A 126,190-nucleotide genomic window follows, 5' to 3' on the forward strand; every position below is an offset into this window, starting at 1 on the left:
TGATACAAAGGAAAGTCTGATGGAAATGTCAAAATATTTGATATTTTACAGCAAAAAGAAAACAGTTCTCCTAATGGAAACTCCGCTTCCTTGTGCCTCGGCGCCACTTGTTTGATCATTGAAGGGCAAGAAAATAAATGTTTCCTTGTGGCTGTGGATTTCAAATTCCAATGTAAAATCCAAGCAAATATACGCTGACCTGGAGAGGTGTGAGGAGGGAGTTTAACTCTGCCTTGGCTGTGCTCAACCACGGTCCCAATACTCCCAACACTGTTTGTGGCACAGCAGCTCTGCCAGGGGTGGTGGCACCTTGGTGGCACTGGGTGGTGACCCTGGATGGTGACAGTGCCAGAGTTTTAAATACTGAATCCAAACTCAAAGGATGCTTTGGATGCAGAGAACAGGATCTATTCAATGGACAGACAGACACAGAGTCCCTCATGTCCCTGCCAGGCAGGGCTGAGTGGACACACGGCCCCAAAAGGAACCTGCAGCTCCTCATGGGCCAGGATTTTGTTAAACAAACTGGAGCAGTTCCTCCAGATTTACAGACACTTCCTCCGCTCTCACTCCCGTGACCCGCAGCGGATTTACAGCTCTGCATTAACCTCGTGAGCACTCATAAAGCTGGCTGAGATAATGTTGGCCAGGAGGGTTTTATGGGCCAGTCATAATTACAAAATGCAGAAGAACTCTGGGAATCTGTTTATTAGCCCTTAATACCTGGTCAACAGCTGCACTGTGCACCTCATCACTGCCTGCACGTCTCCTCCTCAAATAAACTGTTCTCCCAGGTTTTCCCTTTCTTCCTTCACCTCTAAAAGATTTTGGCACCTGTTTTAGCAGAATATGGAGTGTTCTAAACAGTTTGCAGCTCCTGTGGGTGGGCAGCGCCTGGCAATCATGGGGTGCTGCTGGTGAATCCTCCCCATCCTGGGGCATCCCTGGGGCATTCCTGAGCACATCCCAGTGCAGAGAGCCCTGTCCAGGTGGGAGAAGCATTTGCAAGGAGTTCTCAGTTATGGAACAGGACTTTCCATGCCCCCTCTCTGTGCAGAACAGGTCACTGGCACATCCCAAATCCCCCTTTGCTGCGACTTGCTAGGATTTGAAACTCAAACAAGGCGCATGAATAATGTAACGCGCTCCTTCTTCTCTTCTTGCCTTCAAATCCTCAGAGGGTGAGTGAAGCTTCTTGTCTGCCTCATTAGTGGCTGTTGAGCCATTTGATTTCTGTAACAATGAGTGCACTCGCCAGGATTTTCATACCCATTTGCGTCATGGAGTCAACATGGAATTTTTTTTGAATTCACATAAAAAATTAATGGTGTAATCTGCATCCGTCTCTGTGGCAGTGGAGGCTCCTGTCCCCGCTCCTCCCTACAAATGGGTAAGGACCAGGACAGAGCCTGGTGAGGGGACAAGGACAGCGTGAAGTCCTCCAGGGTCCTGTGGGATGGGACTGACCTCGGCCACCACGGAGCAGGAAAATTGAAGTTTTCAGCCATGCAGGAGTTGACCTCGGTTATGGTGTATTTGTGCACTGAAAATAAAATAACAGGTACAGATAAGAGCATCTGCTTCGTTGGGTCCTGCTTTTCCAGAGTTCAGGAAATTTAATTAGAATTAATTTAAGGTGTGAATTAGCTAAACCTCATTAAACGTCCTCCCGCAGTGAAAACTTTATTTAACATTAAAGTGAGCTAAACCCAAGCACTGGGATTTCAATCCTGACTTCATGTCCACAGAGGAGTTTAATGTGGATTAATTAAGACCTGTCCCATTTTCACAGCCATTTAATTCGGATTCTTGTGTGAGCACCCCTACTTTGGCAGCAGGTACGGCAGGGCAGGTGCTGCCATCAAATCTTCTCTAATGGATACACCCACCCCAGAACCCATGGGTCAAGGTAAAAATGAGTATTTTCAGAAATACAAGTTCCTTTCAGCAAAGTCACTGATAAAAAAAAACCCTGAGGTATCTGCATGGGCTGGCTGGGAGCATCTTGTGCCAGCCCAACACATTGAAAGATACTTAGAGACAGCTCAGGAAAATCCACAGTTGGGTGATTGGTGCAGTTTCTTTTCCACTGCAAAACACCTCTGATGTTGTCTCAGAGTCTGTCATGGGGGTCACTGGGGATCAGTCCTGCTTTCTGTGTCTTTTACCAGCCCATATTTCCCATTTATGACACATAAAGCTTTGGATATCACCAGAGGAAATACTATAGCAAACCTCTAATAAATTATTACAGGCATAAGCAAACTCCAGTAATTTATGGAGGGTTTTGACTTTAATAATGTTTTGTCTTAGATTTGGCCCTAATTATAAATCATTTGCAAGGACAGTTTAAAATATAAGCAAATCTTATATGGCATTCTTATTATCTACTTAATATCTCAGGCCCAAAGATTTACTGGATTGCATTCTGGGAATTAAGCAAACTAGGAAACTAAGTAAGAAAGAAACACAGGAAAATTATAGGTTTGTCATAAAACTTTGATTGATCAATGATTATTGTAAAACTCTGGTAACTATGCAGATGCCAACATAAATCTGTAACAGAACAGGATTTATTAGGGAAAATACTATATTTTCCACTATTTTGACTATAGTGTTAATATGGGCCTGGCAGATTTACTGTGGTTTTAGCTTAATTAACTCTATTTGACTGTATATACCCTTATAATGCATGTATCCCAAGGTGCAGCTGCTGCAGATCCAGTTTTCCCCTTCAGCTGTAGTTTAAGGAATATTTAAGCCTTGTCAGTGCTCTCGGGCTCAGTCAGGCTCAGCAGCACAGGGCTCATCCTTGTGTTTATCCTCTCTGAGAAATCAGAGACGTGATGGCATCTCCCTGATGGGCAGGTGCACCGTGTTCCCTGGGAATTCCTTTTTTCCTTGGAGTTTGCTGCAGGTGCCTGTCCCTGCCAATCCAGCTAACCAAAGCTGCCAAAATCTGTGAAAAAAATCCATATATCCACCAATTAGTGCACTGTCCTGGATAGGGATCTGTGTCCATCACTGGTTTGGGGTGAAAAAGGGCAACAGCTCCTGAGCACAGAGATGTGGCAGTGGGGAATGTGTGGAACAGGGTTCCAAAGGGAGCTGGGGACCCCAAATGAAAGCGTTGCCAAAGGTTTCCATCAGCAATGTACAAACACCATTTTCCCAAGGTTTTGTCCCTTTGCAAGCCCCCGGGCTGTGTGTGAATTCACACCCTGTGAAATCGGGGTTTGTTCCGTCCCTGCCGCTTGCCCGGGTGCCGGTGCCTGTTTTGCCTCACCATGAAATTACCAGACTGCCCTTAAATACACTCCTGCAAATGAGGACACCGGAAAAAATGCAATAATTGTGACAGTAACTCACTAGGCCAAGCCTGACATGTCTCTAATTGCCTGCTAAAATTGTCTCTGTCTCCTAAAGTGCAAATTATCACCCGAAATGACAAGAATAATGAATGAGTAACTCTGATGTAATGCAACAATTAGCCCTTAAAGACACTGTCTAATATGCTAATTCCGAACACCCACTCCTTGTTATTAAGTGGCTGATAATTATTTAATTATCTATCTGCCAGGATGATTTACTTGGTTTATTTAGCTGCAGATGCAGGGCAGGAGCTCTCAGGTTTGGGGTCAGGAGGAGGCAGCCCCAGCACCGGCCGGAGCTTGGGCTCATCCTCCTCATCCTCCTCATCCTCCTGCCCGCCTGTCTGCTCTAATCAGCGGTGTCAGCAGCAAACAACGGGGCTGTGCCGGTGTGCCGAGAGTCCCTGCTGCTCACAGGTCAGGCAGGTGTCAGCCCGGCTCTTTCTGTGAGAAATTGCTATTTCTGCTTTTATTCCGTGCTGTCAGAGCCGTCCTGCTGACGGCTGAGCCTCCGCGCCGCTCGCACGGTGCGCGTTGTTTTCTGGCAATTTCGTGGTGATCTCTTTGAAGGTGAGGATGCCTCTCTGTGCTGGAGGTGTTCGCCAGCCCTGAAGAGGCTTTGCTACTCTATGGGAGCAGCCTGCAGTGCTCCCATATCCCTGAGAAAAATCCATCAGGGAGAGCAGGCTGAGTTGGGGCATCCTGCTCGCGCCACCAGAGGAACGAGGTGGTCCTCAAGTCCTTCCCAACCCAAAATATTTAGGATTCTATGGGAATTTACTAACCTGGTCCAAGCAGTCTGATTCAGAGCTCAGGAGGGCCCATGGGAATGTTTTGGAAACAGAGGGTTTGGGATATGTAATACCTGGGAAAGAAATGGAAGTTACGGTGGGCTGTGCCTGTGGAGAGATGCTCCTGCCTTAACTAAAGGCACGCAGAGAATTTCCATCAGAGACTGAATTCCTTCTTTGTTCAACAAATTCTTCTGAAAAATTCCGATTGAGCACAGCCTTTGCAAAAAGAACAACTTTCTGTGAGGTGTAAATAAATCCTTTCTAGCCCTGAGCTCTGCCCAGGGGGGACCACTCTGTCTGTGAATTAACACTCTCCAGCAGTCAGAGGCTTCTTTAATTAGCAGATATCCTGAATCCTGCCCAGATATATGTCCCACGTCCCTGTTGGTGTATGACTAATGCCAGAGACACTGCCACAGCTTTGTTTATGGCAGCTCTTCTCTCTCCTGGCCTGGCCTTTCTTTGTCCTGGGTGTTTAAAGCACAGGTTTGTACCTGAGTGGCCTGTCCCTGGTCAGTGACATCCTGGGGACACAAGGCAGGGGAGCACATCCTGGATTTTCTTCCAAGTGTGGTGCAGCACCACGCACCCCTGGTGCTTTGGAGCGTGGATTTTTGATGGGCACTGGAAGAATTTCCTACAGAATAAATCCCTCTCTGGGCTCAGCATAGGAGTGATGGACACAGGGGGAGCACCAGGGCTGGTTCCTGCACCCCCGGCACCCTCCCTGTGCTCCTACCCAGCTGCAATCAACACGGCATTATTGAGGATGCTGGATGCTCCACCCTGCTGGAACGAAGAGGAATTCTGTGTCTGTGGTGAATTTAGTTGACTTTGGAGATTTTTTTTAATGCAGTAATAACTCCACACTCCCTCTTGCAGCGCGAAGCCGGGGAGCTGTTCATTATCCGGATTCTGTCTAGGAAGGACTTTTTATCATCAGATTCCCAGGACAGGAGCAGAATTTAATCTTCTGACTGCAGCTGAGCCAAAGAGCAAAGCCACCTCAAGGTCACCTGGCCCAAGGGACGGCTGGGAGGCGCTGGTGAGGTGACAAGGAGGGTGCCAGCCCTGGGACAGCCCTCTGTGCCTGCTCTGCTGCTATTTATGTAATTCTCACCCAAAAATGACACGAGGTGGGGGAAAGGCATCAGGTGTGAGTTTGTGCAGGGCTCAGTGTGAGGCAGGGCCCAGCTGGGGGCTCTGGGGAAGGGGAGAAGGGCACAAACTTCTCCTCTCTCCCTCTCCCTCGCTCTCACTCTGGCTGCAGCAGGATCCTGCCAGGGGCCAGGCAGACGGGGCAGATGCCATGCGCAGGTGCCAGCACCGTGCAGATGTGCCAGCTGCCGAGCAGGGCTGCCATATGCCATGCAGGGGTGCCAGCTGCTGAGCAGGGGTGGCAGCCACTGCATCCCCAGCCATGGCTCTGGTGCTGAGCCAGCACTGTCGAGCAGGGGAGAGGCTCACAGGGATGGAGGAGGCACCCAGCAAATCCAGGGATTCCCTCCTTTGCAGGGTGAGGAGCAGCAGCTGCAGCCTCCCCAAAGGGCAATGGGCTGCCCATTCCTACTCTCTGCACACCTGCAAGGAAAAAAAATCCTAATTCCTAAAATCTCTCTATTAAGGAGCAGGAGGGAACCTGGGCTCTGTGCTGCTTTGGCCAATTCTTGATTGCTCCCCACAATAATTTTTCTTTCTTCTTTCAAGAAGACTTCTTTCCTCCTCCCTGTTTTCCTGTGAGCCCCCTGATGTGATGAGTTAAATATTAACTAAAAGAAGTCCAAAAATTCTGACATACCCCAAAGGCCCCACGCTCAGCCCAGGCTCTGCTCAAAGCGGTAACAATTAAGACCTGGACAGTTTGTTTTTTCCTTCTAAACAAAGAATTAATGATGCCTGAGGACCTGGGGGGAAATTGCTCATAATTTATGATGGCACTTTTAGGTGAGGGTGGGAAGTTATGTAAAGCAAGGGAAGGGTTGGGAAGGTAAACACTGTGAGCAGCCGCCTGCGTGGCTGCACTGACAATTTCAAATCTACTCCATCCCATTAACCCACCTAAAATAACTGTGATGGTAATAACCCTTCAGACACAAATGCTTGCGCAGACAAAGGTGTTATTAAGTTAAATTACCCTAAAAGTGTCGGATTGACAGAAAGGTTCACTCAGTGGTTTGGCATCCGAGGGCCTCCGTGACGTGAGTAAACAGTCGAGCAGGCTTTGTTCCCGCATTGCAAGGCTCAGTGCTGGGATTTGGGCCTTCTTCTGCTGCTGTTGAGCACAGTGTCTGCTGGGAGATGTGTCTGTGCCTTTTGGAGAGGTGGGGATGATGCCCTGGGATGTTTCCAGGGAGCCCAGCAGCTTCTAAACCCCCCAGTCCATATCCTGGGGTCACACAGCCCCTTGCACGCTCAGAGCGGATCCTTGGGATCCCAGCCCGACTTTGGGAATTCCCTCCAGCACCCAGGGGCTGGCACTGGGCAAAGTGCTGGTTCTCCTGGAGCACTGGCAGTTCCATGGGAGTGAACTCCACAGGGTGACCAGGACCCTCCGGTGGCTGCATCCAGGGCGAGTCCCTCTGTCCCTCTGGGGGTACATGATGCTGCTCTTCCCCCCAGTGCCTCCAACACAGCTCCTTCCCCAGCAGCCCTGGCCAGGAAAGGCTGAGCTGCACACCTCCCCATTCCCTCAGCAGCATCTGCCTGAGGAGCTTTAATTAAAGTTCTTCCCTTGCTTTTATTATCCAACACGCTTGGCTCGGCTGCACAGCTCCACTGAGAGCCCTCAGCTGCGGTGTTGAGCTGAGCTGGGAGCATATTTTAAGAGAGCAGCCAGAGCATTCCTGTTCCCGAGATGTCCCGTCCTCCCTGATGCAGATTCTGACTCCTGTTCCACACTCTGCAGCAAGATAAGCCATAATTAATAATTAATACCATTATTTAATCCCTTACATTCCTAGAGTTCAGCTTGTCCCGAGGATCCCCTGGCTTGAGCCATTCCCACATCCCTGCAGTTTTTAAGGAGGAGCATTCCTTGTTCAGGAGCCACATGGAATTCTGCACTGCTCTCCCCTCAGGAGGAACTCCAACAGGTGATCCCACACTGCTTCCTCCAGCTCCTTCTCATTTTTCTCTTTTTTTGGATGTTTTTTTCCATCCTGGAGGTACCTTTGAAATCTCCCAGCGTCAACTGGAATCAGCTCTGGCTTCTCTCCGGGCTAATAAATTAGAAATGCCACATTCTCCCAAACTGCATTATTACCGTTTATAATTTTGATTGTTCATTTGCATACGAAAATGAGTCCTGTGACATGCGTGAATTTTATTTTATTCTTGGACTAATTATAAACAAGAATGCCACATTATTTACATAACTAATTATTGTTCCTTCTGTTCTCCCATTTTGAAATCACAGGCCCATTCTCTGCCGGTTAACGATGCAAATGAACAATCAGAGAACATTTCCAAACTTTCTGAATTTGTCCTATTTGCATCAAATACAAATTCCTTTGAATGGGAGATAATATGCTTTTCCATTTTAATGGAAGTAAATTAGGCTGATCTTAATTTATAGTTAATTTGAATGACTAATTTCTGTCTACCTGAGTGTATTTTTTCAGAGGCCAATCGTAGATGTTTATTAACCCATAAATCTGCTTTTTTTGCTAGAAACAAAGGAAAATTTTGTCCCAAAAAGTGGCTTTATGCCTTTGTTTTGGCGCAGATATTCTCCTTTGTCTGGCTGCCTGCCCACCTCAGACCTGCTGCTCACCTGGGAGGGGGACGAGGTAACACCAGCATTGGGCAGCCCAACCTGTCCTTGGACGCTCCAGGGATGTGGCTTCTCTGGGAAACCTGTTCCAGGAAATAATTTCTTCCATATATGTGGATATTTGTCCCCCTAGGATCTCCTGGGGTGAGAGAGCAGCCCGAGGGCAGTGCCCTGGGACAGCTCGGGCACCTCCTCAAAAGAGCCTCTAAATAAATGTGTTCCTTCAAAAATAACTCCACAAACACATCATCCCTCTGCTAACGGCTGAATGGGCTCCCGAGGAGCCGTTATGTTCTATGTGGTAGAAAATATGAATTTTAAACTGGATCCTAAATACAGCTTTTATAGGAGGCGGCGTCACAGCCCACAAAGAGCCGTCACAGTCCAGCGGGAGGATAATGCACAGCTGGAAAAATTGTCTCCATTCTCACACACTTCCACAAGTGATAAATCTCAGGGAGGTGCTGGCAGCAGCCCCTGCTCTGAGCAGGAGGCCAGGCCTGGTGTCCCCAGCATCCCACAGGATGGAGAGGGTGCTCCCATGGGGATCCAGAGCCCTGCACCACAGGGAGGGGGAGAATGGGACTGAAAACTTCTCATGGTGCCAGGACAGCACCAAGGAAAACATCCCACCCTACAAAGGAATCCCTGAGCAGCACAGTGGCTTTTACTCTTGCATGGACAGAGGTGTGTTAACAATTTTCAATATTAATGTAAATAGCAACAGAAAAACTCCTGTGAGGATGTGGGAAATTGTGTTTAAAACTTTCTTCTTATTCCAGCAAATTGTGCTTAAAAGTTTCTCCTTATTCCAGCAAATTCTACACGAGAACTTTCTGCAAAGTCAAACTTTTATTTTATTGAGCTTAATTGTTTTAATTGCCTTAAATACATCATCACATCAGAACAGGCCAGTGGTGAGGAACCTCTGTGTGAGGGTGGTGGCACAGGATGTGCAGAGAAGCTGTGGCTGCCCCATTCCTGGAAGTGTCCAAGGCCAGGTTGGATGGGGCTTGGAGCAATCTGGGACAGTGTAACGGGGTGGAACTGGATGAGCTTTGAATTCCCTTCTAACCCAAACAATTCTGGGGTTCCAAGAACTCCTGGGGTGTTCCTGGGCTGACATCTGGCACAGCTCCCATTCCTGGACTGAGAAGAAAACCAAACGCATCAGCCCAAGTTTTTATTCAGCTTTTCTCCAGCTCTGATCTCTGCACAACAAGAAAAGGGAGCTGTCCTGTCACTCCTGTTTAATGTAACAGGAACCCAGAATAATTGTTCCTGGATTCTTCGGGCCAGATTCAGCTCCTATTAAAGTCAATAATTAGATTTTGATCACCCATAATTGGAAGTGCTGCCCAGCCAGCTGAGCTGTCTCTGCACGCTGTGCACGCTGCTGGAGCCCAGGGCCTGCTCTGCTGCACAGGAACCACTGGCACCACCAAGAATTCAAACATTCTCAGACCCTTCCATGCAAAACACACAAATCTGGGGAATCTCTCTTCTTCCCAGTGCTCACAAGGCTCTCAGCAGCATCTCCACCTGCCCAGCGGGGACAGCAGGACATGGACAGTGCTGGGCTGGCAGGGATCAGGTGCCAATGGGGTGACAAGGGTCCTGCACCCCTGGCATGGTCCCAGGGCTGCCAACCTTGCCACAGAGCCAGGGAGAGCTGGGTTGGTGTCACCTGTGCTGGCACTGCCCTGTGTTGGGCCAGCGGGTGTGACGGTGTTCACAGGGGTCTCAGGTTGAGGGAAGAGACGAGGATCTGACTCCATGTTTCAGAAGGCTTGATTTATTATTTTATGGTATATATTATATTAAAACTATACCAAAAGAATAGTAGAAAGGATTTCATCAGCAGGCTAGCTAAGAGCAGAAAAAGAAAGAATGATAACAAAGGCTTGTGGCTCGGACTCTCTGTCTGAGCCAGCTGACTGTGATTGGCCATTAATTAGAAACAACCAACATGAGACCAATCACAGATGCACCTGTTGCATTCCCCAGCAGCAGATAATCATTGTTTACATTTTGTTCCTGAGGCCTCCCAGCTTCTCAGGAGGAAAAATCTTAAGAAAAGGATTTTCATAAAAGATGTCTGTGACAAGCAGGTCCTTGTCCTGATGCCACAGATCCTTTCCACTTCCCAGAGAGGAGAGAAGGACTGCAGCTTATTTAGCTGTAAATTTCAATCAAATTAGTGACCTGGAGCTAGTTTTTTTTTTTTTTGTTTTACTAATGCAATTAAAGAATCTAATTGTATTAATCAAAATCATATTATATCGCCAATAATTAAATTCCCTTTTGACACCATTGTTTACACTTCCATCGCTTATTAATTAGCCTGACGTCGTCGGTCCCTTATGGAATGGGGAAAGATTCCTTGGTGGGGTTGGGGACAGGGACAAGGGGATGGGGATGGGCAGGGGGTGAATAGGGGCAGGATCCCGGGATTTCAGAGCTCCTGGCCCCCGCAGGGATCTGGGAAGCAGCTCCCAGAGCACTCAGCATCCCTGGCCAGTCTGGGGCTCGCAGCCACCGCTGGCGGTCAGCGGCAAACAGGGGCTCAGCCTTTCCCCGCAGCTGCCCGTCCTTCCTGGCCTGAAACGCCTCTTTATCCTTCACACAAAGCCCGAATTCCCTTTCTTCCCCGCAGGAGCCAGCAGTGCGTGACTTTCCTCTTCAGCTGCCTTTTGCATTTCCAAGTCCGTCCTCTCCTCTCCCCTCGGAGTTTTCTTTGGGCAAACAAAAGCTGCTTCCTTTGTCTCTCCTCTCACCCCTCCCATCCCAGGTTATTTCACAGGGCTCTGCCGAATTCCTCTGCACAGAACCATTTGTAAGTGTAGCTATAAATACAAATGGAGAGGAAACTCTTCTGGATCTGGGGCTAATCAACAGAGGAATGATCTGGGAATGTGAAGGCAGCAGGCTTGTCTGGGAAAGGCTGGGAAAGAATGAAATTCATAATTCCTCGGAGGAAAAAAAAGGAAGAAAAGCCAAGTGAAAAGAGTGGACTTATAGAAAGAGAAAATTCACACAAAGAGCAGGAATAGCCAGGTTCTTAAATAAATAACTGTAATAAAACAAGGAATCTCAAAATACAAGGACCACGAGGGGCCATCGTGGGACAAGGGCCAGCATTCCCAGCAGCAGGGCACATTGTCACTGGGAGGGGACCTCACTCGGGAATTTGGGGAGGGGAGAGGCTTTCCCAGCAGAAGCCAGTGGCTGGGTGAGGGGTGTTTGCTCCATGGTTGCAGCACCGTTAATTCCTAATTGGATCTGCCGTTCCTCCTGATAAGCCCTGCCAAGTTATATCACCACCGCTGGGCTGAGTTCAGCTGCTTTGCCATTATTGTAATTATAATTATGGATTTCATGTGCTCCTTCAGACCCCCTCGTGTGCCCCAGCTCCTCTGCTCAGACCTCACTCCCCCATCCCATCAGTGCTCCCCAGTTCAGAGGGCAGTGGCTCAGTGGGGTGTTGATGATGGGAGGGGGTGACTTGGAGTGTTCTGTCCCATCCTAGGAGCTGAGGAGGAACTGGGAGCTCAATAAACACAAACTGGGAGCTCAATTAACTCAAACTCATTTCTCCACGGATCTCATCCCGCCTCCCTGTCCCCTACCATGGACCCCTGAGCATGGAGTTGATGTTCCTGGAGAGTTTGTGCCCTCCAGAGCATGGGCACAGCAGGCTCTGACCTGGCCTGCATTCCTCCCATCTGCCCAGCCCAGCCCCAGCTCTGGCTGTGCCTGCCTTGGATCCCACTTGGATTAGAAATGGCAATTCCAGGCTGGGAACTTTTAATAATGGTGCGCAGAGGAATGCCTGCAAGGCTAAATTGCTTCATTTGCATTGTCTTGGAATATTTTTGCATATCATAAAAAACCCTGTATTTTTGATTTGCCCTTTTCCCCTTGCTCCCCTCCCCACAGTTTTGCTGGGAATGGGGAGTGCAGAGCCCCATGGTTGGATCCCCCACACATTGCACGGAGCCAGGAGCTTTCCCTGATCCCACACTGGGTTTCTGGAGGAGGTGGTGGTCCCCAAAACTGCCAGCTCAGTTTCTGGGTGCTTCTGCAGCTCTGCCCCTCCTCATCCCACAGGATCTCTCTCCCTGGTTTGGGACAGCAGGAACCAGCTTGGGGGGAATTGAGTATTTTGCTCTCCTGAAGGTCAGCTCTGCTTGCAGAGGGGACACAGCCACTGCCAGGAGAGAGGGAGCAGCCCCCAGCCCTTCACCATCTCCCTCCCCACCTGGCAGTGCACCCGGGATCACCTGGGAGATGCCACCTCCCTGCTGGGCCACCAAGCAGAGGGTGGCAGGTGTGGGACGGCTCTAGGACGTGTCATTTCTCTAAGAACACCTTCAGCCTCTGTAGACTAACCCAAATATCTGCAGCCTGGCCGTGCATTCCCCCTGCCTGGCTTTCCTGCACTCCCAGGCTGGAATTCCCGGCAGGAAGGGCGGCCAAGCCCGGCTGAGTGAGCGCTAACGAGCACGGGGCTGATGGATGCTGCCGCACCGTCCTTCCCCGGAACAGAGGCCACGGGGAAAACAGAGCAAAGCAGGAGGAAAATCGGCTGGAATCTAATTGTGGAGGCGGGGGAGATGCGGAGGGAGAGGCGAGGATTGATAGCTGTCTGCTCTGCTGCACCTTGGAGGAATCATTAACATCTGATTAATTAGTTAAGGGCTGCTTTGCAAGTGTAAAGCTCTGCACAAGTGCAAAGGATAAATGGGACGATCTGGAGTGGCTGGAGATGGCACTCGAGGTGATGGAGGCACTTCAGAGGAGAGGGGGAAGAAAAAGGGAGCGACAGCAGCAGACGTGGAGCTGGGACTGGGATAAACTGCTCCAGGGGGGTCAGGAAGGGCTCGAGTGCTGGTACCAGCCTTCTCCTTCTCCTTCTCCTTCTCCTTCTCCTTCTCCTTCTCCTTCTCCTTCTCCTTCTCCTTCTCCTTCTCCTTCTCCTTCTCCTTCTCCTTCTCCTTCTCCTTCTCCTTCTCCTTCTCCTTCCCCTTCTCCTTCCTCTCCTCCTCCTCCTCACCCCCATGGTGCTGCCCGCCAGAATTTGGGAGAGAGGGGACAACTTGAAAGCTTTTTGCCCACCGATAGCTCTCCTATTAAATAGTTAATACACTTAGATGTATTTTAATAAACTCCATTTAATGGCCCTACATTAATTGTCTGATTAATTCTAATAAATCCTTATTTGAGATGCTTAATTTAGAGTGTGACTGATCGTCCTGTCACGGTTGGATTATAGAATTGTTGTCTGCAATGAGATACTTTGGAAGATACTGGACAAAGGCAGAAATCTGGGAACTTCTCTGGTAATTGAAAATTTCATCAGCAGGAGGAACATTGGGATGAGCGTGTCCCAGGGGATGTGGGGACATGGATGAGCGTGTCCCAGGGGATGTGGGACAGGGATGAGCGTGTCCCAGGGGATGTGGGGACAGGGATGAGCGTGTCCCATGGGATGAGCATGTCCCAGGGGATGTGGGGACATATATGAGCATGTCCCAGGGGATGTGGGGACAGGGATTAGCATGTCCCAGGGAATGTGGGGACATATATGAGTGTGTCCCATGGGATGTGGGGACAGGGATGAGCATGTCCCAGGGGATGTGGGGACAGGGATGAGCGTGTCCCATGGGATGTGGGGACATATATGAGCATGTCCCAGGGGATGTGGGGACATATATGAGCATGTCCCAGGGGATGTGGGGACAGGGATTAGCATGTCCCAGGGAATGTGGGGACATGGATGAGCGTGTCCCAGGGGATGTGGGGACAGGGATGAGCATGTCCCAGGGGATGTGGGGACAGGGATATCACTGCCCCTGTCTCCCTGTGTCCTTTAGCAGAGGGACCCGTGCCCTGCCTGAGCCCTGAGCCCATTACCCACACAGGGTATGGGCAGGGGGCAGTGGTGGCACTGTGGGGACACCCTGGGGACAGGAAGGGATGTGGAGGTGCCTGCAAACAGCCTGGAGGGCAGAGGTGCCTCGTGTGGCGGCCACCAAAGGCAGCAGGCCAGGTGGATTTGATGGTAATTTACTTAAAAGGGGAGGTGACATCGTTTAGGAGCCGCTGGCTGCGTTATTGAATTTGAATCCCCCAGGAGCAGGGGAAGCAGCAGAGGTCACCCCATGTTTACACTCGGTGACATTTCTATGAAGAGCTGTCAAACACCAATTTTCTCCCTCGCTCGTGGTGGCAGAAATGCCACCTGAGCTGTGCTCAGAGACACACCCTGCCCCTTCCCTGGGCCAGGGAGTTCCCTGGGACCCCCTGAGAACCCCTGGGGCCGAGCCTGACCCCAAACCTTGGGGGACTCGGGGGTCTCTGGGGGCTGGAGGGCTGCAGCAGCTCAGGCACCCCTGGCTCCAGTGACTATAAATTAATTAATTATCAATATCGACCTTTTCAAGCAAAACCTAAAATGCTGTGTTAAAAGCCCAGCCCAGGTGCTGTGGGTTGATATTTCACTGACTCCTTTTCAGGAAAAAATTAAAAACTCTAAGCCAACCCCTTCCCAGGAGCATGAGGATCAAATGATCTCAGAGAAGCTCAGCCAGGAACCCCTGAATCCTTTTGCTTTCATGGCTGCTTCTCCCCCAGGTCAGTCCTGGTGTTTCACAGCCCTTCCAGGACCCCAAACCCCACCCCAGTGGGACCAGAACCCTCCTGGCATGCCACACACAGCACACAATTCCCAAAGGAAGGAGCAGGACACCAAACACACCCCTCTTCCTTGTTTTTCCTCCTACAAATTCCAGATTTTAACCAAACACACCCCTCTTCCTTTTTTACTTCCTCCTACAAATTCCAGATTTCACCTCAGCACAAGTTCCAGCTTTTCAGTTGATGGCAGCCCATGCGAATTTGTAATCACACAATTAGAAGCGAATTTGTAATCATACAATTATCCTCCTGCTAAATTAATATATTAAAATGTTCAAACAATTGTTCCAGTAATTAAACAGACAGATATTAGAGAAAATGAAGGCATTTTAGTCCTGCTCTCTGGAATGTGCTGACCTTTCCCCTTTCTTAGCTGCTACTCGGGCGGTGTAGAAATGATTGGATAATTGGATGGTTCGTGTTCTCCTGAAGTCACCAAAGCAGAAGAAAGACAGAATTGCCCCAAAGTTTCCATGGAGCCGTGGCTGTGCTAATTAGAAAGTGCTTCTTTCCCCTTCCATCTATGATTAAAATTTAGAAATTATTGTCTCTAACAATTGTCACGGTCACCCCGAACCCTGGCGGTGCTGGTGACCCTGTCCCCTCTTATCTCTGCTATGCAGGGACACTGACCCACAATGGACATTGGTGTGGCAGTGCCACCAGCCCTGGGCACTGTGGCCACCATTCCAAAACCAGTGCAAACTGGGAATTGTGAGGGAAATGGGAATTCTGAGGGGGCACAAGAAGGTGGGAGGGAAAACAGACTGTAGAAATCTTCTCATGTTCCTCTAGAATGTGCATTCACACACACTCTGTACACCTATTTATCTACCCAGCTATTATATATCTATCCATCTCTCTCCATTTAATTACCCAGCTGTCTCTCTGTATACCTATATACCTGTTTTGGCTTTTTTTTTCAGAATACCAATCTTTTACCCACTTTACACCTCATTCTATTGTATTTTATCTGCTCCTATCAAGCTTAGAGAGGAATCTGGGACCTTTTCCAGGCATGCTGCATTCCCAGTGTGTCCCCATCTGCAGGTGCTGCCCACCCATGCTGCCAGTATCCCAATTTCCTTTGCAATTGCCATGGTGAGGGATCCGTGTGGGATCCTTCCCTCACCTGGGAGGATTCCTCCTTCCTCCTGCAGCGTGAGAGCAGCCTGAGCCTCCAATCCTGCAGCTCAAATGCGATGTGACACAACCTAATGGAGTAAATACAGGTACAACAGGCACTTCAGGTGCTCATAAACTGTGCATTGTTGCTGTTTGGATGGCGCTGATGTTATTGCAGATGCCGTGTGAAGTCTGAAATAGGATCCTGGTGATTCCACAGCTCCCTGTTCCCAGCTCCTTTCACCGAGGGGAATTGGCTCGGCTGACACTCTGCATCCCTGGGTTTAAAATGTGTTTATTTTCTCTAACATTCCATCTCCGCTCAGGGACGCAATCCAATATCTCTGCCACAGGTGAGAGCAGCCAGCACACCGAGGGAAGGCAGGACCAGCTCCATGGAGCTGCAGAACTTGGTGATTCTGTGTCAAGGCTGGGTCAGGTGCAGCCACCTCCTTGTCCCCAAGGTCCCAGCCTGGTGCTCAGGGCTCTGGGGGTTGCAGAGATTGGAGGGGGCCCATGGTGCCTGTGGGACAGTGGGAGACCCTGAGGGTGCTGATAATGGCATTAGTTTGCTAATTAATAGTCCTTTTTTTGCTCTGTGAGGTGCAGGACCCAGCTCTGCTCTATCCCCAGGAAAATTCACTGACAAGACAGGAACAGCTTCAAAATACTGACAGAGAAATTGCTGAGGTGATGTTAAAATGTTTCAATAAAACAAACCTGTAAGAGCTGCCGTTACTTCACAACTGCCCTGCAGATCCTTGTTAACTTTCTATAAATAATCCCGAGGAGCTCCTGGCCAGCAGCTGGAGAGCTGGGGACTCATCAGGCGTCACAGACATCTTTTATGGAAAATCCTTTCCTGAGGATTTTTCCTCTTGAGAAGCTGGGAGGCCTCAGGAACAAAATGTAACCAATGATTGTCTGCTGCTGTGGAATGCAACACGTGGATCTGTGATTGGTCTCATGTGGTTGTTTCTAATTAATGGCCAATCACAGTCAGCTGGCTCAGACAGAGAGACAAGCCACAAACCTTTGTTATCAGAAGGAGGAGAAACCCTGGGCAAAGAGGATTTTCCAGAAAACATGACAGTGACAATGTCCCACACGGCCTCACCGGGCTGAGCTCCGGACACCTGCACAGGCAGCGTGTGCCTGCTCCTGTGTGCTCATTTCTGAGTTTTTGGCACTGCTGGGAAGCTGGAGGCAGCCCCTGCCTCAGACCCAGCCCGGTGCAGGGTTTGATGTGACTGAAGCCCACTAAATACACGGTGTCAGGTGTAATTGCACGGTACCGGCGGCGCACCGGGGGAAGCGGCGCACACATTGGCATGGTTACGGAACACTCGGGGGAGTCTCAAATACAGGTTTGTTGGTTTCCGAGCCCAGGGAAGGAAGCCAAGTCTGACTGTTGAGGAAAACAAGTGGATGTGCTGTAGACTCGTTATTCATCTCTGCTCCTGGAGCTCTTGGATCAAATAACAGGCTCCTCTCCCGTTGTAACGGAGCCTGCTATCTCCTGGAGCCTTCCCTCTCCCCGCATGGTGGGAGAGCAAACCAGAGCCAGGAGCAGGGAGATCCATCCCAAGGCAGAGGGGCCCTGCCTGTCCTGCCTCCTCCCTGCTGCTCTCTCAGAATCTCTGCTGGCAGAGTGACTCTGAGATATGTACAAGTCTCTTTTTCCCAGCCCAGCAGCCAAAGAAGGAGTCAGGATTCTTCTGTTTTCATTCTCAAGGTTGCTTATTATTTCTTATCTATTACATTCTTTCTCTGATCTGCCGAGGTCTGTCTGGCAGGTCAGGTTGAGGCACACTGGTGTTATCTTTTTATACTAAAAACAATGTGTACACTATTTACCATAACTTCCCAATACCTATCACCTGTGTTAGACAGTGAACTTCTACCTTAAACCAACCCAAAAGTGCCACCATCACCCAGAAGATGGAGGCCAAGAAGAAGAAGGAGAAAGACTGGACATGCCCAAATTCCTCCATCTTGCCTCCTGAACCCCCATTCTAAAAAACCCCAAAATTCTACATTTTCACCCTGTGATAAACTAACTATTATCCTACTTAAAATTTGGTGGCTTGCAATTCTTCATATAAAGGTGGTGATTTGCTCCATGGGTCAAAATCAAAGTCAGAGGTGTCTTGGGCTCAGTGCCAAGGTCCCTGAGCCACCTGGCAGGGGCTTGAGCCATCCAGGGCAGCCAGAGGGATGTCCTGGCATCTGACGCTGCTCCATTCCTCAGCTCTGCTCTTGTTCAGGAAAGCAGCCCCAGGCGGGCACAGACCCATCCTGCTGGGCACTGCTGTAACCCTTGGGAGGGGTCCAGGCAAAACCAGGCATGAGTGCAACCCCTGAGGGCTCACACTGGTCTTTGGTGCTTTCTCCAAGGTCAGGCCATGCCTGGGTGATTGGCTGAGCCAAAAGCAGCCACCTCACCATGAGCATCATCCAGTGAGCTCCTGATTCCCTTTTCCTGGGAAGCACCAACAGGAAGCAGCATTTTGGGACAAGGAGCTATTGGACACCCATCTCACCAGGGCTGGTGCTGGGGACACTGAGGCAGAGGGGATCTGCTCATCCTTGCATCCAGACCCAGCTCCAACAGGTGCCACAGCATTCCTGCCCGGCCACCTGGCTCCTATTAAAATGGAGCTGTGGATTCCTAAGTGAAATATTGATGAAGAAGGCCTGAAGCAAGGGATGGAGTTGCCTGGCTGTATTTCCTTCCCATTTTTAATAGCTCACTGCTTCATGCCAGGAAAGCTACAGCGTGTTATTTGGCTCTGAATTAAAATGATTCCAATTGGGGAGGGAGCCTGTCATTTGCATCTTGAATAAATAGGTTCTAACAAGAAGGGATCTGTTTAATGGAGAGATTTGGGGAATTCAGCCTGAATCCTGCCTGACTTGAGGTCCTGAGACAATAATTGGGAAGAGCAGAATAAAGCAGAGAGCTCTTCATGGGACCAGACAGCGTATGAGGGCTTCAGTAGAAATTGAACCATACAACTCTGTCAGTGCAGCTAGAATGGGGAATGGGATGTTTATAGGCCTGGGAATTGGCACTCCCTGCACAAATTGTGTATTGTGTGTAATTATCTGGCCTGCCTTGCAATGAGGCTGGCTGGAAATTAAGAGACATGATCACTCTGAGCAGGGATTGCCCTGCTCAGCACAGCACGGGCTCAGCTCCTGGGCAAAGGCAGAGCCTGGGGGGTCCTCAGGGGAAGGCACCACTTGTGGGGGCTCCACAAAGTCCCTTGTGTCCCTGTCTGGGGATGGGGACCCCAGAGAACCTTTGTTCCCACAGGAACCCTGTGCCACCACTCTGTGCCCCCTGGACATGCCAGGGGTCTTTCAGGGGTCTCTGAAAGATGATGCTGATGAAGGATCCTGTTCTTCCACCTCCCTCATGGCCATGGCCAAGGAGTTGGAAGCAGAGTGGGAGCAAACATGAGAAACAGCTGGAAATGGTCACCTTTTCTCCTGGATGAAGGCACGAGTGGGAGCTCCCACTGGAGTGTGGGCACTGGGTGTCCTGGGGCTGAGAACAAAGCACAAGGACTACAGCTCCCACAAATCTCCCTTGCAGCACAGCCCCTGCAGAATGCTTCCATTTTTGGCTCTAATATTTTGGCTTTGTGGGGAAAAAAAAAAAAAAAAAAGTGCTTTTTGATTCAAAGTGAAGAATCTGAAGCACAAACTGCTGCTATTTGCAAATAAAAGAGTAAAAACCCCTCTGTTAGAAAACAGTGGGTGCAGTGATTGTCAGCGGCTCCAAAACAGATTATATTCCTGCTCAAGCTGCTGCAGGTTGACGAGGAGGGATGGGGATGTGTGGGATGAGGAGATTAATGAGAATTTAATTTTTTAAGGCTGTTTTAAAGCGGGGCTGGAGGGATGGTGGGAGCTGTGGGAGCCAGAACCTCCAGGCAGAGCAGGGCTGGGGGCTGAGCAGTGTCACAGACATCTTTTATGGAAAATCCTTTCCTTTCCTTAGGATTTCTCCTCCTGAGAAGCTGAGAGGCCTCAAGAACAAAATGTAAACATTGATTATCTGCTGCTGTGGAAAGCAACAGGTGCATCTGTGATTGGTCTCATATGGTTGCTTCTAATTAATGGCCGATCACAGCCCAGCTGCCTTGGACAGAGAGTCCGAGATGAAGACTTTGTTATCATTCTTTCCTATTCTATTCTTAGCCAGCCTTCTGATGAAATCCTTTCTTCTATTTTTTTAGTATAGTTTTAATGTAACATATATCATAAAACAATAAATCAAGCCTTCTGGAACATGGAGTCAGATCCTCTTCTCTTCCCTCATTTTAAGACCTCTGTGAACACAGTCACAGAGCAGGGCTGGGTGCTGAGCAGGGCTGGGTGCTGCCCTGGCTCCTGAGTGCTGCCATTCTCCACAGCTGAGTGCAGCAGTGCAGGAGCAGCTCCAGAGATGTTCTGCTCCCCCTGTCAATGTGTACTTGGGGAGTCCTTAATCCACGGGTCGCTGACGTGATAAACAATAATGTCTCTTTCGGAGCTGTAACGACTTATCATGTTAATGGGCACTTAGGGAGCCTTTAATTGGTGATTTGTGCATGCACTGTCACAAAATTTTAAAACACATTTACCATCATTTCCGGGGTGTTTTAGAAGCTCCAGTTCACTACGCTGAGGGATGAACAAGCAAACCTGCCTCGAGTGCCCTGCCCCGCCTGCTCGCCTCCGTCTCAGGAAAGGGCTCTTGTGGCTTTATAAAACCAAAAGCAGTGGCACCAAGAGGTTTCTCTGGCCAAGCTGCTCAGGCAGCAAGCTGGGGTCACTCACCAAGGTTTGTCTCTCCAGCAGCAAGCTGGTCCTCCAAGCAATTCCCTGCTGTGTCAGGAGCTCAGGCTGAAAAGCCATAATGCCAAGAGCTCTACAAACATCCATCCCAAAGATCTCAACCCTCATATTTGGGGTTGAACAGCAAACTAAAGGAACATTCCTTACTACCAATAGCTCTCTCTGCTCTGCCTACCCTGGGGCAAAGGGTTGAACTGGGGGACAGCTCCTGCTCTCACACTGGGGTCACTGATGAGCAGAGCAGATCCCAGAACTGCGGGTTCACCCTTGGGAGCAGCTCACCCTCATGGAGACATTCACCCCACAGCCCCCAGACCCCACTCCAAGGGCTGGCTGTGGGATTCCCAGCACTGCCCCACTGCAGTGCTGCTCCCAGGGTGGGGAGCACCAGGGCTGGGAGAATTGTAATAAACAGCCCCTGTCACGGCTGTCAGGTTCTTCATCATTAGGAATAAAGCATGTCAATACCTAATTAAAATTCTGCTGATTTCTGAAGCAGCAATTCCTAACAAGAGCTCCCGTCTGCAGCCGTGGATCCGCTCAGCCCCTGCCCTGGCTGGCTCCAGGTGAGTTCATGTCTCACTCTTCCCAGCTCTGTTTTTCCCTGCCTCTCCTCCCAGCCTGGCTGGCTCCAGGAGTGGATTGAGCCAGAGGAGTGTAACTGATGGAGTTTCCATAGCAATGCTCTCCGTCAGCGCCGTGCCATTTCCAGCTCTGCCTCCAGCAGATCAAACTCTGCTCTCTGCTCATCCAAGGAGCAGCCCAGAGAGCTCCTGGCACCCAGAGCCAGGCAGAGCTGGGATGGTGTCCTGGTTTAGGGAAAATCTGGGAGAAAACCTCCAAAGGGTGCCCCTTCATAAAGCAAACCCACATGGCCCCTCCTACCAACCGGTTTGGGAAGGATTCCTTGGAGAGAATGGAAAGAACCTGTTTATTTAACAGGCACAGCCTCCCCTAGCACACAAAATGAACAATACTGGGTGACACCACTCTGAAAAAGATGACAAATTCAGAAAGTCTCTCTGGGGGTGGTCGCTCTGTTATCAGTTCCTCAGGTGCTGGGGCAGCTGCTGCAGCCCCAAGGTGTGAACTCTCGGTGTTCCCAGGTCCCAGTCTGGAGCAGGTTTGAGTGATTCCAAAAAAGAGAAAGAAAAAAACAGACCAGGGAAAAATTCAGATTGCTTAGCTAAACTAACTAATGAGCAGAAGCAAAAAGCAAGAGCAAAGCAGAAGCAAGAGCAAAGCAAAAAGCAAAAAAAGCAAAACGCAAAAGGAGCACCATGTACTGCCCCATCTCTGTGTCCTGCCAGCTGTGGGGGAGCGGCTGATAAGAAACCAAAACAAAACTTCAGTCTTCAGAGCCAGTCTTGAAGGCACAGAACATGATATCCAGCATAAACAGAACAACTGGGGATGCAAGCATCATAACGTCACCCTAGGACAGATGGGCACAGCCTCACCAGCCACCAACACCCAGGAACACATCCTGGTTCTCTCTAACCCAGCCAGCACAAGTCCTCAACCTGCAAGGAAACATCCAGAACGAAAGAATGGAATCCAGCAGTGGCCCTGCTGCAGTCCCTGGGCATGGGGGTCACCCCTTTGTGCCCCCATCCCCTCTGTCAGGCAGGCAGGGGGGTCAGGAGCAGCTCAGAGGGCCCCTTACACATCTTGCATGTCACACGTGCTCAGCTGAACGAGCTGGAATGAGCAGGGGCTTCCAGGGAATGCTGAGTGCTGGAGACTGTCCTGCCAACACCAGCTCGTTCGACTGAGCATCATTTGGCAGCTCGGGAGGGAAAGAGGCTGATAGAGTCTGAAAAATTCATTGAAACATTGGGTTCCAGCCAGAGAGAAAACATTGCTGAATGGCAACATAAAAGGAAATTGTCCCATAACATTCCGAGAGCACTTCAGTATTTGTCCTCTTTATTTTAAAGTGTCGAGGATCTTTGGGAAACACTCTGGAATGGGACTTTTATAGATGGTCTAAATTAAACTTCACTTAATATTATAAGCAATAAATCCTGATTGTCAGGTTTTGTTTAGCGGGTATAAAAATGATTGGTGGGAGCTGTAGCTTTTCCTGAGGCTGGAAGATCAGTGTTCTCACTGTGCAGTCTGTCCCCAGCTGCCAGACGTGTCCCCAGCAGCAGAGACACATCCCCAGCCCCAGGCACATCCCAGTGGCTCCACAGGCACCTGTTCCCTGTGCAGGTCATCTCCACACTCCAAATCCTGCAAAAAGATGGGACAGGAGGCTCCTGAACTTCTGGGACAGATCCTTGTTTTCATGGGATTACAGGAGCTGGAGTTTCCTCAAAGAAACTTCCCCAAAGAGGAAGACCCCAGGTAGCCACAGGTTTTGGAGGCCCTGAGGGGTACAGGAGACTGGGAGTTGCTTTTTGGGTGGTGCTGAGAGCAGCAGGGAAATTCCCCAGACACCACAGCCCAAGAACACCCTGGGCTCTATTTTCAGCTGATGGGAGACAAGTAAAACAAGTGAGAGCATTGAAATGGGAGATGCCTTTCCTTGCTTGAGATTTCCGCCCACTGTGGTTTGACTGGAGTTAAGGAAATACATTTTGTCGTTTTATAATGTGGTTTTTTTTAAAAAACTCTCTCAGTATCTCTAAGTTTGGCCACCTTGGCCCCTTGAGTCCAAAAACCTGACTCCTTTTTTCTGGGGATTGCTGTGGCTGTGTCACTGCTGTGCCCAGCTGCGTTTCCATGGAAAGGAATTTTCAGGAATTTCTCCATGGAAAGGAATTTCCAGGAATATCTCCATGGAAAGGAATTTTCAGTAATTTCTCCATGGAAAAGAATTTCCAGGAATTTCTCCATAGAAAGGGTTGTCAGGCATTGGAAGGGGCTGCCCTTCCAATGGTGCAGTCACCACCTCTGGAAGTATCCAAGAAATGACAGAATGTGGCACTCAGTGCTCCGGGAGATAAAGTGGGGATTGGGCACAGGTTGAACTCAATGGTCTTGGAGAGCCTTCCCAGCCTGAATGATCCCAGGATTCTGGAATTCTGATTCCTAGCAAGTGCTCTGCTGACACCCTGGCGAGAGGAAGGGGCCTCATTTTTCTGGAGCCTGCCCAGCAGCATCTGCCAGCAGCCTTTAGGATGATAAAACCCAATTTAGTGCTGTTTATGACGGAGGAATAAGAGAAATCATGTAACAATTACAGGAGATTTACCCCCTTCTATATATTTGGGCTGAAGGTGGCGTTTCCAGCCACATCCCAGCTTTGCTGCCGGGGCCACGCCACGGGCGGAGGGGGGGGGATATGCAATTTCAGGAGAGATCTTTAGGCGCAAATTGATTTTGCCATGAATATTTATGCGGCGTGCGAGGCTGCGCGTGTGCGGCGGGGCGGGGAAGGGAAGGGAAGGGGGGAAAACGCGGGGCTCGGCGTGGGATGCCGGAGCAGCCGCCGCTCGCCCTCCTTTATGGCCTGGAATAATAATTGGAATATTTATAATGTCCCCGCTGGCGGGGAGGGGTGTTCCTGTGTTCCCGGTGCCGCGGGGCGGTGGCAGGGCCGGCCCTGCGGCTGATTTGGAATGCGCAGAGCATCCCCGAGCCGAGCGGGCCCCGGCGAGAAACCCGGCAAAGACAAGAAAAATGAAGGCAGGCGCAATCTCATTTTCTGAGGGCTGCAAGTCAGCCAGGAAATGGCTATTATTCCATCGACACTGTCGGTATTAAGTTATTTCCTTCACTAAATACGAGAATGTTCATGAATATCTATTGAGTTCCAGGTACTGGCGGCTCCCAGCACTGCGGCTCGCTGATTGTGGCTTTATATTCCTCCGACAACACACCTCAATCTCACATTGAAGTGAAAGACAATAGTATTTTAAATTGGTTAATAAATCTCTAGATTGATGCTCCTGGAAGGCCCGGGAACTTCATCTCTATTACACGAATAAAAGTGATAACATTTTAACCACTGAAGTGCTAGGAATTTGGGAAGCTCCTTCCCGATGCCCTTCAGGGTGATGGTGTCCCTGCAAAGGGAACAGAGGCAGGGGTGGCCAGCGGGGTGCTGCTTTTGGGGGCAAAATGCTGGGTTTGGAGCCATGAATCCTGGCCAGGCAGGATGAGGTGATCACCCTGGCTTGGCTCCTTCTGCCTTCCTCCAACCTCTCCTGTGGCCCATATAAGGAGTGGAAAATTCCCCTTTTAGCACCAAAATGGAAGCTCGCCCGTGACCCTGCTGGGAGCCTTATTTGGCTCTGGGGATTCCTGTGCACCTCAAACTGTCCCTGGCAGGGGGAAACACACATGGATACAGCTCCAGGTGACACCAGGCAGCCACGTGTGCCACACTGTGTGTGGCTGTCACACACACACAGGGTCACTGTGGCGGTGACACACACTAGCACTGTCACCATGGTGGTGACACTCACGCTGTCACCATGGCTGTGGCACACACAGTGTCACCATGGCAGTGACTGGCACACACACAGTCACCATGGCTGTAGCACACTCAGTGTCACTGTGGCTATGGCGCTCACACACGCATTGTCACCATGGCAGTGACAAACACACACACACACACACACACACACACACACACACAGTGTCACCATGACTGTAGCATACTCACTTTCACCATGGCAGTGACACACACACACACACACAGTGTCACCATGGCTGTGACACACACATGTTACCATGGCAGTGACAAACACACACACACACACACACACACACACACACACACACACACATACAGAGTGTCACCATGACTGTAGCACACTCACTGTCACCATGGCTTTGGCAGGCATACAGATTGTCACTGTGGCAGTGACACACACACACACATTGTCACCACGGCTGTGACACACACAGTGTCACCACGGCTGTGGCACACACACTCACATTGTCACCATTACTGTAGCACACTCAGTGTCACCAGGGCTGTGGCACACACACACACGCAGTCACCGTGGCTGTGACAAACACAGTGTCGCCATGGCTGGAGCACACAGAGTGTCACCGCATCTGCGACATAGACATTTTCACTATGACTGTAGCACACCCATTGTCACCACAACTGTGGCACACACACGCCTATTGTCACCGTGGCTGTGGCACACACACGCCCATTGTCACCGTGGCTGTGGCACACACACGCCCATTGTCACCGTGGCTGTGGCACACACCCATTGTCACCGTGGCTGTGGCACACACCCATTGTCACCGTGGCTGTGGCACACACGCCACCAGAGTCCCGGCTGGACGCCCCGGCCCCGCCGCTCCCGTGTCCCCACCCCGGGGCCGAGCGGTGCCGGAGCTGCCGGTGAAATGTCACTGGGCAATTTTCTGCTCCTCTCCCCGTCCACATCTCCTTTTGTCCGTGTGCTGGGAAGCAGAGCGTGATCCCTGCCTGCTCCTGCAGGGCTGGGAGGTGCAGGAGGTGCCCCCAGGCTCAGGGTGATGCCGATGCCGGGCACACACTGATCCCCTGCCCCGTGCCCACCACAAAACAGAATTTGGAAGAAATAGAGTCCTCTTTCTTCTATGAATTCTTATAAATTATAGGGAGATGAGAATATTTTAATAGCAACCAGAGTATTTCAAGTACAAAGAGCTGTTCTGAAAATGTATTGAATATTTTTCCACTGATGTTTAGTGTCTGTAAGATTCCTCGGGGAGTTTACAACAAGTGGAATACTTAAGGATATAGTGCCATAGGTTCTTTCAGTATTTTCTTTTCAAGGAAAGTAACCTCTGAATTATCTAGGAAGTACATGAACAACATGAAAGGAAGATTATGCACAGAAAGAAAAAAATATGCAGAGAATTCAATTATGCAAAAAAAGTGATGTGCTTTGCTTAATTCCCCAAACACATCCCACGCAGTAGTCACGGCAGCAGCCCTGTGTGCATGCAGACAAGGTTTCCAGGTCACCCTCCCTGGCTCTTTCTGATCATTCCTTGCTCCCACTGCTCTGTGTTGCAGGGCTGACAGGTTCAGTGTTCATTTCTGTCCTTCTCCTGTGCTGTGCTGGGGCAGGGGACCCAGCAGCACCCAGTTCTGGAGAGACTCCGGGTGGAAAATCCCCCCATTTCTGGAGGTCTGAGCATCCAGGGCAGATGGGTCACAAGCCCCTGGATGGGAGGGGAGGTGCTGGAGGTTCCCTGTCTGGCTGCCCCATCCTTATTTCCTGCACTCAGGCACTTCCCAAAGCTGCCACGGCCAATTTGGAAGGGTGATTTTCCAGCAGACAGTGTAGCACCAGCTCGCAGCCTCCAGCACATCCCCATGTGGGGCAGCTGAGGAGCTGCTCTGGCTTTTGGGGACCCTGGTACCCTCAGCTGCCCTCCCTGCTCTTGGTACAGCACCACAATGAGCAGCACTGGGATTACTCTGTGAGGATGCCGAGCCCTGGCTCAGGATGCCCAGGGAAGCTGTGGATGCCACAGGATCTCTGAAATATCCAAGGCCAGGTTGGGGACAACGTGGGATAGTAGAAGGTGTCCCAGCCCATGATTGGGGTTGGAATGAGATAAGCTTTAAGCTCCCATCTAACCAAATCCAGCCTGCGATCCCACAATTCCACAAACTTCTGCCAACGGAGGGACCCTGCAGAGCCCAGCCATGTCCCCACCTCCCCAGGTGGGCTGAGCCCAAGGAATTCTCGAGTAATTCCCACCTGGCCCTGCCGGGGCTGCGCTGCTCCGCGCTCATTACTCTGCAGACACTGCCCCTCGCTGCTCTGCGATGGCACAGCCGCGGCTCCTCGGTGAGGTGACAGAGGTGCCACACTCTGGGGACAGGGGTTGTCCCTGCCCTCTGCTGCCCAGAGCTGGGGCACAACATTCTGTGTCCATCCCCAAAAGGATGGGCAGGGTGCTGTGTACAGTGTGAGGAGCACCCGGGAAAGGAAGAACCAACTCCTCTGCTGCAATTCCCTGCCAGGGCTGGGCTGAGCTGGCACAGAGATATTTGTTTATTTATTTATTTGTTTGTTTGTTTGTGGGCCCCATTTGTTGATAAATGTGCATCCAGTCTCGGAAAAAAAAAAATAATAAAGTATCTCCTCCAAATTGAATGACATGAATTATTCCAGCCCAACTCACTAATTAAGACCTCATTAGCAGCCCAAATTTGTGATAGATCAGCAGTGGACTTGGCGCAGTGGTTTAATTTAATGATTTCTTGCATTACTTTGTTAATCATCTTTAGTCTGATTTAATTTATGCCAAAGTGACTATCCTGATTTCTAATTAAGGCATTGATGGCAGGGACACCACCACCACCATCCCCAAGAATTCCAATCACGGGTAGTGCAGAAAGAATCCAGGTTCTTATCCTAGGGTAGGTGGGGGGCTCCTCCTCTGGCCCACAGCCCCACATTGGACCCCTCTGCTCTGGCTGGGATTTTTTCCCAGTGTTCCCATGACCCTAAAATCCCCCAAATTTTGGGATCCTGCTGGAAGGTGCCACCACTCTGAGATTGCACCCAGCACAGGCTTGGCCACAGCAAATCCAAGAGTTTGCAGGGGAGAACATCTGCTAATGCAAAACATTTATGCCAGTCGATATAAATTTATTTAGTGCAATAAATGACATAATTGAATTTTTATCTCCTTAATATATTTCCCTAAAATAACGAAGATTTGGAGTGTCCCTGGCCCACAGATGTCTTTCGTGGGGATGTATTTCCTGTACTATTACACTTGTATAAATCTGACATTTAAACAGTTTAATAAATGAGCAGTTGTTTGACTTGTTTCACTTTCAATACATTCCGGTGGATTAATAAAATGTATTTCAAAAGGAAGCTCGATAGAACACGCTATAAAAATTCGTGATTTATTAGCGATACATTTGCTATTAGTTGGGACAGATACTCAAAATGTCATTAAGGTTAAAATAATAATCAATCAAACTAATTAGACCCTATTTTTCATATGCAAATATAATTAAGCATCCATTTCTCAATAACTTTAAAGAGAATTATTGAAGCTGCAGAAAGTGTGCTGAGTCCTTACTTGAGCTAATGAAATGGCAGCGCCCTCCCTGCATATGCAAACAAAATTGATTAACTGCTCTCAGCTTGGCTTAATAACCCAGGAGGAGCTGGGGGAGCAGGGCTGAGGCCTGGGGGTGTCACTGCCATGCCCACTCCCCAAATTCCTGATTTTCAGGAGCTGGGATGCAGGATCACGGCATGGATCCCACAGATCCCACCATCTGCAGCCCTGCCTCACCCGTGTTTGAGGATGTTTTTTCACTCTGATTCTTTTTTTTTTTTTTCCAAGGGAAAAAACACCATTTTGTTATGAGAAGGGTTAATAAGAGATGTTTATTTATGAACTCGGCATATTACTGTTGCATAATTTGAATACAGTGCTATGAGCTTTTTTTATTGCCTGCTATAATTTCATTTTTAAAGCTTCCCCTATGCCATACTTTACAAATGATATCGCAAACAAGAAATAAATTCTGTTTTGCAGCTGTGCTAACTATATTTACCCATGGGATACACTATTTTGTCCTTGACATAAATCCCCCGGGATTTCACTGGGAATTACTCTGGCATGCCACATTCCCTGCATCAGGGTATTGTGCACCGACTCTATCACCGGGCTCTGGCGGAGCCGCCGGATCGCTGCCGAGAGAAAGAGGCACTTGTTTAGCATATTACCATGAAAATCAGTCAATTCGCACATTAACGATTGTCAGGGAAGCCGGCAGAGGGAAAGGAGGGAAATAACCGAGGATTAAACCAGCAAGGATCCCCCAGGCAGCAGCGGGAGGGGGCGGCGGGCGCTGCCCTGCAGCCCAGCACACCCTGAGCATCACCTGCTGCTTCTCCTTCCCTCGCCCACCCCCTGGCTGCTGTGCCCAAATATCCCCTGCTGTCCCCATCCCTCTGCAGGGCTGGGGGTCCTCCAGCTGGATGTGAGTCTGCTTTTAAGGGTTTTTCTGGAATTTGCAGCCCTTCCAGGCTTTTACTGCAAACAGGCAGGTCCTGCCCTCCCCTACAGGCCCCAAGGTGCTCAAACCACTTCTGGAAATGGATCCTGCTGCTGATTGGGGTCTTATTTCTGCATCAGGATGTGCTGGGCTGGAGGGCATCACCTGCTGCTCTTCCTCCCCTCGCCCACTCCCTGGCTGCTGAGCCCAAATATCCGCTGCTGTCCCCATCCCTCTTTAGGGCAGGAGGTCCTCTAGCTGGATATAAGCGCACTTTTAATATTTTTTCTGGAATTTGCGGCCTCTCCAGGCAGATCCTGCCCTCCTGTACAGCCTCAAGGTGCTCAAAGCACCTCTGGAAACAGGTCCTGCTAATTGGGGTTTAATTTCTGCAGGTGTCAGGCTCCAGGACATCAGGATGTGCTGGGCTGGAGGGCATCACCCGCTGCTGTTCCTCACCTCATCCTACCCCCTGGCCGCTATGCCCAAATATCTGCTGCTGTCCCCATCCCTCTGCAGAGCAGGGGGTTCTTTAGCTGGATATGAGTCCACTTTTAAGGTTTTTTCTGGAATTTGCAGCCCCTCCAGGCAGGTCCTTCCCTCCTGCACAGCCTCAAGGTGCTCAAAGCACCTCTGGAAATGGGTCGTGCTGCTGACTGGGGTTTAATTTCTGCAGATGTCAGGCTCCAGGAGAGAAATTTAATGGAATTCAGCTCTCCCCACGCTGGGAGAGGCTCTGGAGCTGCCAGGGAAGGGGGTCTGTGCCTGGCACGGGGCGTGGAGCTGACAGTGGCAGCAGGGCTCTGGGGACAGGAGTGTTTGTGTCGATCATGGAGCATCAGGTTCTGGTGTCACCGCGTCACGGAGCTTGATGGCACTTAATACACCATGACAAGGTGTAACATCAGAAATGGAACACAAAATGAGATCAAACAGCATCCTGCTCCCCAGAGGGCCCCATCAGATCCGAGGGATGGAGATTTGAAGGGGGGGGGGGGGGAAATAATGCAAACTCTCCCGTCCATGGAAAGCTTTAGAATCCCATCAGCCTGGGCATGGGGAGGAGGTTATGGGACCTGTGGGGTGAAGGTCTCACCCCATCCCTGCAAGCCACAGGGCCTGAAGGCCTCCCAAGCACTGGGCTTGTAGAGGGGAGCAGCTCCAGGCTCCTGCTGGAGTGGGGACACCCTCAGCTCCTGGGGCTGGGAGTCAAACCACAATTGTGTCCCCTGACAGGGACAAGGAGGGGACCCCCAGAACAAAGTCCTGCCCCACTTTTCTGGGTGTCTGCAGGCAGAACCTGATCCAGCAGATGTGACAGTGTTCACAGGGGTCTTAGGATGAGGGAAGAGATGAGGATCTGACTCCATGTTCCAGAAGGCTTGATTTATTATTTTATGATATATATTATATTAAAACTATGCTAAAATAATAGAAGAAAGGATTTCATCAGAAGGCTAGCTAAGAATAGAAAAAAAAAGAATGATAACAAAAGCTTGTGGCTCAGACTCTGTCCAAGCCAGCTGACTGTGATTGGCCATTAATTAGAAACAACCACATGAGGCCAATCACAGATCCACCTGTTGCATTCCACAGCAGCAGATAATCAATGTTTACATTTTGTTCCTGAGGCCTCCCAGCTTGTCAGGAGGAAAAATCCTAAGGAAAGGATTTTCCATAAAAGATGCCTGCAACAAACAGGCACTGCCCAGGGAAGGTGTTTCTTGGCTGGGACCCCAATGGCAGGTTCTGACCCTACAGACAGGTTCCTTCAGGAGAGCAGGTTAAGGACAGAACACCTCAGAGAAGCTGAAAGAAGGACAGTTTTTAGTGTGTCTCGGCAATTTTGAGAAGAGGAAAGAAGCCGTTTTTCAGCAAAGAAGAGCTCTTCTCATTTGGAAAACGTTAACCAGGTGTTCCCCAAAAAACGTACAGCATGGAAAGAGTGACTGGGGTCGCTGGTTGGGACTAACCCCAGCCCAGGGAACTGTGGGGCTGCTCAGGCTGCAAACAAAGGCAGGTGAGCTTGGGAAAGCACCAATTCCCCATGCCCCTGGCCTGGCATGGACAGTGGCATTGCAAACACCTGAGATTCAGAGCAGAGAAGGATTTTTTCCCTGCAAATGGCCATTGCCACCACATCAGCAGACCCTGCAGAGGAGCTTGTGTCCCTCCACTTCTGAGCCACATTCCAAGGGAGCCTGTGGTGCTTTGGGAGCAGGGCAGCAGCTCCAGAGCCCGTTAGTGCAAATTAGGAGCAAACCCAAAGCATCCAACACTCCGTGCCTTGGATTTATTCCTGGTGGTAAAGCCTAAATCCAATCAGGACAAAAGGCCCAGGCAGCATCTGAACGAGAGGCTCATCAGTGCTCAGGCTTGTGCAGCAGGGAAATGAGGAGATTTCAGCCTCTGGCTGCACCCAGGGCCATGAGAATCAGCAAATCCTTAATGGGCCTGAAGCCCTGCGAGCAGCCCAAGGGAGAAACCTGCCAGAGGAGCCTTCTGTGCTGAGCCAGCCCCTGCCGTTCCCTGCTGGTGGCCCAAGGGTCCCCTGAGCCCTGCCAGCCCCCAGGACAGCAGCACAGAGCAGGAGGGGATGATGGGGATGAGCTGAGACCCAAACCAGGCGGAGGGTAAATGCTGCAATTAACAGATTTTGTCTGTTTATAGTGAATAATGATCAGAGTTGTTTTTCCTTTGAGTGCCTCAGTCTGTCCATCTCCCCATCTGTTGCAGACATCTTTTATGGAAAATCCTTTCCTTAGGATTTTTTCCTCCTGAGAAGCTGGGAGGCCTCAGGAACAAAATGTGAACAATGGTTATCTGCTGCTGTGGAATGCAACAGGTGCATCTGTGATTGGCCCATCTTGGATGTTTATAATTAATGGTCAATCACAGCCCAGCTGGCTTGGACAGAGAGTCTGAGCCACAAACCTTTGTTATTCATTCCTTTCTATTCTTAGCTTAGCCAGCCTTCTGAGATGAAACCTTTTCTTCTATTCTTTTAGTATAGTTTTAATATAATATATATCATAAAATAATAAATCAAGCCTTCTGAAATATGGGGTCAGATCCTCGTCTCTTCTCTCAGCATAAGACCCCTGTGAACACGGTCACACCCACCTATCCACATTTGCCCCATCTCTTTTCTTGTCCCCAGAAGAGAGGGACAAGAAGAGAGCACAGGCTGTCCAGAGAAGCTGTGGCTGCCCCTGGATCCCTGCAAGTGTCCAAGGCCAGGTTGGATGGGTTCTTCTGCTCATTCTGCTCCCAGCAGCCCCCAGCCCCACCCTACATAGTCCCAGCAGCATTTTTGGGGTCAATTTCCACAAGTTTTAGGAGCAGCAGCACCCACCCTGCTCCAGGGCAAGGGAGAGCAGTGGGGTGACCCAGGGACCCACTGGATCCCTCAGCAGATGGTGTGACAGAGCTCCAGTTTCCCCCAGGAGAAGGTCTGGGAGATGGATGCCTGCTGGGGTGGGCTCCCACAGTCATGTGTCTCCATTTCATCACTAATATACACAATTAATAAACTTAATTACACGTAAAATTGCAGCAGCTGAAAAATGAGCGCAATTCCTTCTCCTCCAGCCTCACAGCGAGCCTCCAGCGAGGACAGGGGGTGCAGAGGTGTCCCTGCAGCCCCCTTTGTCTTCAGCAAACCTCTCCCAGGGGCCTGTGCCTGGCTGGCCTGGGAAGGGACATGTCTTTGTGTCTGTGGGGTGCTGTTCTTGCACAAAGTGATCAGTTCCTGGCTGCTGGAGGGTGAAATGGGGCAGAGCATGGAACTGTGCAGGCAGCGCTGATCCCTCACACCCTGGACTGGTCCTGCATAGATCCCCGAGACCCTGTGCAGATCCTGACACCCAGAACTGATCCCTGACAGCCTGAATGTATCCCTGCCACCCTGGATGGATTTCTGACACCCTGAATGGATTCCTGACACCCTGCACAGATCCTGCATGGATCCCTGACACCCTGAACTGATCCTGACACCCTGCACTGATCCCTGACAGCCTGGACTGATCCTGACACCCTGAATGGATCCCTGACAACCTGAACTGGTCCCTGACACCCTGAATGGGTCCCTGACACCCTGAATGGATCCCTGACATCCCTGAATGGATTCTTGACACCCTGAATGGATCCCTGACACCCTGGACTGGTCCCTGACACCCTTAACAGATCTCTGACACCCTGCACTGATCCCTGACAGCCTGGACTGTTCCTGACACTCTGAATGGATCCCTGACATCCTGAATGTATCCCTGAACTGATTCCTGACATCCTAGACTGATCCTGACATCCAGAATCAATCCCTGACAGCCTGGACTGGTCCTTGACACCCTGAACTGGTCTCTGACACCCAGAACTGATCCCTGACACCCTGAATGGATCTCTGACATCCTACACTGATCCCTGACACCCTGAAGGGGTCCCTGACACCTTGAACTGACCCTTCACACCCTACATGGATCTCTGACACCCTGCACAGATCCTGCATGGATCCCTGACACCCTGAAGTGGTCCCTGACACCCTGCACGGATCCCTGACACCAACAGGCACATCTTTGATTGGTTCCATGTGAAATGTTTTTAATTAATGACCAATCCCAGTCCAGCTGTGACAGGACTCTCTGGTCAGTCATGGGTTTTTATTATTCATTATTGTTTCAGCATTCTCCTTTCTCTTTCTTTAGTATAGTTTTAGTATATCATTTTCTGTTAATATAATATAATAAAATAATAAATCAGCCTTCTGAGAGCATGGAGTCAATTCTCATCTCTCACTTCATCCTGGGGACCCAACACCACACCAGTTTCCACTCCTCTGATCTCCAGAGCAGGAAGATGGGTGCTGTGGGATAAACTCAACACACCCTGCTAATGCTGGAGCCACCAGAGAAGCCTCACTTTCCCAGGTAACGGATGTGGCCATAAGTACTTTACAACCATATGGTGATTATGCTTAATAAAGGACATTTTCTGCAATTAAAGAGTTTTATTAAGGCATTATTAGCCCTTTAAGTTGAAAAATAGCTGAGCAGAGGGGCAATAGAGGTGCTAGCATCTGCATTGGGTGAGCAGATGGAGGGGGAGCTCCACCCTTGTGCTGGTGACATGTGGCACCTCCTGTCTTTGGCAAGTACCATGGCAGAGATGTGGTTGGGCAGCAAAGGTGTCCCTCTCTCTGTCCCTCATCATCCTCTCAGCCTGAGGCTGCCCTGGGAACGGGCTGAGGTGGGGATGAAGCCCTGGCAGAGCTGTCTGTGCCCCACTGTGAGGCTGGAGGGATCCTGCAGCACCTGGTACAGCCCTGCAGCCCTGCAGGCTTTGTGCCAGACCCCCCAGCTCTGCAAAACAGGAGCTGTGGGCACTGCCAGGGGCTGGTGCCAGCGCTGACCAGAGGGGAGGGAGCCGTGACATTGCCAGGAAGGTTTTTTTCCTCCATGTGAATTTGTGCGGCCTGTCCTCTAATCATTTGTACGTTATCCATCATCCCCTGCCTCCTGTCCCTGCTGTCGCACAGCTCCAGGCAATCCATCTTCCAGTTAAAAAATTGTCTCTCTTACACAGGGGCTTTCAAACAAGACAAATAGAAAGAATAAGATCTGGTATTGAGATGCTGTGTACAGGGTGAGATACACAGGGCGGCGGGGAAGAGATCCCATCTGATTGAGGGGAGCAGATCCACGGCGCTGTCGGCGTGCCCTGCTCCCTCCTGGGGGACAGGCAGGGCTCAGGACCTCCCTGGCACGGTCCTGGCAGGGTTTGGAGCCAGCTGATTGGCACCATCTCCTCTCTGGGACAATCCTGGGGATCCAAGCAGGGTTTGGACCCAGCTGGAGGGCACCATCTCCCCTCTGGCACAGTCCTGGTGGGGTTTGGATCCAGCTGGATGGCACCATCTCCTCTCTGGCACAGTCCTGGAGATCCAGGCAGGGTTTGGATCCAGCTGGATGGCACCATCCCCTCCCTGGCACAGTTCTGGGGATCCAAGCAAGGTTTGGACCCAGCTGGATGGCACCATCTCCTCTCTGGTACAATCCAGGCAGGGTTTAGACCCAGCTGGATGGCACCATCTCCTCTCTGGGACAATCCTGTGGATCCGGGCAGGGTCTGACCCACTGGATGGCACTGTTTCCTCTCTGGCACAGTCCCAGGGATCTAAGCAGGGCTTGGACCCAGCTGGATGGCACCATCTCCCTGGCACAGTCCCAGGGATCCAGGCTAGTCTAGGCAATGTTAAGCAGCAGGGCAGGGCACGGAGCTGTGCCAGAGCCAGGCGGGAAGTGGAGCACAGGGAACAGCACAAACCTGGCTGCTGGGGCAGAACCAACCTGTTCCTGCTAGCTGCCCTGTGCCAAACTCCTCCTGAAGAGGCTGATGCTGCCTCCAGAAATTCACTCTGGCTCCCCAGCTCTCCCTCTTCCCCAGCAGAACACTCCTGGCTGGCCAATGGTGCTGTGTGTGCCAGTCTGATGGGCATCTGTGCCACGTGTGATTCCATCCATTATCACGTTATTAAAATGCTGATGAGTCCATGGGAAGAAAAAGAGGGGAGAGGATGCCTGTCAAGCACCTCCAAGGTGCTCCAAAGGTTTTGTGCTCAAACCAGGGTGGACAAATCCCTGCTCAGAACCTCTCTGTGTCTGGATGCTGAAGGATCAGGATGGAACACCCAACCTTCCCCTCCCAGGGTGGCTCCTGGGGGTGTGGGTGCCCAGGGAGCCGCAGTGGGAGCTGTGCCAGTGCCAGGGGAGCGGTGATGCTGCAGCTCTATGGCCATGCAGAACTCGCTTCTTCCTTGCTCCCTAATGAGAGAAAATAAATTTACATGGTGCTGCATCCCCCCCCTCCCTCCCCTCGCTGAGGCAAAGGATCTGATGGTGTTTTAGACAACCCTGGCTCTCGCCTGAGCCGCCACGCTCCGAGCTGCCTGCATTTTTATGAGCTGACTTGTTATATGGGGTGGAAGTATGCAAAATATGTCGAGCCCAAGCAGAGGTTCGAATCAAAATTACTCTAATTACTTGTAATAGTTTTTTGCATTCCAAAATAAAACAATGTTAAGGAAAAAAAAAATCCATTACAATAGTTAAAAGACAAATCATTTAGTGAGTCCCTCACTTTATCGCTTTATTAGACAATTTCCTTTGCCACATTTGGAACATGTGGCTGGGTGATTGCCCAGGGCTATTCCAGTGCAGGCAGCACCGACAGAGAGTTCATCCTGTCATTAGTCAAACACCATCACTGCAGGACCAACGGCCTTGTCAAATTAGACACCATCTCCAGGCGTCAGCGTGGCACCAAATTGGGAGGAAAATTGGGTTCTCTCCCTCCTCTCCTTCCTTTCTTCATCTCTAAAATAAGCCAGTTTGATTCTTCCTTTGGGTGAGCCCCAGCGTGGAATGTGTGAGCAGGGATGGACCCAATTTGCTGTCGCTGGTGTGATCCCTGGGGATTCTGTGCAGCTGGGAGCTGACGTGGGCGAGAGGCAGAAATTCTCCACTAAGAAGGAGAAGAAATTCTTCACTTGCAATGGATCAATTTACTCCAAGCTCTGTCCAGCTTTGGGCACTTCCAGGGATGGGGCAGCCACAGCTTCTCTGGGCGCCCTGTGCCCTCACTGCCCTCTGAACTTCTTCCCAACACCAAATCTAAATCTCTCCTCTTTTAGTTTAAAACCATCCCCTCTTTTCCTATCACTACCTGCCCATGCCACTCTCCAGCTCTTCTAGAAGATCCTGGGACACCTGGAAAACCACTCTGTGCCAGAGCCAGGGCAGGACCCACGCCCCCCACCCTGCCCACCCCACACCAGCAGCACTTTTTGGGGTCTGGCACCCGCCCTGCGCCCCGAGGGCTGCTTGGGGGATGCAATCCCGATCTGACTGAGAGAGGCATTTGTTTAGCATATTACCATGAAAATCAGTCCATTCGCACGTTAACGATTGTCAGGGAAGCCGGCAGAGGGAAAGAAGGGAAATAACTGCGGATTAAACCAGCAAGGATCCCCCAAGCAGCAGCGGGTGCTGCCCTGCAGTCCAGCACACCCTGAGCATCACCTGCTGCTCTTCCTCCCCTTGTCCACCCCCTGGGTGCTGTGCCCAAATATCCCCTGGTGTTCCCATCCTTCTGCTGGGCAGGGGGTCCTCTAGCTGGATGTGATCCCGCTTTTAATGTTTTTCCTGGAATTTGCAGCCTCCCCAGGCAGATCCAGCCCTCCTGCACAGCCTCAAGGTGCCCAAACCACCTCTGGGTACAAGTCCTGCTGCTAACTGGGGCCTCATTTCTGCAGGTGTCAGGCTCCAGGGGATCAGGTTTGATGGAATTCAGCTCCCTCCACGCTGGGGGAGGCTCAGGAGCTGCCTCCCAGCTCCAGATGTGGCTGCGGAAGGTGCCGGGCAGGCCGGTGGGGACAGACAGGGCTGTCCCGCGGTGACCGAGAGCTCCGGAGCGCGTCCCCGCTGCCACCCCGGCCGCGGCTTTGGGCAGACGAAGCCACTCGCTCGCCGCCCGTGACATAATTTAGATGAATGGGGTGCGTAATCCGTCAGGCAGCAGCCGGGAGGGGGATCCCATTACCTTACACGTGTTAACAGCCCAACTCCTTTGTACCGACAACAAAGTGGCGCTCCTGAAGAGCCCGCTCTGCCCTCGCTGTGCGCGGGAGGAGCGGCGCGGGCTCCGCGGCCTCGATGGATGGCGGCGCTGGCGGGGCCGTGCCGCGGGCGAAGAGGGACACCGTGTGGGGACACGCCGCGACACCGCCGCGACACCCGGGACACGGAGAGCAGCGAGGGATGCCGAGGGTGGCCGCGACCCCCAGAGCAGGATGGAGCGTGTCGGCGTGTTTCTATTCACAGGGAAAAGCAAGGCAATTCTTCCCGAGGGTTTCTGAGATCCGCATTCTCTGAACATCAGAGTTTGTGCAAAAGCAGAATGCAATCTAGAGATTGTTTATCCAAAGTGATGGTGGTTTGTTTCCTTGGCCTGTCAGGGCCAGGAGTGTGTGTGTGTGTGTGTGTGTGTGTGTGTATGTGTGTGTGTGTGTGTGTGTGTCGGGTGACAGTCACAAGATTCAGTGCAGAGTGTGAGCAGGTGTGTGCAGAGTGAGTGCTTGGCAGATGCAGTTTTAGATGAAATGTATAGAGTATAGTATAATAAAGTATATTATAATTGTAGTATATATATTTAAAATATCTATTCTATTATATTATATAATATCATTATATTATATTATATTATATTATATTATATTATATTATATTATATTATATTATATTATATTTTTATTTCATATAATCATGTAATATCATATCATATCATATCATATCAATCATATTTTATTTCATTTCATTTCATTTCGTTTCATTTCGTTTTATTTTATTTTATATATAAATAAATTTTAATATATTTTATAAATTTATAAATTTAAATATATAATTATATCATTAAAGTATATATAATTACAGTATAATTAGATTTCTGATATCCATGGAGTCCTCCTCAGCATTCCCTCCCCTTGGTCAGAGTCGCCTTTGATTTACAGTGGAGCCAGCTGAGGATTGCTGGGAATAGGGAAAGAACAGGATGAGGCTGGAGAAAGAGGGGACAGCACTTTCTGGGATAAACAGCCTTGTTCTGGCTCCTGGAGGTGAGCACAGGAGAAGGAATTGGGTCGAGATCTGGACTGTAGGGAGGAGAACTTTTTGCTCTCTACAACTCCCTGGAAAGGAGTTGGAGCCACGTTGGGGTCGGGCTTTTCTCCCAAGCAACAAACAACAGGAGAAGAGGGAAGAGCCTCAGGAAGAATTTCTTCATGGAAAAGTGGTCAGGCATTGCAAGGGGGTGGTGGTGCCCCCATCCCTGAAGTGTTCAGAAAATGTTTTGGATGTGGTCACCTTGTTGAGTGGTGAGTCTGGGCTGATGGTTGGGTTTGATGACCTCAGTCGCCTTTCCCGGGCACCCCAGTGTGGCCGTGTTCACAGGGGGCTCAGGTTGAGGGAAGGGATGAGGACCTGACTCCATGTTTCAGAAGGCTTGATTTATTATTTTATTTTATATATGACATTAAAACCATTCTCAAAGAATATAAGAAAGTATTTCATCAGATAGCTTGTAAGCAAAGAGTGGAATGATAAAATCTTGTGACTGACCAGAGAGTCTGAGACAGCTGGGCTGTGATTGGCCATTAATTAGAAACAACCGACATGAGACCAATCACAGATGCACCTGTTGCATTCCACAGCAGCAGATAATCAATGTTTACATTTTGTTCCTGAGGCCTCCCAGCTTCTCATGAGAAAAAATCCCAAGGAAAGGATTTTTCACAGAATGTGTCTGTGACACCCCAGCTCACAGGGACCCCCAGAGTGGCACCCCTGGCACCTCTGATCCTGGAAACACCCCCAGACATCCCAGCTCCAACATCTCCATGAGCTCAGGCCTCCCTGGGGTCTTGGGGCAATGTGATGCTTCCCTGTGCCAAGCCTTCATCCTGTGAAAGGTCATCTCCATCAGGAGAGCCCTTAAAACCAGCCTAAAAAGCCATTTCTTGCTCCTCAACTCCCCACCAGGAGCATTATCCCTTAATTGCTGCATTTATCCAGACTTATTCTGTATATCTCCCAATAATGAGTATTTTAGAGATGTAATTATTGCTGTCATAAATGTAATAGTGACAAAACAAGAATTGAAATAGTGGCAATGAGAATAATTCACCATTGCAATTAATACTGCCCCGCTTAGTTAATATGTCACCGCTTCCAATAAATGCTGTCATTATCCCATTACTAATTCCGTGGTATGATAATTATTGAGGTCATAATTAAGTGTCTGCAGTCATTGTGGGGTTGGGATGGGTACCAAGATGCAGGGAATTCACAGGATCTTTGCTTTACTGGGATGCCCAGTGGGCAGCTGGGCATTCCAGGAAAACATCAACCATGGGACAAGAGTTTGGGAATTGCTGGGTGAGGCTGGATTAATTCTCAGCTTGCCTGGTTGTTCCCAATGGATCTTTAAAGCACCTGGTGCTGCCAACATCATTGATTCTTCCATTTTTTTTTTTTTTTTTTGGTTGCTCACAATGAATCTTTAAGCACCTGGTGCTGCCAACATCATTGATTCTTCCATTTTTAAACTTTTTTTGGTTGCTTCCAATGAATCTTTAAAGCATCTGGTGCTACCAACATAATCAATTTTTCCTTTTTTTTTCACTTTTTTTTGTATGGAAACATCAATGTGATCCCTGTTTCTGCTCCACCCCCTTTCCCACCTTTATTTTTCATCTCTCAGCCAAGTGCATTTCCTACCCAATGCAGGTACTTCACGTTAACTCAACTTTTACTGGAGTTCAACTCAATTTTCCTCAGATTAAATAAAATTTCCAAGTGTCACTCAGCAGCGAACGATCAGTGGGAAAGGGGGTGGATTTTTCTAACCCTATCTCTGGTCCAATTACAATTTTTAATCTATATGTAGATAATGGTGAAGAAAACCCCTGTAGAAATGTCAGGAGTGAGGAGGTTATTAGCTGAGTTTTAATTACTGTCTATCATTCAGAGAAAACCACGGCGCCCTGAGAAACTGGGTGACAGCTCTGGCTGTAGGAATGCAGGTGGGTTTCAGAGGCAGGTGGGTTTCAGCAGAGGGGTTTGGGGGGGTTTTGTCCTTCCAGGTGGGCAGCACCAATGCCAGCAGGATTTTTTAGGTTTTTTTTTAGGGTTTTGGGTTTTTTTTTTAGGGTTTTTTGGGGGTTTTTTAGGGTTTTTTAGGGTTTTTTTAGGGTTTTTTCAGCTCTTCACCCCTACAGTATGAATTGGTCCCACACACAGCCCCGATGGCTGGGAAATCCTGGAATGGCCTCGCACCAATTTCAGCAGACTCAGGGCAGGTTATTCGCCAAAAGGATTTCACCCACCCCATCTTTTAGGTCTGAGGGACCCCCAGCAGATGGGATGAGCCCCCAGCTCCCCAAAATCCAAATTTAAGGGGACACTTCACCCCCAGTTGCTGATGCCACAGTGATGTGGTAGCACAGTAAGAGCCTCCCTCAAACAAATCCAGTGAGAACACCCCTGAAGCCAGGGCAAGCTGAAAGATCAATTATTAATTAATTAATTAGAGTGAGAAACAGGAACATTTTGTGAATGGCAGAACTTATAGAGGTTTCTGCCTCAGGAAAAATCAGGGACCCCAAGAGCAGTGATGGGACTGGCCTTCAAGCCATGGTCAAGGACACCTTCCACTGTTCCAGATTGTTCCAAATCCCATCCAGCCTGGCCTTGGCCACTTCCAGGGATCCAGGGGCAGCCACAGCTTCTCTGGGCACCTTCTGCCAGGGTCTCACCTTGCTCACAGGGAATAATTTTTTCCTGATATCAGGAGTTGGAAGGGACTCAAGAGGATCATCAATCCAGAAGACACTCTCAGGAATCCCACTGGGATTCCCAGAGAGCAGAACTGACACAGCACCAGAGGGGAAAATCCCACCAGAGCCCAAATATCTTCCAGGTTTTATTCACCTAATTAAGGGTTAATCCAGCTCTGGGGTTGCAGCTGGTTGGGGCAGGAGTTCATTGCCAGGAGCTGTGCCCAGAGCTGTGCCCATGAATTTTCACTCCCTGTACCCATCTCTGGGTGTCCCCTCGGAGCTCAGGGTGAGTGTGGCCACCCCTGCAGCTCCAGACCCTGCTCCTCTCCCTCCCAGGAGCTCTGGTGTAAATAACCAAGGGTTCTGCCACCAGCTCTGCTCATCTGCCTCCTCCTCTGTGTTAGAGCCAACCTCAGTGCCAGCAGGGATCATTCTGTTTATTGCATGATGGGTACAGCCCTGCCAGCAAGGGTGATCCCCACAGTCCCTGCCTGGGGACAGGAGCTGGGGCATCCCCTGACATCCCTCAGCAGCACTGGAAGAAGTGGAATTCAGAAATTTCTGAATTCATCACTGGCAGAGATGGGATTCAGGATCCCTTCCAACCCAGAGCAGTGTGGGATTCCACAGTTCTGTGGTTTATAAAAGCATCCCAGGGCCAAGCACCCACTGAACCTGGGGCAGCCAGCACAGGGGGCTCAGCTGGTGCTCAGGAAATCAAGAGCCCTCCAGGAATTCCCCAGCCACAGCCTTCAAGGCATTAAGTCCCATTTTTTTCTCCAAATCCACCACAAATGACCACGTGCACGCTGCCCTGCTGCTCCCCCCGAGCCCCAGGGGACAGAAGGAGCCCAGAGGGGTCAGGGACCTGCTGCCACCTGGCCACCTGCCATTGTCATGGAAATCCTGATGCCCTTCTGCGCTTCCTGAAATTAAAATGTGCCTCCGCTATAAGTTGTTATCAAAAATAGAAGCATTTTATCTATCTTTAGTGCAGAACACAGATTGCATGGAGACATTCAATTTGGAGTCAATTTAAATTTCAATTGTCTGTGAAATCTAAATCAATAGGCTATAGTTCAATGGTGCTTTAATAAAACAGGACATAACGGAGGAATCATTAGGGATTACATATGATAAGAGATGGAAAACAGAGTCTGTGTAATGGTGGAGGAGCCATTAGAGAATTACCTCAAGCATTTGCAAGTAAACCAACAGCCTCCCTCTCCTCCTGAGACTAACGAGAAGACTTAATTGTGCTGCAGCAGCTAAAAATACATCTCTGTCAGCCCTGGGATTGGAGAGGAGTGCAAACACCAGGATGCTCCATGGCTCCTTGGAGTGGGTCAGATGCCTCCTGTCCCCATTGTCCCCCTTGTCCCCCTGCCCACCTCGCTGAGCTGTCCCCAGAGTTGTGCTCCCCTCCACATCCCCCAGGGTGCCATTGCTGTCCCCATTAACAGGGAGCTAACGAGGGTCTGGGCAGCTCTGGACACCTGAGCAGGAGCTCCAGTGATGTGTTTCCCCCTGATTGATGTGGATGGTCCATCACAGAGCAGCTCTCAAGCAGCTTTATTTCACTTTTATTTGATAATAATAATAATAATAATAATAATAATAATAATAATAATAATAATAATAATTCCCTTTTGCTGAGCTCATGGTGAATTATCCCGATCAGATTGAAGAGGAGATTGGATTTCATCCATCAGCATCACCTTCCCCTACTGGATGAGGGAATCACTGCACAGAAATGGCATTCAGAGGTGTGCAAGGAGTGAACCACCACACAACATCCATCCCTGCAGTCCTCATCCCTGCAATCCCCATCCCTCAATCCCCATCCCACAATCCCCATCCCACAATCCCCATCCCACAATCTCCATCCCACAATACCCATCCCTGGTATCTCCATCCCTCAATTTCCACCCCTGCAATTCCCATCCCTCAATTTCCATCCCTCATTTCCCCATCTCTCAATCCCCATCCCTGGAATCTCCATCCCTCAATCTTCATTGCTGCAATCCCCATCCCTCAATCCCTATCTCTGGAATCTCCATCCCTCAATCTCCATCCCCATAATCTCCATCCCTGCAATCCCCATCCCTGCTATCTCCATCCCTGCAATCTCCACCCCTCATTTCCCCATCCCTGCAATCCCCATCCGTCAATTTCCATCCCTCAATCCCTGTCCCTCAATTCCCATCCCTCAATCTCCATTCCTTAATCCCCATCTCTCAAATCCTATCCCTCAATCCCCATCCCTCAATCTCCATCCCTCAATCCCCATCCCTGCAATCTCCATCCCTCAATCCCCATCCCTGCAATCTCCATCCCTCAATCCCCATCCCTGGTATCTCCATCCCTCCCAGACAATGTGGAGCAGCTCCACAGCCCCAAGAAGGCTCCAAGCTCCAGGGTCAGAGCACTCTGCAGGGCAGGGAAGGGCAGGGCCAGATTTCCCTATTTTACCCCAACCTGATAAAGAAAAAACCCTCAATCCGAGATGAGCAAACCACACAAAGTTAAAGGATGTTTAAAAAGTGTTTTTACAACCTTTGGTTAACCTGCAGTAACAGCTGGTGGAGTGTGGATAAATAAAACTATTCTGTGGAGGAGACAGGAAAAATTGGTTTGATTTTAAAGGACAGTGCCTGGCTCCTGCAGAGCTGTGGCATCCCAGGAAATATTGCGTGGTGGCGGCTGCACGTCGTGTTTAATACTCAGGGATGCAGCCATGAGAGCAATACATCTGCTGGCTCCTGACAGCTGCAAAGCTGGGCTGGGCTTTAGCAGCAGCTTTTCTCTTGGAAGGAAAATTCTGGGAGGGATGGTGGGAAAAAAAAAACAAAAAAAACCCTTTGGAATAGGCAGGATGTGTGCTGGTGGGCAGGGATGAAGGGATTTGGGCTTTGGGGGCACAGAGGGAGCTGAGGGGAGCTGCCACACTCTGCCCTTCCAGCCATCCCATCCTTACCCCACCCTCTGGCACTGCCACCCACAACAGCCTCAGGTAAAAACACTGTAAAATGTAAATAAATCCCCATCACCTCTTTGGTAAGAAAAGCTCCTGGCCCCGGCTTGGAGCCAGAGGAATTCTTTTCCCCACCTGAAAAGAAAATCCAAGTGGCCTGGAGCCAGAGGAATTCTTTTCTCCACCTGAAAATCCAAGTGTCTCACTGCTCAGCGCTTCCAGCCTGCTGGGGAGGACCCCAGGAGCCCACTAAAGAGGAGGCTTTAAGCCTCAACATTAAGAATACCAAGAGATCCACTGGGCAGCATGGAAATGCAAGAAATACTACAATGCCAGTGCTAAAACCTAATGAGAAATGGAACAAGCTGAGACAGAAGCTTAACAAGAAATACTGGACAAGTCCCCTAAGAAAAACTACAGGCAGCAGCAGCAAGGAGCTGCCAGTTGGTTCTGCAGCTGTATTGATCCAGGCCAGAGAAATAGGGGGAGGCCTTTGGAAAGTAGATAAACAGGGAGATATACAGCAGGAGAGGGCCAGAACTGATGAAAACAGGAGAAAATGCAGCTTAAATCAAAGGGCAAATACACAGAAAGAGGGAAGGCAATAGGATTTGTGTTCGTGGCTAAAGAGGAGAGTTGTGGGGCGGTGATCCACACTGGGTAATTGAAAAGAAATGGAAAATGTAGCTCAGGATAAATATTTTCTTCAGAGAAAAGTGGGCTGAAAGCTTGAAATAAGCCATTATTAATATCAGCCTGAATCTGGGGAGAATATGCAGGGATTGGGTGGTGGGTGAGGGATGTGGAGTGAAAGTGAGGGATCAGGGTGGGGAATTCTGCCTTGCCAAGGTGCCCCAGCTCTGAGCTGGGCTGGGGCCAGCTGGGAAGGGCTCCCCTGGCTGGGCAGGAGGATGAAGATCTCCTTCCTCATTTGCTGAACTTGTGTCCCTGACCCAGCCTGTGTGCCTTACAGGGGCAGGGATAATGTGGGACAGGGATGGTGTAGGGCTGGGATGGTGTGGGACAGGGATGGTGTGGGACAGGGATAATGTGGGATAGGGATGGTGTAGGGCAGGGATGGTGTGGGACAGGGATGGTGTGGGACAGGGATAATGTGGGATAGGGATGGTGTAGGGCTGGGATGGTGCAGAAAAGGGATAATTGTGGGACAGGTATAATGTGGGAAGGGATAATGCTGGACAGGGATGGTGTGGGACAGGAATGGTGCAGGGTTGGGACGTTGTAGGGCTGGGATGGTGCAGGACAGGGATGGTGTGGGACCAGGATAATGTGGAACAGGGATGGTGTAGAGCTGGGATGGTGTAGGATTGGGATTTTCTGCAGGGCTGGGATGGTGTGGGACATGGATGGTATAGGTCTGGAATTTTGTGCAGCAGGGCCACAGGATCCCCTGCCCAGCCTGGGGCAGGAAATGGGCACACAGCCTGGTCCCTGACCCCTCTAACCATGCAGGGGGACACTGCTGGCTCTGGTGAGCACCCCAAGGTTGGGTTCCAGAGCTCAGGACCCACTGGAGGATCCCTGTCCTTCACTTAGGAGCCACAGTGCCAGCAGCTGCCTCCTCCAGCCCCCAGCCCCTGGGGGCACCAAGCAGGGAGCTCAAACACAAATTCTCCACCTCCTGCCCACTAAATCTCCCTGTCTGTGCCTGCTGCAGGATGCTCTCTCCAGCAGGCAGGAAATACGGGCTGGATGTGGGAATTTGCAGCTCTCTCCATCAGCGCCAGGCAGGGCAGGGGGTGAGGGGGCATGGCACAGGGGCTCAGCCTGGCACCTGGCACAGCTCCCCCAGGAGAAGGGGATGCAGCCAAGGGTGGATCTCCCATCCCACCTGGCTGCACCCAGGGCGTTCTGAGCCCCACATGGGCTGGATCTGCTGGTGGAGGCCTTTGACATCCCCAAGGGTGCAGCCAGAAGGGGTTTTGGGGTGTCTCAGCAGCCGCCCCCGATGGAGGTCTGTGTACCACGAGGGCTGCATCCCCCAGGCCCCTCAGCTCTCCATCCCTGTGCACGGTTGCCATGGCAATGAGGGATGAAGGCTCCCTGGCGTTCCTCCACATGGCCGCTGCTGAAACGCTCAGAGTTCATTGCCAGGGAGCCACCCCCGTGCTCTGTGCCAAGTGCCATCCCCAACCCATGGCTTGTCCCCTGCACTGTCCCCACCACCCTGGGCTGTCCCCAAACCTGGCCCAGACCAGAGCCAGCATCACCAGCTTGGTCCCTTCACTCCTAAACATCACCAGAGCTCCACACACCCCCTGCCAGAGAGCCGAGGCATTTCCCACATCTAAAAAAAAAAAAACGTAATTAAATGGAAAGGTCGTTCTTATTTATTCTTTTGTTACACAACCCCCGAGCTACCAAACAGAGAAATTAAGTCTTGGAGTGTTTAATGAAGGATCAGGGCGAGCAGCTCGTCATTTCCAAAAGCTGTTCCCGGTGCAGGGGCACCGCACGGAGCGGGGCTGCCCCGCCGGGCACTGCGGGAGCTCCGGGGAAGCGGCCCCGGGGCACCGAGCAGGGCTGGGCACCGGCAGCGCCCCCGATGCTTTGCCTGTTACACTCACAGGGGAAGGATTTTTTTTTAATAGGGCCCCATGGAGACATCAGAGCAATTTTCAAGGAGGTTTGAAGCCACCGGGAAGCTTATTAGATCCGTTCTGCAGAGTTAATTTGATGTTGGTAATCAGCGAGCAAGTTAAGCAGTTAAGGAGATGGTGGCTGCTGAAGGGTTGGGCTGTTTAGCCGCCTTGTAAGCAGTGGTTACTAATGAGAGGCTCATGAATATGGATGAGGGATGATTACAGCGTGGAAAGGGCAGTCGGCAAACCATAAACCTAATTTTCATCTTTTTATTATCAAAGTCACGTTATTAATAATAGACTTTACCTTGAGACCGAGCTGGGTCCAGCAATTCCTGCGCTCAGCAGTGCCCAGCACCAGGGAGGGGACAAGGATGGGACCCACCACGATGTGATGAACCCCATGATTGGGGACCTCTTCCATCAGCACAGTTTGGACCACCAGGGACCCTGACCCACCCTCCTTCCCTGTGCTTGGACAGGGCACAAGGAGCCAGACACCGACATTTCCTTGTCCCCTCCTTGCCCCAAGCACAGCCCTGTCCCACCAGCCACAAATCACTGCCACCACGGCAGTGCCACACCACAGCTGGGCACTGTCCCCCAGCCCCGGAAAAGGACAGTCCTAATTGTCTCCGTGTCTAATTAATTGTAATTATTTTCTTATGGCACCGCTGATACGGGCGCTGGTGTAACGAGGCAGCAGCTCCTGTGTGAAATGCTGAAGCAAGGGATGTAGAACATGTTAAAAGATATTAATCTACAAATGAAAATGATTTTAATTGGATTCTGCTTTTGGGGTCGGGTCACTGCTCCATTTTCAATCAGAGTTGTCCAGTCAGCAAAGCAGCAGCACAGCCCTTTCATAGGGAAACAGCGAGTGGCTCGCAGAGGTTAATAGGAATGTTGGAAAATAAATAGGTTATTGATTGATAATAACAATAAGCTGACTCCAGTCCTACCTTGGTGACCTTCCCTCACCCAACTTAGAGAAAACTCAGTTAGCATCTAATTATGGATCGCCTCACAATCCCACATATTAATGAGAGTGTGGCTGCACGGGCCTGGAGCTGCTCCCAGAGGAAGGAAGAGCCCAAACATGGTTGATCCCAGAGAAATCAGGATCTGGGACCTCTTGGCATGACATGGAATCACAGAATGGTTTGGGTTGGACAACTTAAAGCCCATCCAGTGCCACCCGTGCCATGGGCAGGGACACCTCCCACTATCCCAGGTTGCTCCAAGCCCTGTCCAGCCCGGCCTTGGACACTCCAGGGATGGAGCAGCCACAACCAGGGCCCCACCACCCCCACAGGGAAGAATTTTTCCCTGACACTCAACCTAAACCTGCTTTCTGCCAGCTGAAAGCTTTATCCTGGTGCCCAACCAAGCCCCAGCCCCTGCCTTGTTCTGCAGGGTGGAAGAGGGAAGGACCAGAGCTCTGTAAGTGATACTTTAATTGCTTCAAGATGTGCCAGGATGTCCTGCCTTCAGCTCCAGCCTCACTCAGTATTCCACGTGTGGCTCTTGGCTCTGCTCGCTGCAAGATATGGAATGGACAGAGCTAGCTGGGGGAAAAGGGGACTGCAGACGGTGGGCAGGATGGGGTTAAGGGAGATTTTCCTTGCCCAGGGTGGGCAGGCACGCTGAGTGCCCGGGACAAGGGGAGTTGCTGCAGGGGGATGCCCACAGTTAGAGGCTTTTCCCATTTAAGGTGGCACAAAGCCCAGCTGTGTCCCTGTGAGGGGCTGGGGACAGCAAACACATGATGCTTCCCGGGATACAGCTCCACGATATAAAAATCTGGATAAGGGTGTGACTGTGAGAACTGCTGCATGCGCCTGCCGGTTGAAAGGGAGGGGAAGATCTGTGGGGTTTTTAATGCCCTATTTGCAGAAGTGGGAACAGAGATGCTGATCCCGTGCAGGGCAGTGACTTGGGCAGAGATGTGGACGTGGAGCTGCTGCCTGGGCTGAATCCCATGCCTGCTTCCCTCGGCAGCTGCACGGCCGGGAGCAGCGCTGGGGCAACGGGGAAAGGTGATTGGGGTATATGGAAAGGTGACTGGGGTATATGGAAAGGTGACTGGGGTATATGGAAAGGTGATTGGGGTATATGGAAAGGTGATTGGAGTATATGGAAAGGTGACTGGGGTATATGGAAAGGTGATTGGGGTATATGGAAAGGTGATTGGGGCATTTGGGAAAGGTGACTGGGGTATATGGAAAGGTGATTGGGGTATATGGAAAGGTGACTGGGGTATATGGAAAGGTGATTGGGGCATTTGGGAAAGGTGATTGGGGTATATGGAAAGGTGATTGGGGCATTTGGGAAAGGTGATTGGGGTATATGGAAAGGTGATTGGGGCATTTGGGAAAGGTGATTGGGGCATTTGGGAAAGGTGATTGGGGTATATGGAAAGGTGATTGGGGTATATGGAAAGGTGATTGGGGCATTTGGGAAAGGTGATTGGGGTATATGGGAAAGGTGATTGGGGTATATGGAAAGGTGATTAGGGCATTTGGGAAAGGTGATTGGGGTATATGGAAAGGTGATTGGGGTATATGGAAAGGTGATTGGGGCATTTGGGAAAGGTGATTGGGGCATTCCCGATCCCTCCGGCAAAGCCCTTCTCGCAGGGCCCCTCTGTGGCAGAGCCCCGCGCTCGCAGCCTCTCCCCAAAACGCCCCGGATCCATCCCACAGAATCGCAATTTGATGCAAATGAACGAATTTTTCGTGTCAGCACGGGCTGAGGGCTCTCGCTGTGACACCGCAGAATGCCGGATAATAAACGCGGCCGCTCGTCCGGGAGGGGATGGAGCCGGGACCCCTCCCCAGAGCCGGGGGTGTGCAGGCTCCCCCTCCGCAGAAAGGCGGGCAGGAGCCGCGTTCTGCTCTCTGTGTGTGGAATCGCAGACCCGTGGGACGGTTTGTGATGGAAGAAGGCGAGAGGGAAACTGAATCCTTCCATTTCCCGCCCGTGGGCAGCGACACCTTCCACTACCGCAGGTCGCTCCAAGCCCCATCCATCCTGTCCTCGGGCACTTCCAGGGAATCAGCGGGGCCGCCGGGCTTTGCTGGAGCACTAGCTCCACCTGCCGCCCCCTCCGAGCCCGGCCCGGTACCGCCGAGAGCCCCCGCAGCCCCCGCAGCGCTGCCCCGGCTCGGGGGCTCCGTGCCCGCCCCGCTCCCCGCAATGGGTGATGGCACCGAGCCCCCAGAGCCACCAGCCGGGCTGCCCGGGGGTGCCCAGGGGTGCTCGGAGGTGCCCGGGGATGCCCAGGTGTGCCCACCCTCCTTCTCCCACCCTCCTTCTCCCACCCTCCTTCTCCCACCCTCCTTCTCCCACCCTCCTTCTCCCTTCCGCCCACCCCGGGCCCCTCCAATCCCACCACACCCCCGGTGGCCCCGGTCCCCCGAGAACAGCCTGTCCTGACCCCCCCCAATGAGAGCTGGGGACCCCCAGCCCGGCCTCACAGGGTCCCGCAGCCCCCCACACTGCACAGAGACAGAAAACAACGACAGCGAGGTGGTTGCACACTTGCCATGTTCACAGTAGACTTTACAGGCAGTGGGGACATCCTCGGGGCTCTGGGGGCATCCTCGGGGCTCTGGGGGCATCCTCGGGGCTGTGGTGACCTATGGGACTCGTGGCCAGTGCCCGGCCAGCGTGGCTGTGCCCGCAGAGCAGGGGCAGCCCTGAGCAGCCAGGGCAGGACAGTGTCCCCAGGGCTGCCACTCTGCCCCTGTCACTGCCGGGCTGCCCTGGCCACACGTCACCATCACAGCTGGAAGGGGGGCTGCACATCCCGCCCCTCTCCACACAGCAGAGAGGGATGGACAGACAGACAGATCAACTCCTGCCAGCCACGGGGACTGGGGAGCGGGGACAGGGAGCCCTGAGGTGCAGGAGCAGGGCAAAGGAGTGACCTGGCTGTTTGGTGGAGCCTCTCTGCCCTCCTGCCCTGCTCTGAGGGGGAGCAGCCACCCATGGGCGCTGGTGGCCTGTCCTCACTGTGCAGGGTGACACTTGCCAGCTGCATCCTCTGCCATTGAGGTGACTCATGGTCCCACAGCTCCCCTGGGTCACCAGCCTGGGGAGTCCCCCTGTGCATAGAGGGGCTGCTCTGGAGCAGAAAGGGGGGTCTGGTGGTGCTCCTGTCCTGTGCAGGAGCCCTGATCTGCCCACCCTGGGCCTACCCTGGCTTGTCCTCCTGTCCCATTCCTGCCCTGTGCTCCCCACTCTGCCCCTGTCTCCCCCTTCCATCAGCCCTAAACCCCATCCTGGTGGCATTGGGGGATTAGTGGGGTAAGGTGGAGGCTGGACAGACACAGAGCTGGGTGGGAAGGGGACCCCAACAGCTGGAGAGAGACCCCCCAGCTAAAGCTGGGCTTAGTGCCTAGCCGGGGAGGTGGCAGTGTCATGGGGCCGCCCAGGAGACCTCTCTGGGTCTGCCTTCGGTGACAGTGACATCAGCCAGTCACAGCAGGTCTGGGGAAGCCGTGGCCACAAGAGAGAGAGCACAGGGCAAAGCCAAGAGAGAGCAGCCAGAGCTGGGCCCTGTTTGGATCTGCCCCCTGACAGAGCTGCTGTGACCCCACAACAGCCACGGTCTGGGATGTCTTCCCAGATAAGCCAGCAGCACAAGGACAGCTCTGCTAGCACACAGGGACAGCTGGGCTCTGTCCCCCTGGTCATGGCACCCTGAATGCCATCAGTGCCTTGCCATGTGCCAAACCCCCAGCAGCGAGCCAGGGCCTCGATCCTTCACCCTGGCAGGGTCCCTGCAGAGGCTGGGGATGCTCATCTGGACAGAAAGCAAAGGCCAGGCTGTGCCCCCATCCCCTGTGACGCCCACTGCCCACCCCTGTCCCTGTCTGGGCCCAGGGGAGCCCGCAGTGGGACGGTGACACAGAGCTGGGTTAGTCAGGGCCACGCTGCCAGCAGAGGCTTCCACATGCACCAGGCACAAGAGAAACTGTGGAGAGACACAGTGGGGGAAAAGAGAGGAGCCCAGGAGCACCAAGGCTGGGAGCTGCACGAGAACATTGCCCATGACAGGTGACCTGGGGCCTCAGGAGAGCCCCGAGCTCAGGCTCATGGCAACAGCTTTGCTCTGTGGCTGAATCTCTTTGCAAACTGGGTTTGCTGGGTCTCTACAGACATTAATGGCTTTGGACTGTCCTATTGCCACTCAGCCTCTTCTCCTCATTGTGCCACGTGAAATTTGTTGGAAAACAGGCCAAGAGGGAAATATTCAAAGTGCCCCAGGCTGAGCATCTCTCTTCTTTGCCATGGTACCAAACGGGAGCCAGGGACGCTCAGCAGCACGGAAAATCGAGTGCTGCAGGTGAGTAAGTCCAGGAGGAGCCACTGTCACTTGTCATGGCAAACAGCACCCGAGAGGCAAAGTGCAAAGAGAGTTGTTAGTAGCAAGAGAGAAACAGTCAGGGAGGATTAGTACAGTGGGAACAGAAGAACAGGTTAGTAACAGAAGCAGGGCGCTGGTCTGCCTTAGAGGACACACACACTGCAGGAGAAATGAAGAGAAAAGCAGCAATGGTTAGTTTGTTTAATTCAGTTCAGGAATGTGTTAGTAACAGAGATCTACTGGCTTAAAAAGGAACTGAAAAGCTTCTGCTGATAAAACCGTTTTAGGCTCCTAGTCAGCAACAGGCTCCACAGGCAGAGCTGGGCAGGGCATGTGGGGAGAAACCCTCTCCTCTCCTCTCCTCTCCTCTCCTCTCCTCTCCTCTCCTCTCCTCTCCTCTCCTCTCCTCTCCTCTCCTCTCCTCTCCTCTCCTCTCCTCTCCTCTCCTCTCCTCTCCTCTCCTCTCCTCTCCTCTCCTCTCCTCTCCTCGTGCTGCCGAGGGCTGCTCGGGCCAAGGGCTGCTGCTTCCCTTTGCTGCCTGGGGAAGGGGCTGCTGCTTCCCTTTCCTGCTCAGAGCAGGGGATGCTGCTCCCTTCTCCTGCCCAGGGACCAGCAGTCCCCTTCCCTGCCCAGAACTGGAGCTGCCTGCACATGCTGGAGCTGCCAACACCACTCCTGGGTAGCCAGTCCTCTCTCCAGGGCTGTCCCTGCCTGTCCCTGCCTGTGCAGCCTGGCACTGACACCTCCAAACCCTTTTCCCAGCTTTTCTGTTCCCCTTTAAAGGCAGTGCTGCTGCCGTGGTTAGTGGGCACGAGGCAGGGCTGCTGTGGGTTAGTAGGGCATGCGCTGGGCTGGTTAGTGGGTTAGTCCGTGTGCCAGGGGCTGTGGCAGCCCCAGGGAGGGCACAGGGGGCCCAGCAGGTTAGTAGGTTAATATTGGCAGCATGCAGAGCCAGGCCTGCCAGCAGCAGGGCTCTGGCTCACAAGAGCAGGAGGCGGTTTTGGGTGCTGGTATTTGGGGAGGTGTTAGTGGAGGGTTTAGCTGGTGTAGCAGAACCTGTCCCTGAATGAAAAGCTCAGCACGCTCCTGCCCCTCTGATCCCTGCCAGGGAGGTACCAGAGGCCCCTCACAACATGGGCTTCCCACTCCTGGTGCTGGGAAAGGTGAGAGACAGGATGCATGGAGAACACAGCCCCAGCAGTGCCTAAAGGACCCCAAAGGAGCTCAAGAAGCAGAGGAGGAAGGGTGAAAGAATCACTGCTGGTATCTGGGGTAAGGCTGCAGCAGAGAGCACAGGAGCTGCTCCAGGGCTGCCCCAGCTCCCACTGCACGTGCAGGTCCAGCAGGGAAAGCCACCATGGAGCAAAGGTGACCCACATTTTACCCCCTCCCCATCAGGAGCTGCCTCTCCATGGGGCTGAGCAATGCTCCAAGGGCTGCACTGTGCCCCAGGAAACAGGGCTGGGATGGGGCACTCAGGAAAGCCTCTGCCCTGTGTGCCTCTGGGTCACCTCCTCCCACAGCACGAGCTCCTCTGGTCCCCAAGAGACACTTTTCCAGTTTGGACTTCAAGGCTGTAATACCTGCCATGAGCTGTGTGTGCCCCCAGCCCACTGCACCCTGTCCTTGTCCCTGTGTGGGGACACGGGCCCGAGTGGCTGCTTGGTAAGGACAGGGTCCCACCCTTACAGGGCACTGCAGAGGCCATGGCAGCAGGATTCACTGCCCAGGCTCCACACACCAGGTGTTCCAGAAAGCCAGAGGGAAGGGCAGGGTCAGTGGGGACAAACAGAGCCCCTGTGGGCTCTGTGCCCGTCGTGTCACCATGAGGAGCTGGCACAGCTCTGCCCCCACTCCCTTTTCCTTCTCCCTCCTCCTGCTCTGTGCTCAGGGCAGGGGACAGGCCTGGGGGCAGCAGTGGGAGGCAGGGACACCTCAGCACCTTGCAGGAGAACCGTGTGCATGCTCAGCCCCGTGTCCTCAGGGGTCACCAGAGCCATCTCCTGGGCCATGTCCCCCGCAGTGGCCGGGCTGGTGGCTCCACGCCACAGCAGAGGGTACCAGGGTGCTCTGCTGGGGCCAGCCCGGCTCTGGCATCGTGTCCTGGTGGTAATGGCAGCTCCTGAGCCTGGCTCCCCTCTGGACATGGTCAGTCTGGCCAGACAGGAGCTGGGCCATGACCCCAGGGTGGTGACACTGAGGAGCAGAGATGCTGTGAGACCCTGGGCTGTGGCAGCCACCCCCTCCCCACTGCTGGGCACACAAGGGGGACACATCCTCTCATGCAGGGGGCCCTGGGGATGGTGTGAACCCCTGCACCCCCCTGGGGCCTGGGGAGAACCCTCCAGGAGATGGGGGCCTGAGGAGGAAGGATGATCCTGACTGCCCAGCACCTCCCTTCTAATGAAGGAGTGGAAGAACACAGGGCTGCCATTGCTTGTGTCCCCTCCCCAGAGTCCTACCTGTGGTCACCAGCTACAGGAGTGCTGTGCAATGTCCCCTGTTCCACGTGGCTCTGTGGGGCAGCGAGGGGACTGTGTGAACAGACCTCAGGTCAGTCATTAGCAGCTGCAAAAGAAACAACCAACGCAGCAAAAGGAGAGAAACAGGGCACCGTCCTCAGGCAGGGCCCAGCCAGGAGCCTGGCAGGAGGGTTGGGCACAGACCTTCCTGTCCCTGTCCCCTTGAAGGGTGAAGGAGCTGAGCCAGGCACAGGGGGGGACATTGGAACCACCACACCAGAAATGGTGGCAATGCCCCAAACTGTCCCTGCCTCCAGTGAGGTAATCAGGGACTGATTGCCACTGCCACTGCCACTTCTGCTGCCACCTCTGCCCCTGCCGTGGGGCAAACTGAGTCTGGGACCCTGTGGTTCCACAGGCACTGGTTAAACTGGGGCAACTGGTTATCACAGAAGTGCTGTGGTGGGTGCTGCTCCATCTCCTCGGGGACTTGGGGACATGTGGCCAGTGCCAGCATCCAGCCCGTGGCTGTGCCCTGCCCTGCCTGCCCGGGCAGACCAGGACAGCAGCAGGTCCCGGGGGATCGGGGCTGTGATGACTCTGCAGTTCAGCTGGAGCCGCTCCTGCTTCTCACAGCTCGCTGTCACCACAGCGCCGGCAGGACAGTCCCTGCCGTGGGGACAGCACGTCCTGGTGGTGTTTGCAGCCCAGCTGCGGTGGGAGCAGCGGGAATGGGCTGTGGAGATGGCACCGAGCATCTGGCACATGGATCCCCAGCTGCATCTGGGCGGGAGGCGCCTGTGCTGGGGCAGAGTGGCCTCTGCGGCCTGGGAATGAACATCCCAAGGGAAAGGGAGGGAAAAACAATTTTGGGCAGACTCGTCTTGGGTGTGGGCTTGAGCTGCCTCTTCCACACTCGTGGGTGGCACATACAGTGGCCCTGGGGCCGGACACCCGAATTAAATGGGGCTAAACCCCCTCCTCGAGTGAGGAGAGAGGGAGGAAGAGGAGCAGAAGCTCGACTGCGGGCAGGAGCAGGGAGATGAGGGCACAACAGATCCCAGAGAGATGATCTCTGGGATGTGGCATCCGGGCACCCTGAGCCGCCAGATCAGGGTGGGTAAAGACCCCGGCCCTGTGCCCTGCCAGCTCTGCCCGACCCTCGCTGCCATCCAGCACAGCCCAGGCTCCGGTGCTGCTGCAGGGGTGCCAGGCACTGCTGCCTTTGTCTGCAGCCCTGGCAGAAAAGGGGCGTCAGCGTGTGAAAGGCTCCTTGCAAGCCCGCAAAGCCTGAAAATCCGATTATTTCTGGGCTCCTCTTGGCTCGCAGGGCAGGACCTACCCGCACACACAAAAGGCTGCGAGACAATGAGGGAGAGAAAATGGCTCCGCAAGAAGAGCATCTGCCAGGTTAACATCTGCGGAGGGGAGGGAAGGGCTGGGCTGTGCCCTGGGGCTGCTGGCCCTGCCTCGCCTCTAACCCCCGCCTGGGACCATCAGCTGTAGGAGAAAATGGGGGCTTCGAGACAAAGCACTAAGCCAGCATTTTTGGCTACAAAACCTCCCAGGAGCATTGAAAATCAGGCAAGAATCCATTTACCTGGCAGGAGCCCTATTCTTGATGAGGATTCTGAAAAAAAAAAAAAAAAAATACAAACCAGCAGTGCAGCAGTTAGCTCTGATTTGGAGAGGGGGCTGCAGTCGGTGTCCGAGGGGAGGGCCTCAGGACCGGGATCACCGGGATCACCGGGATTACTGGGATCGCCCGCCGGGCCGGGATGTACCGGGAACACGGAGCGGGATGCGCGGCTGCTCCTGCCCTAACAAAGGGAGGGGGCCCCGGCTGTTCCCCCCAGGGAAGGAGGAGATCCTGCCGGGAGGGGCCTCTCCTGGGGTTATTTACAACCAGGGAAAATTATATTGAGAATAGGGGTATTTTGGGGGCGTGGAGGGGAGGCAGCAGCCTCATCCGCCTGCCCCCCACCTCCCGAAGCGACACCCGCAGGACCCCCCGAATCCCGGGGTGACATCGCCCCCGCTCCATCCCGGAGGTGGGGGCGGCCCCACCGAGCCCCCAGACCCTATCCCGGTGCGCAGGGAGCGGAGCCGTGCCCGCGGTGCGTTACCTGCTCCCCAGACCCCATCCCGGCCCGCAGGGAGCGGAGCCGCGCCCGCGGTGCGTTACCTGCTCCCGGGGGGCCGGGCTGGGGCTGGGGGGCTCCCGTTCCGCTGGCTCCTGCCCGCCGCGCAGCTCCTTTGTGCTGGAGCTTTCCCAGAGCATCCCCGAGGAAGAGGCGGCCGAGCAAACTCCTCCTCCAGCAGCCCCCGGCCCCCCCGGCCCTACCTACGGCGCAGGAGGATGCTGCAACTCGCATGAAATTTTAATGCTGGAAATGCGGCCGAGCCACCTTTTGCCCGCATCGCTCCCGCTGCGGGAGACCCTGGGGACTCTTTTGTCGCTGCAAATGCCGCTGTCACCCTCTGCCAGGCATCGTTTGCCGTGACGGCTCGGGTGTGACCCAGGGGACGCGGGACAAGGGGATAAGGGTTGTCGGACCCCTGGGGACGTGGTGGCAGGATGAGGTGGGGACGGATGGCACACGGAGCAGCCCGGCTTGGGGACACAGCCGTGTCCAAGGACAGCTCCCCTCCCGTCCGAGGGTTGTGACAGCCCCTCCGCAGCGCTCTGCAGCTGCTGGGCTCCCGCATTGTTCTCCAGTCCCCGCCGGCTCCCCGGGGACCCCTGGTCTCGCCGCCAGCTGCCCACCGTGCCCGGCCATGTGCTGGCCCCGCTCCCGGAGCCCGCGTCCCCCCAGGGCTCTGTGCTGAGCAGGGACAGGGGGTACCCAGGACGGGGGGTGACAGAAGCTCCGCTCTGCTCCTCGGGTCTCCCTGGCTGCCGGCCCCGGATGGGTTTGCCCTGGGGCGCAGGATGGTTTCATTCAGCCCATCCCACAACTTTTTGTTTCTTCTTCTATTTAGGCTTTTTAATTGTGATTTCCTGCGGAGAGAATCCCTTGCTGGGCAGCATTCCCTCCGCTGGTGGCCTTGCTGCTGCAAATGTCATGCATGGGACATTTTCACCACATCAAACATTTCCTCCAGAGCTCTTCTGAAATGAGGATTTTTTTTTTTTTTTCCAGAGCAGCCTTTCCCGGCTGTATTTCCAGCTTTGGCTGCACACTGGGTGTGTGGGAGTGAGGGATGGGTGCTGGGATGGGTGCAGGGGTGTGTACAGATGGGTGAGAGTGCTGGGATGGGTCTGCATGGATGCAGGGATAGGTGCACACTCGCTTGATCCTGCAGCTCCTTTCAGCTCCTGGCAGGTGCTGGAAGAGCAGATGGTGTCTGTGGGGTGGTGGGATGCGGGGGTCCTGCAGAGCCCCTGCACCTGGGCAGAAAAATTCCCCTCCACCTCATCCCTGCCCCGGGAGTGGCATCACTCCCGGCCGCGCACCCCCATGGCCCTCATCCCCAACTGCCAGCGCCGCCTTGGACAAGTGAGCCTTTATTGAGCTTTGTCCCCGCTCAGGGGACAGATGGGGCCCGGGCGGGGGGGCTCCGGCAGCGCGGTCACTGCTGGACCCTGCGGATGGACTGCACCTGGCCCGTCTGCGCGTGGGACCCCCACTCCCGCACGTGCTTGTACTCGCCCGCGGGGCTGTCGCTCTCCAGCAGGTACTGGAAGCCCCGGTAGCCCGGGTACTGCGAGCAGACCCACCTGCGACAGAGCAGAGAGCGACGGTGACCGGGGCTGGTGGCACCACGGAGCCCCCGCAGCTGCCGGAGCATCCTCGGCCCCACTGCCTGAGCATCCTCGGCCCTGCTGCCAGAACATCCTCGGCCCCTCAGCTGGAGCATCCTCGGCCCCACTGCCTGAGCATCCTCGGCCCCACTGCCAGAACATCCTTGGCCCCACTGCCAGAGCACCCTCGGCCCCACTGCCAGAGCATCCTCGGCCCCACTGCCAGAGCATCCTCGGCCCCTCAGCTGGAGCAGCCTCGGCCCCACTGTCACAGCATCCTCTGCCCCACTGCCTGAGCATCCTCAGCCCTGCTGTCACAGCACCCTCGGCCCCATTGACAGAGCATCGTCGGCCCCACTGTCACAGCATCCTCAGCCCCACTGCCAGAGCATCCTTGGCACTACTGCCTGAACATCCTCGTCCCTGCTGTCAGAGCATCCTCAGCCTCCCTGCCAGAGCATCCTCGGCCCCACTGCCAGAGCATCCTCGGCCCTGCTGCCAGAGCACCCTCAGCCCTGCTGCCAGAGCACCCTCAGCCCTGCTGCCAGAGCACCCTCGGCCGGCTGCTAGAGCACCCTCGGCCCCTCTGCGCGCCCCGGGTACTCACGCTCCGGAGCGGACAAGGAAGGAGCCCACGGTGCTGCTGCCCCATCCCAGGGCGGGCAGCGAGGGGCAGTCATCGCTCATCTCAGCACGCTTGCCCTGGAAGTTCTCCTCCTCAAAGAGCATCAACCTGCTCCGTCCGTGGTCCTGCGGCCGAGACGGGCACGGCTTTGGCACTGCCGCCGTGGCCAGGGGTGGGCTCCGGGGGTCCCCCTGCGGGGGCAGCCGGGGCGGGGACACTCACGGCACAGGCGATGGGGCGGAATGAACACATCCTCTCCACGTGGTAGGCGTTGCTGCCGCTCCACGCCTCCCAGCACGGGTACTCGCCGCGCTCCAGCACGAACTGCTGCCCCTGGAAGCCGCAGTGCTCGAAGCCTGCCCACCTGCCGGGGCGGGAGGGGTGAGACCCCCGGCGCGCCCACCGCCCCGCTCACAGCCGGTGCCCAGCGGTGCCCACGGGAGGCAGCTCGGGTAGCAAAAGGCACTGCTCCAACCCCCCTGCCATCCGTGGGGTCCCGCAGCACCGGGGGTTGGCAGTGCCCCGGGACCCCCACTCACGCCCCGCTCTCGATCTTGCAGGAGCGCACGGTGCTGAAGCCGTGCTCGGGGGTGCTGTAGCAGTCGGTGGTGAACTCGTGCTTCTTGCCCTGGAAAAAAGGCTCATCCCACACCACCATCTGGGGGGGATGGAGGGAGTCAGGGGGCTCTGGGGGTGCAAATATTGCAGCCCCATTCCCAGGGGTTCACAGGGTATGGTGCTGGTCCTGCCCAGGCTCCTGTACCTTCCAGAGGCCGGAGGATTTCTTGCAGCGGTGGCTCATGGTGGCTCTGCCAGAGCACAGGGGAAGGGCACAGTTCAAGCTGCCTCTGTGCCCAGATGAAAATGACCTCAGGAGCCCTTGTTGTCCCCCTTTTACAGCACTCTGGGGGACAACAAGAGGGTTGCTCCATGCTGGAGCAGATGAAGAGCTCTGTGGCTCTCCCTGCCCAGCTGGAGCTGCCACCAGGGCCATGTGGAGCAGCGGGCACCTGGCCCAGTGGGCACCTGGCCCTGGCAGACGTCCCTGCCCGTGCCCAGGGAAACTCCTCCTCCCACTGGCAGATCCCTGAGCCAAAGCCCCGGTGCTGGCAGGGCAGTGCTGAGCTGGGAGCGCTGCAGAGTCAGCTGTGCCCACAGTGAGCACCAACACCTGCCACTGCCACAGATAGGGACAGCCCCCAATCCCCCAACCCCCACCACAGCTCCCAATGCCAAGGAGAGCTCTAGCCCTGGATCTGGGATGTTCCTCCACTGTTCCCACAGCTGCTCACTCCCAGGCCCTGCCATGGGCACGGGGCAGCTGCCCCAGGCTCCAAAGCTTACCTGGGGTGAGGCACTGGTGCCCAGGGAGGTGACATGTCCAGCAGCCTCCAGCTGGGTTTTTATAGCCTCCAGATAGAGACGGAGCCCAGGGGAGCATTACTGAAACCCCTAACTCAGCACATGGCGGGGAGGAGGGACTGGCCAGAACAAAGGCGCCGTGTCAGAGACGCTGATGAGCCGGGACATGGAGCTGGCCCACCAGGCACGGGCTCTGACCCCCACCCCACAGCTCCAGGGCTGGGGCATCGCCCCCAGGCCCTGCCAGCATCCTGCCATGTGCCCTCCCTGGCATGGGGCTGGGCTGGGGCTGTGTCCCAGCTCTGGCAGCGCTCCCCCTGCCCGCAGGCAGCGCTGCCTGCTCTGGGGGTGTGGGGAGGTTTCCTCACCCCTTTCTGGGAAGTAGGAGGAAGGACACATCTCCACTTGCTCTCCCTGCACAGGCAGAGCAGCTCTACCCTAAATCCAGGGTGGCTCGTTGCAGGTTGGGCACACAAGAGCCATGGACACCAAAAGAAGTGGGGAGCAGGGGCATGGAAAGTGGTGGTGGGGGTATAAAAGGCACGGGAGGGGCTGAAGGTGCAGCTCATGGCTTGGGAAGAGCTGCAGCAACCTCCTGCCTCTGGGTGCTGGAAATATTCTGCTGTCACCACATTCTGGGGACCTAAACACCTTACAGTGACCCACACACCTCACAAATCATCCTGGGGTGCTGCCAGGGCTCCACAAAGGCTGGGCAGAGGCACCCACCCAGCCTGCCCCTCAGAGCAGGCAGCAGGCAATGGAGGCTCTTGAGCCCAATGGGAAAACCCATGTCCACAGGGAGTGCTGTGTTTTGGGACAGAATTTGCTAGAAAACTGCCGGGAGGCTGAGCCAGAATCCCCCTCATGCAGCTGCAGCAGCCCTGTGAGCCCCGGGCACCCTGGGGGAGGCAGAGCAGGGCAGCTGGGGACGCTCAGCACAACGGGCTGCCCCAGGGCACAGCAGAGCTGCACGGGCTGTCCCTGCCACCTGCAACCCCAGCAAAAGCCCTCTTGACACTGGCACAATTTGTCCCTGGCCTCTCGCTGTGGCCTGAGCTAAACTCAGCTTGTGCTGGCCACCAGCACAGTGACCACCACTCACTCACTGTCCACGCCGTGTCCTGGCAGTGTGACACAGTCACTGGAGCCCCCATGGTGGCACTCAGTGCCAGGCAGGGATGCAGCAGCAGGAGATCCACAGGCAGTGGCACTCACCAGGGCAGAGCAAACCCTTTTGCCCGTGCCCTCTGTGGCCACACTGTGCCAGCTCTGTCCATCTGCTGCCAGGGCTGTGCTGGAGCTGTGCATCTCTGTGCCAGGGAGGGATGGTGCAGTGAGGGCACAGGGTCCATGGCAGGGCAGAGATTTTGTGTCTGGGGGGCTCAGGAATAGCCAAGGATTGATCCCTGCCACAGCCCCGACTCAGGGAAGCCCACAGGGATGCTGAATGCTCAGTAAGGAGCAAAGCAGCCTTCAGGAGAAGAGCTCAACCCCTCTGAGCTGGTTTTCCAACACCCAGGTTCAAAGGTGCTGGGGACTGGGAGAGGAAGCAGAGTCAGGAGCAGAGGGTGGGTGAGACTTGCTGATTAATGCCCAGGAGGCACAGGGGAGGCAGCACAGGGAGAGCACCCGTGCTGGCTCTGGGGGGAAGAGAGGGCAGATTAAATTAGAAATCTGGATAAAAACCATGGAAATGAGCACAAATTGAGATCATGAATCATAAAACACTGCTCAGTATCAAGGTGAGAACCAGACTGAGCCAGTGCCCAGGGTGATGGGGCAGCAGACCCCACACCCAGCTCTGTCACGGGCACAGGACACCTCCTGAAAAACCTCGGGAAAAGAAGGGATCAATACATTCTTTTTGTCGGGGATTTTGTGCAATGGCCCAGAGGGTGCAGCTGGATCCCACCACTGCTGGGTGACACATGAGAGGAACAAAAGAGGAGGGCAGCACACGGGGCTCTGAGCCCTGTGCCCGTACACTCCCCAGTGAGGCACTGCTGGTGCTGGATGCTGCGGGAAGCTGGGGGTGCTGGACAGGGGTGTGGAGGTGCAAAAAAATGATCAGAGGCTCAGAGGGACTCAGGGGAAGGTCCAGAGAGTGGGGGAGATGTGGCACCAGAGCTGCTGCAGAGACTGGTGCCAATGCATCCCTAACCAGCCACCCCACAGCCGTCCTGCACCAGTCAGACAGAGCTGATGCCCCAAAACCATGAATGTGATGGTGGCAGAACCAGGGGTGGTACAAGGCCACCACAGCACGGGGAAAATGGGCTAAAAAGCAAAGGAAGAACCCTGCCAGCTAGCAGGGATGTTCCCAAGGGAGAACAAACATTGTTTCAGGCGCTCAGGTGGTTCAGAAAATGTCAGCTTCGATTACACATCGCTTGGAAAAATCCTGACTCCTGAAGCATTTCGGAACACTCAGGTCTCGTTTCCTGGCATCTCCAGGGCAGCACTGTGGGCACGGGGTGATGCTCAAAGCATCTGAGAGGTTCAGTGTTTGGAGGGGAGCACCGGACACAGCGGGGCTGGCAGCGGGGTGTCCCTGCGGGCCCGGGGCGCTGGGCAGGGCAGGTGTTCCTGTTGCTGAGCCGGTGCCAGTGCCGGCCGGGCCGTGCCAGGGCTATATATGCCCTGCCGGGGCGGCCGCACGCGGGGCAGCGGGTGCCGGGCGCGATGCAAAGTGGCACGGTCAGGTCTTCTGTTGTGCCGGGGGCACAAAGGAAAGTGCTGGGTTCAGCGGCTGGGCACGGGGCCGGGGAGAGGCTTCCAGCTCGCCCAGCGCTTTGCAGGATGTGATGACTGGGCGGCCGCGCAGACACTGATGAGCTGGCAGTTCCTTTGTGAGCCCGCCCGGGGGTCTGCCCTTGCCAGGCTATAAAGTGGGGGCCTCGCGGCGCCCCGAAACACAAGCCCGCTCACTCCAACAAGAAGCAGCAGCTGCCCAGGTAAGAGGACAAAGTCCCTGGACACCGGGCTGCAGAGGACCCGAGGTGGGGAGAGGGAAACTCAGGGTCTAAGCCGTGGTCACCGCTGTGGTGGTCACGTTTGGGAGCACATCCCACTGCCCTCCACTCCCGGGGAGCTGCTGCTGACACTCACCTGTGGGGCCACAGCAGGTGCCAGCTGCAGGGCTTCAGCAGACCAGGGCTGTCCCCTTCCCACCCCTCACATGCCGTCCCGGTGCCCCCCGGGCTCCCAGGTGCTCCCCGTGCGGGATGGCCCCGGTGCCCGGCACAGCATCAGGCCCCATGCCCGGGCACTCCAGGACTATGCTCAGGGCTCTCCTGGCCACAGGAGGAGAGTGTGGACTCCAGGACCTCCTGTGATCCCCTTGGTGAAGGCAGGATCCTTGCCTGTGCCTGCTGGAGAACCTTCCAGCATCTCCTCTCCTGGCCCTGCCCACCCACCCCATCCAGATATTACCCTTCCTGGGGCGGGTTGTGGGTGCCCACATCCATTCCTCCCTCTAACCTGCTGCTGGTGCCCTGTCACAGACTTGAGCCCACCACCGCGATGTCTGAGACCACAAAACCCGCTGCTCCCGGCCAGGCTGCGGATGACAAGGAGAAGGCAGCTCCTGCTCCAACCCCATCCCTCGACCCTGCTCCTGTCGCAAACAGCAAGGGCGAGGAGCCCTCCCCAGAAGCCTTCAGGGTAAGCCCTGTGGCTCCCCTCGTGTGCAGGGACACGGTCTGGGCTGAGGGACAAGGGCAGGAGGACATTGTTCCAGGGGGAAGGACTGTGGCAGTGTGGGTGATGCCATCCCTGCTCTGTCCCACAGCAGGCACGGGATTTGGGCAGATGCTGCAGGAGGAACAGCCTGAAGGTGCCTTGGCCAGGACAGCTTGCTGGGGACTACAGGCTTGGGAAGTGCTCTCCCCTGGGTTGTGGTGTCAGGGCTGGCTGCTGTCACCTGCTCCCTCTGGTCACCTCCTGCATGCAGGGGTCCTGTGGGGAGGTGGAGGGGACACTAGGGGTGACAAGGCCAGCGCTGAAATGCCACAGTGATGCCAGCATGCCACTGAGGCACTGCAGCAGGGCTGGCATGGGAGGGTGAGTGATGCGAGGGCTCTGGTGACACCATGCCAGGCTGAGAAGGCCAAGGTGCAGACAGAGCACCTGGAGAAGCAGCTCCTTCCCACCACTGTGGGCACCAGCAGCAGCAAAACCAGGGGCAGATGAGGCCATCTTGGAGCAGGAACAGCTGTTGGGGCATGCCCATGCACAGAGCCCAGCTCAGCACGGGCAGGCACCACATCGGAGAAACCACAGGAAGGCTTGGAGAGCTGAGGGGGACACATGGAGCAGAAGGCTCAGGCACTGGTCACCCAGCACCAGCCTGCCCTCCCTGAGCGTGCCTGTGCTCATCCAACCCTCTCCTTGCACCCCCAGATTGTTGTCTTCGACCAGGAGAACTTCCAGGGCAGGCAGATGGAGTTCACCGCCGAGTGCCTGAACCTGGCTGACCGTGGCTTCGACCGGGTGCGCAGTGTCATTGTCACCTCCGGACCGTAAGTGACCCCAGCCATGGAGGGGGCTGTGACCCTGAGGATGTTCCTGGTGGGTGGGAACAATGTGATATTCAGGGACCTTTCCCTGAGCACAGGAGCACAGCAGGCATCCTGGATCTCCTTTGAGGACGACAGGAGTACCAGGATGGGTGGGAAGGAGGCCAGGGCCACATGCAAAGAAAAGGGGACCAGAGGTGTCCATCATTTCAGCCACCTGGAGCTGTGCATGGAACACAATGGACCTGCAGATTTTAGAGAAGTCAAGGTGAAATGAGGTGGGATCCTTGGGCCAGGATGGAGCAGGCAACAGGGACAGGCGGGGACAAGCACTTGCCTGCACCCAGGCAGCTGAGCAGCAACAGGGGGCTGGGCAGGTCGCAAAGCCGTGGGAACTGTTGACACAGGCAGGGACAAAAACGATCCCCAAAGCAGATAACTGGGCAGACAGATGATCTCCATGTTGAAAGAGCATCCCACCGTGCCGTGCCTGGCTGGAAACAGCGTGGCCAGGAATGCAGGGGGGCTGGTAGAGCTGTGGGGAGGATGCACAGGACGTGCATGGCTTGTCCTGACAGCATCCCTGAGGGTCTGGGAGGGTGACCTGGAATGACACCATGCAGCACCTATGACTTTTTTATTAGGAATCCAGAATATCCAACTCTTCTTGAAACAAATGGGGGATGGAGCAGCCTGGAAGGAGCTCAGATATGATACCTGGGAAGGTGCAGAAAGGGTGAAATTGGGAGGACAGAGATCTTGGGTGTTATAGGGGTCCTTAGAAGCTTCTTGAGAGTCACTGATGGAACTCTGCACCCAAAAATGTGCTTAGAGGAAGATGAAAGCAAAACAACAAAGCTGAGCTTTAGCAGGCAGCTTGAGGCTATGCAGCCTGGGGTACCTGAACACATCTCCTGCCAGCAGGAAAACCCCTGCTGGCATCTGCAGGAAGAGCTGTGCTGCAGGGAAAGCGAAAGCAGCAAATGCAGGACTGTTGTGGTGCTGGGGGCTTCTGGAGCCCCACACCCATGACATTCCCAGCATTCAGCACCTCGTGGCTCTGCTGAGGAGGTGACATTGCAGCTGGGTGAGCCCCACACCCAGCAGTGGGATGGGTGCCAGCGCTGGCTGGCACTGGAGCAGTGAGGCGTGCGGGGTGCCAGGATTACACAGCCCAGGCAGGAGGGACAGAAGAGTCCTGAGCTGACTCTGTGGGGTCACCAGCTGTGCAGGGGTCCTGCTGCTCCCCAGCTGAGGAAGAGGAGCACTGTGAGTGCTGGTGCCTGCTGCAGGTTTGGACACTCACACACCAGTGAGCTTCCAGCCAGGAGCCCATGGATCAGCACTGGCTCTGCACAGGCTGCAGTGCCTGGGCTGGGAGAGAGGTGGGAGCAGGGTGGTGGGGCCACAATGTTTTTTGAGACCCCTCCACTGTCCTACAAGCTGGCTGAGCAGGAGGGGAACTGCTGGGTGGCACCTGACCCTCTATTTGCCCACCTCTCTCCCCAGCTGGGTGGCCTACGAGCAGGCCAACATGCGTGGGGAGATGTTCATCCTGGAGAAGGGCGAGTACCCTCGCTGGGACACCTGGTCCAGCAGCTACCGGAGCGACTGCTTCATGTCCATGCGTCCCATCAAAATGGTGAGTGCTGGGGAGCAGAGAGCCTGGTGGGATCTGCCCAGGGCTGTGTGCTCGATGCCTCGCTGCAGCAAAGCCCCAGGGATTCGGCCACACTGCCCAGCACCCTCCCTCTGTCATCCCCAGGAGGCTGAGGACCACAAAATCTCCCTCTACGAGTCTGCTGACTTCAAGGGCAACAAGATGGAAATCCAGGAGGACGACGTGCCCAGCCTCTGGGCTTATGGCTTCTGCGACCGCGTGGGCAGCGTGCAGGTGCCCAGTGGAACGTAAGCTGGGCTGCAGTGGCAGCTGCCTCGTGCCAGGCTCCCTATCCTCCCTAACCAGCTGCCGTGGGCTCTCAGGCAGCCAGAAAGTGGTGGCATGGCTGTTTCTGGTGGTGTGGCGGTTTTGGTTAGCATGGCTGTTTTGGGTGGTGTGGCTGTTTCTAGTGGTGTGGCTGTTTTGGGTGGTGTGGATGTTTCTAGTGGTGTGCCCTGTCCCCCAGAGGTTGGTGGCCAGCACAGGGAGGCCATGCCAGCCCCCCTGAACACCCACCAGCCGTGTGGCTGCTGCCTGGAGTGGCTGACCCCGCTCAGGTGCCCTGTGTTTTCTTTCCCCACAGTTGGGTCGGGTACCAGTACCCTGGCTACAGAGGCTACCAGTACCTCTTTGAGACCGGAGACTTCCGACACTGGAACGAGTGGTCTGCCTTCCAGCCCCAGATCCAGTCCATCCGCCGCATCCGGGACATGCAGTGGGACCAGAAGGGCACCTTTGTCACCCCCGACGCGCCCTCCGACTGAGCGTGCTGCCTGCTAGCTACGAGTCCCGGGCCCCGTGGGGCACCCCCGCCTCCCCTCGCGCTCGCCTGCCCAGCACTTTCCTTGTACATTGCACATTCCCTGGATGTACTCTACCTTGTGAGGCAAATTAAAAAAAAACCAGAAGATTAGAACAGCTCGGGGGTCCGTGGTGCATGAATCGCTTGCTCGGGATGGGCCAGCCTTGCGCTGGAGCGGGGTGGGACACGGGGGAAGGGGGTTTTGCCAGGGAATTGGTGTCGTGCAGGAGCTCCCCGTGCTGGGGCTGGGACACAGGAGAGCCTTGGTGCGGGGGAAGAGGGTGGCAAAGGGTCTGCAGCCTGACCCCAGCAGCGGTGGTGGGGACCTTCTCACTTGGGGGACTCGGGGTGCCCCGAGAGCCGCGGAGTCAGGGCAGGTTCCTGCCTCTGTCCATGGAATCAGAGCGAGCTGTGGGCTCTGTCCATGGAATCAGAGCGGGTTCCCAGCTCTGTCCACGGAATCAGGGCAGGCTCTCGGCTCTGTCCATGGAATCAGGACGGGCTCCCGGCTCTGTCCATGGAGTCAGGGTGGGCTCCTGGCTCTATCCACACCCGCGGGTTCGGGGGGCTGCGAGGGGTCCTGGGTCCCTGCCCGCGGGATCCACCTGGGCACTAATTAACAGCCGATATCGCAGTCAATCAATGACCGATTCACTTTCAAGGAGTTTTTTCCCCCCTCGGACGCTGTCCCTCCCCCCCGGGCATTTCTTCGCGGCCTCATTCCCCCTTCCCATCCCGTTGCCTCCCGGTGCAGCACCTCGGGTGGCATTCCCCTGCGCTCCCACGCCGCTAATTAGTGATTAATTACAGCGACAGCAGTGACGGCGGGGCGCTGCACACAGGCAGCACCGGGACAGGGGCGGGGACCGGGGATAACGGTGAGGCCGCGGGCAGCGCGGTGCGGAGCGCTCCCGGTAACTGGCGGGGAGGGCTGCGGGTCCACCAGTGCCGGTACCGGCAGGGGGACGGGCAGGGGGCAGAGACACGTGTTGGGGCTCGGTGCCGGGCTCGGTGCCGCCCGGTGCCCGGCGCGCGCGGCGCACGCGCGGAGCGGCGGGCGGGGATCCCGGCCCCGCGTGCGCGTGACGTCGCCGCGTCTCGCGCCGCTCCGGGCCGGCGGCGGCCCCGGTGAGTGCGGCGGGGGGGGGGGGGGGCGGCACCGGGGGGAGCGACCCGGTCCGGGAACCGCGTGTGCCCCCGCCGCTTGTGCCCACAGCCGCGCCGGCGGGCAGGTGACAGCGGGCGGGCGGCGCCCGGGACCGGCGGGCGCCGCCTGGTAGCGGCTCCGGGCTCGGTGGGCGGCGCGGGCGAAGCCAACGGGGCGCGGAGCGGCGGGGGATGCTCGGTGCGCAGTGCGGGGCGTGCGCGGTGCGCGGGGCTGGGGACACCGGGCGGGGATGCGTGATCGGAGCGGTGCGGGGTGTGCGGTGCTGGGGACACGGAGCGGTGCGGGGTTTTCGGTGCTGGGGACACACAGTGGTGCTCGGTGCTCGGTGTTCGGTGCAGAGTGCTCAGAGCAGTGCTGGATGCCCAGGACAGGATGCTCGGTGCTGGGTGCCCAGGACAGGATGCTCGGTGCGGGATGCCCAGGCAGGACAGGATGCTCGGTGCTGGGTGCCCAGGACAGGATGCTCGGTGCGGGATGCCCAGGCAGGACAGGATGCTCGGTGCTGGATGCCCAGGACAGGATGCTCGGTGCTGGGTGCTCCGTGCGGGGTGCCCAGTACAGGATGCTCGGTGCGGGGTGCTCAGTGCAGGATGCTCAGTGCTCAGTTCAGACCGTGGTGCTGGGTGCAGGGTGCTCAGCACAGTGCAGGGTTGCTGAGGTGCCCACAGGGTGCTCAGTGCACAGAACACAGTGCAGGATGCACAGCAGGTGGGACAGGGTGCTCAGTGCAGGGTTTTCCTCGTACCTTTGTCCTCCCATTCTGCTCTTTGGCACAAGGTGCCCTCTCCCCCCTCCCATGGCACCCCTCTGGCAGCCCAGCACCAAACTGTGCCCCCATAACCTGAGCACTGCCATACCCAGAGGCACCCATGGGTTGGGGCTGTCCGTCTGTCCAGGTGTCCAGAGCTCGGCCAGGGTTGGGACTGCCCATCTATAGCAGGATGAGCGTGGTGGCCTGGGCAGGGTGGGTGCCCAGTGGGAGGCTGCACCTGCGGGTCTTGGGGAGCATCAGCCTCTGCTGAGGCTTGAGAGGTGTTGGCAGCATGTAGGTCGGGGTGGCTGTGGGATGTGGGTCCCTTGGCAGGGGTGCAGATGGGCTTCTGAGCAGCTGCGTTGGCACCTTGCAGCCCACACAAAGCACTGGCACTCTCCTGGCAGTGCCCATCTGTTACTGTGCCCTGTGTGGCAGGGATGTGACATCCACGCTTTGTCCAGCTCAAGTTCCTTGGGACTCATGGCTGGAGTTGCTGGCACTGGGGCCAGCAGCATGAGCTGGGCTGCCCTCCTGGGCAGGCAGGGGATGGTTTGCATCACAGAGGCCTTTGCTCTGTCCCTCTCTGTGTTTGTTTGTGTGCTCAGGCTCTGTCCAAAAGTCATCTCACAGCTTGAAACCCCTTCAGACGCCTCCCTGTGCCAGGCCCTGCTGGCTGCTTGGACTCGGTTTCAGGAGGAGAGTCCTCCCTCAGCACAGCCGTGCTGCTCCCTCCTGCTCAGGCACCGAGCAACGGTGAGTGGGGAGATCCCAATGATTGGTGCCAACAGGTTTCCAGATTTGCTGTGTGCTTTGTGGGGATGCTGCAGGCTGCTCGTGGGGAGCTGTCAAGTGCCAGCGCGGGCGCCTGCGAGTGGGGTTTGCCATCACATGCCGGCAGCAGCTGGTGCCCCGAGGCTGCTGCATGTGGCACCACAGGAGCAGCTGTGCTGCAGAGCCCGAGGGGAGCCCAGGGTCTGTGTGGAGTCAGCCTGGAATTTGAGGGACAGCAGCTGAACTGGGCACTGTGTGAGTTCTCCCCAGCATCGCCCACAGCAGCTGGCATTGGGGGGCTTCACTGTGGGGGGATGTGGCAGGCTGAGGCCTGGGGTCTCTGCCGGACAGTGGTGGGCTCACCAGCATGGTCAGGCTCATGCCACTGCTGTCTCTGCCTTTTTACAAACGGTATTAGTAATTTCTGTGGCTATTTTAAGATTTTTCCAAAGGCAGTTTGCATTCCGGGTACGCTGAGCCTTTGGGGATGTGTGGGATGGCAGGAGCGCTGTTAAAATGCGGGGACTGTCAAGAAGATTTTTGGAGAGAGAAAACAAACCCCCAGCAGGTGGTTTTATTTGGCACCATGCAGATGTGCCTTGTGATGAATTTGTGATGCCTTGAGGAGCCTCAGCCTCATGCCTTGGCTGAGCACGTTTCCCTCCAGATTCCACAGGCAGCGGGCACACAGAACCCGGGAGAAGCTAGCCCTGGTGTTGGCTGCCTGCTTTGGTTCACTCTGTTTTCCAAGCCCTGTCTGCCTCCAGAATTCCTGCAGGAATTCTCTCAAAGATTCCCCTTCTCAAGGTAAATGATGCCTTTTTTCCCCCCTTTTGGTCCCCAGTCCGTGCTGTGGTGCCTCACGGTGTGGCAGGAGGGTGGCCCTGCCACAGGAGCCCCTTGTCCCCTCCCAGGGACATCAAACAAGAGCAACAGCGGGGGTTGCTCAACACGCAGCGTTCGGAAGTGAAGCAAGCAGCTGCTTCCCACTGTGCATTCCCAGGCAGTGACCCCAGAGTGAGACTGAGGGCTCTGCAGGGGCTGAAGCATGCAGGTGCTTCTCCACGGAGGAATGGCTACGGGCATTTTGGCTCTGGAGCCTCAGGCTGCTGTGCTGGGGAAGCTTTTCCAGCACTTCTGTTCCTGCTCGGTGCTGGGAGGGATCCTGTGGTGTGAGCAGCTGTTGCCAGCAGTGGCTGAGCTGCAGTGGGGGTGAGACAACAGCCACCCCCTCGGGCAGCTGTGCTCACAGCTGGCTGTGAGCCAGCGTGGCCGGGTGGCACTCAGGGCACGGGCACAGGCCTTGGTGGCCCAGTGTTTGCAAATGCAATGGCAGCAGAGGAGGAGCAGGGCTCCAGCTGGGCTGTGCAGACAGGAAGGAGCTCGGATGTGTGTTCTGGGTGCTTTGGCTGATGAGGCAGCAGCGGCGCAGGCTCGGAAGGCGCCGGTTCCGTTTCTTCCACCGGTGGTTTCACAAGGGCTTCACCCGTGCCAGGGCCTGGAAGTGGTCACTGCCCATCCTCGCTGGGGTGGGAGTGGGAGGCCACAAACACACATGGCTGAAGTGGATGCTGGTGCTTCCCAAAGTTTCTGGCTTTGTGGAGATGCCAAATGTTTGCCTTTATGGCATCCATTGTGCTGAGCATGGCTGGGCACTGCTGGAGATCCTGGGGCTGGTCTGTGCTTGGTTCTGTGCTCCTGAGGGAGCTTCAGGAAACAGGACAAGAATGAGCAGAGGAGCTGGGGAAGATGGGGAGCAGTGTCCCCTCTCCCATCCCTGCCTGCAGGGTGAGCAGTGGCACCTCCATCCTTGCTGCCCTGCCCTGCCCTCAGGCAGTGCTTCCAGGGCTGCTGCTGCTGCTGCATGGGGAAATAAAACACTTTGATTTTGTTTCTTAAGCAAATTTGAGGTTTTGGGGTTTGTCTTGCAGAAACAATTTTTTATTTGCAGATCCTGATCTTTGTGCATGCAAGAATGGAGCTTGTTGAGACTTAGGGTTTGGCGTGTGGATTGGGAAAATATTTTTTGAAGATACTTGGTGTTTTTTCTAGCAGTTCCTCTGACTTCTCTTCCTCCCTGTTGTATGGCAGGCTCTGACCACCCACATGCCTGCAAGGGAATATTTGTGCAGTTTTGTGAGGGAAGAGCTGTGTTTGCATGAAGTGTGGTGAGTGAACAGGGGGGCTGCAACCCTCAACACCCCTTGCCCAGTGCCCCTCTCCCATGTGGATCCCCAGGACATACCCTGGACAAGGGCTGAGAGTTGGAGGTATCTGATCAAAGACATGGAGAGGAATCACAGAATCATGGAATGGTTTGGGTTGGAAGGGATCTTAAAGATATTCTAGTTCCACCCCCTTCTGCACGCAGCGACACCTTCCACTAGACCAGGTTGCTCAGAGCTCCATCCAGCCTGGCCTTGGACACTTCCAGGGATGGGGCAACCACAGCTTCCCTGGGCAAGAGGAGTTGGGGGAGAGCTCAGTGCTTTCCTAGAGCTCCTTCCTCCAGCAGGACAGTGGAGTCACTGGTCAGGGCACAAGGGGAGCCAACGTGGGAGTGTCACTGTCAGTGGACCTGTGCTGGCTTTGCCTTTGTCCCCCTGAGGCAACAACTGCAGAATAATTAAGGAAAGGTGAAGCTCCGTGGGTTAATTAAAAGTCAAGAGCTCCCTCTGAAGTGCAGAACTCGTGTCCTGTTTCAGCACAAGCTGTCTGAGTGCCTGAGCCTTGCTGCGGTGCGGGCACACGGTGCCAGGTGCTGGGGAGTGGGGAGGTGCCTCCATCCCTGTGTCCTGCCAGCAGCTTCCTCCTTGGGCATTCCATAATCATGGGCATTCCATAATCATGGGCATTCCATAATTAATCTGCCACTCTGAGCTGAAGGCTGTGTTTCCTGCAAGGCTGGCAGGGTGAGTGCTGAGGTTTCCACCTCCTGATGATAAAATGCTGTCGCCCTGCTTGGAACGAGGGATGGGCGGAGGGGAGTTACTGTAAATTGGTGGGATTTTTATTGTTTGAGGAACACTGTACTGCTGAGCAGGATAATAAAATGTTTTGCTAATCATAACAGCCTTGAGGCGATAAACCAGCAGTCTGTTTGTGCTGTGAAATGTCTGTGGATCCTTTGCTGATGTGATTTAGAGCCTGTTGGAGCTGGCTGGCACACAGTGCCCCATCCCTGGCTGGGCTCTTTGGGATGCTCAGCTGGAATGATTGGTGTGGCTCAGGGCTCTCACCTGGCAGACTTTTCTGAGCCAGAAAGTTTTGAAACTGGCACACACTGCCTTAATCCTCCGGGCAGCAGGTTCTGCTGGTTTATTTTTCTTGGTACTCAGCAGTGAGAATAAATTCCCCTTTGTCCCCTGAGCCTGTTGGGTGCTGAGATGCAGCTGGAGCAGCCTCTGTGTGGTTTGGGTGCTGAGGTGGCTGCTTGAACACTCATCCCTGAACTCTTTTGACTGTTATTTTTCCCTGGGATGATGGCAGTGGTGCAAGTGTAAACCACAGGGCTGTCAGTGCTGTTTGGGGATTTTCCAAGGGACACAGAACTCCAAAGTGCTCCAGACCCAGGTGCTTTAGTTGGGATTGGTTGTGTTTTCACTGGAATTGGCCTCTGTTCCAGTGGATGCCCTGGGTTCATGACCTGCAGTGCAGCTTCAGTTTTAGTCACCAAACCCGTCCTGCTCTCAGTAGTGCTGTTCTTGCCACGTGGTGGCTGACAGCAGCTCCTTTTTGTTGTGGGATTTTGTTTTGAGTGCTGCAGCAGTTTAATTTTCATATCTTCCCTCCAAGGCTTAGAGCCATGGCACACCTGCAGCAGAGATGGGTACAGAGCCCCTGTCCCACCACTGGGGTGGGTGGGTTGGACTCTGTCCCCACTGTCCCATGGGATCAATCCCAGTCTGGGCAGTGCTAGGGTGGAGGAGCACGAGCTGTGGGTTGTGCAACAGGGCTGACGCTGCACTCAGTGACCACAGCCACCCCTGTGGTGCCTCTGTGTGCTCCTGGTGGAGACTGGGGCTGGCCCCATGCTCCATGCCCCATGCTCCATGCTCACTGCATTCCAGTCCCGCTAAGAGAGATACTTGGGAAGTGTTTGGAAATTGCCAGCAGCAGCATCCAGGAGGAGCAAAGCTCTCATCAGCAGTGTCAGCATTGGACTGAGCTCAGGTTGGGATGAAGCAGCGGCCCTCAGGCAAGCTGTGTTTATTTTTGTAAATGAACTGGAGACTATCAATTCAGTAATTAAATATTGCTGATTTGTAAAGATGTGAGCTGGATATGTTGGGACATTTCTTGCTGACCACAGTTTCTGCTGCTGTTCCGCCACAGGGGCGTCTGCAGATCCTCATCCTTTTATGAAGCACCAGCAAACTGAGCTCAAATTTTCCAGGCCACACCTACATCTTTTGGGGAGGCTGCACTTAATGACACTCATTTCTGGGAATGGTTTAAAGAAAAATGCAGCTTTAGATCATACGGGGCTTCTCATAGAAACTGTTTCTGTAGTTGTTTGTTACACTTTAACAAATGGTGTTTCCTCCCTGCTGAGGGTGCTGTGCTGACTCTGGGGCTGCTCCAGGGGTGGTTTTTACCCGTTCCCAGTGCAGGTGCCAAGGTCAGGGGTTTGACTCAGGGGTTTTGGTTGGGTTTCGGTCAGAGCTGCGGTTGGAGCCCAGCTGGTGGTGACGCCCTGCACAGCATCAGGAAGGAAGTCACAAACAAGTGCGTCTGTGTGTCTGTCCGTGTGTCTGTGCCTGGGCAGGATCTGGAGCTGTTTCTGGAGCAGGTGAGTTGGGTGGGCTGTTGGACCATCTCTGTCCCTGCACCTCAGCACTCAGGGCACTGCATAAGCACATCCAGGGATGCAGCTGCTGCTCTGTGGAGCTGCAGCCTGGTCTGGAGCTGGAATCCTGTAGTCCATGGAGGCCAGGCTGAGCAGGAAGCCTCACAGGGAAGCGCCTGCGCTGCGGATAAGCCCTTGTAGAGTTCCTGCTGGGTGGAGTTTCCCTCTGGTTTCTCTTTAATGCTGAGGCGGAGGGGACAGTGACACTCAATGGCACGAGAGGAGACTGGAATAGCCATTAGTGTCACTCCTGGAAATGTTCTCAGGAACATCCTGCAAGGCCAGGACCTGCTGCACAGCCAGGGGGAGCTGACTGGGAATGTCCCAGCAGCAGTGATCCCAAGATGGTCCCATGTCCATGCTGTGATCCTGGGAGCAGAGTGACATCTGGTGATCCGCCAGCTCCTGGCCCCTTGGGGTGCTCTGCTGCAGCTCCGTGTCCCAGACTGTCCCCAGGATGCTCTGTGCTTGCAGGATGGCTCCAGCCAAGGCTGCTGTGCTCCCTGGCATGGAGCAGTCCTTGTGGGAAACCCAGTGACCAGAGGTTTGGTTCCCAGCCTGGTGGGATTTCCATGTTGTGCGGAGCTAGTGCTGCTGCCTTGGCTGGTGGTGAGGCTGGAGAGAGCTTTGTTCTTGGGGCTGGAGCCAGGAGGTCCTGCCAGGCCTGCAGGTCCTCTGGGCTCTATCTCCTTTCACTGTCACTGATTTGGGGGCTCTGGTCATAGTCTGACCTGTGCCTGATTTCAGCATTTGCAGCAGGCGAGTCTGGAGCTGCTTCCTCTGGTCAAGGCTGTTGTGGCGGCCAGTGTGTGCTGGAATTGTGCCCAGCTGGATTGTCATCCCCTGGGCTTTAAACATCCAGGCTGCTAAGGTCCCCCTGAGGCCTCTCTCTTTCCAGCAGGCTGCATTTCCTAAAAGAGCAGCAAGCCCTGCTGCTTCCCCCTGTGTATCCTGGCTTGGCTGTGCTCTGTGAACAGTGCTGGTGTGTCAGGGCAGGTGTGCCAAGTCCAGCTGCCAGAGCTGCCATTAGCTGGGGCCACCAGCTCCAGCAGGAACACCTTTCCCTGGGGCTCAGGGGAGGCTGTGGGGAGGAGGGGAAGGTGCTGAGGAGGGGAGTGGATGTGTGTGCTAAATAAACAAATCAGTACTGTGGCTTCTCTTCCCCATCAGGTGTTTTGGTGGCCAGGGGTTCAGCATGAAGCTCAACTAGAAGCACCATGACCGTATGGGGAAAAGGTAAGAGAAAGCTGCTGGATGTGTGATTCCCCTGGGAGGCTGGGTGGCTGCTGCACATCTGTCTCATGATGCTGCACATCTGTCCACACCACCACTGGTGCCACATTGATCCTGTGCTGCTTTCACAAGCTGGCACGACACAGTGTCAGCCTTCTTCATGCTCAAGTCCCATCAGCATGGGAATACAGAAGACTTGCTGCCTGCAGGAGCTCTTGTCACTCTGCTATCAATGTCCCCACTGGTCCCCATTCTCCCCCACACTCTGGGTGCCAGACTTACAAGCTGATTTAGTGCTCTGCTTAGGGTTAGGGTTACACCTAGGGTTAGGGTTTTGAAAACCACAAAGCCCCAAGCTCCAGGCACACTGCAAAAGGCATCCCAAGGGGAACACAAAACTGCCACAACATGGCTTCCTCCACTGCTTCTTCTTTGGAGGCAGCCTTAGCCCCCTGATGCTGGCCAGGGACGTGCCCCTGCCCCTGTGTGACATCCCTGTCCTGCTGTGTCCAAGCTGTACTCAGGGGTTTCAGCCCTGGATTGCTGCTGGTGCTTTGCTTTCTGCTCCCATGTCGCCATTCCCTGCCAGAGTAGGCTCTGAGAGCTCCCTAATCCTGCTCAAGTGGGAAGCTCTCAGAGCCAGCTTGGGCATTTGAAAGGGTGTTGTCTCTGGAACCTAATTACACCCTGATTCCAGCACAATGCCTGCTGGGGAGGAAATGACCCATCCATCTTCCCTCACAGACTAATGAGGCCCATAAATTTTAGGAAATTCTCGGTGGGGAATCTCACAAAAGAGCTGAGAACCAGCTCTGTCTCATTATGCCATCTACACATCTGTATTTGCCTTGAAGTTTCACCTTGTCTCAAATGAAGTCTTTCTCTTGGGAGTATATAGCCTGTAACAGTGCACTTTATTAGCTTCAAAAAGAGCTTCAAAAAGAAACCTCAGGACTTAAGCACTCATTGATGTTCTGTTGCAAAATTTATTTAAACAGGCAATTTGGCTAAGATGGCCTAAACAGACAGGGAACAAATCCTATGGTTAAGTCTATGACAACAACAAAAACAAAATTCTGTCCCAGATCACAGCAAGAGCTCCGAGCAGCGTTTCTGCCTTACATGGGAGTGTTTTAATTATGCTGGAAATTAAAATTCTATAAACTGCTGGTTTTATTTGAACAGCAGCCCTTTATCATATCTGGGCACTGTTCACTGAAGAGCTTACTGTAAGAACAAGGGAACAAAAGCAGAGGAAAAGCAGAAAATTGAAGCCCAGCACAAGTCACTGACTCAAGAGTGTCATGACCAGCAGTGAACACAAACTCTCTGGGGCACCACTGCACTGCCTTAGACAGCAAAGAACTCCCCCAGGCACTAGGTAGATAGACAACAACTATCACACTCTACCACCTGCCTGGGCAGCCCCTCCCAGGGCCTGACCTCTCTCTCCATGAGGAAATTCCCCCTGATGTCCGACCTGAACCTCCCCTGGCACAGCTGGCAGCCCCATGGAACACAATATGAGAGTCCCTTTGTTCCCTCTGGAGCTGCTGGAGCATCTCGGTGGGAACTGCTCCCTGTCAGCTGGTTCTCCTGGAGAACAGAGCACTTCTGTGCTCCACCCTCCTTTCATGGTACAGCCTTTGCTGCTAATTAGCTTGTCTTGGTCTACACTGCCCTAATTATTCCAGTTGGCCCTAAATCCTGCCTGCTCCTCTGCCATCCATTGAAATGGGTCTTGTGGCATTTGCAATTATTTTGGGGTGAATATTTGAATATATTTACATGACAGAAACAGATGAAGAAAGCAGGAAGGAGCAGCACTTGTCTTGTTAATGGCCCTGACTCTGCTTGGCGCTGCAAAAATGCCAGATCTGTTGGATGTCCCTCTGATCTACATCCCAACAAATCCACCCACTTTATCTCATACCTAGGGGTGCAGCTGAGGCTGTTTAGCTTCATGTATGTTACCAAGCAGCTGGTCGGGGTGGACCAGGGAGTAAAGAACCACAAAAATACTTTTGGTGGTGATGTTGTTGTGCTGCTGGGTTGTGGGAGGGCATCCCTGGGCTGGCAGAGAGGATGCCCTCCCACAACAAGGGAGGGTGGAGTCCAGGATGGTGGAGTGGGATGTCAGGGACTGGAAGTGGGGAGCAGAGGAGTCCCTGAGCGCCTGGCAGGAGGAGCAGGAAAGCTGCCCAGCTCCAGGCTCTCTCCTGCCTGCTCCCTGCTCCGCATGGGCTGCTGCACAATGTATTCCTTCGCTGTGGGGGGAAACTCTTTTCTGGAGCAGCTCTTTGGCCTGTCAGCAAAACAGAATCCATGGACGGCCCGTTCCTTCCACTCCATTCAGCTCCTGCCCCAGCCACATAATCACAAAGAACTGGAAATCCCGGGGTGAGCCCAGGGGAGGATTGCAAAACCTGCACTCGCAACTGGGGCGGACGGGGGGAGGGGGTGGGAAGCGGTGCCAGCATTCCCGGGAGTCCCTCCGGGCACGCAGCTGAGCTGGGCACTTGCAGAGGTTGCAGCCTTCCTGCTGGATGTCCTGCCGAGCCGTGGAAAACCCCGAAAAGTCTCGGTGCCAGATGAAGTTTCACGGATTTCTCTGTCAGGTCAGTTCCCGAGGCAGGGCAGGGTGGTGAACGCTGCGTGTGGCTGTTCACTCTCAGATGGTTGAATCTCTCCGTGTTTCATTCTAACGGTTTCTCCTGACTCAGACCCTTAAAGCTGGCATGAGAGGCTTTTGTTTTTCTCTTATTTCAGCTTCCCCCTCCCCTGTGACCGTAGGGTTAAACTAAACAAAATGTAGGGAGGATGCAGGTGGCTGGGAGGTGAGCAGTGCTGGAGTGCTGACTTGGGTTTGGGAGGAATAACCTCAGCTTGGGTTTGGGCTTCATCTGGGATGGAGCAGGCTCTCTGTGAAGATTTTGTTTTAAGGAGTCTCTGGATATACAGTGCCCCTCCTCTCCAAAACGTTCCTGGAGCTTTGCTCCAGCTGTAAACCTGTGTTTCTGGGAGCACAATGCAGAAATTCTCTCTCTGGGTGTGCACTGAGGCAGACTTTAATTACCTGCTGGGTGTAGGGCACCAAGCCTGGGAGGTGCTGATAAATGAAATGAGGTGCTGATAAGTGAAGGAGGTGATGAAATCTGGGATGGTGTCAGCATCCCATGGCTGCTCTGACAGTGCTGTTCTCTTGCAGATGCCCGTGGGGTTGGACACTCACTAGCAGAGAGCTGAAGCCCCCAGCCTGTGCCCAGGAGAGCAGGATGCGGGTCACCACGCGCAGGGTGCTGCTGCTGCTGGGCTCGGTGGCGGCCCTGATGGTGACCCTGCACCTCGGGCAGCAAGTCCTGGAGTGCCAGCAGGTCCTGAGCGAGAGGAGGCACAGGCTGATGAGGCCGGAGAACGAGGAGCTGGTGATGGTGGACGCCAACCACGTGGAGTACCGCTACAGCAAGGACATGCCCCTGATCTTCATCGGCGGCGTCCCCCGCAGCGGCACCACGCTGATGAGGGCCATGCTGGACGCCCACCCCGAGGTGCGCTGCGGGGAGGAGACCCGCATCATCCCCCGCGTGCTGGCCATGCGCCAGGCCTGGTCCAAGTCCGGCCGCGAGAAGATGCGGCTGGACGAGGCGGGGGTGACGGACCAGGTGCTGGACGCGGCCATGCAGGCCTTCATCCTGGAAGTGATCGCCAAGCACGGCGAGCCCGCCAGGTACCTGTGCAACAAGGACCCCTTCACGCTGAAATCCTCCGTGTACCTGTCCCGGCTGTTCCCCAACTCCAAGTTCCTGCTGATGGTGCGGGACGGGCGCGCCTCGGTGCACTCCATGATCACGCGCAAGGTGACCATCGCCGGCTTCGACCTGAACAGCTACCGGGACTGCCTGACCAAGTGGAACAAGGCCATCGAGGTGATGTACTCCCAGTGCCTGGAGATCGGCCGCGCCCGCTGCCTGCCCGTCTACTACGAGCAGCTGGTGCTGCACCCCGAGCAGTCCATGCAGAACATCATGAGGTTCCTGGACATCTCCTGGAGCGACTCGGTGCTGCACCACGAGGAGCTCATCGGGAAGCCCGGTGGGGTGTCCCTTTCCAAGTGAGTCTCGGCTCTTTCCTCAGCTTTTCGTTGCACCAACCAGGCTAAAATAGGACAGAGCCCCGTTGTTGGTGTTTGTGTGTGATTTTGACAGCACATTGTACTGCAGTGGGGTTTGTGTTCCTGAGTGGCTTTAATGCTCCCAATCTGTTGTACTCCACAGAACAGCTTGTCAAGCAAGGATTTCAGGAGCAGGTGACTGTTTAATCTCTCTTGACACTGCAGAAATTATTTCAGTCTTTAATTTGCAAAGAACTGCTTGCTCTGAAACGTGAGCTCTTTAATGTCTCTTTCTCCACCCGTCCTCAGATGGCTCCTTGGTGTGATTAGTTGTGCTGCTAATGATGATGAGTTGCAGTTCTTGCCAGGTCTGGGGTTGGTATTGCAGAATAAAAGCAATACCTGCCCAGTGGAGGCACACCCAGCACTCCCTCCTGCCCTTTCCATGTGTAGGGGGTGTTTGCCTTCTCCCACTTTCTCTTCCTCTTTTAATGCTGTTTCTTTTCTAAATGGAGGCTTAAGTCAGGCTTAGCAAAATTTAATCAGCCGTGTAAGGGAATTATCCAAGTCTCTGTATCAGTTGATGGTGCCCTGGTGGTGAGGGCACAGGAGCCACGGGGGGATGTGCAGCTGCTCCAGTTTTCCAGGATGCCCTGGGACTGCAGCCAGCTCTACTTCCCTGTTTGCTCAGAGTAAATTGGTCCAGGTTGCTTAGATCAGGTTTTGAATATTCATAGGGGTCACCAGGTGTATCTGTGCTACAGCCCACACATCTTATATTGTTTTCCTCTGATAAGCAAAGGTGTCAAGGTGAAACCCTCTATCCCACTGAAGGATAGATCCCTCCTGTAAGAAAAGAGGAAGCAGCCTCAAGTTGTGCCAGAGGAAGTTTAGGTTGGATAAAAAGGGAAATTCCTTCCCTGAAAGGGTAATTAAGCATGAGAACAGAATGGTGGTAGAGTCATCATCCCTGAAGGAATTTAAAAGCTGTGTGGATGTGGCAGCTGGGGACATGGGTTAGTGGTGGCCTTAGGAGTGCTGAGGAAATGGTTGGACTCACTTGTCTTAGAGGGTTTTTCCAGCCTCAATGATTCCATGATTGTAAACAGAAGGATCTAGCCTCTGGGGCTGTGGAACCCCTTGCCAGGGTCTCCTTCCCCAGAGCAGGGCTGTGAGGGACAGAAACCATGTCTACCCCACTCAAGGAAGTGCCCAAGGCCAGATGGGACAGGATTTGGAGCAACCTGGGATAGTGGAAGGTGTCCCTGCCCATGGGAGGGAGTAGAACAGGATGGGATTTAAGATGGACTTAAGATTCCATCCTGTGGTTCTCTGTGGAGGTGGCAACGAGCTGTGTGTGAGCCCAGCACATGCATGAAATCCAACCATTGTGTGTTTTGTTTTTTTTTTTCCTTTATTTTCCCCAGGATAGAGAGGTCAACAGACCAGGTGATCAAGCCGGTGAACATGGAGGCGTTATCCAAATGGATCGGGCACATCCCGGGGGATGTGCTGCAGGACATGGCCCACATCGCCCCCATGCTGGCCAGGCTGGGCTACGACCCCTACGCCAACCCCCCCAACTACGGCCACCCCGACCCCCTGGTTGTCAACAACACGCACAGGGTGAGTGGCACTGCCATGCAGGGGACAGGCCAGGGGCTCACCGAGCCCTCCGGAGCAAGGGAAGCTCCTGAGCCAGGCTGGGAAGCAAGGGAAGCTCACCGAGCCCTCCGGAGCAAGGGAAGCTCCTGAGCCAGGCTGGGATGGAACAGAGGGGAACAGATTCACACAGGAAAAACAGAATCACAGAATCACAGAATTCCAGAGTCACTCAGGTTGGGAAAGGCCTCCCAGAACCATCAAGTCCTCCCCACCTGGGCACTGAGTGCCACATGGAGCATGTTCCGTGGACACCTCCAGGGATGGGGACTCCAAACCTCCCTTCCAGTCCCTGAGCACCCTTTCCATGAGGAAATTCCTCCTGGTGTCCAACCTGAGCCTCCCCTGGCACAGTTTGATGCAGTTTCCTCCCCTCCTGTCCCTGTTCCCTGGGAGCAAAGCCTGACCCCTTCCAGGCTGTCCCCTCCTCTCAGGGAGTTGTGCAGAGCCACAAGGTCCCCCCTGAGCCTCCTTTTCCCCAGGCTGAGCCCCTTCCCAGCTCCCTCAGCTGCTCCAGCCCCTTCTCCAGATCTGTGCCCTTCTCTGGACACGCTCCAGCCCCTCTATGTCTGTTTTGGAGAGAGCAGGACAGAGCACTCAAGGTGCAGCTTTTTCCCTGGAAGGCTGGGAATGGCTGACAGCAGTGACCCAGAGGTGATTCCACTGCCCCAGGAGGTCACTCCAGGTTCTCTTTCCCACAGGTTTTAAAGGGAGATTATAAAACACCGGCCAATCTCAAAGGTCACCTGCAGGTAAGAGCACCCTGAGGGTTTGGGGGTTTGGGACACACCAGGGTACCTGGTCACTGCTGCCTTCCCTGGGGAATGCTGGCTCAGAGCTGACCCTTCTCTTCTGGGGCTCTTCCAGGTGACTCAGAACACATCATCTTCTCACTAAGAAAATTAATGATTTCCAGGTAAGACCCTGTTTACTTAATTTTGGAATTTGGGCAAATCTGCCTGTGTTGCTCCAGGACCAGCACTTGGTTTGTGTGATTTCTGTGGATCAGCAGGGGTTCCCTCACAGAGATCCCTCATAGTCGCCTCAGATCTTCCCACACAATGCTGCTGAGTGGGACCATTTGTAAGGAATTCTTTTCCTGAGCTCTGGGAACGGGATTAAAGCTGCAAAATGAAACTCAGCCGCCTGGGAGGGCTATTGCAGCCCGTCCCCGCGGGCAGCAGGGACACATGGAATGTGTGGATGAGCTGAGCTGCTCCCCAGCTGCCTCCAAAGACGTGCCATGGACCTGAGGAAGGGGATAGAAAACAAAGGAAAACATGATGGAAAACAAAGCTGCTGCCTTGGGCTGCTGCTCCAGAGACAACTGTTGATGTGTTGAATGTTCTTCCTCCATGCTAAAGCATAAAATACCATTCTTGGCACTAAAACTGATCCTTTAAGAGCAACTTTCTGTGTACAAGCAGATGGCTGGGCTAGAAAAAGATCAGAAGCACTGAGGGAAGATCAGGAATTGTGTGTTCCCTTGTCCTGGGCTGAGAATTGGCTCCTTTCTGGGCATTTTAAACCTTCAGTCAGGCCTTGCTGTGCTAGTCTGAGGGGATCCTGATCCCAAGGGGATCCTGGTCTGAGGGGATCCTATTCTTGAGGAGACCCTGTTCCTAAGAGGATCCTGCTCCCAAGGGGATCTTATTCCTGAGGGGAGCCTCTTACCAGAGGAGATCCTTCCCTGAGGAGATTCTGCCCCTGAGGAAATCCTGGTCCTGAGAGGATCCTTCCCCAGAGGAAATTCTGCCCCTGAGGAGATCCTGCTCCTGAGGGGATCCTTCCCTAAGGGGATCCTTTTCCCGAGGATATCTTTCCCAAGGGGATCCTGCTCCTGAGGGTACCCTGCCCCTGAGGTTGTGTGTTTTGTCTCTTCCAGAACGCTGCCAATGGCCTGTTGTTTGCCCAAGAAGGACGAAGTGTGCAGTGGGCCCGTGGAAATCTGTTCTCCAAGCATATTGCTTGCTCCTACTGTTGCCAAATGACTGCGCTCCAGGAATGTATTTGCATTTATTTGCAAAGGCCAAACGTGCTCCACGGCGGGAACGTCCCCGGCCGGTCCCAGCGCTCTGTGGGGAATGCAGCTGTGGAAATCCGGGCTGGTGGGGGAACGGCATGGCAGGACATTACATGTGCCGTGGCTGGAGGACTCTGTACATCGCGTTTGTGTCTCGTGATCTGTTCCCCGTTCCCGGTGTGGGGAACAGCCCTCCCATCCCCGCTGTTCCGTATTCCTGGGATCGGGAAGAGCCGCCCCGGTCCTGCTGTTCCCCACTCCCAGGGTCAGGAACTGCCCCCTGGCCCTGCAGAGCCTTTGTGGTGCGTGTGCCCTCCGCCCTAACCCATCCCCGACCCTGCAGAGGCTATTGCAGAGTTAATATATGCCCCCCTCCCCCCCCCCCCATCAACGGTGTTGGACACCATTAAAGTGTTGATTTGATATTTAATATTTTAATTATTAATCGCGCGGGCTCCGCCTCCTGTACACCGCCGGGCCACAAGGGGCGCTACCGGCGCGGCTGCGCCGCTCCTGACAACTCTGTGGTTTGGGGCGGGGCTTGCGCGCTGCGGAAGTGAATGGGGCGCATCCGCTGTGGCGGCGCGGCCGGGGCCGGTGCTGGGGTTCGTGAGCGGGGCCGGGGGTTCCGGGTCGGGAATTCCTGAGGGAGCCGGGGGTCTTGGGTCAGGAGTTCCCGAGGGGATTTGTGGTCCCTGAGCGGGCCGGGGCATCGCGGCGGTGCCACCATGTCGATGTCGCACCTGTACGGCACGGACGGAGACGATGGCGTGGAGATGGAGAGCTTCGAGGTGTCGGACTGGGACCTGCAGAACGAATTCAACCCGCACCGGCAGCGACACCGCCAGACCAAGGAGGAGGCGACCTACGGCGTGTGGGCCGAGCGCGACTCGGACGAGGAGCGGCCCAGCTTCGGAGGGAAGCGGTACGGCCGGGCTGGGACCCTCGGCCCGCTCAGGGACCCCTGGAGCTTCCCTCCGTTCCCTGGAACTCCCCCGTTCCCTGGAGCTTCCCTCCGTTCCCTGGAGCTTCCCCTCGTTGCCTGAATCCTCCCTCTTCTCTGGAGATTTCCCCCCGTTCCCTGGATCTTCCCCGTCCCCTGGAGCTCCATCATTCCCTGGAGCTTTTCCCCCGTTCCTTGGAGCTCCCCCCCCATTCCCTGGAGCTTTCCCCCCGTTCCCTGGGCCTTTCCAGACTGTGAACACCCACCCGGGCTGCCCTCGGGACCCCCTCACCTGTAGAGATTTTCCCTGTGCTCTCTCCCTGCAGCGCTGGCGGGAGGATGGGGATTGCCTGGCAAAAGCAAGGTTAAACAGCTCGACAGCCTTTAATATCGCGGTTTTTGGGGGGTGTAAGGCACGGCAGCCCCCAGGCTCCTGCAGGAATGAGCAGAATTCCCTCTCGTTTTGCAGCTCCAGGGATTACTCGGCCCCCGTGAGCTTCGTGAGCGCTGGGCTGAGGAAGGCGGCGGCCGAGGAGCTCTCGGATGAGGACTCGGATGATGATGAGAAGCCTGTGAAGCAGGAGGAGATTCCCAAGGAGTTTGTGCCCAAGAAGTTAAAGACAGTGAGTTCTCCAGGAAATTTACTGTTCTCTGGTTTATGTTTATGAAATTCAGGCTTGTGGTTGAGGGCAGTGAAGCTGTAATAGAGTACAAAAAAAACGGAGGAATAATTAAACCAGAGACTCAAATGTGTCATTAAGGGAAGTGTTTGCTCTGGATTTTGTATCATTGATAAAACAAAAATCAGGATAATAAATCATTGGTACAACTGTACATTTATATAATAACTGTGTGTCCTTATGAATCAGTCTTTTCATTTTTCTCAATATTCCCTTTGGCCAGTGGAGGTTTAAAGGAGAGAATTCCTGTGGTTTCCTGCCTTTCAGAGACTTTATTTTTCTACTTTCACAGAACAGACAAATCCAGGCATGTTACAGATTAAAACTCAAACTCTTATTTTCAATTAAAACCTGAAAGAATCAGGAATCAGCTTCAGCTAAATCTGGTGGTGGATCCTGAGAACTGTCAGGTTGTCAGCCAGAGTTTTTTCAGGATTTTCCTTTCCCATCTGAGGAATTTCAGGGATCTCCACAGGTGCTTCATGGATGCACAAGCAAGGTTCCAGTGAGCTGGGCGGTGTGGGAAGAACCTTCTGAGGGGAGTTTTGCACACTTTGGTTATTTGAAGCCTGTGTTTGTTTTTGACAGGGTGGAAATTTCAAGCCCAGCCAGAAAGGCTTCGTAGGAGGCTCCAAGTCCTTTGTGGATTTTGGCAGCTGGGAGAGACACACTAAAGGAATTGGGCAGAAGCTTCTCCAGAAGATGGGATATGTCCCTGGAAGGGGTCTGGGGAAGAATGCTCAAGGTACTGTCAGTGTGTTTGGTGGTTTATAATTATTAACTGGAGATTTGGGGGAGAGGTTGGATTCCTTAAAGAAGTGCCAGGGAGGGTGTTGGTGCTGATCTGGTAACTCACAGGGAAAGCCTGGCTGTTCAGCTCTCTCGCAGCACACAAACTGCTCCTGCTTACTCCATTCCCATCCTGCCAGGAATCATCAACCCCATCGAGGCCAAGCAGAGGAAAGGCAAAGGTGCTGTGGGCGCTTACGGCTCCGAGAGGACCACGCAGTCCTTGCAGGACTTCCCTGTGGTGGACTCAGAAGAGGAAGCTGAGGAGGTATTTCTGGGGTTCTTGCTGTTTCCCTGCTGTGCTGTGTGTGCAAAATTCAGTTTTCTTAATTTCTGTGTCAGAGAAAACTGTTTGGGCTCATTTTAGATGAAGCCAAACAGAGCACATTGATTTTGTTTAGGCAGATCTTCCTTGTCTCTATAATGTTCTTTGTTGTTTCTGGCTCACTCTATTTCAGTAGCTTTGCTGGAATCCCTCTTTTGAGGAGTCCCCCACATAAATAATCTTTGTCTTTTGTTTAAATTTAAAAAAAGATCAGAAACATCCTGTTCATTTAATCCATAGGGTGGGTGACTGGCCCACAGCATCCAGGCTGGCTTGGCATGAGCTATTCCACTTCCCATTTATTTCCTGTACACATTCCTCATTGATCTGGTGGTTATTTTCCTGTAAAAAGAGGCAGATTTGAGGTGTGACAAAGAGCAGCCACCTCAACTCTACTATTTTTGTCCAGGAATTTCAGAAGGAGCTCAGCCAGTGGCGGAAGGACCCGAATGGAGGCAAGAAAAAGCCCAAGTACAGCTACAAGACAGTGGAAGAGCTGAAAGCCAAGGGCAGGATCAGCAAGCAGCTTGCAGCCCCTCAGAAGGAGCTGTCTCAGGTCAAGGTGAGGTTGATAAGCCAAGAGGTGACCCCTGAGGAACAGTTTGGGCCCTTTGGTGTCAGCAGCACATTTTAGGCACCGGTAACTTCAGTAAAGCCAGTCCTAGGAACTGCCTGTGCAGCCTCATGGAGCTTATCCCTGAAACATGTAACAGCTCTGTGTCACATGGATGTGGTGACAAATTAGATTAAATGTCAGTATATGTAGAGGGTTAATTGCAATTTAAGTTTAATTGTTTCACATTTGTCATAATCAACACTCACCCTCTTCTGAAAGCACAGTTGTCCTTTTTGGGATTGTTTGAACCATCTTCTACCTTAAAGGGACAGTAAGGGAACTCAATAATATGAATCTGATATTAAAGTATCTTTGTAAAATTATGGAAGTTCTAAGTGCAGTAACTAATGGCAAGATCACTGCTTGTAGAATCATTCTGTGAAACTGGGATGAGGTGAGGAGATTGTCTCTTATTTGTTCTGACTTGTTGTGTCTGGAGAAGGCCATTGTGGAGGCAATCCCCTTGTTCTCACACAGTGTATGTTAGCAGCCTCCTGGGGTAATTAAGGTCCTTGGAAATCTCCAGATTTCAATTTGGAGTCAGGGATTTTCTCATTTTTTGAAGCTGAGAGTTTTTTGTTAGAGAATTCGTTCTGTGTGCTGGCAGGTGATCGACATGACGGGCCGGGAGCAGAAGGTTTATTACAGCTACAGCCAGATCAGCCACAAGCACAACATCCCTGATGACAGCCCCCAGCAGCCCCTGGGCAAGGACTCCAAGCCCCAGGGCTTTGCCCTGCCCGAGCTGGAGCACAACCTGCAGCTGCTCATCGACATCACGGAGCAGGAGATCATCCAGAGCGACCGGCAGCTGCAGTACGAGAGGGACATGGTGGTCAACCTCAGCCATGAGATCCAGAAGATGGCTGAGGTGCTGTCCCACGAGGAGAAGGCCATCAGCAACCTCAGCAAGGTGCTGGACATGGTGGAGGAGTGTGAGAGGCGGATGCAGCCGGGCTGTGAGAACCCTCTGACCCTGGATGAGTGTGCAAAGATCTTTGAGACCCTGCAGGACAAGTACTACGAGGAGTACAGGATGTCAGACAGGGTGGACCTGGCAGTGGCCATAGTTTATCCTCTCATGAAGGAATACTTCAAGAACTGGGATCCCCTCAAGGTGTGTGTTGGTTTGAGTTATCTGCAGCTCTCACTTGATGGCTCCAGTCATCTTTGTTACCTTGTCCCAAGTGTGGTCTAGTGGGAGGTGATCCTGCCCATGGCAAGTAGCTCATCTCATGATGAACTTTAAGGTCCCTGCAAATCCAAACCAATCTGGGGTTCTGGGATTCTAAATTCCTGATCAGTCTGGAGAAAAAGAAAAGAGACAAAATCAAACTCTCTACTGTCCCCACTCTCAGACATTTGCTGGGTAAAAATTTAGGAGTTTGTAAGGTTAAAACCAATCTCTTTTATGAGTGTTGGGATGAAAAATTTGGTGAAAAACAAATCTCTAGCTGTTGTTTTTTAGCAAAAGCAGGAGAGGTTTCTCTGTCAGGTATCAGAGATGCACAGTCTGTCCTCAGTGCCATTTAGGCTGGAATAGAGTCTGGATCTCTCTGTACACCTGGAAAAGTTCAGACTGTCCTCTCCCTGCAGGTGTGTTAATACTGTAAGGTGGGATTTTTCTCTGGCAGGACTTTACTAAAAGTCATTTAAGAAATTACAGATGTGGCACTCACTGCTCTGGGCTGGTGACAAGGTGGGGAGGGGCACAGGTTGGGCTCAGTGGTCTGGGAGTTCTTTTCCAACTTCAATGATTGTGGGATTCTGGAATTAAGACTGCAAGCTCCTGGCTTGCCCTGAGAGGAGGTGAAAAGGCTGGCTGTGCACAGCACACCCTCAGCCTGCTCTGTGCAGATCCCAGCTGGAATTAATGGGAAGGGATACAGACCATTTGTGCCCTGTCATTCCCAGGACTGTACATATGGCACAGAGATCATAGCCAAGTGGAAGAGCCTTCTGGAAAATGATCAGCTGTTATCCCACAGTGGGCAGGACCTGTCAACAGATGCTTTCCACAGGTAAGGAACAAATGATTTGTACTTTGTGCATCATCTTCCTGTGCTGCTTCCTCAGGGATAGAAAAGAGCAGACACATGGGAGCTTTTCCTGAGGATTCCCTTGCTGGGCCTGTTAAAATCCAGTTTGCAGCTATAGAAAATAAGCAGCTTTAACTAACTGCTCCCATTTAGTTTATTTAGGCCCAGGCTGTAGCTTTGAGCTTCACTTTGATTTATTTGGGGTTTCTTGGCAGACTGATGTGGGAGATCTGGATGCCATATGTCAGGAACATCGTGGCACGGTGGCAGCCGAGGAACTGTGGATCCATGGTGGATTTCTTGGATAGCTGGGTGAACGTTGTCCCTGTGTGGATACTGGATAACATTCTGGATCAGCTCATCTTCCCGAAGCTGCAGAAGGAGGTGAGAGAAGAGGGCAGGGGAGAGCAAAGCCACGCTCTGAACCAGTGTTTGAATTCCAGCTGGAACTCCCAAACACCAGTGTGCAACCTCTGCTGATGAACTGAGGAGTCGGGGGTTGCATCAGAGCTCTTTATGCTTCATAAAAACTTGCTGCTGGTGGCTGGATTGAGTTAATCTTTGCTGTTGTGCCCCAAGGTGGAGAGCTGGAACCCTCTGACGGACACTGTGCCAATCCACTCGTGGATCCACCCCTGGCTGCCGCTGATGCAGGCGCGCCTGGAGCCGCTCTACTCGCCCATCCGCAACAAGCTGGCCAATGCCCTGCAGAAGTGGCACCCCAGCGACTCCTCTGCCAAGCTCATCCTCCAGCCCTGGAAGGATGTGTTCACTCCTGGCTCCTGGGAGGCTTTCATGGTCAAGAACATCGTGCCTAAACTCGGTGAGACAATAGACAGTGCTGGCAGTGGTGCCTTCCCCCCGAAAGGAAAGATCCTTGCTAATGTGGGTGCCAGTGTTGCATCAGAGATTGTTGTTACTGAAATTAGACCAAGCGTGCCTCTGATTTTCTGAGCAGAAGCAGAAAGATTAGAAAAATACAATGACTTACTCTGGTTATTCTCTAGGTTTTCTGTCTTATTTTTTTATAAATCATCCATCTCCAGCTGGTAGGAATATCTGAGAGCTGTCAGGTAGGACCGGCCTGTAAGATGTCTCTCTGTTACTCTTGAATTCCTTGGTCTGTTTTAATGTTTCACCATGAGTTTTGTAAGGCAAAGTGGCTCAAAGGTTAAAAAATAGTCAAGTGCTTTCCGTTTCTCATCTCTGGCTGCAAATTGTAATCCCTGGGAGTGGAAATGCACCACTTTGTGGCAGGATCAGCCAAAGATCCCCACTGTCCTTTAGAATAACAAGAAGGTGCTGCTCAAGTTCTGTGTGTTGGTGGTGAAAGAGGTCAGGGCACTGATAAAACAGTGTGAGGCTCATTTCTAACTGTCCTCTCCTTTCCCAGGAATGTGTCTGAATGAGCTCATCATCAACCCTCACCAGCAGCACATGGATGCTTTTTACTGGGTGATCGACTGGGAGGGGATGATTTCTGTCTCCAGCCTCGTTGGGCTGCTGGAGAAACATTTCTTCCCAAAGTGGCTGCAGGTGAGACACTGAGGGCTGAGGAAAGAGGTTTGATTAACTGGGGAGTGTTTTAGTGATTCCTGTCCAGGAATTGCTACCCTGGTGCTGAGCTGGGCTGGTTCCCACTCATAGCTCAGTAGTCATTGCCACAGTTCCTCCTTTTACGGACAGTAATAAACCAAGTGGTAAATTATGCTAGGAGAGATTTAAGTTTGACATCAGGAGGAATTTCCTCATCAAAAGGGTCTTCAGGCACTGGAGGGGGCTGCCCAGGGAGATGGTGGTGTTCCCATCTCTGGAGGTGTCCAAGGAATGCCTGGATGTGGGACTCAGTGCTCTGACAAGGGGGTGATTGGTCACACATAGGACTCGATACTCGTGGAGTCTTTTCCATGTCAAATGACTCTGGGATTCTGTGGCAGAGGGGCCTCTCCTGCATAGATGTCCCTGTGCTGCCTTTGACCTGTCCCATGCTCTGCAGGTGCTCTGCTCTTGGCTCAGTAACAGCCCCAACTACGAAGAGATCACCAAGTGGTACCTGGGCTGGAAGTCCATGTTCTCAGACCAGGTGCTGGCACATCCCTCCATCAAAGACAAGTTCAACGAAGCCCTTGACATCATGAACAGGGCTGTGTCCTCCAGCGTGGGTAGGTGGCTCGTGGGGGTGGCTCTGCTGCTCTGGGCTGGCAGCACTGGGAGGCTGATTGGGGCAGCATGGCAGGAACTCACATGAGTAAAAGTCAGTGGGCTCTGCCTTGCTCTGTCCTTAAAGAACAAATCTGAGGTGCTGCTCAATAGTTGTGGACTGCAATGAAGCAGATTTTTGGTGGCTTCCTGGGCCACTGAACAACTGATCCTCTTCCAGCCTTGCCCTGTCAGTCAGACATCATCCTTTAGGGCTTGACTTCTAAAGCTGTCATTACTGGGTGCTTTTTTCTTTATGGTGAGGTGAAGGGAGCCAGCAGTTCCCTTCCACATGATTCTCCCTACAACCTAAAAGTGATAGTTGGGAGTTACATGGTGTAAAAGAGAAGGGCGTGCCTGAGGGAGCAGCACCTGAAATCTGCCCTCTTTTCCAAACTGAGAGCTCCCTTTCTGAGCCCACACTTGACCACCACACTCCAATTCATGTCCTGGATGGAGGTGAGCAGCTCAGGATGGTTTTCTCCCCATTCTCTCCCCCAGGTGGGTACATGCAGCCGGGTGCCCGGGAGAACATCGCGTACCTGACGCACACGGAGCGGCGCAAGGACTTCCAGTACGAGGCCATGCAGGAGCGGCGCGAGGCCGAGAACATGGCCCAGCGCGGCATCGGCGCCGCCGCCGGCTCCGTGCCCATGAACTTCAAGGACCTCATCCAGACCAAGGCCGAGGAGCACAACATCGTCTTCATGCCCGTCATCGGCAAGAGGCACGAGGGCAAGCAGCTCTACACCTTCGGCAGGATCGTCATCTACATCGACAGGGGCGTGGTGTTCGTGCAAGGGGAGAAGACCTGGGTGCCCACCTCGCTGCAGAGCCTCATTGACATGGCCAAGTGAGGCCTCTGTGCAAGGGGAGACCACCCTGGGTGCCCACCTTGCTGCAGAGCCTCATAGACATGGCCAAGTGAGGCCTCTGTGCAAGAGATCTGGGTGCCCACCTTGCTGCAGAGCCTCATAAACATGGCCAAGTGAGGCCTCTGTGCAAGGAGAGACCATCTGGGTGCCATCTTGCTGCAGAGCCTCATTGAAATGGCCAAGTGAGGCCTCTGCAAGAGAAGATCTGGGTGCCCACCTCGCTGCAGAGCCTCATAGACATGGCCAAGTTAGGCCCTGCTGGGGAGTGAGTCACCACCCAGGAACAGCCCCTGGGTGACCCTTAGAATAAAGTTCCAGGTTTGTAAATAGTGACACTGGAGCTGGGTGCCAGGGTGCTTTTATTGGAAGAGCTGTTCAGGCAGTGGTAAGAGGGTGGAAGGCCAGACTTGCCAACCCAGGAAGCCAGCCTAAGGGAGAACAAGCAGTGCTGACATTTGTAATTGCCTCCTGGGACAGAGGTTTACCAGCAGGTTAGGAGGGATCACATTCTCTGCTCAGTGAGGGCTGGCCTAGCTGAGTCCCCTGAGTCTCTAGCTGTGACAGATGTCACAGTTTGTGCTGGCAGTGAGTTGCTGTCCCCACAGCATCCCTCACACAGTGGGCTCCTCTTTGCTGCACACAGCCAGGACCTGTCCCAACTCTCTCTGCTGTGGGACTGCAGTGGTTAAGGGCACAGAGGTGAGAGAAGGAACACGAAGGCTTTTTTTCCTGAAGGCAGCAACCTGGCTGTTCTCAGGACTGATCAAGAGCTGATCTCAGCAGCAATGACAGCTGGGACTTCCAAGTGTGCACTGGGAACCAGACCCCAACACCTCCCAATACAAACCCCTCTGATAATTTCCCCTTCCTGATGCTTTGCAATGTGTGTAGGACATGCAAAGCCTTTGAATTATGGAAGGGGAGGGAATCAGAGCAGTCACTGCAGTGTGAATGGCTCCCAAGGCAGGTTTTGGTGGAATTAGTTTGCCGGAGTTCAGTGAGTGTAAATCAAAGCTCAGCTTCACTTTTTTATTAAATAAAATACAAAAATGTCCCATCACCTCAGCATTCAGGTGCTGCCACTTTGGACAGAGCCTGATGCCACAGTTGCTACTTGAGCTCCATCTTAGCTGCACAGACGCTTCCATGGGAAGAGATGTGGATCCCAGCCCTGCCACCACAGGGATGGTCAGGACTTGGCAGTAGCTTCCTCCCCCTTCCTGATGATCTCCAGGTCCTCACAATCTTGGTACATCGGCTCTTCCACAAAGTCCCAGACCTCAGGGGAGAGCTCCTGCAGTTTATCCAAGGGAAACCAGTGCACAGAGGTGTCATTGAAGGTGTCCAGGTAGCGTGGGTGACTGGGGAGTGCCACTTCCTCCACTCCTTTCAAGACCTAAAGATCATTTGGGGAAAAAGTTACAGACAATGCAGCAGCCCCTTCCTGCAGAGCTGAGCCAGTGAGGAGGAGAATGGTGTTGCATTACCCTCAGCCCCTGTGTGCAGGATGTTCTGCAGAAGTTCAACAATCCTACAGTGATTAGCTTTTATATTACAGTGTCTAGGAAAAAGCTTTTGAAAATAACCCCCTCTTTCCAATGGCAGTTAATTTCCTTTCTCATTAAAAGGTGTGTTGTCAACATGGAATGATAATGTTAAACTGTTGCCTCACCTTTGCTATGTAAGAATAATCTCTCTCCAAGATTCTGGACAGCAATCTGTAATAACACAAGATGTTCATGTTAGACACAACATTCCTGTGGATTTAGACAGGTTTTCTGCATGAGGGTGGGACAGAGGAGAGGGGAAAGGGCTCATGACTGAAAACTATGGCAGCAAAAATGCACAAAACAGGGAATTTTCTGTTAGAGGCAATAAAGTAGGGGGACAGAGAAGAGGAAAGCAGGGTGGGAGGCACTAGAGCCTGTCCAGGCTGTGCCCAGACCTCTCCTCGATCCCTCGGAAGCTGTTCCCGATGATGACCAGCTTGGAGAGCGCCGCTGCGCTCCAGTTGCTCCACAGCAGGTTGTTGTACAGGGCCTTCCCGCAGTGCACCATGTAGAACAGCGTGGTCACACCCTCGATGCCGTGCTTCCCCTCCTGCCCGGGAACACCGAGCCCATCACAGCCGAGCCCCATGCACGGGTCCCGCATTGTGACCCGGGGGTGTCCTCACCTCATTCTCGGGGAGCAGGCACAGCCCCAGCGCTCGCAGCGCCGCCGCCTCCCGCGCTGAGAAGGCCGGGTCGAACAGTGCACAGCGTGCGGGCGGCACCTGCGGGGACAGCGGCATTGTTTTGCGGGGATAACCAAAAACTTTAAGGAGATAACCAAAAACTCCACAACTTTGGGAAAGTTGTTAAGCCGGTATATTATTACAGCGCCGGACGCATGTGGAGATTACTCTCCTTAAAAGATATGCGTACTTCTAGGAACTTCAGGTCCCTTTTTATCCCCCTCTCAAATATATAGGCATACAATTTCACAGTAGGTTCATACATATTCATTTTTACGAATTTCGCGTGGCATTTGCAGCTAGTTCTTCTTTATCAGAAAGAATTGCTAGGTCAGGTTGACCTGCTCTCACAGCAGTCTCTCTGTCTCTCTTTATCACCCTCTGTCTCCCGCCTTATCTCTGTACTTCACTGAAGCAGTTTCTCTGAGCCCAGGCTTTGCAGTCAGGCTACATAGCTATGTTTCCTAACCACAGACTCTAAGACGTACATTTCACCTAAATCAAAACGGATTTCTACTCCATCTCAGCAGAATTTCTACTCTGCCCCGTTGCTGCCCCCGGTGCCGATGCTCACCCTCAGCTCGTCCAGCAGCAGCAGCAGGAAGGCGAGCTGGTAGCGGGCGATGGGGCAGCGCCCGAAGCGGCCCAGCCCGTAGCACACGCAGCGGGCGGGCGGCTCCGAGCTCAGCGGGGCCCGCACGGCTCCTGCGGGCGGCGGGGTCAGCGCGGCGGGGCCGGGGCTCGCTGTCCCCGCTGTCCCGCACCCCCCGCTCCCCGCACTCACCGGCGCTCGCCGCCCAGAAGCCGGAGCTCAGCAGATCGTCCCTGCGGGGAGAGAGCGGCGTTAGCGGGGCCCGGTAGGGGCAGAACGCACGGAGCGGGGCCGGGCACTCACCGCGCCTCTCGCAGCCGCCGCAGCACCGCTTCTATTCCGGGGCCGCCTTCCCCTTCCTCCTCCTCATCATCCTCCTCCTTCTTGCCCCGCCGCCGCCGGGCGCGCCCCGCTCGCCGCCCTCCCGCCAGCGCCGCCATGCGCGCGGTCACGTGCGCGGTCACGGGACCGGGGGCGCTCCCGGAACCGGCGGCGGGAGCGAGCGGGGGGATCCCGGAGCATCCCGGAACGGCGCGGAGCATCCCCGGGCCGCCGCAGCCCCGCAGCCATGGCCCGGCCCGCCGCGCCCGGCCCCGCGCCATGGTGAGCCCCGTCCCCGCTCCCCGCCCGCCGCATCCCGTGCCGGTGCCCCGGGAAGCACCTCCGGCCCTTCGCTGGTTCTGCCCCCGGTGGTGGGTGAGGTCTGGCGGCTCCCGGGGCTCAGCAGCTCCGTCCCGGGCCGGGAGTGGATCCAGCCTCGGATGCTGGCACCGAGGAAGCTGCGCGGCTTCCTCGGTGCCAGCTCTGAGCGATCCTGTGCTCCAGACCCGGGCTGGTCCTACGGGAAAACTCCCGCACCAAGCTCGTTCCAGACCCGGGCTGGTCCTACGGGAAAACTCCCGCACCAAGCTCGTTCCAGATCCGGGCTGGTCCTACGGGAAAACCCCCGCACCAAGCTCGTTCCAGACCCGGGCTGGTCCTACGGGGAAACTCCTGCACGAAACTTGTTCCGAGCTTGTGCTGAGTGACAGGACAGGATGGAGAGTGTTCTGAATATGTGCGTTCAAGAAATTCTGAGCAGGATGATATCACATCGTCAGAGGGACCCTGCTGTCTCCTGCTTATTCGGTGCAAGCAGCACCCGGGAGCTGCTTGGGATGCACGTGGATAATAATTCTCGATAATTATAATAATTATTGTACTCTCTTAATTATCATTGTCCCGTGTGCTGAGGGTGCAATGTCCCACAAATTCACTTTATTTCCAGTTCTCCTTCCACATATCTGAGGGTTGGAGTTGTAGAACCTATTTTAAACCCACAGAAGTGGTCAAATTTAGTAATGAGGGACATTTTGGTGCTGCTTTTGGGTGTAAACTCAGTGTGATTGTGCAAAGAATCACATCTCTCCATTTGCAAAACTTTTTGTTGCTTTTCTGTACAAATAGACAGGAGAGAGAGAAGGGTAACAGTTTTCAAATACACAATCATTTCTGGCAATGTTTTTCAGGTGGAATTACTTTTTCCTTTATGATGGCTCAAAAGTGAAGGAGGAAGGGGATCCTACAAGTGCTGGCATCTGTTATTTTTACCCTCCCCAGGTAATGTCTGCTTTATTACCTGTAAAGGGTTGCTGATCAGTCTGGATTGGGAGGGGTCAGGCTTCCGGGTGGTTTGGATTAATCCTTATTTAATAGTCAAAAAAGTTTTAAGAATTTTTTTAAGAAATCCCAATTATCAATTAGCTCCAGGTGGAGCAGGGCTGGGCTCTCAGGGCACAGGACAGCACAATCCAGCTCTGTCCTGGTGACATGAACAAACACACACCAGGGATGAAAGTTCCTCTCCATAAGCCCCAGGCCCTTGTGCTGCCTGGAAAATGCAACCCAATTATTTTTCTCCCAGAAATTTGCCTGTTCTACTGTGATTGATTTATAGAATCCCAGAGTTGTTAAGGTTGGAATAATATCAAGTCCAGCCATGAACCCAGTGCCACTAAACCTTGTCCCCAAGTGTCACACCCACACATTTTCTGAACACTTGCAGGAATGGTGACCCTACCACTGCACTGGGCAGCCTGTGCAAATTCCTGACAAACCTTTCTGCAAATTGAGTTGAAATGATAATTACTTTTTATTTACACCTAAAAACAGCAGTGTTTTTTTTTTTTTTTTTTTTTTTTTCTGAGTTCTTTTAATGGGAAATGGGAAATTAAAGTCTTTTCTCCCTGGCAGACCATCCCAGAGCAGCAGGAGCTGCTGTGTGGGCAGATGGCCGGGGTTGTTCGCTGCCTCACCGAGATCTCCGGGGCCCCTCCCAGCCTGGTCCGCCTCAGGAAGCTCAAGTTTGCCGTGGTGGTGGATGGAGACTTTCTGTGGGTGAGTTCAGGAGCCCCAGAGCGGTCACAGAGTGAAAACAGCCAGGGGCTGAAGGATGGCATCAGTCAGTGAGGGTTTATTATTCAGGGTGTGGGCTGCACCCAGGGAGAGCCGGGGAGGGTCCTTGCCGTGCACAAATTTCATTTCATTCATAATTTAAATTCTGTTTTCTGAAGCCTGGCAGTCACTTCAGAATCCTGCAGAAAAATTTCAAATACCTCATCTTTGTGCCCACACCCAAAGGGATTTCTTATGATGTTCCTGGCTGGAAAGAGAATCCCAAAATCCCAGACTGGTTTGGGTTGGAAGGGACCTTAAAGCTCATCCAGTTCCACCCCCTGCTATGGGCAGGGACACCTTTCACTATCCCAGTCCAGCCTGGTCTTGGACACTTCCAGGAATGGGGGATAACAGGATTCCACGTGCTGCAGTTTGTAAGGACACAGTCCAAGCCCAGGCTGGATGAGGTTTGGAGCAACCTGGGCTAGTGGAAAGTGTCCCTGCCCATGGCAGGGGGTAGAACAGGATGGGATTTAAGATCCCTTCCAATCCAAGCCATTCCATGATCCCACAATTCCACAAACCACTCAGTCTCAGTGAACACAGACAGCCAGGAACTGCCTGGCCTGAAGCTCTTGAACAACCAAGAGCAGCCCTGGATGCACTCCAGGATCCAAGCCCTGGAAAGGGGTGGATTTAACCCTTCAGGGAACAAACCTCTGGTTACTTACAAGCCTTTGTAGAGGATGCAGCCTGCCAGGACATGGGGAGCCCAGTCCAACCTGGCCCTGGACACTTCCAGGGATGGGGGATAAACAGGATTCCATATGCTGCAGTTTTTAAGGACACAGTCACTGTTTGATAGTCTGATTGTTCTTTCCTTCTCACCCTCAGCATCCCCAGAGCTTTGTCAGTGTCCACAGGCATTTAGAATATAAAGAGCAGCGTGTGGCAGTTGTGATAAAAGTGTCCCAAACCATCCCTTGGGAACTGGGCTGAGGCCAGCCAGCCCCATTTAACTGGCACTGCCGCTTCTGTTTCAGCAACTCAAAAACTAGATGGAGCATCATCATAATATAAATAATGAGTTAATTAGAATGTTTTGAAGTGCTTATTTTCAGGAAAATGTTCTTAGCTATTAAAGCACCAAGTTAGGTCATCTAACGTGGGAAGGGAGTGTGTCTGAAGCTCTGCATCTCTGATATTTATTTATCCTGTCTGTGCCAGGGCTCTTGTGTGGGTATGTTTGCATTTCCTTTTCCTGTCACTGTGATTCCGAGGGGTGTCTGCCTGCACAGAGCTGCCTGTCCTTGTGTGAAATTGATGAGAGCTGTTCTCACTTGTCGTGCCCGAGTTCTGTCTGACAAGCCCCTGCATGCCCTGCTGTGTGTGCTGTAGGTCCTGGGCTGTGCTGTGGAGCTGGCTGACGTGAGCTGCCGGCGCCTCCTGGAGCAGCTCATCGGCCTCTTCACCTTCTACCACGGCCCCGTGCGTGGGGCATACACGGTAACCGGGGACTGGGGACAGGGGGACAAGGGACTGGGACATTGTAACCAGGGACTGGGACTTGGTAACCAGGGACTGGGGACAGGGGGACAAGGGACTGGGACTTGGTAACCAGGGACTGGGGACAGGGGCACAAGGGACTGGGACATTGTAACCACGGACTGGGGACAGGGGGACAAGGGACTGGGACATTGTAACCAGGGACTGGGGACAGGGGGACAAGGGACTGGGACGGGGGACAAGGGACTGGGACATTGTAACCAGGGACTGGGGACAGGGGGACAAGGGACTGGGACTTGGTAACCACGGACTGGGACCTTGTAATGAGGGACTGGGACATTGTAACCAGGGACTGGGACTGGGGACAGGGGGACAAGGGACTGGGACATGGTAATCAGGGACTGGGACATGATAACCAGGGACTGGGACATGGTAACCAGGGACTGGGGGCGTGGGGACAGGGTGACAAGAGACTGGGACACAGTAACCAAGGACTGGGACATGGTAAAAAGAGACTGGGACATGGTAATGAAGGACTGGAACATGGTAACGAGGGACTGGGGACATGGGGACAGGGTGACAAGAGACTGGGACATGATAACAAGGGACTGAGGACATGGGGACACTGTAACAAGAGACTGGGACATGGTAATGAGGGACTGAGGGCATGGGGACATGGTAAGGAGAGACTGGGACATGGTAATGAGGGACTGGGATACAATAACAAGAGACTGGGACATTGCAGTGAGGGACTGGAGACATGGGGACACAGTAACAAGGGACTGGGACACTGTACCCAGGGACTGGGGACATGAGGACACGGTAAGGAGAGACTGGGACGCGGTAACCAGGGACTGGGGATGTGGGGACACAATAACGAGACTGGGACATTGTAGCGAGGGACTGGAGACATGGTAACAAGGGGACATGGTAACAAGAGACTGGGACGTGATGATGAGGGACCTGGTAATGAGGCACTGGGGACACGGTGGTTTTGGGGAGGTTCAAACACTTCCCGTGGTGTCCCAGCTCTGCAGTGTTGCCTTCCTCCTGCCAAGGGTCCCAAGAAGTGGGACCTAGAAAAGTGAGCAGGTCATCCCCACCATTGCTCCAAGGCCCTGTGGGGCTCTGCTGAACCTTTCCCAGATGTTCACCCTAAAGAGTTTCCCCTCAGTATTGCCTCCCACCTTTCCCTGATCTTATCTTCCCTGACCTATACCTATTCACCTTATTTGTGGATTGCACCTCCCATCCCAAGTGCATAGACCCTTTGCAGTGACAGTGTTTGTGGGGGTTTTGTCACCCACAGACATTTTCCCAGGAGGAGCTGAGCAGGGCGTGGGACAGGTACATTGAGCACATCCAAAAAAACACCAGTGACCTCCACAGGATTTTCAATTCTCTCTGGCATCTGGACAAAACCAAGGTAAGAGCCTGTCCTGTGCAGTGCCCCAGAGCCACTGTATTTGTTTATTTGCTGTTTGGAGTTTTCCCAGGGTTCTGTGGCCTCACTGCTTCTCCCTGCCCAGGTGGATCCCCTGCTTCTGTTGAAGGCAGCTCTCATCCTGCAAACATGCCAGCGCTCTCCCCATGTCCTGGCAGGCTGCATCCTCTACAAAGGCTTGTAAGTAACCAGAGGTTTGTTCCCTGGAGGGTTAAATCCACCCCTTTCCAGGGCTTGGATCCTGGAGTGCATCCAGGGCTGCTCTTGGTTGTTCAAGAGCTTCAGGCCAGGCAGTGCTTGGCTTGTCTGTGTTCACTGAGACTGAGTGGTTTGTGGAATTGTGGGATCATGGAATGGCTTGGATTGGAAGGGATCTTAAATCCCATCCTGTTCCACCCCCACTTTCCACTAGCCCAGGTTGCTCCAGCCCTATCCAACCTGGCCTTGGACGCTTCCAGGGATTCAAGGGCAGCCCCAGCTTCTCTGGGCATCCTATGCCAAGGCCTCACAGTGTCACCCTGTTTTTTTAAGATTTTCTAAGCCTTCTGATGTTGACATTCTTGCAGTGAACTTTCTCACACACTTTTCTGTAAATAACTCATTGTTTTGCACTCCTTTATGGAGGAGGAGGAAGTTGATGGGCTGTTGGTTTGACCAGTGTCATTGGAGAGGTGGCACTGTCACCCTCCAATCCACTGTCACTCTTGGAAAACTATAAATGTTAGAGTCAGAAATTAAACTTCCCTTTTTTCCTTCACCTTGAGAACAGCGGCGTGCGCTTGTGTTTTTTCGTGTCCTGTAGTGACACTCACCACCCTCATGGGAGGAATTCCTTCCCAATATCCCATCTAACCCTGCCCTGTGGCAGTTTGAGTCCATTGCCTCACTGTCCTGCCACTCCAGGCCCTTGGAGTCTCTCCAAGGTTATCTGTGCTCATCACCATGAAGGAGTTCATGATTTGGGTTTTAGTAGAAATCTGCTGGTTTTTGATACTCAGCAGGGTGTGAGGAGTGAATTTCTGAGGCTTTTTAGGGAGAAGTCACCCAGGAAAAGGGAGATGAGTGGATGTTGTGCTCTCCCAGCAGTGTTCCCTCTACAGGTGTGCAGTTCAGTGCAGGTGTGTCCATGTGTCCCTGGGTTTGTCTGACCTGCTGCCCAGCACCACTGTCTGTACTGACAGGAGGTGCACAGGGGGATGAGTCAGGATTCCCCATGAGAAATTCCAGCTTCCTTCAATCAAAGATGACTGAATGACTTCAAGGAAAGCCTCCAAGGTGGCCCTGAAAGACAGGAGGTGGGGAATTCCGAGAATTCCTTGGCAGCAGCGCTCGAGTGCCATTTTTCATTGGCATGAGCTTTTCCAGTGACACCTTTTACAGGCACTGGAAATGTGCCACAGGGAGAGCATCTGCCAGGGAGTGACCTCATAGCTGCAGGCAGGACACTGGAGTGAGTCACTGCAGCACCTGAGAGTGAAGGGACCTGAGCATTTGACTTGAGGAGGGACTTGGGAGCCTTGTCCTGCACCAGGGTGTGTCACACTGTGCCTCTGGTTCTGTCTGGTAGAGACATTTTGTCACCAAATGCCATCAGAGTTGTCTGAGCTGATGATCTGGAAGTTCCCTCTCAAGCCAAACCATTCTGTGCTTGTCTGACTTTGCTTTGTCCTTTCAGGATTGTGAGCACCCAGCTGCCACCTCCACTCACTGCCAAAGTCCTCCTGCAGGGCAGCCAGTCCCCAGGCCAGGTATGGCACTGAGCACATTCCCTGAAAGCAGATTCCCGTGAGGATGTGCTGTGGGAGCTCTTGTCACACAGATCTGGCATGTGTCACCATGGGGAAGGACAAATATTGGTGATGATGCTTAAAGCTTTTATTACTCATGATTTAAAAAGGTTCCAATATTTCTGCACTAGGAATTAGCTTTCTTTTTTCAGTCTTACTGAATTCATGAGTTCTCATTTATGTGGTGTTTTGACTGGCTTTTTACACAAGTTTTGGTATTTACTGGGAAATCCACCAAATGAGTCTCTGACAAACAGCAGTTTTCATTTGCTTTAAAACTTGTCAAAAATTAGTATGTATGTGATCAAGATGTTCTATAAAAGCCATCAGTATGCAGATATAAAGGCAACTTTTGCTTTTCTTCTGCTTGAATGAAGGGAATTTCTGTTCCCTGAGCAGGTGGTGATGATAAATCTGGGCTCTGTCCTGAATTTTAGGTGTATTTTGGTTCTTGGGAAGCTCCCCTTGGCTTTGAGAGCTCCCTAAGGACCAAAACACTTCCCAGCACCAAACAGTCCCAGAGTTTGCTAGGGAGGGTGGTGTGGGGTCTGCTGCAGCCTTGGGGGACTGGGAGGGTGACAGAGGTGTCCCGGTGTCCCTGATCCATGCACAGAGCTGATTTTTGGCTTTTGTTGCAGAGTGAGCCTGGAGCTGAGGAGCTGCAGGAGCCTGGTGAGCATCCAGCTGCATCCTTTGGGCTGCCTTCCCTGCATGGGAGCACGGGCTGGCTCTCTGGGATTCACACCCAAGCTGTGCTGGGTGCTGGAGGAGCTCCAGAATATCCCAGAGGGTGTTGCTGCCACCAGCCAGCCTGTGCTGTGTGATCAGAACCAGCTCCTTCTGCTGGGGTTTGCTCTTTTGGGTTTGATTCCAGATTCTGCAGATTCCCAGCCTTAGTTCCAGTTCCTCATGTGGCCACTTGGCCACTGCCAGCCCCTGACAACAGATGGCTGGTGCTTGCAGTCCAAACCTCCAGCCATCCCCTCTCTCTCAGCATCAGTGTGGGGATGATCTGCCAGGATGGAGACACTGAGGGGAAATTTAACTGTGTCAGGCATGGAGGGATGGGAAAATGCTGGGAACAGGCTGCCCAGCTCAGTTGGGATGCAGGATCATGGAGTTTGGTGTGGTGGTGTTTGCGGGGGTCCCAGAATAAGGGAAGAGATGAGAATCTTGACTCCATGTTTCAGAAGGCTGATTTATTATTTTATGATATATAATTAAGAAAAAATGGTGTACTAGAACTATACTAAAAGAATAGAAGAAAGGATTTCATCAGAAGGCTAGAAAGGAATAGAAAAGAATGATAATAAAGTTTTGTGACTGACCAGAATTCCATCACAGCTGGACCTCTGATTGGTCATCAAGTAGAAAAAACTCACATGAACCAATCACAGATGCACCTGTTGCATTTCACAGCAGCAGATAATCAATGTTTACATTTAATTTCTGAGGCCTCCAGCTTCTCAGGAAAAAAAATCCTGTCAAAAGAGTTTTCCGAAAAATATTTCATAATTCATATTTTATGAAAAATCCTGTCAAAAGGATTTTTTATAAAACATGTCTGTGACAGTTTGGATTGTGGTTTTAAGCTGGGCCATGTTTGTTGAATCCTCCCCTGCTCTTGCAGAGCCTCTGCTGCCGCCGGGTGTCCGAGTGCTGCCCGTGTTCCTCACTGCAGAGGAGGTCTCTGCTCTCCAGGACTTCCCCGTGGAGTGGATGGCCAGGTAGGAGACCAGCCTGACCCAGGGGCAGGATTCACAGCAGGAGCTCACATTGTGTCCCTGTTGCCATTGTCACTGTTCTCCCTGGAGCTAACTCAGGCTCTGTCACTGCCTTTGGAGCTGCCTGAGCCCCTCAGGCTGGGCAGAATTCCATATCCATATTCCTGCTGGGAGCAGCCTGGAGCAGAGCTGCTTCCCCAGAGCAGCTGGGAGCTCTTGGCCCTCAGCTCACAGCTTTGTGGACAAGGCAGGGACATTCCCAGGAGCCTGCAGGGTGAGATTCCCAGGCTTTTCACCTGTGTCAGACCTCGGCCCATCCTTTTCCCAGGTCTCCTTGTAGCAGGGGTGGATCAGCCATTGATCAGTGATCAGCCATTGATCAGTGCCAGGAGCCAGTGGGGTTAGCAGCCATGGGATAACTCCACACAGATCCTGCTCAGTGTTTCATCCACTTTTCATCTCCCTCTAGGTCACCCATGTCCCCAGCAGGCCCCAAAGGAGAGGACAGTGCTCTCTGCTCCCAGGCAGTTCCAGAATCAACAGGAGCTCGTGAAAACCAAGCCCTGGATGGAATCTCTGTGCAGAAGTCCCATAAGGACGCATCAGAAACATCTGCCCCTGGAGATGCTGTGCAGCTAAGCAGCCCTGCAAGTCCTCTGATGGACTTTTCTGGAATGGGAGCCGGCACAAGGGATTCTTCAGCTGCAAACCTGAGTGAAGCAAGCAGTGAAAGCTCAGAGCTCAGCAGGAAAATATCCTTCCCCTCAGAGAGCGACGCAGAGCAGCTCCCAAGCCCTTCCTCACTCCAGACTGAATGTACTTGGACTACAGGTCCATACCTGGAAGGTTTTTCCTTTCCCAACCCTTACTCCTGCGAGCAGGAGAGCCAGGACAAGGGGGAATCCCCTGTGGATTCTGACGTTGGTCACTGTGCTTCCCAAAATTCCCTTTCAGTCAGCCACAGCCCAGCTGTTCCCTCTCCTGCCCAGGAGCTGAGAAAATCCAGTGAGGAGGACAAGCCATGGACTGCAAGCCGGGACCGTGTGTCTGGGGGAAGTGACAGCACAGCTGGTGACCACGGCTGGGGCTTGGACTGTCCAGGCCCTGCTGGACACACACAGCTCCACAACAGGAGGCAGCCACTGCTCCCAGAGCTCCAGGAGGCTCTGCCCAATGCCCCTGCAGTGGACAGGCCGTGTCCAGGCAGCAGGGACAGGCTGGGTGGCACAGGGGGCGAGCCAGCCCAGCTGAGCCTCTACGTTCACTGCATCCAGGGCTTGGTGCTGTCGCTGCTGGCTGAGGAGCGGCTGAGCCGCGACCGCGGCGCCGTGCAGGACGTGGTGAGTGGGAACGCTCTGCCCCGCTGCTGGGGGGCACGGGGCTCACAGCTGAGCAGGCAGTGCTGAATCGTGCTCCTGGTGCCTCCATCACCTGCTGGGAGCTGTGGCAGGCTCGGCAGGCTGCGTGGGAGCTGGCGGAGCGGAGCGGGGCCAGCCGTGTCTCACAGGCGGCTCCCGGTGCTGCTGCTGTTGTCTGGCACTGCCGGGCTCGGAGCAGAGCGTGGGGGTGTGACAGACACCCGCGGGCTGCCAGGGGCCTCTGCTGGAGCTGGGATTCGCTGGGGATCCCCGTGGGTTCCGTGGTTTTTGGGTGTGTTAAAGCCCCAGCCTGTGTGTCACCGCCTCTCCCTCAGGGAGCACCGCAGACGTGGTTGGCAGCAGGACCCAGAGGGGTTCCCTTGGCTGTGGGAGCCTCCAGGCTGCTCCCTGGGGCTGGGGACAGGGATGCCATGATGCCGTGTGGGCACTGCACCTGGGTAACACCAGAGCAATCCCTAATCTCCCTGTGGTGGGATTTGGGTGCCCAGACTCCCTCCCGCTCCCACCCTGCAGGGGCAGGATGTGCTGGCCCCCCGTGTTTCCTGTGAAGCATCAGCTGCAGAGCTGCTGCCTGGCCTCTGCCTCCCTACCAGGAGCTGAGTCAAAGCTGCAGAGCCCTGTTTGATATGCCAGTTGCCATAGGAACAACCTAATTTCCTTCCCCAGCCAGACTGGAAGGTGGAGGGAAGCTCAGACTAATGCAGAGCCTCGAGGTTGCTCCTTCCCCTCGGAGCTGTGGGACACCTGGGAGCTGGGGAATGTCTGCTCTGCACAGCAGGGCTGATGTGCCTGCCTTGGGATTGCTGCCAGATCAGCTGAGCCCTGAGGTGCAGGCAGGGCCCTTTGCACCAGACGTGGCACTTTGTCCCCTTTCTGCTTGTCTGGAACAGCAGGGGGGACACAGGCAGGTGGGAATTGTCAGGCTGGAGAGAGGAATCCCTATTGCACAGGGATTGCACAGTTCATCTTCCCTGATGTCTTGCCCTGGCACTGACAAGCTCTCATTCCATTTAGGCTCCTCTTTTCCCAGACATCCTGCTTCCATCTCACATTCCCTTGTTTTCAATTCCCTTGGAATTCAGCTGTGCCTGGGCTCTTCTGCTACACCCTCCCATGGGTGCAGGTGTGTTATCCCTGAGGAGAGGGGCCCTGCATGCCCCATTGTCCCACGAGGAGGAGCAGCTGGGCTCTGCTGCTGGTGGATTTGAGGCACAACCTCAGCTTGTCTGTCCCTTTGTTTATCTGTAGGTTAAAAATGATCCTCCACTCTCAGGGATGTCAAAGCTTAGTTACTATTAATGTGTTTTTTGAATGCTTTGAGGCCCCCAAATGGCACCAAAGAAGGGTAAAATATGCTGCTTGTGCAGCTGTGAACCTCTGGGAGGGTGGATTCCATCCCAGACTTTCCCTGTGGAGTGGGAGGCTCTTGGCCTCACCTCCTGCTGCTCTTTAGGTCTTATCCCTTCATTTCACTGCACGAAAAGGAAAATCTGTGCCATGACAGGGGTCAAGGATAGGCCAGGCACTGCCATCCTGCTGAACAAAGGCTTGATCCTCTCCCCAGTAGGGAAAAGCTCATTGGCAGGGTGAGGATTATGGAGTTAATCTTCCCAGGAGTGGTGGGGGACCCCTGCCTATGCCCTGCCTGTGCCCAGGGAGCCTCAGCATGACCAGGGCCTCTGGACTACTGAAAATCCATCCAGAATAGCAGCTTGGCATTCATTCAGTGCTTTTGTGTGTGTTTGTGCTGCCCGGTGTAAGCAGAGGAATGTCCCTTGCTGGGGCTGTAAATCATGTGAAATGAGCCCTGGAGAGTCATGGTTGATGGTAAATTAATGGGGCCTTGCATTTTCCTGTAATTAGTAGCATCAGGTGGCTTAAAGGGTGATTGTCAGGTTGGAGGGCCCTTTTCTGAGTCATAGAACCCCAGACTGGTTTGGGTTGGGAGGGACCTTAAAGCCCATCCTGTTCCAACCCCTGCCATGGGCAGGGACAGCTCCCACTGGACCAGGTTGCCCAGAACCCCATCACTGCCTTGAGATCTCTGTGACTTTTCTGTTCCCTCCCTTGGGAGCTCTGTGACTTGTCTGTTCCATCCAAAATTTCCGAGCCATTTTAGGTGGGAGCCTGGACAGCAGAGCGAGGAAGGGTCCGGTCCTTCTGTCACCTGAACTCCTTCCAGAACCTCCTTGAAGCCCAGGTGAGGCTCTGAGCTTTTCCTTTCCCTCTGCCTGCAGTACCACAGCAGCCTGGCCTCCCTAAATGGCCTTGAGGTTCACCTGAGGGAGACCCTGCCCAAGGACTCTTCAGCCTCAGCCAGGACAAACTACAGCTTCACACACTATGACCGTGTCCAGAACGTCCTCACAGGTGAGCCTTCATCCTCTGGGCCTGCAGGAGGGAGCAATGAGGAGAATGGGGTTTATGGGAGCCTTTTCTGAAGCCTCAGACAACATTTCTAAGCCAGATCAAAGGCCCTGTTGTGGGATCTTTGTCTGTTGGGATTGGGGGTGTCCCCAGCTGTGTTCTGCAGCTGTGTATGGTGAGCTCCAGAGCCTTTTCCTGCTCAGTGAACAGGGGCACACTGCAGAGTGGGTTTTTAACACCCCTCTCTCCTGTTCTTTAGCCAACTTGCCCCACACCCCTGGGCCCCTGGACCGGCACTTCCTGAGAGCAGCCACCCTCATCCACTCTGACTTCAGCCAGCTCCCCACGGCCTCAGAAGTCATCATCAGGTAAGGGCTGCTCACAACCCTCCTGTCCCAGAAGGGCACAACCCCTTTCCAAAGCTGGCTGGGTTTTGTTACCACACCCCAGGACCAGTCACATTGCTTTATTCCCTGGATTTCCTTTAATTATGGGTTCCTGGGTGTTGAGAGGCTGCAGTGGCACCAGGAGGGTGGGCTGAGGGCACAGCTGAGTGGTGCCATGGCTTGGATTAAGATGCAACACTCACACAATTGCCAGTTCCTGGCACTGTGAGGTTCTAAGACACGGTTTTAAATTTAGCTGTTCCTAATAAATTTGTGTCTCAGCAGGGAGCCAGAGGCGCCCAGAATTGGCAACCTAGATATTGTTTTCTTGCACGGCTTGTTGGGTTGGAAACACTCTGTGATGTGCATGGCAAACTCAATTGTAATGCTCCAGGAAGGATGGTCTTATCCCAGCCAGAGCCCTTCCCAAAACCCAGAGATTTTCCTGACATCCAGAACCCTTTCCCAGGCCATGGCTGAAGTGGACACCCCTTTCCTCAGCTGAGCTGGGAGTGCACAGATTCCACCCACCTGGTCCTGCTTGTTTGTCCAAAACATGATGAAATAAAGATGCTCCTGGGAATTACACAGTAACTCTGGCACTGCTTGCCAAGGGAATGTGAATCACACACTTCAGAGCTTTGCTGGCTGCTTAAATCCAATCCTAAACTGACTGGCTAAGCTGGCGTGTTCCCTGTTACCCCGAAAAAAGCAACTCCATGTGTGAATCAGCCTGAGTAACAAGATGACTAAAACTGCTTTCTTTTATGGAGAGTTGTCACAGAAGGGTGTCAGCAAACATAGCAGTTGCTGCTTTCCTCCTTCGAGGAGGAATCCAGGGTCCTTGGCTTTGCTCCCTGCCAGCCCTCCTGCAGGGTATACCCTGGGAGGGGGGATTCTTAGTCTTAATTAATGTTTTTAATCACAGCTTTGGTGGTGAGTGAATCTGACTCTTGTCTGAGCCTCATCACACCTGTGAGAGGAGTGGTTCCTGCTGCAAGGTGCTGTGCTGGGATTTGGCTGTGGCCAGCAGCAGTGGCAGAGGAGGAATGTCAGGCACAAGGAGTGTTCCAGACTCGTGGTGTGCTGGGCTGGGCTGGCAGCAAGGGGAATCTTTGGAGTGTGGCCAAACACAGAATCCCAGAATCATTAAGTTTGGAAAAGCTCTCCCAGAGCATCATGTCCAACCTGGGACCAATCCCCACCTTGTCGCCCAGTCCAGAGCACTGAGCTGGACTCAGTCACAGGTTGGACTTGATGGTCTTGGAGGTCTTCCCCAAACTAAATGATTCTGTCATATCCCATTGTCCCTTTTAAGGATGCCAGGACCCTTTAGAAGCTGGGTCTGGTTCCCTGTGGCCTTCAGGAGTTTGGTGCCTGTTCAGCTCCATATTCCCATGCTGAAACACATGAAAATCCCTCTCAAAACCTGGGATCCCAGTGCCCAGCTGTGAATCTTGCCCAAAGGTGTCAGTCTGACCCCTGCCTTTCCCTGCCCCTCCAGGAACGCCTCCACAGCCGTGTATGCCTGCAGGAATCCTGTCCAGGAGACCTACTTCCAGCAGCTGGGAGCTCCCCTGCGCAACTCAGGCGTCCCCAACCCTCATGACAGCGCCTTCAGCCTGCCCAGCAAGGCCAAGCAGAAGCTGCTGAAGCATGGGGTGAACCTGCTGTGAGCTGCTGTGCTCAGACAACAGCTCAGCCCTGTCAATGTTCATCTCCAGGAAGGAAAATCTCAGCTGTTTGTGCCTAGAGAGGCAGGAGGCACTGCCCTGCCTCTCTGGGGTCTCCAGCCTGCCTGGCCCTGAGGAAGGGACACTCCTTGCCCTCTCCTGAAGCACATTTTGGGCTGGTGCAGGTGTCACTGACAGCATTTACCAAAGACTGAGGACAGAATGCAGCATCTTGGGGCTCTTGGTTTACATGGACTTTACAGGGACTCCTTGGTGCTCTGCAGACTCCCCACGTGCCTTGATCTGAGGTAAAACCTCACCTTGCTCTGAGTTACACAGCCCCCAGGCACTGCTGCCTTTCAAACATGTCAGTCAGCCACTGTGTGTGCCTGCCCTTGCCCTGGTCAGACTTTGGCTTTATTTCTGTCCCTTAATCCATGGCAATGATCCTTCCATGACGTTATGCCTTACCTTGCTTAGCAGTGCCTGCCTGTTGTCACACGGGAGCAGAACAAGAGCTGCAGAGCTCACAATCCCCCTCTGGGTGCTCCCAGGAGGTTTTTACACCACAGGTGACTCTGGAGGGATGTCCTGTCCCTCCACACCTCCCTGGTCGGTGATGGTCCAGCCCAGCCCTGCCCTCATTGTGCCCACATGGATGTGCAGCCTCCCAGGGGCTGGGTGATGGTGATGGTGGTGTGAGTGTCCCTCAGCCTGTGCTCCCTCCCTCCTCCTGCAGGACCTCACTTCACTGCTCTTACTGCTCTATTTGCCCACACTTTGCAGACCCCAAAGTTGCCTCTTAGCTGGTGGGACCAAAGAGGTTTTGTACCCCCTCAGCTGCTGTCCCCTTCCTGCTCTGACAGTGTCCCCAATCCGTGGTGGCCAGGGGGACCTGTGGTGGTGGCTGCTTACACTGAGGGATGGATAGCTGTGTTTGGACCCTGCTGCTGGTGCAGACACACCCCTGAGTGTGACTGTGGAAATAAAGGAGTCTCCAAGGCTCATCCCAGCAGCCAGAGTCACGTTGTTGTCATGTTTGTGGTTCCTGATGGGCTGGGTCGTGGGAGCTGTTCCCTGTTTACCTCCTCCAGGGGTGGTTCCTGCAGTGCTGGGGTGGAACAGGCAGAGCCTGTTGGTTCAATCAGTCCTGCAGAGCAGCTGCTTGGAAGGTTCCTGGTGGATAGATGTGTGACAGAGATGGTGAGCAGAGACATGAACGTAGGGAGGTGCTGAATCAGAGCTGGGCATGGGAAGGTCACCACTGCCACAGCTTCTGCTCCCACTCCAGCACAGACCATTCCCAAGGTTGCTCTGTCATCCCAGGGCTGCTCCTCAGACATTGCTGGGAAGTTCAAAGGACTCCAGAGGACGAGCCAGCTGCTTGCTCAGGGGTGGTTGGGCACAGATGCCACCTGGCTGGCAGCCCTGGCAGCTGAGGAGGTGTTTCAGCAGGAGCAGAGTCATGTGGCACTGCTCCCATCCTGGCCATGGAAGGACTGTCAGGAGCCTGTTGGCAGTGTAGGAGTGAAAACTCCCTGGGAAGCCTGAGCTGGAGCCACCCTGGCGACCTCCTGTTTCAGTTCCACCCATGTGAAAGATGGCACAAGGTAAGGTGCTGCTTCCCTGGTGACCTCCCTGCACACTTCCACTGCTCTGGTTATGGAGGCAGCACAGGAAACATCACAAGGAAGAATATCAGGGTGGGAGAAGGCAGGAGGGATGAGGGTTGTGTGCTCTGGGATCCCTGCTCAGCTGAGCCAAGGGACTTCTCTGGGAGATGCTGCTCTGCCTGTCCCTCAGCAGATCTGGGTTCCCTCTGCAGTTCCCAGGAGAGGAAGCCTTGGAGCACCAGGAGCAGCTCCAGCCTGCTCTGCTCCTCGGGGAGATCCACTTAGATCCTGCCTGAGTGCTTGGGAAGTGGCTGTGTGCTCTAGCAGGAAACACAGAGAAGTGGACGGAGAAGCCCGAGAGGGACAGGAGGGGGATTTGGCAGAGCAGCCAAGCACAGAGCGGATGGATGCTCCTGCCTGCTGCCGTCAGGGATCCTGCTCTGCAATCTGCTGAGCCGTCTGCCAGCCAGGAACAGCTGGGCTGGCTCTGCTCCTTCCTTCAGCTGCTCAGGCTGAATCTGCCCAGCCAGCCCCTGCCTGCCCACCCAGCCCTGTGCTGGTCAGGAGGGAGCAGCACACGGAGAGCTCCTAGCCCGCAGGGCGATGGCTGTGCTGGAGAGGATGCTTAAAAATGGGGCATTTTTAATCTGCTCCATCAGCTGGGCCTGTCTGAGTGCTGCCAGGGGGGCTCATAGGGAGCAATTCCTGCCCTGCCAAGCTGGCTTTGTGCTTAAGGGTGTGAAGCATTGGTTTGCAGGCAGCTGAGTGGGATTTGAGCAGCACCCTCTGCTCTGGAGATGCTCCTGGGAAGCTGCTGCCTTTGATGAATCAGTGCAGGCAGCTGGAAGGAATTCCTGAAATGGTTTGTGGATGCTCTGGCAAGGCTGATAGCTTCTGTGTGGAGCTTTGGGCCTGCAGCTGCTCCTGGGGATGGCTGGGGACAATCTCTGCTGCACTGGGCCAGGCAGCAGGGCTGGAATCCGCATGTGTCCCCCACCAGCAGGCTGTGGGAGATGCTCCCTGTGCTCCTTGGCAGCCTGGGCTCCACTGACATCACAGAATCCCAGGATGGTTTGCTTTGGAAAGGACCTCAAATATCCATTTGCAAGTCCCTGCCACAGGCAAGGATTCACCCACTAGACCAGGTTGCTCAGGGCCCCATCCAACCTGGCCAAATCCAGGCCTGGGGGGCTGTGACTGCTCAGGACAGAGTTTCCATGGGCTGGGTATTTTCAAGCACTGGCCACACTCACCGTATCCCTGGCAAACAGGCCTGTGCCCCCTCCCACCCTGCAGCTCCTGCTCTTTCCAGGCCATTCTCCCCACCAGATAAGCAGGACCCGACCCTTTGCTGTTTGCTTGACCCTGGAGTTGTTATAACAGCAGGCAAAGCCCATTCTGTTTTCAGCACAACTGTTTATTGATAATCTTTGCTTATCCACTGTATGAATGTTACCAACCTTTGGACAGAGCCAGCCTGCTTCCCCAGGGCCTGTGTCCAGGTAGCCAATGCGTGTAGAAATCATGCACTTCAGGTAGTCTGTAACAAGACGGGTGTAAAAAATATCTCAGATGTATTTGAAATCTCTGCCTCCTCTTGCAATTGACTCACTGAAAAGTCTGTAAAGAAGTTGTTGGGGGACAGGGCTGGTCCCTCCCAGGCAGGGCACAGAGGCAGAAGGTCCCCAGGCAGAGCTGTGAGCATCCACCACACACTGTGCTTTGGGGGGGTGTTATAAACCAGCCCCCAGACCCCAAAACAGACAGGGGGACTTCAGGAAAAGCGTGGTGGTCCCTGGGTGGGCAGGACCTCATTGCTCAGGCTGCAGAATTAACCCCCCCTTGGGAATCTGTCCTGTGGTGTCAGGTCCATGGGAGCTGCCACAGTGTGTGCCTGCCCTGGCTTGAGGAAAGGAGAAGATGGAGCAGCAGAAGGAATGGTGACCTCCTTTCTTCCTACAGACAGACAAAACCCCCATTCTCTGTTTCCAAACAGCATCCCTGCCCCTGCAGGGCCTCCCAGCTGGGAGCTGGGAAAACTGAGGGTTGCAGATAGAGCAAGGAAGGGATTTGGGCAATTGCAAACACCCTTGGTCAGACTGAAGAGCACGACTGTGTGTGCTGTTCCCTCAGCAGGGTGGAGGTCAGGGCTCCTGCCTTGCTGGGCTGGCAATGGACTCTGCTCCCTGCCTGGGTGACAAAAGGGATTTCTGAGGGCAGGAGGACTGGGGAGCCCCAGCTGGCACATGGAGGAGGAAGCAGGAGCCCCAGGAGGGTTCTTTGTGAGCAGAGCTGTGCCCTGCCCAGCCCATCACACCCAACCTGGGGGGAGCACAGTGCCCATGGCAGCCCCCAGTGTCCATCAGTCCATCCATCCCGGGCAGGGCAGGCTGGTTGGCTGTTATGGTGTGTGTGTGTGTTGTTCCTTTGATGACCACGAGGAAAATTTTTACATTACATTCAAACGAGCACCCTTGGGTTTGTTACTCTACTTCTGAACACCGCAAAACACAGTTAGCAACAGAACACGACGGAGCAGGGGGGGCAGCGAGCCCCGGCGGGGCCGAGGCGCCGGCGCTTGCAAAAGAATCCCTGAAGCCAACGATGGAGGAAGAGGATGGGCGCGGATACACGTCACAGTTTCCATTTACAACACCCCCGGGATGGAGCACCGAGGCCGTGAGCCGGGAGAGGGCCCCGGCAGAGCTGCCCTGAACCCACCAGGCCGGGCAGCGCCGTCATCGTCCCGGCGCGAAGATGAAGTCGAGGGCTTGGCGCTCGGCCGCCGCCACGTTGGGGTGCCACAGGTCCACCATGAACACCACGCGGGGACCTTCCTCCGGGGCACCTGAGGGGTGGAAACACACAGTGAGGGCAGGGAGACACCCCAGTGCAACCCCAGCAAACCTTCCTCTGGGGCACCTGGGGGTGCTGCGGTGTGATGTCATGGTTTGCCTCAGTTTCCTCAGTGTGACTGTTCACAGGGGTCTTAGGATGAGGGAAGAGACTCCATGTTTCAGAAGGCTTGATTTATTATTTCATTATATATATATTATATTACAACTATACTAAAAGCATAGAAGAAAGGATTTCATCAGAGGGCTAGCTAAGAATAGAATAAGAAAGAATCATAACAAAGGCTTGTGGCTCGGACTCTCTGTCCAAGCCAGCTGACTGTGATTGGCCATTAATTAGAAACAAGCAACATGGGCCAATCAAAGATCCACCTGTTGCATTCCACAGCAGCAGATAACCATTGTTTACATTTTGTTCCTGAGGCCTCTCAGCTTCTCAGGAGGAAAAATCCTAAGGAAAGAATTTTTCATAAAAGATGTCTGTGATACCCCAGTCCTTCCCCAGGTGTGTCAATCACCTCTCGTTTCCTCCACCTTGAGCCCTGCTGAGTGCTGTCTGTCAGTCCTGGCATGCCAGAAGGTGCTGAGTGAATGGCAGAGTTCAAAAGATGCCTTCCCCCCCTGGAGGACATTGAGCCATCCAGGTATCATTTGTCCCTTAAGACTTCCTCCTGCTACCTGGTTGGTGGCCCTCTGTGCCCCTTCCCTGCCCCTCTCCCCAGAGTTAAAAGGAACAGCAACAACGTGGTTCAGGGAGTTCTGTTGGAGCTGTTGCTGCATTCAGAGGGCTGTGGGCCAGGAATAAAGCTCTGGATTGAAATCTCCATCAGAACCGACTCCTTTCCTTCATCCTCACCTTAAAGCTTCTCCATCAGAGGTAAACCTGAGCTCCTGTATGTCTGGACTTGTCTCAAGTGCCCAGCTGCAGCACCCAGCTAGCCAAAGGTGTCTCTGAGGTGAAAACACCACAGTTGCCACCTTTTGGTCAAGCAGCAAGGCCCAGACGAACCTAGGCACATCCCGTCCAGCTATATTGGTAATATTCCAATAAGTAGGGGTGGAAACACAAAGTGAGGGCAGGGAGGCACCTCCCCAGTGCCACCTGCTTACTGAGAACTCAGGGACATGGGGCATGCTCCTCCCAGCCAGGCCTGCTTTGGGATTTGAGGATTCCTGAGGCAAGGCCTGCGTGCAGCTGCGTCCTGGATCTGTGTGGGGAGCGGCTGCTGCGCCACTCCGGCCTTCCCGGCCCTGCACGGGGCTGTGCTTCCCAATCCCACAGCAGGTCTGATGTGGAAGCAACAGCTTTTGTTCTCCCACTCTCTCTGCATGCTCCCCTGTGTAGAGCAGCTCTGCCTGATGCTTTCATGCCACGGGCGACTAATGCCGGGTAATCCGGGAGAGCTGGAGCGGAACAGGCCCCGTCAGGAGGGAGCAGGAACCATCCAGAAATCCAGCAAGACTGCTCCCCTGCTGGCCTGCCAGCACCGAGCTGCAGCAGGGCTGCAGACAGAGCAAGGAAGGAATTTGGGCAGTTCCTAATGCCCTTGGTCAGACTGAGAACACGGCTGTGTGTGCTGTTCCCTCAGCAGCATGGAGGCCGGGGCTCGGCCTTGCTGGGCTGGCAATGGACTTTGCTCCCTGCCTGGGTGACAAAAGGGATTTCTGAGGGCAGGAGGAGGTGGAGGCCGTGGCACCACAGCCAGAGCTGCCCTGCAGAGCTTGGTGGTGAAGGAAACTGAGCTGCCATGAGGGGAGAGGATCAGCAGGCCCTGTGCTGGGCCCACAAGCAAGTCGGGATGGGAGCGAGCCATGGGCTGGCTGAGGGGCTCCAGGGGTGTGCCAGGAAAGGGTGCCAGGATATCCCAGCACCCTGAGGCAGAGGGAGTGAGTTAATGGGGAGCCCTGCCATGCCAGGGACAGGAATGCTCCCACTTAGGGCAGGCCAGAGCCCTGAGCCCCTCGGGACATAGGGACCCAGCCACACTGGGGCAGCAGAAGCGACTGGGCATGGGTGCCCCCTGACTCATCCCCAGTCCCCAACACCACAGGGGACACCATGAGGCCCCACACACTGAACTCACCTTCGTGGAACGCCGTGTGCAGGAAGGAGTCATCGAAGAGCAGGCACCGGCCCTCAGCCCAACACTGGGGCTCGCCCCCCACCACCAGCTCGCAGTTGCTGGGTGTCTTCAGACCTTCAGGCACAAAGAGAGAGGACAGGGAGGGTCAGGTCATGCCCAGCTCCCTGCAGTGGGGCAGCAGGCAGCAAACTGAGCTCTGTGTGAGCCCCACGCTGCTGTTGAGGGGCTGCTCCCCTGCAAGGAGTGACCTGAACCCCAAGCCTGGAGCAGCTCAGTCCCTGCCTCACTCCCTGTCTGCTCCCTCCTGCCTTTTCACTGTCCCCAGCAAGCTCAGCACTGCAGGCACTACTTTCATATCTGGAACAGCTCTCCAGTCCCCAGAGCCCATGGCCCCGAGGTGTGCACAGGGAGCCAGGCTCCTGGGATATTTTCTAACTTCAGGACCAAAGGTAAATCCTGCCTACTCCTTCCTCCAGCCCTGCAGCAATGACCCTGCCCCAGGCAAGGCTTGGGGAGCAGGAATTGTACTGGGGCTGGAAAATGGGGGCTCATTTGTGACTCTGCCACAAGCTCCCCAGGGACCTGCCCCATCCTTCAGTCTCCACCCAAGGTGCTGCCTCAGGGTGACCCATGGGGCTGCAAGGACAGAAGTCTGGGGGAGTCACAAAACGCTCATAGGGAAGCAGCTCTGTGAGGGCTACATGAAGGACAATCACAGAAATAAAATGGGTCTTTTCCTAAAATATCAGCACAAACCAAAGCAGTTTGACAGGGGTAGATCCCATCACCTCCTGCCCCGGGACTGTCACCCCTGCAGTGCTGGGGACACTGGAGCTGCTGCAGAGGCATCCTGCCCTGAAGATGTGGCCGTGGTGGAGAAAGGGGTCAGGGCTCACGTGGCTCCTGAACGGTAACGATGCAGCAAACGAGCAGGACGGATCCAAGAGCAATGCCAAACCCAGCCAGCGCAGCAGGGACTCCCAGCTGCCCGGGAAAGCTGGGACTACAAAGCTGCTGTTTCAAAGGCTGCAAAATCCAAAGCCATTTCCCTGCACAACAGCCTCAGCTGGAGATGCTGGAACAGGGAAGCTGAGCTGCTGGGGTATGCAGGGAGGGAGCAACCTGCAGCCCTTCCATCCCACCCATATGCTGGGATGCTGCCCTGGCCCATGGAAGCTGCCTGTGCCTGGAGTAAATCCTCAGGAGTGATTTGCCCCACTGATGGCTGTGCTGGCTTTGCAATCCAGCTGCCTGAAAGGGCAGGTTGTGTCTTAACACATCCATGCCCTGGGCACAGCAAGAATTGTGTTCCCAGCACCAAAGTGGGGGTGTCAGTGTTCCCCTGGCCCAGTGCTGAGTCCCAGTGGAAGGACAATCAAATGATCCATGTCATTCCTCTGCCCAGGGCATGTGTGCTCCAGGTGTGATCACCTGAGCCCACTGGCTCCTCCCAGGAACCTCTCCCAGCCCCTCATGAGGGGAGCACATTCCCCAGTGCCCCAGAGAGAGGGGTGAGTGACAAGCTTCCTCTTGGCACCAGCAAGGGCAGCTCCTGGGATCAGCTCTGAAAACAATTCCCCACAAATGGCCAGCAGTGCCTGGGTGTGTTTACCCGAGCTGTTGGCTGAACAGGCGCGGTTGGTGTTTGCCAGCCGGGCCCATGCGGTGCCTCCCCCGGCACGGCCGGTGCTGTGCCAGCCCAGCCATCTGTGCCATGTGGGCTCTCCCCGTGCCTGCAGGGAGCACTGTGCCACCAGCCCAGCACCTGACCCACCACAGGGGACACCCCGGGACATCCCTGCCCTCACTCGCAGCTTTGCAAACCCCAAAGCAGCATCTCTGTGCTCCCATCTACCCGTGTCCCGTGCAGAGCATCCGAGATTCCAGGAGAGGGGAGCTGCCAGTGGCAGAACACAGTCCTGGAGCAGCACCCCAGGCTGCCCTACATCCCAGCATGGGAGAGGGACCTGCCTGCAGAGAGGGGGCTGTTCAGAGACCCCTATGAAAAAGCAGCTGGTATATCACACACCAGAAAGAGTTCACAGCCCAGGGTTAGCAGGAGGAGGAGGTGAAACCCTCCTGCTGCTGATCTGGAGATGCTGGAGATGTCAGGAACCCAGGGACTGTCACCATCAAAGCCCCCAAAACCTTCCTCAGGCCAAAGTTGTCTGAGCCCCAAGAGCACAGAGTGCCAGAGACTTTTTTGGGGCTCCTGCACCCTGCCACCCTCCTGACACATGACCCACAGCGCCGGACACTCACCGAGGTGGCAGCGGATGCGGATGTTGGTGGGCCCGTAGTGCTCGGCGATGACAGTGCCCGGGCTCAGCACAGAGATGCAGGCGTTCCCAAAGACATTGTTGCCAATGCAGGTGCGGAGGCTCCCGAGCAAGCGGTACGTCCGTGGGCATCTCCGGCAGTTCCTGGGCACGCACATGCCCTGGTTCACCAGGTAGAAGGTGAACCACTCCCCGCTGGGCGTGCTGTTCATTTTCCATCCTTGCGGGAGGCTGCAGTTTGAGAATGCCTTGTACAGGGTCTCAAACTCGCACAGGATGGTCTGGAAGTTGCGCTCCAGCAACTCCACGTCGTGCTTTTGAGCGTCCCGCGAGAAGTAGGGCGTGGTGGGCAAGTCGGGCAGGAAGAATACTTCTGGCTTCTGGATGGAGGGCCGGCTGTTGAGGTAGCGGCCCTGCTCACGGATGCCCTTGTGGATCCTGCCCATGCCAGACCAGGAGTAGCGCTTGGCGTACTCCTGCAGGTTGTGGTAGAGTTTCTGGTTGAGGCCGTCGTGGTGCGAGCAGCGCACGCACTCGGGCGACTGGCAGTACACGAAGCCGTTCTGCACCCCGTTGGCCTCGGCGCTCTGCATCAGCGCGTTCACCGTGGCGTAGGCGCGGGGCTGCTCCCGCCCCACGTGGTAGCAGTACCACACGAAGAGGACCAGCAGGCAGGCGACGGCCACCAGGGCCGTGGCGTCGCAGTCGCGGAAAGACTGGATGCCTGTGGCGATGAAATCCCGGAGTCCGTCCAGGGACCAGCTCCAGTCCGTCAGCCACTCCAAAGACATGGTGGTGGTGCTGGGAGCGCGCAGTGGGGCCCGGCGGTCACTGCTCGTGGGGCTCAGGGGCACCCACACCATGCAGCCGGGCCAGGGCGCGGTGGGAAGGGGCTGCCATGGGCGAGCGGAGCGGCGGCTCTGCCCTGCTCTGCCCTGAGCTCTGCATTGGCAGCGGTGCCCGGCAGCACCCCTGGGTCAGCAGCTACGTGGCTGGAGAATCCTCGCTGGTGTTCTTGGGTCCATCATGCTGAAAGGCAGTGCTGGAGGGAGGTTCTGGGGAGAGAAACCCAGAGGTGTTAGGGAGAGGGCTGTCCTGTGGGGTCCCTGCTGGGGTCAGTGCACAGGATACAGCTGGAGCTGTGAGCTGGGACTGGCTCCTCAGGGAGGGGATGGTGGATAAGGGGCCCAAGGATGCTGAGTAAATCCCCCAGTGCTCTCAACAGCATCTTCCACAAATACCCAAATAAAAGGCCCAGACCCAGACTCCATCTCCCACTGTCCCAGTGACCATGTCCCCTCCTGCTCGTCCTTCAGTTTCTTTCCTAAGCTGCTGCCTTATCATGTCTGAAATCTGGCTGCTAAGTGAATATACACAGAGAGTACACACTTCGCTGCCCTATCTGGCAGCACATCAGCTTATCCCATCCATCTGATGGCTCTGAAGTGACTCTCCCTCCCCAGACCAAGCTGTGGGAGAGCCCAGAGCTCAGCCAGCACATGGCCACAGGGCCAGCACATGGCAAGAGGAGCAGGTCAGGGTGGTGGCAGCAGGGGCAGCTCAGGTTGGCTTGTTTGATTTCACCAGCTCACTAGTAAGGGCACTCACTAAGTAGCAGGATGGGTTTATGAGCCAGGAAAGCCATCCAAACCCTCCTCAGCCCTTCCTGCCAAGGTCCTGCAGCCTCTCAACGTGCATTTCCTTATCAATGGTGATGGAGACGGGCTGCAGATGAGATCTGACCCTGCTGCAGGGCTGGAGACCTGGGATTCAGGCAGTGCTACACCCCAGGGAGGAACATCCACACACCCAACCTCCCTCCACCCTACTTCCTTGTAGCGTGCTGCCTGCGTGCCCCATCCCAGGATCTGCAGTCCACGTGGCATGTCACAGCCTCCCGGGAATCTCAAGATAACTTTCCTCCATCTCCACGGCTGGCATCCCTCCAGACACTCCCGCTTCTCCCACCCAGGCCTCCGTTCCCAGGGTGCAACCACAGAGTCGGTGCCAGGGACGTCCCCCGAAGCCAGCACAACCCCCGTGCTGGACAACCCCCTGCTACCTGCAGGACTGGAGCATGTCAGGGAAGGAGCAGAGCCCTGGGTGATGTTTATTCAGGGTGGCTCCTGCCCTACAAAGGGAACTGATCAGGCACAGCAGCCACGCTCGGTCAGAGCTGATGGGAACACAAAGGGGAACAGAGCTGGGGTGTCCGACAGCCTCGGGGTCCCCAGGTCAGAGTCACACCCTGCAAGGGCAGCACAGCACAAACACAGCCCCAGTGCTGCCCCAGGGAATGCAGCCAACACCTCAGATCGGGGGGAAACCATCAGAGCAGCAAGAAATCCAAGCACCCATGCTGACACACTGCCTGCCTGACCCCAGAAAGCCCAGGAGCCCCTTGCTGCAGAGCCCTGGGGTTCTCTGGGCACAGTATCCGTGGGACCAGCCCAGGAGCTGCCTCCTGTTCCAGCACAGCCACTCCACTGCAAACCTGACCAAACCCACACCCAGACGGGCTGTGCCAGCGCTGGAGCAGGGCCCCAAACATCAACACTGCTCCCAACACACACCTTGTGGCTGGGGCTGCACAGGGCACCCGGTGGGTGCTGTCACCTCCCAGCCACGGCCCTGCACCCACACGGGTCACATCCAGCACTCCCGGCCTGAGATCCCAGAAAAGGCTCCTCAGATAATGATGATGGTAGAGCCATTCCAGGGAGAGGAGATCAATTCCACGTTGCACCGAAGTTGTGCAGGACGTGGAGGCGAGCACCGTGCCAGCAGCAGCCGTGTTACATAAGGAAGGCAGAGGCTTCGATGCAGCACAAAGTTGCATCTCGGTGACTCCGTGCTGGCCACGGCATCTCCTGGAGGCAGCGGGTTCGGCTCAGCCCAGCCAGGGTCCCCGGGCCGTGGGCCTGCAGTGATGGGGACGCGTGGCGGGGATGTCCTCGGCTCGGCACGGCTGGTGTCGCCTCTGGGAGCAGCATGAGGAGCAGGAGCCTTGGGATGAGGCGGGATGCCCGCTGCCACTCCGGAACAGGAGCAGCGGGCGCTCCCTTCACCCTCTCCCGAGCGTGCCACCCCGCCGGTGCCACCAGAGTAAGTGTCACCCGGCGTGGCGGCGTCAGCGGGTGTCACCGCTGCGGCCGCATCACCCGGCGTGGCAATGGCACGGCCGCGCCGCTGTCCCATCACCCGGTGGCACCTGCCGCCGCGCTGCCACCCGGCCCGCCCGACGCCGAGCCCCTGCCCCGGCCGGGAACGGGGGGATTCCGTCTGCGCCCCCTCCGCGGGCCCCCCTGCCGCCCCGCGCCCCCGCGCCCCCCCCGCGATGCGCTGCGGAGCGCTGCGGTACCGACCTGCCGCCCGCGCCGGGCCGTGCGGGGCCGCGCGGGGCCGCGCTCCCTCCGCTCCGCCGCCGCCGCCCGCCGCGGACCACAACTCCCAGCAGCCCGGGCAGGAGGGGCCGCGCCGCCCCCGCCGGGACCGCGCCGGGCGGCAGCTGCGGCCCCGGCCCCGCACAGCCCGCCCGCCCCCGCGCCCGCCCCGCGCCGCGCCCGCCCCCGCCCCGCGCTCCCGCCCCGCGCCGCCGGGAGGGGCCCGCAGGGGCGGGGGAGCCGCGGGGTTGCGGCACTCGGGAGGGGTCCCGGGCATGGAGCGGCGCTCGGGAGGAGGCGGAGATGATCCCCGAGGGAGCGCCCATCCCGGCCGCGGGCACCCCGGGACGCGGGGGTGCGGGGGCGCGGGAGGTGCGGGGGCACCGGGGGTGCAGCGGGACGCGCAGGGACAGCGGCTCCCAGGATTCAGACGCCGGGAGCTGCAGCAGTCTGGGGATGCTGGTCCCCAGTGGTGGGAGCGCGCAGGGATGCAGCCACCAAGGGAATGGGGACTGGCTCCAGGGACACGGGCTATTAGGGATGCAGCAGTCGGGATGTGCAGGGTTCTGGCTCCGGGGATGCGGGAGCACACGCATTCAGGGAACAGGGAGCACTGGCTCCGGGGATTCCGGCCCCTTGTGCTGCAGCCCTCGGGTTGCAGGGGTTGCTTGCGTCCAAGAATAAATGCATCTGGCATGCAGGGGACAGGAGCTCCCAGCGAGGCAATGCCCAGGATGCAGGCAGCCAGGGAGTGCCTCAGCGAGGATGTGAGGGTGTGCTGCGGCACCAGGGATGGGGGGAGACTGTTCCCAGCTTGGAGCATCCCTTTACAACTCTTTAGTGCTAGTGAAGAAACTGCCCTGAGTCCTCCTGCTTGCCTTCTTCCTCCCCAACCCATTTCCTGTTCCCCTAAGCCAATGCTGTCAGTTCTGGGGGCCCCAGGGGATCCAGAGTTTCAGTCCTTCCTCCTCCATCACCCAGGTTCCAGGTGAGTGGCTGAGCTGAGCTGCCCGCGGGCAGATCCCGGGTCCAAGCAGATCCCGGGTCCAGGCAAAGCCCTGGTAGTGCTGCCCTGCCCTGCCCTGCCCTGTGGCCGTGCCACGTGGAGCCGTGTGGGACACGTGTCACCACCACAGGACACAAGGAAAGCCCTGCCTTGTTTTGCAGATTTTGCCATCCGGTGCCCACGCATCCTCCCCTGGCACTGCTCAGGGCTCTGGAAGTGGAAGCAGAGCTGTCCTGCACAGCCCCTCAGGTGTGCTTGTGCTTCCTCTGAGCAGCTTCATCCTTGGCAGTCCTAAAATGCACCTTGCTTTCCAACCTGGCACATTTTCTGCCTCCTGCTTGCTCCTGCTGCTCCCCCGTGTCCCCACCAGCACATTCCCCAGCCCGGTGTGCTGCTGCAGGGCCCTGGCATCATTGTGTGCTGCAGGGTGAAAGGAATGGGAGTTTTTTCCACTCTGCTCCTTCCCAGACCCCCAGGCTCAGGCACAGCTGTGCTCCTAGCAGACAGCACATCCCTCTGTCGGCACTCGCAGGCTCCGCCGCTCTGGGCTCTCCCTTCCTTCCTCCCCTGCCACTGCCTTTGAGCTCTCTGCTGCCTCTGGACCTGCCCCTGGTCCCCAGCTCCACCACTCATCTCTCCCCTGCAGATCAGCCTGGCTTTCCTGCAGGCTCCAAGAGAGCTGGAGAGGGTGTGGAGTGACAGGACAAGGACTGGCTTGAAACTGAGAATAGGTTTAGATAGAATATTGAAAAGAAATTCTTCCCTGGGAGTGGTGAGGCCCTGGCACAGGCTGCCCAGGGAGCTCCTCCATCCCTGGAATTGTTCAAGGCCAGGTTGGATGGGGATTGGAACAACCTGGGGTGGTGGAAAGTGTCCCTGCCTGTGGCAAGGGGTTGGAACAAGATGACCTTTAAAGGTCCTTTCCAACCCAAACCAATGATTCCATGATTCTGGGATTCCTCAGCACATGGAAGGCCCCTCCAGGAGCACTGCCCCAGCTCCAGCATAAACATTCCAGGAAATCCCAGCCCTGGCAGAACACAAGCAGACTTTTGGCAACAGCTGAGGGGAGGACACTGGCAGTGTCTGCCCCAGGAGGACAGCTCAGGAAAAGGGAGAAGGAACCACTGGAGCCAGGAGGCTGCCCACAGACTGGGCTCCTGCCAGGGTGTCGCTGGCAGAGCTGTGCCAAGTGCATCCCAGGGCTTTTCCCAGCCTTCTGAGCTGGGCAGGGATGCTGTGCCTGGCCTGGAGTGGGCAGGGATGCTGTGCCTGGGCCGGGTTGGGCAGGGATGCTGTGCCTGCGCTGGGCAGGGATGCTGTGCCTGATCTGGAGAAGGCAGAGATGCTGTGCCTGACATGGACTGGGCAGGGATACTGTACCAAATTTGGGCTGGGAAGGGATGCTGTGCCTGACACAGGCTGGGCAGGGATGCTGTGCCCGATTTGGGCAGGGATGCTGTGCCTGGGCTGGGCTGGGCAGGGATGCTGTGCCTGACCTGGAACAGGCATGGATGCTGTGCCTGACCTGGAATGGGCATGGATGCTGTGCCTGGCCTGGAGAGGGCAGGGATGCTGTGCCTGTCACAGGCTGGCCAAGGGATGCTGTTGCCTCACCAGCCTCCAATGCAGCTTGCAAGGAATCAAGGGGTCCCTGCTGCTCCATCCCTGACCTCGAGGGTCCCTCAGCCGTGTGACTGCTGTGACACGGCCCCGCTGTGCCCCTGCCTTGCCCCAGGGAGGGTGAGGCCGATGTGGCCGAGGCTGCTGGGCCCAGACAAAGCTCCATCCGCAGCACATCGCCTGAGGCCAGAGATTGGCTCCGGCTTTACGTCACCGAGGAGGAACGGCAGCATGAAGGGCTTTTTTTTTTTTTCCCCTTCATTTTAATTCTCTTGCAATCTCCGTCCAAAAATAACCCAATCTCCCTCCCCCAGGAATGCTCTGCATCAGAGCCTTGGCTCCCTCGCCCCCTGTGCATTAGCCTGGCAGCTGCTGAGCAAAGCCATTATCGATGTCACAGCGTAACCTTGGTTAAAAGCACGCCCGGGGAGGGCAGCGCTGCTGCATTGTTGTGGGTGCGGAGGGGCAGGGACAGATGGGAGCCCCCGGGTTTCCTCGGCCGGGCATTCCCCGGGGTATGGGCTGAGCATCCCCGTCCCTCCCCGCTGCCAGGGACACTTGGGGCTGCTGGCATCAGGGAATGCTGCTCCAGCTGGGGTGGCGCTGCTCCTTGGCGAGGTGACAGTCACCGTGCTGCCACCACGCTCTCTGAGCTGGCAGGGCCGTGCTCAGGCTCCCCTGAGCAGGACCTTGCCCTGCCCACACCTGATGCTGGAGGAAAACCTCGCAGGGGCCCGTTTCTTCCCCCACCGGAGCAGCTCAGCTCCCAGGGAGCAGG

General features: G+C 54.6%; 8 protein-coding genes across 11 annotated transcripts; 4 read left to right on the forward strand and 4 right to left on the reverse strand.

The window, feature by feature from the left end:
- Positions 1-58,921: 58,921 nt before the first annotated feature.
- On the reverse strand, positions 58,922-60,520 carry CRYBA4 (crystallin beta A4). The gene is made up of 5 exons (XM_058816885.1): positions 60,482-60,520; positions 60,258-60,376; positions 59,941-60,082; positions 59,701-59,843; positions 58,922-59,069 (listed from the first exon to the last, which is right to left on the reverse strand). The coding sequence occupies exons 1-5, from the start codon at positions 60,518-60,520 to the stop codon at positions 58,922-58,924; spliced, it is 591 nt and encodes a 196-aa protein (XP_058672868.1).
- A 4,085-nt stretch (positions 60,521-64,605) lies between these two features.
- On the forward strand, positions 64,606-68,024 carry CRYBB1 (crystallin beta B1). Its single transcript, XM_058816816.1, has 5 exons — positions 64,606-64,746; positions 65,485-65,603; positions 67,110-67,242; positions 67,366-67,508; positions 67,844-68,024. The coding sequence occupies exons 1-5, from the start codon at positions 64,606-64,608 to the stop codon at positions 68,022-68,024; spliced, it is 717 nt and encodes a 238-aa protein (XP_058672799.1).
- A 530-nt stretch (positions 68,025-68,554) lies between these two features.
- On the reverse strand, positions 68,555-71,124 carry LOC131565547 (uncharacterized). The gene is made up of 4 exons (XM_058816490.1): positions 71,119-71,124; positions 70,220-70,408; positions 68,871-69,440; positions 68,555-68,674 (listed from the first exon to the last, which is right to left on the reverse strand). The coding sequence occupies exons 1-4, from the start codon at positions 71,122-71,124 to the stop codon at positions 68,555-68,557; spliced, it is 885 nt and encodes a 294-aa protein (XP_058672473.1).
- Positions 69,124-85,000, forward strand: TPST2 (tyrosylprotein sulfotransferase 2). 4 transcript variants are annotated; one of them, XM_058816827.1, is made up of 8 exons: positions 69,124-69,190; positions 70,590-70,737; positions 76,775-76,840; positions 80,046-80,948; positions 82,376-82,574; positions 83,312-83,362; positions 83,478-83,526; positions 84,496-85,000. In XM_058816827.1, exons 3-7 carry the CDS (start codon positions 76,830-76,832, stop codon positions 83,505-83,507), a joined length of 1,194 nt encoding a protein of 397 aa, XP_058672810.1. In that variant the 5' UTR covers positions 69,124-69,190; positions 70,590-70,737; positions 76,775-76,829; the 3' UTR covers positions 83,508-83,526; positions 84,496-85,000. The 4 variants fall into 4 exon arrangements, 3 of the variants coding, with proteins under 3 accessions (XP_058672810.1, XP_058672811.1, XP_058672808.1); XM_058816828.1 differs by lacking the exons at positions 69,124-69,190; positions 70,590-70,737; positions 76,775-76,840 and adding an exon at positions 79,371-79,455; XM_058816825.1 differs by lacking the exons at positions 69,124-69,190; positions 70,590-70,737; positions 76,775-76,840 and having other exon boundaries at positions 79,841-80,948.
- Positions 85,001-85,327: 327 nt separating this feature from the next.
- TFIP11 (tuftelin interacting protein 11) lies at positions 85,328-94,684 on the forward strand. The gene is made up of 12 exons (XM_058816534.1): positions 85,328-85,558; positions 86,046-86,199; positions 86,845-87,001; positions 87,186-87,313; positions 87,780-87,932; positions 88,594-89,103; positions 89,901-90,007; positions 90,241-90,409; positions 90,605-90,848; positions 91,419-91,561; positions 92,022-92,187; positions 92,726-94,684. Exons 1-12 carry the CDS (start codon positions 85,362-85,364, stop codon positions 93,079-93,081), a joined length of 2,484 nt encoding a protein of 827 aa, XP_058672517.1. The 5' UTR covers positions 85,328-85,361; the 3' UTR covers positions 93,082-94,684.
- On the reverse strand, positions 94,121-96,367 carry SRRD (SRR1 domain containing). The gene is made up of 7 exons (XM_058816536.1): positions 96,231-96,367; positions 96,120-96,160; positions 95,910-96,040; positions 95,276-95,374; positions 95,045-95,199; positions 94,772-94,817; positions 94,121-94,495 (listed from the first exon to the last, which is right to left on the reverse strand). The coding sequence occupies exons 1-7, from the start codon at positions 96,365-96,367 to the stop codon at positions 94,289-94,291; spliced, it is 816 nt and encodes a 271-aa protein (XP_058672519.1). The 3' UTR covers positions 94,121-94,288.
- A 128-nt stretch (positions 96,368-96,495) lies between these two features.
- Positions 96,496-110,882, forward strand: HPS4 (HPS4 biogenesis of lysosomal organelles complex 3 subunit 2). The gene is made up of 13 exons (XM_058816535.1): positions 96,496-96,530; positions 97,436-97,526; positions 98,160-98,303; positions 99,702-99,809; positions 101,119-101,235; positions 101,339-101,433; positions 102,929-103,001; positions 103,679-103,712; positions 104,671-104,767; positions 105,234-106,104; positions 108,381-108,513; positions 108,770-108,878; positions 110,401-110,882. The coding sequence occupies exons 1-13, from the start codon at positions 96,496-96,498 to the stop codon at positions 110,570-110,572; spliced, it is 2,079 nt and encodes a 692-aa protein (XP_058672518.1). The 3' UTR covers positions 110,573-110,882.
- Positions 110,883-114,920: 4,038 nt separating this feature from the next.
- Positions 114,921-120,263, reverse strand: ASPHD2 (aspartate beta-hydroxylase domain containing 2). Its single transcript, XM_058816928.1, has 3 exons — positions 119,384-120,263; positions 117,122-117,235; positions 114,921-115,030 (listed from the first exon to the last, which is right to left on the reverse strand). The coding sequence occupies exons 1-3, from the start codon at positions 120,261-120,263 to the stop codon at positions 114,921-114,923; spliced, it is 1,104 nt and encodes a 367-aa protein (XP_058672911.1).
- Between the last annotated feature and the right edge of the window lie 5,927 nt (positions 120,264-126,190).

The sequence above is a fragment of the Ammospiza caudacuta genome, chromosome 18 (genome assembly GCF_027887145.1).
Source record: "Ammospiza caudacuta isolate bAmmCau1 chromosome 18, bAmmCau1.pri, whole genome shotgun sequence".
Classification (NCBI taxonomy): Eukaryota; Metazoa; Chordata; class Aves; order Passeriformes; family Passerellidae; genus Ammospiza; species Ammospiza caudacuta.

Bases quoted from the DNA above. Each gene is read 5' to 3' on its own strand.
- CRYBA4 (XM_058816885.1), bottom strand. From the start codon at position 60,520: ATGAGCCACCGCTGCAAGAAATCCTCCGGCCTCTGGAAG. The intron at 60,377-60,481 runs GTACAGGAGCCT...CATCCCCCCCAG, and splicing joins AATCCTCCGGCCTCTGGAAG to ATGGTGGTGTGGGATGAGCC. The intron at 60,083-60,257 runs GTGAGTGGGGGT...CCGCCCCGGCAG, and splicing joins TGCAAGATCGAGAGCGGGGC to GTGGGCAGGCTTCGAGCACT.
- CRYBB1 (XM_058816816.1), top strand. From the start codon at position 64,606: ATGTCTGAGACCACAAAACCCGCTGCTCCCGGCCAGGCTGCGGATGAC. The intron at 64,747-65,484 runs GTAAGCCCTGTG...TTGCACCCCCAG, and splicing joins CCTCCCCAGAAGCCTTCAGG to ATTGTTGTCTTCGACCAGGA. The intron at 67,243-67,365 runs GTGAGTGCTGGG...TGTCATCCCCAG, and splicing joins CCATGCGTCCCATCAAAATG to GAGGCTGAGGACCACAAAAT.
- LOC131565547 (XM_058816490.1), bottom strand. The intron at 69,441-70,219 runs GTGCAGCCTCCC...CGGTGTCCCCAG, and splicing joins ATGCTCCCCAAGACCCGCAG to CCCCGCGCACCGCGCACGCC. The intron at 68,675-68,870 runs GTAATTAATCAC...GCTGTTAATTAG, and splicing joins CCGCCGTCACTGCTGTCGCT to TGCCCAGGTGGATCCCGCGG.
- TPST2 (XM_058816825.1), top strand. From the start codon at position 80,014: ATGGCTGCTCTGACAGTGCTGTTCTCTTGCAGATGCCCGTGGGGTTGG. The intron at 80,949-82,375 runs GTGAGTCTCGGC...TATTTTCCCCAG, and splicing joins GGTGGGGTGTCCCTTTCCAA to GATAGAGAGGTCAACAGACC. The intron at 83,363-83,477 runs GTAAGAGCACCC...GGGCTCTTCCAG, and splicing joins ATCTCAAAGGTCACCTGCAG to GTGACTCAGAACACATCATC.
- TFIP11 (XM_058816534.1), top strand. From the start codon at position 85,362: ATGTCGATGTCGCACCTGTACGGCACGGACGGAGACGATGGCGTGGAG. The intron at 87,314-87,779 runs GTATTTCTGGGG...ATTTTTGTCCAG, and splicing joins CAGAAGAGGAAGCTGAGGAG to GAATTTCAGAAGGAGCTCAG. The intron at 89,104-89,900 runs GTGTGTGTTGGT...TGTCATTCCCAG, and splicing joins AGAACTGGGATCCCCTCAAG to GACTGTACATATGGCACAGA.
- SRRD (XM_058816536.1), bottom strand. From the start codon at position 96,367: ATGGCGGCGCTGGCGGGAGGGCGGCGAGCGGGGCGCGCCCGGCGGCGG. The intron at 96,041-96,119 runs GTGAGTGCGGGG...CGCCGCCCGCAG, and splicing joins CTTCTGGGCGGCGAGCGCCG to GAGCCGTGCGGGCCCCGCTG. The intron at 95,375-95,909 runs GTGAGCATCGGC...CTGTCCCCGCAG, and splicing joins TGCTGCTGGACGAGCTGAGG to GTGCCGCCCGCACGCTGTGC.
- HPS4 (XM_058816535.1), top strand. From the start codon at position 96,496: ATGGCCCGGCCCGCCGCGCCCGGCCCCGCGCCATG. The intron at 106,105-108,380 runs GTGAGTGGGAAC...CTCTGCCTGCAG, and splicing joins GCGGCGCCGTGCAGGACGTG to TACCACAGCAGCCTGGCCTC. The intron at 108,879-110,400 runs GTAAGGGCTGCT...CTGCCCCTCCAG, and splicing joins GCCTCAGAAGTCATCATCAG to GAACGCCTCCACAGCCGTGT.
- ASPHD2 (XM_058816928.1), bottom strand. From the start codon at position 120,263: ATGGTGTGGGTGCCCCTGAGCCCCACGAGCAGTGACCGCCGGGCCCCA. The intron at 117,236-119,383 runs GTGAGTGTCCGG...TTGTGCCTGAAG, and splicing joins CCGCATCCGCTGCCACCTCG to GTCTGAAGACACCCAGCAAC. The intron at 115,031-117,121 runs GTGAGTTCAGTG...TCCACCCCTCAG, and splicing joins GCACACGGCGTTCCACGAAG to GTGCCCCGGAGGAAGGTCCC.